We start from the raw sequence: 144,179 nt of genomic DNA, 5'->3' as shown, positions 1-144,179 counted from the left end.
AAATGCACTGAGTTGCCGCCATGTGATTGGCTGATTAGAAATTAAGTGTTAACAAGAAGTTGGACAGGTGTACCTAATAAAGTGGCCAGTGAGTGTATATATATATATATATATATATATATATATATATATATATATATATATATTTATTTATTTATTTATATAAATATATTTTATATATATATTATATATATATATATATATATATATACAATCTATATATATTTAAATAAAGATTGTAAAAATAAAGATAAATACCAACAGCATATATTTATTTGCCAAGTCCCACCAGTGCACTGATTACAAGATGAACATCGGCAGAGTCAAACATTTAGAACAATGTGATGCAAAGTAAGTACCGTATTTTTCTGACCATAAGACGCACTTTTTTTCCTCCAAATTTGGGAGGAAAGTGTGGGTGCGTCTTATGGTAGGGATGTAGCATGTGGGGAAGGGGGCAGCAGTGAGTGGGATCGCACTGTTATCCCACTTCAGGAGGCAGAAAAATGTCCCCGCTGATGGGGAAACCATGTGGTCCCGATGATTAAGTGCAGTGAATATTCATTAGCTACTCCCCGCCCACCTATCAGCTGAGCGGTGAGCCTGGAGCAGCAAATGAATACTGCACATGGTTTCCTCAGCGCTGATTCCTGCAGCAGCTGGGGAGATCCGTGTGTCCGGGGGAGGAGGAGGCAGCAGCAGCAGGGTCCGGGGGAGAGGAGATCGCTGGTACCTTCCTGGGCTGGAGCTGAGTGCTGTGCAGTGTGCACAAGGAGGAACTGTGATGATGTCAGAAGTGGGCGGGCTGGAGCATCACATGGCAGCACAGAGCCCTCCCTCTTCTTGACATCACCACAGGTCCTTCATACTCCAACACTAGAATCTGCAGGATTCCTCTTATAACCTGTGCTGTGCTGTGGAAAGACAACAAGAGGGAGGGCTCTGTGTGTGCAGCCATGGGATGCTTTTACCTCACCACAGGCTGGCTGCCACAATTAAGAGGTTAGTCTTTCCAAAACACAATAAAGCACTCTGCCACTCCTTTAGTGAACTATAACTCCCAGCATGTCATAGGATCTATAGGACATGCTGGGAGTTATAGTTCTCCCATGGGATTTTAAAGCAGCACTCTAGTGTTATTTTGCAGTGCTGGAGTGGTGCTTTCAATATAAGCCCTGTGCCCCCATTCTTATACTCACCCTCCAGCATCTTCATATAGTACTTCACAGACACCCCACTGGTCCTGCAGCTTCCAACATAATAACATACTATTATATATAATAACACCACATATAATAGTATGTTATTAAATATTTTACCACTTTTTTTGCTTCAAATATTTTTTTCCCTATTTTCCACCTCTAAAACCTGGGTGCGCCTTATAGTCCGGTGCATCTTATAGTCCGAAAAATACGGTATATGGTAAAATAATATACATAAAAAATAAAAATATATCCACTGATATATACTGCACAGACCAGGTAGGAAGACTATATAGATGGAGAGATGAGTAGAAGGGAAATAAAAGATCAGATGCAATAATCAGTAATATGTGCATAAAGAGGAAAGAGAAAAGGGATAAAAGCATAGTGCAAAAAACAAAATGTGCAAAATTAGAAAAACTACTGAAACACATGGTGGTGATACAGTATAATGTGTAATGTCACAAACATATAGAAAATGCATAAATCTACCTAAAGTGCAACTATACAGAATAGTACATGTCTGCAGTGACCTCTAGTGGAGAAGACCAGTGATCACAAGAAATAAATACATGTAGTGCTTAGGGTGTACAGATAAGAAAGGACATGAATATTGAAACAAATTATAATTATAGACATATGCAAGTGTGGGAAATAATGCAACATGACATAAAAGCAGATTGTGAAGAATGTAGATGTAGGAAGAAATTGTGTGAAAAACATCACTTAAGAGGTAAAAACGGTGCCCATATAAACAGGAATGTAAATGTGCATGAGGTGGTATATGTGTATAATGGTCCTACGTAAAGGCGAATGGCCAGAACACATGGGATAAAGACGCAATGAGAGTGTAGAAAGAGTGGGCAGAAGATATAATGTCGAAGAAACAGTAAGGCAGAAAATATAGAAAATAAAGTAGATTGTAATGTCCATGTGAAAAAAACGTGTAAGAAGGTGTGTATGAAATAAAGCAGTATACAGAAGATTAGGGGACACACAAATATAAGTACTAGTGTTGCAGGTATGCTAAAACAAAATAAAAAATAGTGAATGCTGAGATCCACTGTACATATACATGTACACTTAGGCGTATATAGAGAGGAGCAGGACAGATGGAAAAAATTATATGTAAGACAAATAATACAAATAACTAGAACAAGGAGAATTAGCAATATTGATGTCAGTCCAGTCTGATGTATGCATCCAGATCACCCAGTAATGGATATCATATACTGTATAACCGTGGACGGAACATCAGGAGCAAGTACCGTATATACAGTATTGGATGAAAGAGCCTCTAAAGAAAAACAATAAAATAAATACACAAAAAACAATATAATTAATATAAAAACAGATTAAAACAACATCTGGTGGTCAAAGGAAGAGGACAAAGCTTATATTCTCATTGAGACTCAGAGAATGTACTTTATTGAGTGTCCAGATCCATTGTTTCATGATGGGCAAGCTTTTGGCATATGTTACTGCCAGTGGCGTAAATAGAGTCTGAGGTATATGCTCTCCATCCTGGTATATATCCCCCATCCTGGTATATGTCCCCCTTTCTACTGCTGTTCTTTAATGTATAGAAAAAAATAAACCATTATACACACCAGGGGTATATATAGAAGTCATGGGGCCCCATAGAAGAAGTTTAACGCACTCCCAATAGTCCTCCAAATACTATAATGCACCTCCCGTAGTCGTCCATATAGTATAAAACATCCCATATTCCTCCACTTAATGTACTGCATAGCCCATAGTCTTCCATAAAGTATAATGCACAGCCCATAGCCATCCATAAAGTATTTTGCACAGCCCATAGTCAGTCATCCATAAAGTATAATGCACAGCCCATAGTAGTTCATAAAGTTTAATGCACAGCCCATAGCCATCCATAAAGTATAATGCACAGCTCATAGTGGTTCATAAAGTATAATGCACAGCCCATAGCCATCCATAAAGTATAATGCACAACCCATCGTTATTCATAAAGTGTAATGCACAGCCCATAGTCATCCATAAAGTATAATGCACAGCCCATAATCATTCATAAAGTATAATGCACAGCCCATAGTCATACATAAAGTATGAGGCACAGCCCATAGTGATTTGTAAAGTATAATGAGCAGCCCATAGTCATCCATAAAGTAAAAGGCACAGCCCATATTGATTCATAAATTATAATGAACATCCCATAGTCATTCATAAAGTATAAGGCACAGCCCATAGTGATTTATAAACTATAATGCACAGTTCATAGTCATCCATACAGTAAAGGCACAACCCGCAGTGATAATGTACAGCCCATGATCATGCATAAAATATAATGCAAAGCCCATAGTCATCCATAAAGTATAATTCACCTCATAGACATCAATAAAGTATAATGTACACCCCATAGTCAAACATAAAATATAATGCAAAGCCCACAGTAATCCATAAAGTATAATGCACCTCATAGTCATCCATAAAGTATAATAGACTGTAAGTCCGCAAGGACAGGGTTCTCTCCCCTCTGTACCAGTGTGTTGACTGTAAACCTGTTTACTGTAAATGATAGCTATAACCCTGTATGTAACCCCTTTCTCATGTACAGCACCATGGAATTAATGGTGCTATATAAATAAATAATAATAATAATAATAATAATAATGCACAGCTCATAGTCATCTATTAAGTATAATGCACAGCCCTTAGTCACCCATATAGTATAATGCACAGCCCATAGTCATCCATAAAGCATAATGCACAGCCCATAGTTATCCATAAAGTATAAAGCACGTCCCATAGTCATCCATGAAGTATACTGAACATTCCATAGTTATCCAGAAATTATAATGCACAGCCCATAATCCTCTCTAAAGTATAATGCACAGCCCATTGTCATCCATATAGTATAATGCACAGCCCATAGTCATCCAGAAAGTATATTGCACAGCCCATAGTCATCCATTTAGTAGTGCAGCACCCTCCTCTGAAACCGGCAGCTGACCTCACCGTGCGACAGGAGCGCATGATGTCACTGCCATGCTCCCCCTGTCACATGCATGTTGGCATCAGCTGTTGCTGGCTTCTGATTGGCCAGCAACATGTATTGCCATGCACTGACCCTATTAGTCACATACACATATTTGGTATCACCGCATTCAGAATTGCCCGATCTATCAATATAAAAAAGAATTAACCCGATCGGTAAACAGTGTAACAGGAAAAAAATTAAAACCGCCAGAATTACGTTTTTTTGGTAGCCACTACTTTGCAATAAAATGCAATAACGGCCAATCAAAAGATCGTATTTACACCAAAATGGTATTAATGAAAACATCAGCTCGGTGCGCAAAAAATAAGCCCTCAACCAGCCCCAAGCACAAAAAATGGAGACACTACAAGTTTCGGAATATGGCGCCATAATTTTTTTTTACCAAACTTTGTACTTTTTTTTTACCACTTAAACGTAGAACCTAGAAATGTTTGGTGTCTATGAACTCATAAAGACCTGGAGAATCATAATGGTGGGTCAATTTTAGCATTTAGTTAACTTGGTTAAAAAAATAAATAAATAACTGTGGAATTGCACTCTTTTGCAATTTCACCGCACTTGGAATTTTTTTCCCGTTTTCCAGTACACGATATGTTAAAACCAATGGTGTCGTTAAAAAGTACAACTTGTCCAGCAAAATACAAGCCCTCACATGGCCATTTCGACTGAAAAATAAAAAAAGTTATGGCTCAGGGAAGAAGGGAGCAAAAAACGAAAATGCAAAAACGAAAATACCTCAGGTCGTTAGGGGGTTAACAGTTCCCATCCAACACCAGATCACATAAATAGCCATCAGCTTTTATTTTTACCAAAATATTTTTTAAGCTGCCACTTCAACAAGGTAGACTCTTTTGCCAGAGCCCTACTTTACTCGAAACTAATAAAAATTTCTTGAAATTTCTTAAAATATCCAATACTTTTTTTAGGTATATTTTTATCTAATTTTATTTAAGGGAATGTGTTACATACTTTTTTAAAAATGACAATTAAAATACCCCATACCGTCACACCATGGCCGGACCACTTATTACCACCACACAGTGACCAAATAATACCACATACAAGGGACAAATAACGCCACACAATGGCTACACTACATATTACTACCACATAGTGACTGAATAGTACCATGTACAAGGGAGAAATCCCGCCACAACATGGCCGGACAACATATTACCACCACATAATTACTGACTAACACTGTTGAGGGAGGATCTAAATTGATCCTTCACGGTTAACTCAGTGATTTCCAAATTAATCTACAGGGCGTTGCCGGCAACTGAAAATGACCAGACGGAGACGTGTGCCTCTGTATGGGGGATCGAGCAGATCTCTGGCCCCCGTTTTATTGTGTATCGCTTTTCATAATCATAGAAATTATACTTCAACCAATCAGCATAAGAACACGCTCACAGTTCTTAACCTATAAGAATGCAGGAAAAACTTAACCCATGAGTATACAGAAAAACCGGAAGCTACATATATGGTCATATCTTCTTGGCATAGAAAAACATATACTCACAGGTGCCTCAAAGTCTTATCTAGCGATACACCCCCGAGTCCCTTCCCTGGCTCGAGTCCGAAGACTCAAGGTCTTTATACCAATTATGAACAATAGGCTAGTTGAATAACAGGCTTGTGAACAAAAAGATAAAGTTACTTCATGGCAGCTATAACCTTTTACCTAATTAAATAACAGAATTTATCTTTAAGCAACAAGAAAATGGAGTCGAAAAGCACAAAATGGAGAATCGTTCTTAATTTGTCCCTTCACAACACCATGTACAAGGGAGAAATACCGCTACATCATGGACGTACCTCATATTGCTACCAAATAGTGACCAAATAATACCTCATACAAGGGACACATACCAACACACCATGGCCAGACGACATATTACTACCACATAGTAACTGAATAATACCACATACTAGGAACAAATATCACCACACCATGGCCGGACCACATATTACCACCACCTAGTGACCGCGCCGGGCCTCCTTCTGCTCACCAGGCCCCATATGCCTGATGGGGGCTCTGTCTTTGGGTGAAACTTCATACTTCCTATTTATTGAATTTGAGCTTTACTCTATCTACCACTAAGTGAACAGCAATTCTTGTTATATTTTCCTTTGCAGTGCTGCAGTGACATCTACTGGCTGATTCACTAATGTTTTTATTTTTGGTCTATTTTTATTGATAAAATAGTTTTCTATATGTTTTCTTGCATTTGTGATAATAAACATTTTGTAATTAATACTTTTGGGTCAGTGTGCATGTTTTTCTTATATTATTTGGTATATTTGTGGTGCAGAACTTCTGCACATCTTATATATCACTTCTAGATGGTACATCTATTAACTAATTGTTTATTAATGGATACATTTTCAGCATGTATCAACTTATTGCTATGATAGGTCTTTAGCTCTGCAACTGAGCACATCCAGCCGACACCAACATCGGGAACAGCTAATCGGAGTGGGTGTTGGGATTTCTACCCCCACCGATCAGATATTGATGATCTAACCTATGTATGGGCCATTGACTTAAAAGTCTCAGACAACTACTTTAAGATTTTAAGATATAAAGTTTTAAAGCTCAGAATAGTGATGTCAACATATTAGCTGCATTCACTATGAACTGTAAATTGATGATAATCAGTCATATGAATCCATTTAACTCCCCACTCCCCTAACCGGTCACTCGCCCGCTCATGTCACCTACACCTCAAAAACATCTCTAGAATTCTACCTTTCCTTACCTTTGTATCTGCAAAGAATCTTACTGGTGCTCTTATTTATTCTCGTCTGGACTACTGAAACTCTTTACTGATCAATCTCCCTCTTATTAAACTCTCCTTACTCCAATCCATCCTGAATGCGGCAGCCAGGATCATATTCCTGTCCAACCGCTACACCGATGCCTCTACCCTGTACCAGTCATTGCACTGGTTGCATATCCACTACAGAGTCCAATATAAACTTATCACTCTCACCCACAAACCGTGGATTTCAGCACCACCCTATATCTTCTCACTTGTCTCAGTCTACCACCCTACCCGTGTCCTCTGTTCTGCTAATGACCTAAGACTAACATCCTCAATAATCCGAACCTTCCACTCCCGCTTCTATTACCGTTTTGACCTTCCAAAATTTTCTCCCAAATCATGACCCTCATAGCATCTGTTCACACCGCCTCCATGCATTTACTAGCACTCTGCATCTGTACTGGTACACATACTGGCTGGCGACTAGTGTTGAGCGATACCTTCTGATATTGGGAAATATCGGATCGGATTGGATCGGACCGATACCCCAAAAATATCGGATATCGCCGATTCCGATACCGGAAACCAATGTAAGTCAATGGGACACAAATATCGGAATGAAAATAAACCCTTTCTTTCCTTGCACATCCAGTTCGGGAGGGAGGAAGAGTGTGGGCGGTGCGTGGGCGGAGACTATGCATGTCTGTGTGTGCGGGCGGGGTCTGTACGGCCCTCTCGGGAGGGTGTGCAGGCCTGCCGGGGGTCTGTACAGGCCTCTCGGGGGTCTGTGCGGGCCTGCCGGGGCCTGTACGGGCCTCTCGGGGGTCTGTGCGGGCTGCCGGGGGTCTGTATGGGCCTCTCGGGGGTCTGTGCGGGCCTGCCGGGGGTCTGTGTGGGCCTCTCGGGGGTCTTTGGGTCTGTGTGCAGGCATCGTCCGATGGGACTACAAGTCCCATTGGGCTATGCCTGCTACAATGACAGTGATTGACACATTAGCCAATGATGGGACAGTAGAAGTCCCCGGTCTGAGCGGGCCTGCCGAGGTTCTGTACGGGCCTCTCGGGGGTCTGTGCGGGCCTGCTGGGGGTCTGTGCGGGCCTGCCGGGGGTCTGTACGGGCCTCTCGGGGGTCTGTGCAGGCCTCTCGGGGGTCTGTGTGGGCTGCCGGGGGTCTGTACGGGCCTCTCGGGGGTCTGTGCGGGCCTGCCGGGGGTCTGTACAGGCCTCTCGGGGGTCTGTGCGGGCCTGCTGGGGCCTGTACAGGCCTCTCGGGGGTCTGTGCGGGCCTCTCGGGGGTCTGTACGGGCCTGCCGGGGGTCTGTGCGGGCCTCTCGGGGGTCTGTGCGGGCCTCTCGGGGGTCTGAGCAGGCCTGCCGAGGCTCTGTACGGGCCTGCCGGGGGTCTGTACAGGCCTCTCGAGGGTCTGTGTGGGCTGCCGGGGGTCTGTACAGGCCTCTCGGGGGTCTGTGCGGGCCTGCGGGGGCCTGTACGGGCCTCTCGGGGGTCTGTGTGGGCTGCCGGGGGTCGGTACGGGCCTCTCGGGGGTCTGTGCGGGCCTGCCGGGGGTCTGTGCGGGCCTCTCGGGGGTCTTTGGGTCTGTGTGCAGGCATCGTCCGATCGGACTACAAGTCCCATCGGGCTATGCCTGCTACAATGACAGTGATTGACACATTAGCCAATGATGGGACAGTAGAAGTCCCATCATCCGGCTAATGTGTTGAATGTAAAAAAAACATACATACTACATACATACAACATACATACTACATACTACATACATACTACATACATACTACATGCATGCTACATACATACTACATACATACAACATACTACATACATACTACATACATACATACTACATACATACTACATACATACTTCATACTACATACATACATACTACATACATACAGCATAAATACAGCATACATACTGCATTCATACAACATACATACTATATACAGTACATACAACATACATACAACATACTACATACATACAACATTGTCATGGTTCCCAATGGCAAGGGAACGTAAGAAACATATAAGTAACGAACGAGCTCTCGGGTGATGGAAACTCGAGTTGACCGTGAGCTAAATCTACCACACAACTAACAGTAGCCAGGGAGCATACCTACGGCTTCCTATATGCCACGCACCAGCCGGAGGACTAACTACGCCTGGTAGAGGAAGAAACAGACCTGGCTTACCTCTAGGGAAATACCCCAAAAGATGATAGCAGCCCCCCACATGTAATAACGGTGAATTAAGAGGAAAAGACATACACAGTATGAAAGTAGATTTAGCAAAGAGAGGTCCACTTACTAGATAGCAGAAGGATACAAAAGAGGACTTCACGGTCAACTAAAAACCCTTTCAAAAACCATCCTGAAATTACTTTAAGACTCCTGTGTCAACTCATGACACAGGAGTAGCAATTTCAGCCCGCAAGAGCTTCCAGCTACAGAGAATTACAAAAACTGCAAACGGGACAAAAGGTACAAAACAAAAGGACAAAGTCCACTTAGCTGATCAGCAGACTAGTAGCAGGAACATGTAACCAAAGGCTCTGGTTACAATGATGACCGGCAAGGAAATGACTGGAGAGCAAGGCTAAATAGGAAACTCCCAAACACTGATGGAAGCAGGTGAACAGAAGCAGCAAAGTGCAAACAAGTCACCAGTACCACCAGCAACCACCAGGGGAGCCCAAAAAGCGGATACACAACACAACATACATACAACATACTACATACATACTATATGCATGCTACATACATACAACATACATACTACATACATACAACATACATACAACATACTACATACATACTACATACATACAACATACATACATACTACATACATACATACATACTACAGACATACTACATACATACAACATACTACATGCATACTAAATAAATACATAATTCATACTACATACATACATACTACATACATACAACATACATACTACATGCATACAACATGCATACTATACACATACAACATACTACATACATACAACATACTACATACATACAACATACATACATACTACATACATACTACATACAATACATTCATACATTACATACAATACATACATATAGACATACAGTACATATAACATAGAGTACATACTCACCATTACTTGTCACTTTGTTCCCCGAAGCCAGTGTCATCTGTAAAAAATATTAACATAACAAACAAACAATATACTCCCTGATCCGCAGAAATCCACGAGTGTCCCACGACGATCTCCCGTGTAGAACAGCAGCATCAGCTGATGCGACCACTCTCTGGGGGCTCCAGGAATAAAATGATGGGAGGGAGGTATCTTTCCGCACTGTATTCCTCCGCCACTGTAAAAAAATAGTCCCTAGTCTCACTCCGATTCCAGTATTCGATATTGTAAAAGTATCAGAACTCTGATACAGTGAATATCGGCCGATGCCCGATATTGCAGTATCGGAATGCTCAACACTACTGGCGACCAGTTCATGCAATGTTATGTGCATACCCAATTAAGTATGTTATGACTGTATTGTACAATACAAGGACTTTTTACCATTTACCTTTCATGTCTCCCCTATTTCCTCATAGATTGTAGGCTTCTGAGCAGGGCCCTCACACCTCTTGGTATCTGTTGAATTATATGTTACCCTGTTATGTCCTTGTAAGAATAGTGGACTGTACTATTACATTCCTACCCCCGAAGTCATCAGTCGCGCTATATTATAGAGTGAACAATGTGATGCGTCTTTCATGCATGTATAAGGTACAGAATGTGATACGGTTGATCCCAGACATTATGTATTGTAAGGGATTGGAATGCATAAGTAATGCATAGTATTATAGTATGTGATAGAGTAAGGTAGGTATATCTTGATAATGTATAGTGCATAAGTTATTTATTGGTAATATATTAGTGTATCATGTATATTGTGAGAAGACTGTTATATGGTAATTGACAGCATAGGGTAGATATATAGATTAGGATTTAGGACATAAGGCTTAGTACATAGTGTTATAGAGTGGTAACTGTAGCTAGCTGGGGACATAGGATAAGATACAGTTAGCATTTGGGACTAGCCCACAATGAGATGGAGCTAATGCTTTGGCTGGTCAGCTGATGTTGGATGGTGACCACTCCCACCATCCTTTAGGCTACGTTCACATTTGCGTTGTGCGCCGCAGCGTCGGCGACGCAACGCACAACGCAAACAAAACCGCAACAAAACGCACGCTAAAACGCTGCGTTTTGCGACGTATGCGTCCTTTTTTGCCGAAAGTTGGACGCAAAAAAAATGCAACTTGCTGCGTTTTCTGCGGCCAACGCTTGCGGCCAAAAAAACGCATGCGTCGCAAAACGCAGCACAACGCATGTCCATGCGCCCCCATGTTAAATATAGGGGCGCATGACGCATGCGGCGACGCTGCGGCGCCCGACGCTGCGGCGCCGAACGCTAATGTGAACGTAGACTTAAACAGTCACATGACCCATCAGCTGACTGTCGGTAATAGAGTTATCATATGAAGACCAGCCTGGACTGAGGAGCTCGCTTCTATCGGTGGTGTTTCTACTGCTGTTGGAGTTCTGAATCTTGGTGCTGTATTCTTTGCTGCTGTGGTGCCTGGAGCTGAGTATTTTGTTCCTGTTTCTTTGTCTGTCCCGTATTTGTCACTTCCCCTGTGTTTTCACATCTGCATTTGTGAGGCTAGCTTCCTTGCCGGCCAGTGCACTAGCCAGGGTATATTGAGGTGACAATCAGGGACTAGGCACGTGACTTTGGCGGGGGGAAGGACCCGCATAAGGCATTAGGGAAGCTTAGGGACAGGCACAGGTTGGAATCAGGAGGTGTCCCATCCCTCGCTCCCTACTGTTATGGCCTTCCTCTCCCTTTTCCATCCTGGCGTTGTTGTATGCTGTATCGTCCACTGGACTTACCCATGTCCGAGTATGACAGAACCATGAGAAGGGAGGGTAATGGAACCTTGGTGCACTGCAAGACTGGACCAGAAATTCCTGGAGCAGACAGGACTAGTCAATGCAGAGTTAGTTCAGTAGGAACAGATAGTAATGCTGGAAACAGATTGTGTTAAGGAAACAAGGAACGATAAGTGCCCGATACTGCGTGTTACAATCTGATGAACTTGAACTGTCCAGTATAAATTTGTCAGTTAATTCGAATTGTGTGTCCCCTGAGTTGTGTGTGGTGTCTCTTCAAGATGGAGGCCTGAAAGCAGCAGAGGCCTTTGTCTTTCACGTGAGTAGGATGCGCCCCACACTGGGCAGAACATTGGGATGGGGACATGATTTTCCTGTAAAGTGCCAGGGTGTAACCAGACAGCAGATTGGTCACTTTACATTCTTATTGTCTGTACAAGTACCCTATGAAATGTAAAGTTCTGCCGAATATGTTGGCACTATACAAATAAAAATTATTATTTAGGCTCATCCCCATTCTCCAAAAATCAGGGACATATCAAATTTGTATTTACATCTGGTTAAAAAGTGCCTTTTTTATGGCTTGTTAAGAACTTTCAGGATGGTTAACAACCGTTGCTCTGGCTCCGGCCTGGAAAAACATGCATGTTAGATATCACAACTGAATAAGTTGCTATTTCTACTCTCAGCCTTAACACATCCATTAAGTCCATCTCTAAAATATCAGATCCGGTAATCTGTACTAAGACACCAGGACCTAGACGTGGCTGTCACATATTGCATGAGGAGAACATTAGGTGATTTGTGCACTAAGTGTATCAGTTATGCCATCCGATCGTGTAATTTGGATCACACCAGTAACTATTAGGTGCCGTGACATACGGACATCTGGTGTAGAACTACAAGATACAGAATGCCCTTCTCTCCTATATTCACCTTGACTCTTATTTTTCCATTTTCTCTGCACATTTGCTTCCTTTGTCATTGAAATTCTATGCACAACAACAGCAACAAAAAAATGCATTTGTGTTTCGGAACATCTCGCCGAGCTGACAAGTCCCATAAAATCTATTAATGCATTTAATGAAATCCCCACTCTGAGCAGCACACATGAATGAGTGCCGAATGGGAATTGAAAATGAAAATGTTTTTGTAAGCAATGTGCTGAGAGACACAGATTTTACTCTTCTGCCTTCTTCTGGTGAAAGCTGCACAGCACCTGACAATGTGACGCAGCATGAAGAGAGGTCAATCACATGGAGGTGCTCAGTGGCGCCGGGTTCTGCAGCCGTACTCTGTATTCCACATTATATTGTCATTTTCAGATCATAATATATAAACTGACAAGACAATTGCTCTAACATATTCCTGCATTGTGGTCTAAATGAGGCAGGCGGCTTCTTTCTTTCATTCTGATCATGAGTCTTATCATCCAGTGACTCCATGGCGGCTGTTCTTTACGCAGTGGTCAAAGTAAATGAGAGCAATCACCATTCAAGAATAAGTCATAATCTGCTTACAAAAGTGTAAGAACATAGATCCTTTTTTACTGCTATTATTGCAGTGTAAAAACCCTGCAGAGTCCTAGCAGAGTATGCTGAAAACTCCAGTGCTCTTCCAAAATTCTAAAAGGGTTATGTGTTCTACTCTTATGTAGGTAAAAGGTAATCAGGTTTATAATGAGAAGTTCTGCAACTTTCTAATATAGTTTGGGGGAATTCATGACGCTTTTGACGTGTTTAAAATTTTTGAGCAATGGACTCTTCTTTATACTATCCCAAGTTCATAAAGAGTAGAAAAAATTAAGGGAGAAGGGTGTGGGCCAAGTGTGGCCTGACAGATCTAATATAATGTGTGCTGGAGAGTTGTGGAAATTATATCTACAGATTCTGACGCGCCACAGATCTCAATCAAATTAATTAAGGGTCATGTAGATTTTTCTCCAGGCGGCTAATTTTAAAGGAAATCTGTCACCCGGCTTTTAATACCAAAGAACATCACAATCTATGGGCATAAACTCTGATTCCAGTGATTTGTCACTTACTGGGCTGTTTAATGCAGTTTTGATAAAACCAGTTTTACCTGTTGCAAAGTTACCAGTTTTCTGAATCCTCAGATCTGATTGATTTTAAGCTTTCCGTATACACAGTGCATAGGCAGAAAGTTGCAAATCAATGGAGAAGTGGTGCTCATGAATATGGAGGTCTATCTCAAGTCACAATATCCTGCTGATAAATCCGTGATTTTATCAAAACTACAGCAAGCAGCCCAGTAAATGATACATCATTGGAATCAAGGCTCTCTGTCTCCACATTATTCTGCTTTCAGATTTGGTGGCAAAAATCTGATGACAGATTCCTTTTCAAGGCGTTTTCCAGGCTCTAGACACTTGCCCACTTGTGCAGTTAATACCAGGGAATAGTGACAGTGTACACATGGCCCACTGTCACGATCCAGCAATCTGTAGTCACAGACAGTGGCTGCAGAAATTTCTCTAGAGCTCAGAAAAACCCTGAAGAGGGGATATCTGAAGTTCATAAATGGGTAAAATTGTAAAGTTCTTGTAAAAGAAAACATGTTTGCAATTTAGAACTTTTTAAAAATCCTCTCCATTCTCGCAAATGGAGGGATTTTTTAATTTATAGTATACAGCTAGTTTCCTAGGTTGCCGGCTACCCCGGCAGTCTCGGTATTGCCGGTTACCTAGACAACAAGAGCAAGGCATGAGAAGACTCTACGCTTTATAGCATGCTTATGCTGATATAACACTGGCTGGATTGCTTTTATGCCTACCTTACTCCTGTGCTGCAGAGGAAATGCTGCCTCTGCTAGCAGCCTAATCAGCAGAAATAAAGCCAGGTGGAAGGCGCTCCCATTAATGTAAAAATGGGAAGTATTTGAACTCACCATGTATTAGAAAACCTTATTAAAGGTAAATCTAAATAACATAACGCGTTTCGACTATGTCCAGTCTTCATCGGGTGTATAAAAGTTTGTCAGTACAACAGGCTTATATACATGTATGTAACTAGGTAGGAAAAGCTACTGTTCGAAAATTGGAGAAAATAAAAGGAATTAAAATAACACAAAAACAAATATATATTATCAAAAGATGAAAAATCCCATCTGTATTATAAACACAAAAAACATGCAATAAAATATGACATGATATAAATGATTCACGCAGTCTGAGAAATTTCTGCTGATTTAATAGAAAAATGCAGAAAGGGAAATATGGGAAAATGTATTAATCATATAATTCAATTCTATAACTGGAAAATAACTTCTGTTCCATATCATCATCATGAAGTGCCCCACATATAAGGAAGCAGATTTAACGGAAGCACATGAGGCTCAAAAAAGTCAATGAAGGCATTACTGATTTAATTGCTGGAGCGCAGAGAAAAAAGGGAAGAACAAAGGTGATTATTGTGACCAGAGCGCATCTATGAAGTTATAACACTCAGATCATGAGATGTGTGGCCAGCCCATGCATTGCGATTTCACATCGGATTGAGTATCACAGACATCTGAAACAGCCCTAATAGAAACACACGCACCACTTCTGCATCTTTGACTGATGTAAAATATTGACCAAATACTGAATGTGTGAACGTAGCCTCAAAAGATCATTCTATGTAAACATGCGTCCAGCTGAAGTATGTGCTGACATCGGCAGCCCCCCTTTCCACATGGGCCCTGTTGCTCCCTCTGCGATTGCAATCGTTACGCCCCTGGATATATGTTTATAGACATAGCTGGTCCCTTTATTATAAGTGTGAAGCCCAAAAATGTGGGGAGTATTTAAATGTTAGAATTGCCCTCAGAGGGAAGAAGGCCCTACTATTCAATAGACCACCCACACAGACCATGGGAGCTAGCGATGTACATGTATCTGTGGCACCCCAGGAGTTTGGGTACCACAGTGGTGCTGCCTTCCTCTCGGGGAGGGTAATGCCATGCCTGGAGACAGGAGGGATCCCTTTGGCAGGTAAGCTGCACATGCAACACTTTCTGACTTCAGGCCAGAAGGGGGAGCTCTAAACCCAGTTTTAGGGGAGCTTCCCTCAATATACATCCTGGTCTGGAGGAGGAGTTAGTCTGTGCAGACAAGAGACAGAGAAGGAGCAGAGGAGTGATCAGGAGCTAGAGGAGGGCTGCGATTGGGCCTCCTCAAAGCTAGAGTGCAGAAACCAGGCACCGGGAGCCCAAGGTCATGGGGAACTACAGGTCCCACGGTAGACCTGGAGGGCAAGAAGCTAACAGTAACTTGCCCACATAACACCTGAGGTACAGCAGCAGTTAGAGCCCAGAGTCACAGTGTAAAGAGACCCCAGAGAAACGGCTCAAGCTGCCTATCATGCAGGTACTGTCCCAGGACAGGCGAGAAAGAGTACCTTGTCAGACAACCACAGGGAGCAAGGGACCAGAAACCAGCGCATAGTGGAAGGCTCCGAAACTGACCTGTCAAAGGGATTCTCACTTGTTTTCAGGCTGCCTGGACTCCATCGACACCGGTTGCTGGTACCCTGGACTGAGGCTGACTACAACTTCAGTAAACCAGGTAAAGACTGCAACCCTGTGTCCTCCATTTATTTGCCGGCATTCAACATCCCTGCCAAACACACCGGGAGCCCTGGGGATCCAGCTTCACCTGTGGGAAGCGTCACCATCTTTGCAGCAGTAACATCGCCCCAGAAGACCCCTTTAAGCAGTGTCAGTCCCCTCTGACTGAGAACCACAGGCGGCGTCACAAATACAAACTTTATTAAACCCTTTAAAGACTTTTTCCCTTTTACTTGAGTGTCCATCATCACAGACCGGGTCACTGCCACCATGATCACCCCTCTAATTGCAACCGGTACCGAGTACCCCAAGCCCTGGCGGGCGACTCATATCCTCTTAGGGTTTCTAGTCATATTAATGTAATGAGTAGCAAAGCTATAAGAATGTTATGATTTTATACCATGAGGACATGCTCTACGAGAAGCTCGCTACACAAAATCCCTCTTCAGCACAATGTGTTGTCTACATCTTAGTTTGTAAACCGGTGTCTAGTTGCCTTACAGGCCTTTCTGTTGTTTGCCTTGTCCCTGTGTCTCTCCACCTGGGACATGGAAGGATGTGCTCAGTGCCAGATGACTCCAACCCTAATTAACTAGTAAGTGTTGTTGCTTGCATTGTCCCCTCTTGTAAAACAGCAGCCGTGAAGCTAGTGTTGGCTTTGGAGGAGTAACATGGATGAGCGCTTTCATCAGGGTGTAGGAGAAGTCTGCAGACCTTTTTCTTAGCCTGGCTAATTAAAGGAGTTACGATTCCCTGACAGAAGTTGAGCAGATTATCTTCATGCCATATGTTCCCAGGAGTGGCAGCACTCACTATAGTACTGCTGTCTTCATCACCAAGGAGCTAGATAATCCCCCTTGTTCATCTCAATGTGTGAACAACAGCAATGAATAACTCCTCTCATTTATCTTCCCTTGGTACCAACCCCTACCAAATGTACCTAGAGGTGAGATCCAGCCCAACCAATATCACATCTGGACCTTTCGGCCGGGGATACAAGGTGACTTTGGTAGCAGGCCGTATGTCCAAAGATCACTTTGTGCAACTACTAGATAGTAGCATAATGCAGGTGAATGGGGCCACATTTCGACCCCGAATGCACAGCAACAGCAACAATTGAGTTGCTAAAAGTAGTGACCAGCTGGATTTTTTGCTACTTACATGTCACAGTATCCTAGGGGTCACAAGGTAACCCTATTCTCCTGGTAGTCAACGTGTAGCTCCAGCCTAGATCTTCTATCCAAACCCAGATCCTCTTCTTGTACCAATATTGTGAAATATTCTGAGAAAACTTCTCTCGCGGGGCAGCATTTCTGCATTTCTTATGAATACGTAAAATAGAAATCCTAGAGTCGCCATCTATTGTCGAGCTATGGACACTTCTATTTCTTAGTTTAGAGAAAAAACAAATGGCCCGATTCTTCATGACTGGCTTTGTCACACAAGTCTTGATGATGGAGGGTAGTGGAGTCAGAGGTGCACACCTCTTAATAAAGCAAGCACGTCTTACAAGTGGTGTGCTCCTCCATTACATAAGGTACGCCATACCTCGTCATGAATTTGCCAAGCATACATCATCACTTTCCATCCCATCTCAGATCTGCGTATGCTGGCCAAAACTAGTGTGAAAATGTCAAAAGTTGCAAAATTTTGCTACTTTTTGAAGTGTTTTGCGTCTAACACTTTGATGAATTAGGCCCGAAAAATTTGGTTTTAGGTGCCATCAAACACCCCAGGAACCAACTAAACACTTAGGGGCCCAGCAATGAGAACTTTCACAGGTATCAATACGAAACAACCCCCAACGTTAGGATGTTTAAGTAAAGCTCTAGAAATGTATGATTGGCTACCTGGATTTCTGTGATTTTGAAAGTCCTACTGCAGTCCCTTGCCAAGAACATTTTATTTCCTTACATAAAGAAGTTAAAATTGCTTTAATTCAAACGTGACAGATTTCAGATTACTAAATAATCTGAACTACAGGACGGCATTGAAAAACACATATGAAATCTAATTGTAAAAAAAGACAGAAAGAGCAAGTCTTGAGATAAAACAAGAACATAAGGTTATGGCTACTCCTCAACTGTAGTTCAATCTTCAGACTAGTAACACAATTAGAGATGTGTGACTTATCAGGGACTTACTTAGTGTGGCCATCATTTAAATTTTTTTATCACAAATCAATATTACACATGAAAATACGAAACTTTGTAATATATCTTGATTCTGCCCTGTCCCTCAAACCACACATCCAAGCTCTTGCCACCTCTTAACACCTGCAAAGCAAAAATATTTCCAGAATCCGTCTTTTCCTCAACCTTTGTGATATTTCTCAAGGGAAGAAACGGAGAGTGGACCCTCTGGACCGTGACGACGATCCCCTCACGGACGAGCTGACCAGGTGGACCGCCCCCTATACAGGGAGAGTTAGGGGCAGGCCCGTGAGGGCCTATCACCACGGAAGCTGGGGTAGCTAGGCTGAGAAAACAAAAGAGGAACAATACTAATGGGAGCGGGTGAGACACAGGACTGATGGGAAAATAATACCGAACCGAAGAGACTGGAGCAGCAGATACACAGAAACGCGGGAACTAGGAATGGGGAGAGAGTAGCGGTAATACGGGACTGGCAAGACAGGGAGGACAGGAGACCAACGGTGGAGCAGGAGACCTACAATGATACAGGTCAAGCAAGACAGAGACGGCAGGAACACTGGAGTACGTGGACCAGGGCAGCAGGGACACAGGAACGGAGCTGGAAGAGGAAAGGGGAAACCAGAGTCAAGGAGCATAAAGCACAAGAGAGAGGCCAAGAGCACTTGTAGTACACAAACGATCATCAGGCACAGAGGGGCGGCAGGAAGCGGTATACATACCGGTGCAAGGAACACTTCCGGGTAACAGTCCTCCAGGAAGATAGAGAGGATAAGAAGGAGCGTCCGGCAGGAGGAACACAAGTGCGCACGCGCAGTGCTGAATCTGGCGTGCGCACGCGCCCGACGAACATCAGAGGCCGGGAGTGAGCGCGGAGAGGAAGACGCCGCATGAGAGGAGGCGTGTCGGAACGCCGAAGACAGGTGAGTATGAGTGGGTGGAGCTGGCGGCAGCGGCATAACAACCTTGAATCTACTAAAATGTTAGTGCATGCTCTCATCATCTCTCACCTTGACTACTGCAATATCCTTCCTTGTGGCCTTCCTTCTAACACTCTTGCACCTTTCCAGTCCTTCCTTAACTCCGCTGCCTGACTAATCCACCACCACCATGCTTCTCCTCTACTTCACCCCCCTGCAAACCACTTCATTGGCGTCAATTCTCCAATGTATCCACTTCAAACTAGTAACACTCACCTACAAAGTGATAATCTGTCTCCTCCGTATATCTCCGAACCAATCTCCCGATATCTTCCAACACACAATCGACGGGCCTCCTAAAGCCTCCTTCTCTCCTCCACACTTAGGGTACCGTCACACAGTACCATTTACATCGCTACGACGGCACGATTCGTGACGTCGTAGCATCGTATGATTATCGCTCCAGCGTCGTAGACTGCGGTCACACGTTGCAATCACGGCGCTGGAGCGATGCCGAAGTCCCCGGGTAACCAGAGTAAACATCGGGTTACTAAGCGCAGGGCCGCGCTTAGTAACCCGATGTTTACCCTGGTTACCAGCGTAAACGTAAAAAAAAACAAACAGTACATACTTACATTCCGGTGTCTGTCCCCCGGCGTTCTGCTTCTCTCCACTGTGTAAGCGCCATAGCCGGAAAGCACAGCGGTGACGTCAGATGTCACCGCTGTGCTCGCTTTCCGGCTTGCCGGCGCTCACAGTGCAGAGAAGCTGAGACGCCGGAGGACAGACACCGGAATGTGAGTATGTACTGTTTGTTTTTTTTACGTTTACGCTGGTAACCACGGTAAACATCGGGTTACTAAGCGCGGCCCTGCGCTTAGTTACCCGATGTTTACCCTGGTTACAAGCGAACACATCGCTGGATCGCTGTCAAACACAACGATCCAGCGATGTCAGCGGGTGATCAAGCGACGAAAGAAAGTTCCATACGATCTGCTACGACGTACGATTCTCAGCAGGGTCCCTGATCGCTGCTGCGTGTCAGACACTGCGATATCGTATGGATATCGCTAGAACGTCATGAATCGTACCGTCGTAGCGATCAAAATGGCACTGTGTGACAGTACCCTTATAGGTTCCTCACCCAATCGCCTCCAAGACTTCTCTCAAGTATCTCCCATCCTCTGGAATATCCGATTATCTGCCACATTCAGAACCTTGAAAACCCATCTCTTCAAGAAAGCTTACAGTACACAATGACCCCCTGCAGGGCCGGTGCCAGATTTTCATGGGCCCGGGCAAAAGAGTCTCAGTGGGACCATTTAACACATACTACAATTCATGATACACAGATTAGAAATATAGGTATAGTACAATGCCAAAGAGTTCACTTACTTCTGACATTACATAAGTGATATCTATTGCAAATTCTACAATAGCTCAGAAACTGAACAGTATAGTCCTCCATATAGTATTATTGGCACCACATAGTGCTCCACACAGTATAATGAGCTCCATATAATGCTCCGTACAGTATTATGGGCACCACATAGTGCTCCATACAGAATAATGAGCCCCATATATTGCTCCATACAGTATAATGGGCCCCATATAATGCTCCATAAAGAATAAGAGCCCCAAATATTGCTCCATACAGTATAATGAGCCCTATATAAAGCTCCAAACAGTATAATGAGCCCCATATAATGCTCCATACAGTATAATGAGCCCCATATATTGCTCCAAACTGAATTGGCCCCATATAATGAGCCATATATAATGGGCCCCATATGATGCTCCAGTATATGATGGGCCCCATATAATGCTCCATATATGATGGGCCCCATTTGATGCTTCAGTATATGATGAGCCCCATATAATGCTCTATTATATAATGGGCCCCATATAATGCTCCAGTATATTATGAGCCCCATATAATGCCCCAGAATATGATGGGCCCCATATAATGCTTCAGTATATGATGAGCCCCATATATTGCTCCAAACAAAAAAAATACTCACTTCTCCTCGCTGTCCGTTGCTCTGCTCCGGACTCCTCAGCGTCTCCATCTTCTGGCTCTCTGCACTGTAACTGTTTAGGCCATCGTGCCATATGACCTGAAATATCATAGTCAGGAGACGCGGAAGACGCCTCAGCGGAGGAACGGTGAGAGATAACTATTGCAAGTACCAGGGCTGCAAGCAATCTCAGGGCCCTGGCAGTTTCCCAGGTGCTGACCCCGGCCCTGCTTCTTACATTACATGAGTGATATCTATTGTACATTTTACAATAGCTCAGAAACCGCGAATCCTCACCACGTTCAGTACGTACACAAGGGGGAATTAAAAGTCTGTGCAGTCACACAGAGTGACTACAAACTTTTCATTTTAGATCGGACAGTATAGTCCTCCATATAGTATAATGGGCACCACATAGTCCTCCATACAGTATTATGGGCACCACATAGTCCACCATACAGTATTATGGGCACCACATAGTCATCCATACAGTATAATGGGCCCCATATAATGACCATACAATATAATGGCCCCATACATTGCTCCATCCAGTATATAATGGCCCCATATATTGCTCTACACAGTGTAATGGACCCCACCCAGAGCTACGGTTACAGTAAACTATATTGGCATGCGCAGCTCGCGGATATAGTGGATCTCTGCAGTAGAGCAGGTAGATACGATCTCCCTGCACTACTGCTCTCTGTTCTATAGACTGCAGGTCTGTAAGCCTGCAATCTACAGAACAGTAGATATAGTGCCAGCGTAAGCACAGGACTTTAGCGTCCCAGAACAGTGATGTCATCACACCATGCCAGGACTTTGATGTCCTGTGCCTGCAAAGACAGAGCATTGATCCGCCCGTGCCTTACCTGAGGCTCAGGAACGTGGATTAGGTGAGTATAGGATGTTTTTTATTTTATTTAAAATGTATGGTGGGAGCTCATCCGGGGGCCCTTATACAGTGTGAGAACTAATGCCGGAGCCATTATACAGTGTGGCGTCTTTGTGGTAATCTTTGCAGACGAGTCGTAGCAAGAGAAGTTATCATGTCTGAATAGCAAGATAGAAAAGATGGGAAAAGTGAACAACTCCATCAGAAAGAATGTGAGTGTGGCACACCAGGAGTCAGGGTACCACAGTAGTGCTGCCTTCCTCTCGGGGAGGGCAGTGCTATGCCTGGAAACAAGAGGGATCTCTTTGGCAGGTAATTCTAACACACAACACCTTCTGAATCTAGGCCAGGAGGGGGAGCTCAAAACCCAGTTTCAGGGCAGCTTCCCTGGATAAAGATCCTGGTCTGGAGAAGGTGTCAGTTTAGTCTGGAGCAGACAGTGAAGGCAAAGGAGCACAGAGGAGAGATTGAGGGCTCAAGGAGGCTGCGAGTGGACCTCCAAGGAGCCAAAGCGCAGAGACCGGGTACCGGGAGCCCGAGGCTGTAGGGAGCTGCAAGTGCAGCGCCCCAGAGTCCTGGTTGTTGCAGTAACGTCGCTCTACCGCTAAGGGGAGTGATGTTACGTCTGATTGCACTAAAGGAGTTCACCTGATCAGGTAACACTCACATTACACTTCACACTCCGGCCACCAGGGGGAGTGGTTCTATCTAGTAGGCCACTCCTCACACTCTGGTAAAACTGGGGGTTGGACAGGAAGACAGGGAGAAGTAACTGGGAAGTGCTAGAGAGAGGACCTGTCAGGGATGGGATCCTGGCAGACTCCTAAGAGGACAACGCAACAAGTGAGCAAAGGGAATACAGCAAGGAGACAATAGGACCAGAAGGAGTCGTGCTGAAAGATCGAGGCAATATCCTTCTGAGGCGCGAACAGTCGGTGGCCGGAACGCCGAGAAAGTAAGAGACTTTAAGCAATACTTCAAACCACGGCAGGATAGCCAATTATAGGTTGGCTGTCTCACTTAAACACCTAAGCAGACAACGGAGGCAGCTGTGGGAGAGGGGCGACTCTAGAGTCCCGGAAGAACTCCAGGCCTACCCCGTCATACGGGTGCGTCCTAGCCATATCATCTGGGGGACGGAGAGAATTGAACATCAGAGACAGACAGCATCAGTTGTGAGGACTATCCCGGGGTGCTCAGCAGGGAAGGACTACAACACATAGGCGCTAGCAGGTAGACGCTGATTTTCACCTATCAAGGGGAACTCCTAATGTGCCTTTGGACCGGCCGGTCTCAGACAGCCCGGTTAACAGTGCTCTGGATTGGCTAACTCGAAGCCTTCAGTAAAGAGGTAAAGAGACTGCAACCTGGTGTCTTCGTTATTTACTGCACCGCACCTCCACCACCATCCACATCTATTATTGTACGCCCCTCAGCAGGGTCACGGACCGGGTCTAGCCACCGTGACAACCCCAGAGCAGAGACTCAGAGGCCCGGTACCGGGTACCCCTTGGCCCTGCGGCAGTGGGGGCGCTACAACTTGGCGTCACGAACAGGATCTACTTAAGCCTGAAGAATCAGGTCATGTGTGCCTTGGAACTGTGATTTATTATACTTGGACTGTGATTTATTATTGCAAAGACTGTGCATTGCCACTTGCCGCCAAAACCAGCCGCCATTACAGCGCTGAGGAGAGCGAAGGAGAAGAAGAGGGGCGTGGAAGTGGGCGGAACCGGTCAAAAAGAAGCGCGGAACGAGAAAGCGCGGTAAAGTGCCAGCCCCGGAAGAGGAACTCCGACCTCCAGCAGGTTAGTGGGAGGAAGGGACAGCCATGTCCGAGTCGGGAGGAGAGGAGGTGGCGGCCGCAGCCGTGGACGCAGGGGCAGCTCCGGTCCCCGCAGCGGGTGAAGCCGCGGCCCTAATACCACCACTGGCAGCCCCGGAGCCCGCTGCCCCCATCAGCCAGTTGGACACTGCCGCTACCACAAAGGCCATAATGCCCTTCTCTATGCCATACCTGCCCGGAGCGGCCTGGCTCCCACGATACTCCGGGGAGTCGCATACCTTCGCTGACTTTAAAGAAGGGATCTGCAGCCTGCTCGAGTTCTATCCCCTGACAGAGCCTCAAAAGGTTCATATGATAACCGGCCAACTCTTTGGAGCGGCTCTGAGAGAAATAAAGTCCTGGCCCGCCGCGGATAAGGGAACAGCACAGCAGGTTTTTGCAAAGCTTAAAGCCACCTTCGATACCCGTACAGCTACAGAAATTAAATTGACTTTCTATGGATGTAAACAGAGACCGCAGGATAGCTTACGGGACTATGCCCTTAATCTCCAGGAGGCGATGCGGGCCATTAAGCAGAGTGACCCCGACAGCATGCAGGATGAGGATAAACTCCTGAAGGAGCGGTTCATTGAGGGGCTCCTGTGCAGTCACCAACGGAGCCAATTGCACTTCCTGGCCATGCAAAATCCAGACTTGACTTTTGCGCAATTCAAGGATAAAGCTATCCAGGCATTGCAGGAGCGACAGCCTAGCCGTGCAGCACCTCCCAGGCGTCCCGCTCTCACATACCACCAGGAGGTGGCGTCGGATGTTCCATTCGCCGCCGAGGCCGATGCCCAAAGCCTAGAAGACGACTCCCCTGCAGGACTCCGCCTCCAGATGCAGGAGCTGACCAAGAGCGTTGCTGCCCTGGCCCGGACGGTGCAGTCCCTACAGGAGGCCCTCAAGGAGAAGATCCAGCTGGCCTCCCGACCGGAGGATGTTCCTTGGATGCGACAGAGGAGGACTCCGCCGACCAGAGGCCGGGCCGATGATCGCTTCCATCAGGATGGACGACCCATCTGCCGCCGCTGTCATCAGGTGGGCCACCTTGCAAGGTACTGTCCTTTAAACGAGCAACCCCTGGGGCAAAGGGCCAACCCCCAGGAGTAGGACGGTCAGGCCCACAGCATTGGAGAGCCAAATACATTGGAGGGCGACCAATTCTTCCTGTAGTGGTTGACGGCATCCCCCTGAATGCTTTGCTGGACACCGGTTCTCAGGTGACGACTATGCCTTACGTACTCTATAAACGGTATTAGGAGGACACCGATATTACTCGTGGCCCCGATGACGATTTCACCATCATAGCCAGTAATGGTCAGCCATTGCCACAAGTGGGGTATAAAGAGGCCACCATCAAAGTGGGGCGGGTGGAATTGAAAGCCCAAGGAATTGTAATTGTTGATATTGACCGCCGAGAATGTAACCCCATGATGACTATCGGTACTAATGTTATAGAAAATTGTCTTGCAGAAGTTATTGTTTTGTTGCAACAGGTAGCAGAAACCGCTGGCCACAGTGAACAACGTGCCCTGCAAAAAGAAATCAGAGCTCTGATGCAGAGACAGCAGGTACAGCTGAATGGTGGTGAGATTGGTCGTGTCACTGTGAGTGATTCAAACCCCATCGCGGTACCCCCCAGGAGCGAGATGTTAATATGGTGTCGGGCAGCCATAGGCCTCAGGGGTAAAGACTACCAGGCCTTGGTAGAACCCGTGTATTCGGATAATAGGCCTACTATCCTGACAGCTCGGGGGGTGGTTGACGTCCGCCAGGGGAGGGTGCCCGTACGTGTCCTCAATTGTGGGGAGGAAGAGGTTCACCTCACCAAGTATGCCACGCTCGCCAAACTGTTTGCTGTCAATAATAATGTGATACAGACACCTGAACCCTTGGTCCCGTCAAACGTGGCGGAGGACAACGGTTCTGCAGGGCACTCGAAAGATTGGTGTCGGGAATTGCATGTGGGCACTGACTCTACCCCATCCCATCAAAAACAAGGGGCTTACAGGGTGGTTCACGAGTACGAGCAGGTATTTAGCAAACACCCCTTAGATTTTGGGCAGGTGAAAGGGATCCAACACCACATCCCCACGGGAGATCACCGACCCATAAAAGAGAGATGCCGCCCTGTACCCCCAGCCCATTACCAGTGTGCCAAGGACATGTTGCGAGAAATGAAGGAGGCTGGGGTGGTGAGAGACAGTTGTAGCCCCTGGGCAGCTCCATTAGTCCTGGTTAAAAAGAAGGATGGTACAATGAGGATGTGTGTTGATTATAGACAGTTGAATCGCATTACACATAAAGACGCATACCCACTGCCCAGGATAGAGGAGTCTCTGGCTGCCTTAAAATCTGCTAACTACTTCTCTACCTTAGATCTCACCAGTGGGTACTGGCAGGTTCCCGTGGCGGAGGCGGACAAAGAGAAGACGGCCTTCACGACACCGATGGGTCTCTGCGAATTCAACTACGTTCCAGAGAATGATGGAGTGCTGTCTGGGGCACAAGAACTTTGAAACCGTGCTGCTGTATTTGGATGATGTCATTGTCTTCTCTAAGACCTACAAAGACCATTTGAAACACCTGGCTGAGGTGTTTGAAGCCCTGTCCAATTTTGGCTTAAAGGTGAAACCGTCCAAATGTCATCTGCTGAAACCTAAAGTGCAGTACCTGGGCCATGTGGTGAGCGCTGAAGGAGTGGCCCCAGACCCCGACAAGGTCACGGTGATCCAGGATTGGCCGAAGCCCAGCAACCTCCACGAAGTCCGGCAATTCCTCGGGCTGGTAGGCTATTACCGGAGGTTCATTAAGGACTTCACCAAGAAGGCCGCGCCCTTGCAAAACCTGTTGGTGGGGCAATCAAAGAAGACCAAGGGGAAGAACACCCCATTTGATTGGAACGAGGGGCTGGAAGGGTCCTTCACTTGCTTGAAGTTGGCACTGACGGGAGAAGAGGTACTGGCCTACCCCGAATACGACCAACCGTTTGTGCTGTACACGGATGCCAGCAATGTAGGATTGGGAGCCGTGCTGTCCCAGGTCCAGAAGGGCAAGGAGAGGGTAATCGCTTATGCCAGCAGGAAACTTCGTCCCACGGAAAGGAACCCTGACAACTACAGTTCCTTTAAGCTGGAATTCCTTGCCATCGTCTGGGCCGTGACAGAGAGGTTCAAACACTACCTGGCCTCGGCGAAATTCACTGTCTTCACGGATAACAATCCGTTAACACATCTGGACACCGCCAAGCTCGGGGCCTTGGAACAGCGGTGGATGGCCCGGCTGTCCAACTACAACTTCACCATCAAGTACCGGGCAGGACACAAGAATGCAAATGCTGATGCCTTGTCTCGAATGCCCAATTTGACGGAAGCAGAGGAAGACCCGGAGGCACTTGAAGAGGTGGAGCTACTTGCATTCCATCGCCCTAAAGCCACTCAGAACTCCCATCATGTGAGGAATAGGCACAAAAACCAACTGGGTGCCACGCTGAACCCCCTGCCCCACCACGGGTGGGTGGAAACCCAGGATGGTGACCCCGCGGTCCGTCGGGTGAAAGAGCTCTTGACGCAGGCAGGGTTGCATCCCGGCCCAGATGATCCACAGGAGACCCAACAGCTGTGGCGGGGGAGAAGCAAACTGTTTATCCATGATGGCAAGCTGTGCCGGAGGAGCATCGACCCACGTACTCATGAATTGGTGTGGCAGATAGTGGTACCGAGGCGGGATGCGCCCATGGTTCTGGGAGCCTACCACGATGGAGCCGGACACTTCGGATGGAGGAAGCTAGAGAGGCTGCTCCGAGGGAGGTTCTATTGGATTGGCATGAAGAGAGCCATTGAGAAGTGGTGTCGGGAGTGCGGTCCATGTAGCCTACGCAGGAAGGACCGTGACAGCCAACGGGCTCCCCTGCAGCCTATCATCACCAAACGGCCGCTCGAACTGGTCGCGCTGGATCATGTGAAGCTGACACCTAGCCGGTCAGGCTATATCTACGCTCTTACCATCGTAGATCACTACTCCAGATTTTTGGTGGTTGCACCTGTCAAGGATCTAACGGCCAGGACTGCCGCCAAGGCCTTCCAGCAGTACTTTTGTAGGCCCCACGGCTACCCGGAGAAGGTACTGACCGATCAGGGACCAGCCTTCGAAGCAGAAGTGTTCCAAGAGTTCTGCCAACTGTACGGGTGTAAGAAGATCAGAACCACACCGTACCATCCTCAAACCAATGGGATGTGCGAAAAGATGAACCAAGTGGTGATTGACTTATTGAAGACCTTGCCCGTAGAGGAACGGAACCTGTGGCCGACAAAGTTGCCTGACTTGGTGGATATATACAATCACATCCCAGTAAATTCTACCAACTGCACTCCAGCGTACCTGATGCGAGGAAGGTCTAGTCAGTTACCCGTTGATCTGGACATGGGGGTCCTAGTCCCCGAAGATACCTCACCGGATGCAGATTGGGATGTAGAATGGCAGCAAAGGTACCGCAAGGTACAGGAGTGCCTGGAGAGAAGTCTCGCCCAGGCTAGGCAAAAACAAGAAAGGGACTACAACCAGCACGCTCCTGCGATTCCCCTGTCACCTGGTGAGCAAGTACTCAAACGAAAGAGGAGACTACACAAGCTCGATGACCAATGGGAAGCGGAACCGTATACCATCCTGCCATCCGATTTCGATAACACGAAGGTCTGTCTCATCAGCAAGGACGGAGGGGAGACCTCAACGGCGATATCCAGGGATCACCTTAAGGTCTGTCCTGATAAGTTGAGAGAGAGGGAAACGGCTCCAGGAATCTCCCCACCTGAAGAAAATGAGAAGATGATCCACACTGTCCTTGGTGACTTTCCCCAGTCCTGGACTCAGATAAATCAGGCCATCATGGTACCTGTTCTAACGTTCCAACAGCCGGACCCACCAGAAACAATGGTGGTACCAGATCATCCGGCCCCGCAGCCTCAGCAAGCTCAGCAGATCCGATCTGAAGATGCCATGCCAACCGTTGAATCGGCAAGTCCTCCCACTGCTATCGGCGAATCTGTCGTACCCACTGTTGGTAGCAGCAGCCCTGAGAGCTCTAGCCTGCCAGTGCTACCCAGACTCACTAGAAGTGTAGCCAGAAGACAGTGCACTACACCAGCGGTAGCAAGCATAGCGGGCCCTGTTAGGTCAATAGCGACCACTGCGCTGCGAAGGTCCACACGCAGCACTCAGAATCAAACTCCACTCCGCTACAAAACTTGGAGGTATTAATGAGGGCTGCTATTTAGTTGAAAATGTTTGTGTGCATATCTTCTGTTACAGGTTTTAAAAATGGACAACAGGGTAATGGACAGTGAATTGCTCCAAAAACTTCTAAAAGGGGACCCCTTTGTTTACCCGGGGTCCCCGCTGTTTCAACCACTGAACTGAGAGTCATAAACTGTGCATGACCTAACTTTCGCAACGTTCAAGAGTCCTCACCTCCCCTAGAGGGAAGCAATGTTATGTTTAATTGTGTATAATCTTTTAAAATGTTGTGTGTTTTCCTGTTAACATGTATTGTTGTTCTTATTTTCCCAGTCCGGGAGTACTGGATTTAACCGGGGGGGAGTGCAGCGCCCCAGAGTCCTGGTCGTTGCAGTAACGTCGCTCTGCCGCTAAGGGGAGTGATGTTACGTCTGATTGCACTAAAGGAGTTCACCTGATCAGGTAACACTCACATTACACTTCACACTCCGGCCACCAGGGGGAGTGGTTCTATCTAGTAGGCCACTCCTCACACTCTGGTAAAACTGGGGGTTGGACAGGAAGACAGGGAGAAGTAACTGGGAAGTGCTAGAGAGAGGACCTGTCAGGGATGGGATCCTGGCAGACTCCTAAGAGGACAACGCAACAAGTGAGCAAAGGGAATACAGCAAGGAGACAATAGGACCAGAAGGAGTCGTGCTGAAAGATCGAGGCAATATCCTTCTGAGGCGCGAACAGTCGGTGGCCGGAACGCCGAGAAAGTAAGAGACTTTAAGCAATACTTCAAACCACGGCAGGATAGCCAATTATAGGTTGGCTGTCTCACTTAAACACCTAAGCAGACAACGGAGGCAGCTGTGGGAGAGGGGCGACTCTAGAGTCCCGGAAGAACTCCAGGCCTACCCCGTCATACGGGTGCGTCCTAGCCATATCATCTGGGGGACGGAGAGAATTGAACATCAGAGACAGACAGCATCAGTTGTGAGGACTATCCCGGGGTGCTCAGCAGGGAAGGACTACAACACATAGGCGCTAGCAGGTAGACGCTGATTCTCACCTATCAAGGGGAACTCCTAATGTGCCTTTGGACCGGCCGGTCTCAGACAGCCCAGTTAAAAGTGCTCTGGATTGGCTAACTCGAAGCCTTCAGTAAAGAGGTAGAGACTGCAACCTGGTGTCTTCGTTATTTACTGCACCGCACCTCCACCACCATCCACATCTATTATTGTACGCCCCTCAGCAGGGTCACGGACCGGGTCTAGCCACCGTGACAACCCCAGAGCAGAGACTCAGAGGCCCGGTACCGGGTACCCCTTGGCCCTGCGGCAGTGGGGGCGCTACACAAGCCTCATAGCAGAACGGGAGGGCACAGAACTACACATATATTGCCTAAATTAAGCCTGTGTAACAGCAGCATTCTGGAGCCTGGAGTCACCATGCAGAGACCCAAGAAGGAACGGCTCAAGCTGCCTACCATACAGGTACCTGTCACAGGACAGGAGAAAGAACCAGGACCTTGTTAGGACACCTCAGGCAGCAAAGGACTTATAGTGAGCGCAAAGTGGAAGGCTCCCAACCTGACTTGCCAAGGTGATTTCACTTGTTTCTGGGCTGCCTGGACTCCTAATGTACCTGTTGTTCTGTAAACCAGGTAAAGAATGCAACGCTGTGTCCTTTACTCATCGACCGGCATACACCATCATCGCCATACACATTAGGAGCCCTGGGGACCCCGCTTCACCTGTTGGAAGCGTCATCATCATTGCTGCAACAACATCCTCCAGAGGACCCCTTTAACCCCTTCCCGACATCGGACATACTATACCGTCCGATGTCGGGTCCCCTGCTTTGATGTGCGCTCCGGCGGTGAGCGCACATCAAAGTCGCGACATGTCAGCTGTTTTTTACAGCTGACATGTGCGCGCAATAGCGGCGGGTGAAATCGCGATCACCCGCCGCTATTAACTAGTTAAATGCCGCTGTCAAACGCAGACAGCGGCATTTAACTACCGCATCCGGCCGGGCGGCCGGAAATGAGCGCATCGCCGACCCCCGTCACATGATCGGGGGTCGGCGATGAGTCAGGAAGGTAACCATAGAGGTCCTTGAGACCTCTATGGTTACTGATCGCCGGTGGCTGTGAGCGCCCCCCTGTGGTCGGCGCTCACAGCACACCTGCATTTTAGCTACATAACAGCGATCTGATGAAGCATGGCAAAAGTTAAAAAAAAAGTTAAAAAAATGTGAAAAAAATAAAAAAAATATAAAAGTTTAAATCACCCCCCTTTTGCCCCAATCAAAATAAATCAATAAAAAAAATATCAAATCTACACATATTTGGTATCGCCGCGTTCAGAATCGCCCGATCTATCAATAAAAAAAAAGCATTAACCTGATCGCAAAACGGCGTAACGAGAAAAAAATCGAAACGCCAGAATTACGTTTTTTTGGTCGCCACGACATTGCATTAAAATGCAATAACGGGCGATCAAAAGAACGTATCTGAACCGAAATGCTATTATTAAAAACGCCAGCTCGGCACGCAAAAAATAAGCCCTCACCCGACCCCAGATCACGAAAAATGGAGACGCTACGGGTATTGGAAAATGGCGCAATTTTATTATTTTATTTTTTTGCAAAGTTTGGAATTTTTTTTCACCACTTAGGTAAAACATAACCTAGACATGTGAGGTGTCTATGAACTCGTACTGACCTGTAGAATCATAATGGCAGGTCAGTTTTATCATTTAGTGAACCTAGCAAAAAAAAAAAAAAAAACAAGTGTGGGATTGCACTTTTTTTGCAATTTCACCGCACTTGGAATTTTTTTCCCGTTTTCTAGTACACGCCATGGTAAAACCAATGGTGTCATTCAAAAGTACAACTCGTCCCGCAAAAAATAAGCCCTCACATGGCCAAATTGACGGAAAAATAAAAAAGTTATGGCTCTGGGAAGGAGGGGAGTGAAAAACAAAAATGGAAAAACGAAAAATCCCACGGTCATGAAGGGGTTAATGCAGTGTCGGTCCTCCTATTGACCGAACTCTACAGGTGGCGTGACGACAGACTTTATCACAATTCCCTTTAAAGACCGTTCCCCTTTTACAGTGAGTCCCAAGGCCACGGACCGGGTCACAGCCACCATGACATCCCGTTTAATAGCGACTGGACCCGGTGCCGAGTACCCCGCTGCCCTGGTGGGCGACTCATGAGCTGTAAGTCACCATCTATAACTGTACTGTGATCTTTTATATGTTCTGCCTAACTGATATCTACAACTTTATGGCGGTCATATCAGTGTTGGTCTTTTGTGTAGAGATTTATTTTCAGTAACAAGGTGGTCATCTGCTGTTGTTCCCGTATGGCCACTATTAGGATTAGTGATGAACGAATATACTCGTTGCTCGGGTTTTCCCGAGCATGCTCGGGTGATCTCCTAGTATTTGTGACTGCTCTGAGATTTAGTTTTTGTTGACTCAACTGCATGATTTACAGCTACTAGTCAGCCTGAGTACATGTGGGGGTTGCCTGGTTGCTAGGGAATCCCCACATGTAATCAAGCTGTCTAGTAGCCGCAAATCATGCAGCTGCGGCAAGAAAAACTAAATCTCCGAGCAGTCAAAAATACTCAGAGACCACCCGAGCATGCTCTGGGAGACCCGAGCAACGAGTATACTCGCTCATCACTAATTAAGATGTGCCCCCATAGTTGTAATCAGGGTTATCTGGTCAGATGTTTCGCACCATCACCCCCCACACACACCATCCAGTGCTGAATTCATAGCTATGCCTCTGCTTGCAAGCAACTGTTTTTGTCTTAATTGGTTTGCGAATTGCAACATGACTACACTGACGATAATTAGATTAGATCAGTGTGACATGGTGGTCATACAATATACATCGCCATATAGCCACCATCACATGTCAGAATGGCACACCTGCCAACAGTATGAATTTTATTTCTGTACAGATGCACAAACAAGACCACAAAGGGGTATATCGGTTTCGTGGGACATTTCTGAATGCAGTAAAATCGTGGCCTACAAATTATTTAGGGTTGAAATCTGGATTTCCTACGGCTCATTCTGCTATTTGTGGTTTATAAAATTCCAGATATTTCAGGCTGCATTGCAGTGGATTATTACAACTGCTGAACAAAGTGATATCAGACTACAAGAATATTACTATCAGGGTAGGGTCAAAAGACCATTTTCCCAACATCAGAAAATAACGGTCCAATTATTCTGGTCAGACTTTGATCAGAGTGGCATCAGTTTTTATCAGAAATGGAGAGAAATAAAAAAAGTTTCTTTGTTTTGTTAGTCCGTGAAAATCGGACCGCACTCAGATGTCTTTCGAGGGCAGTCCGGGTTTTTTTTATGGACCCACAGATTTGCATTGATTTTGATTTGACACTTGGATCAATGTCGGACATGTCTCCGATTTTTTTCATGGACCAGTTGGTCGCCGGAAAAAAAATGACAAGTGCACAGTCGCATAGAATATCACATGTGATTTTCAAGGACAGCACTCATCGGAGAAAATTGGTCGGGTACAAAAGCCCTTAAAGCGGATCTGTCATCAGATTTTATAATACAAACTGCATACAACATTGAATAGATGTCTTAGACCTGACAAAGCTGGTTTATTTACTCTGATAATTGATATCAGAATGACTGGAATGACGGTGTAATCCTTAGGAAAATGAAAACTCAATCTCCGCCCACCTAGCCTGATTTACAATTCCTCAGCATCCCTCCTCCCTGCTGCTGAAAACTCACACTGCTCAGTACAAGCTGCAGCTGTCAGTCAGGCTGAGCTGGCAGAATTCACTTGGACCCATGAGCTCTCAGTCTTCAGCTAGGTAAATAAAATGTTTATTCTAGTAGCAGGATTATTCAGCCATTCCAACACTGATTTTCAAAGTAAATACACCAGCCTCATCAGGACTAAGAGCTCTATTTACTAATATATACAGTTTGCAGAGTGAAATCTTGTGACAAATGTTTTTAAAAGTCAGTCTGTGATTTGTGAATCTTTTAGAACTTGTATCTATCACGGTTCCACCTCTCAGTGTATCTAGGATACAGTTATTGACAGCTCAACCAATCAATCTGGTACAGGGGCATGCTGAACTGTCAGTGTGTTGATTGACAGCTCGACTTTCCAATCTGAGACTGGGAGGCGCTGGCTGTCTCCAAGTGTTCATTATCCCAGGTGATTGCCAGGCTGGCTACTTAATTGAGCTGTGTCTCGCAGACCTCTGCCAGACGTACATTCAGCTAAGTATGGTTTGTTCTTCTGTGACTTGTGTTCTGTATGTTGGTCTTTCGTTGCCTGACCTGACCTTGGACCTCGTTCCGACCATCCTCTGTTTAACCCCTTCTATTCTGATCCGCTATTCTCCTGGTATTCTGACCTCGGAACGTTACCTGACTACACTTTTGTCTCCTCCTGCTGTTTAGGACTTACCCTCCTGGCTTCTGACCTTGGACTCTTTGTCTATCCTGACTCACATCTTGGCCGTGAGAAGTATCCTTCTTGATGATCGGATACATGGATTTATTCCATCTGAGTCATCTTCTTGTAGGTCACAAATCTACATTTTTTTTCCATGTCTATCTTTTCTACAGCTTTCCCCATGTTATGTGTATGAAGATTTGGATTTACAGATAGATACTGTATGTCCCATTAAGATGGGAAAAAGAGAATATAAATAGTAAAGTAATTTTCTTATGGATTTAATAATGAAAGGTGATTATGTGTGACTGTAAAACGGGAGGCCTCGTGGAATAGCTCTGTAATCAATGTAACCTGTCCACCGTTGCCTATAAAAATACCATCAATTTCTTAGGAAATCGCTCAATAAACTTCATCTATAATCTCCCACAATGGGATTGAATGGTACTAGAATGAACAGAGGCTTCATGCAGATAAAGGTCTATACATCTCATGGTGAAAACAGGGGCACAGGTGACAATTGCTTGCCGGTGTGACAATTCCTCTCCGGTCACAGTCTGCACACAATAGGTCAAGGTTTTCCAGATAGAATAACTCAGAACAGTATTGTTAAGATGGCTGGAAATTGGTTTCTAGGTTCTGAGCGTCTGTATGGTGGAACGAGGGAGCGAGACCTGATCCAGGAGACTAGATTCAATTAGGAGACAACATTATCCGAAATCTCCCAGCTCTTAGCACACTGGTCCCATACAGATCCTGTTATACCTGCACTGATGCGCTCCACTCTCTGCTTTCAGGAAGCAGGTTCTTCCTAATCTTCAATGAGTATTGTCTGCCGCTCTGCAGCTGCCTCCTCCCCTTCCTAAGAAGAACACATGACAAGTCATAAAATATGAAAAATACTTGCAAAATCCGCTAATAAGTCGATCACTGGGCTTCTTCACACTCCTCTAACCAAGGCACAAGTTGTATATGAGGCTGTGAGAGTTATTGCTAAAGGAAACCTCCAGTTTTATGTGATGGTTTAAGTGTTTTTCCAGTAACATTTACATTATTTTTTTTTAATTCAAAGCATACATTAAAGAGAACCTGTCAGGTGCCAATACTGCCACCGTGTCTTCACTGAACTCTATATCTGCTTTTTCCCATTTTGAGAATTTTTGAATCACCATAGAATACATTTTACAGCCTTGATTGAGATACGCTACTTAGTGGTTGACAAGTTGTTAGCGCTCGGATTTCTCCGGACTAATTATGTTAGCACTAGTGTTGAGCATTCCGATACTGCAAGTATCGGGTATCGGCCGATATTTGCTGTATCGGAATTTCCGATACCGAGATCCGATACTTTTGTGGTATCGGGTATCGGGTATCGCAACAACATTAATGTAATAATGTGTAAAAGAGAGAATTAAAATAAAAAATATTGCTATACTCACCTCTCCGACGCAGCCTGGACCTCAGCGAGGGAACCGGCAGCGTTGTTTGTTTAAATTTCGCGCTTTTACTTGGTTACGTGAAGTCCCGGCTTGTGAGTGGTCAGGGCGGCCATGTTGCCGGGACGCGGACCAATCACAGCAAGCCGTGACGAAATTACGTCACGGCTTGCTGTGATTGGTCCGCGTCCCGGCAACATGGCCGCCATTAACCAATCACAAGCCGGGACGTCACGGGAGGCTGGACATGCGCGTATTTTAAAAAGCGCGCGTGTCCAGCCTCCCGTGACGTCACGGCTTGTGATTGGTTAATGGCGGCCATGTTGCCGGGACGCGGACCAATCACAGCAAGCCGTGACGTAATTTCGTCACGGCTTGCTGTGATTGGTCCGCGTCCCGGCAACATGGCCGCCCTGACCAATCACAAGCCGGGACTTCACGTAACCAAGTAAAAGCGCGAATTTTAAACAAACAACGCTGCCGGTTCCCTCGCTGAGGTCCAGGCTGCGTCGGACAGGTGAGTATAGCAATATTTTTTATTTTAATTCTTTATTTTACACATTTATATGGATCCCAGGGTCTGAAGGAGAGTTTCCTCTCCTTCAGACCCTGGGAACCATCAGGAATACCGTCCGATACTTGCGTCCCATTGACTTGTATTGGTATCGGGTATCGGTATCGGATTGGATCCGATACTTTGCCGGTATCGGCCGATACTTTCCGATACCGATACTTTCAAGTATCGGACGGTATCGCTCAACACTAGTTAGCACACCTCTATTTAGTTGATCTCATGATTTTAGAGAGTGACAACACCACGTGCTGGTTGCCTTTTCTTGCGCATGCTCGTTTAGACCAGTGACTCCAGTTCTCAGCCAGCCACAGAGGAGATCAATATAGTCATCGGCAAAACAGCGTAATGCCGGTCTTACAGTGTTATGATCCCAATGGCAGAGGATCTCTGATATTCCGGCAAGATAGCAAAAATATAAATACTGCTCTAGGGAGGTGGAAACTGGGCTAACCGCATACCTGATCCTGACACAAACAACTAAAAGTAGCCGGTGAACGTGCCTACGTTGGTTCTAGACGTCTCGAGCCAGCCGGAGAACTGACTACCCCTAGAGGGAAAAAATAAGACCTCGCTTGCCTCCAGAGAAATTGAACCCCAAAGATATAGAAAGCCCCCAACAAATAATAACGGTGAGGCAAGAGGAAAACACAAACATAGAGATGAACTAGATTCAGCAAAGTGAGGCCCAATAGTCTAGATAGCAGAAAATAGATAGTGGACTATGCGGTTAGCAGAAAACCCTACAAAACATCCATGCTGAACATTCAAGAACCCCCACACCGACTGACGGTGTGGAGGGAGAATATCAGCCCCCTAGAGCTTCCAGCGAGTCAAAAATCAAATGTAAAGCAAGCTGGACAAAAACACTGAATAATGCAAATGTTCCAAATTGTACAAAACAGACCTTTTCTTGCATGAGGCAGACTGAAAGGAATCCGGAGGAGACCAAATAGGTCTGGATACAACGATGCCAGGCAAGAGACTGAGTCCAGAGGAGACTCAAATAGGAAACACCCACTGCTTAACGACACAGCTGGAGCTCAGGCCTGCAACAAGACATACCTAACACAATACCGTTAGTGACCACCAGAGGGAGCCCAGAAACACAGTTCACAACAGTACCCCCCCTTGAGGAGGGGTCACCGAACCCTCACCAAGACCCCCAGGGTGATCAGGATGAGCAGCGTGAAAGGCATGAACCAAATCAGCCGCATGAACATCAGAGGCGACAACCCAGGAATTATCCTCCTGACCATAGCCTTTCCACTTAACCAAATACTGGAGTTTCTGTCTAGAGATACGAGAATCCAGAATCTTCTCCACCACGTACTCCAACTCGCCCTCAACCAAAACCGGGGCAGGAGGCTCAACAGCAGGAACCATAGGCACCACGTACCTCCGCAACAAGGACCTATGGAACATATTATGAATAGCAAAAGACGCTGGAAGGTCCAAGCGAAAAGACACCGGGTTAAGGATTTCCAAAATCTTATAAGGACCGATAAAGCGAGGCTTGAACTTAGGAGAGGAGACTTTCAAAGGAACATGCCGAGAAGACAACCAAACCAAATCCCCAACACGAAGTCGGGGACCCACACCGCGGCGGCGATTGGCAAACCGCTGGGCCTTGTCTTGTGACAATTTCAAATTGTCCACCACATGGTTCCAAATCTGCTGCAACCTATCCACCACAGAATCAACCCCAGGACAGTCAGAAGGTTCAACCTGACCCGAGGAGAAACGAGGATGAAAACCAGAGTTGCAGAAAAAGGGTGAAACCAAGGTGGCAGAACTAGCCCGATTATTAAGGGCAAACTCGGCCAGTGGCAAAAAGGTAACCCAGTCGTCCTGATCAGCAGAAACAAAACATCTCAAATAAGTCTCTAACGTCTGATTAGTTCGCTCGGTCTGGCCATTAGTCTCAGGATGAAAAGCCGACGAAAAAGACAAATCAATACCCATCTTAGCACAAAAGGATCGCCAGAATCTGGACACAAACTGGGATCCTCTGTCAGATACAATATTCTCAGGGATGCCATGCAAACGAACCACATTCTGAAAGAACAAAGGAACCAAATCAGAGGAGGAAGGCAACTTAGGCAGGGGCACCAAATGGACCATTTTAGAAAAACGATCGCACACCACCCAGATGACAGACATCTTCCGAGACACCGGAAGATCCGAAATGAAATCCATGGAAATGTGCGTCCAAGGCCTCTTTGGGATAGGCAGGGGCAAAAGCAACCCGCAGGCACGAGAACAGCAAGGCTTAGCCCGAGCACAAATCCCACAGGACTGCACAAAAGAACGCACATCCCGCGACAAGGAAGGCCACCAAAAGGACCTGGCCACCAAATCTCTGGTACCAAAAATCCCAGGATGTCCCGCCAACACCGAAGAATGAACCTCAGAAATAACTCTGTTGGTCCATCCATCAGGGACAAACAATCTCTCTGGTGGACAACGATCAGGCCTATCAGCCTGAAATTTTTGCAGCCCTCGTCGCAAATCTGGGGAAATGGCAGACAAAATTACTCCCTCTCTGAGAATACCAGCCGGCTCAGAGACTCCCGGAGAATCAGGCACAAAACTCCTAGAAAGTGCATCAGCCTTCACGTTCTTCGAACCAGGCAGGTACGAGACCACAAAGTCAAAACGGGAGAAAAACAACGACCAACGGGCCTGTCTAGGATTCAGGCGCTTGGCAGACTCGAGGTAAATCAGATTTTTATGATCAGTCAAGACCACCACACGATGTCTAGCTCCCTCGAGCCAATGTCGCCACTCCTCAAATGCCCACTTCATGGCCAACAACTCCCGATTACCAACATCGTAGTTCCGCTCAGCAGGCGAAAATTTCCTTGAAAAGAAGGCGCATGGCTTCATCACGGAGCCATCAGAACTTTTTTGCGACAAAACAGCCCCTGCACCAATTTCAGAAGCATCAACTTCAACCTGGAAGGGAAGAGAGACATCCGGCTGGCACAAGACTGGCGCTGAAGTAAACCGACGCTTCAGCTCCCGAAAGGCCTCCACGGCCGCAGGAGACCAATTCGCAACATCAGAACCCTTCTTGGTCATATCCGTCAAAGGTTTAACCACGCTGGAGAAATTAGCGAAAAAAAGACGGTAAAAATTAGCAAAGCCCAAGAACTTCTGCAGGCTCTTAACAGACGTGGGCTGAGTCCAGTCATGAATGGCACGGACCTTAACTGGGTCCATCTCCACAGTAGAAGGGGAAAAAATAAAACCCAAAAAAGAAACCTTCTGTACCCCAAAGATACATTTTGAGCCCTTCACAAATAGAGCATTCTCCCGCAAAACCTGAAACACCATCCTGACCTGGTTCACATGGGACTCCCAATCATCAGAAAAAACCAAAATATCATCCAGATAAATAATCATAAATTTATCCAGATATTTCCGGAAGATGTCATGCATGAAGGACTGAAACACAGAAGGAGCATTAGATAATCCGAAAGGCATCACCAGGTACTCAAAATGACCCTCAGGCGTATTAAATGCCGTTTTCCATTCATCTCCCTGCTTTATGCGCACAAGGTTATACGCACCACGAAGATCTATCTTGGTGAACCAACTGGATCCCTTAATCCGAGCAAACAAATCAGACAACAATGGCAAAGGATACTGAAATTTAACAGTGATCTTATTCAGAAGACGATAATCAATACAAGGTCTCAGAGACCCGTCTTTCTTGCCCACAAAAAAGAATCCTGCACCAAGAGGGGACGAGGATGGGCGAATATGTCCCTTCTCCAAAGACTCCTTTATATAACTCCGCATCGCGGCATGCTCTGGCACAGATAAATTAAAGAGTCGTCCCTTAGGAAACTTACTACCAGGAATCAAATCAATAGCACAATCACAGTCCCTATGAGGAGGAAGGGCACTGGACCTGGCCTCATTAAATACATCCTGAAAGTCTGACAAAAACTCAGGGATCTCAGAAGGAGTAGAAGAAGCAATAGACATCAATGGAGAATCGCCATGAATCCCCTGACACCCCCAACTAGACACAGTCATAGCTTTCCAATCTAAAACTGGATTATGGGCCTGTAACCATGGCAGACCCAAAACGACAACATCATGCATTTTATGCAGTACCAAAAAACGAATCACCTCCTGATGTACAGGAGTCATGCACATGGTCACCTGCGTCCAATACTGAGGTTTATTCTCTGCCAATGGCGTAGAATCAATTCCTCTAAGAGGAATAGGATTTTCCAAAGGCTCCAGGACAAAACCGCAGCGCTTGGCAAACGACAAATCCATCAGACTTAAAGCAGCACCAGAATCCACAAAAGCCATAACTGAGTAAGAAGATAATGAACAAATTAAAGTCACAGACAAAATAAACTTAGGCTGAAAAGTACCAATGGCGACAGGATTAACTTTTTTCTTTAAACGTTTAGAGCATGCTGAGATAACATGTGTTGAATCACCACAGTAGAAACACAACCCATTTTGACGTCTATGATTTTGTCGCTCGGCTCTGGTCAGAATTCTGTCACATTGCATAGAATCAGGTGACCGTTCAGACAGCACCGCCAAAGGATTATCAGATTTGCGCTCCCGCAAACGTCGATCAATTTGAATGGCTAGAGCCATTGAATCATTTAGACCTGTAGGGATAGGAAACCCCACCATCACATCTTTAATGGCTTCAGAAAGACCATTTCTGAAATTTGCGGCCAGTGCACACTCATTCCATTGAGTAAGCACGGACCATTTCCAAAAGTTTTGGCAATATACCTCAGCTTCGTCCTGACCCTGAGAGATAACCAGCAACATTTTTTCAGCCTGATTTTCAAGATTAGGCTCCTCATAAAGCAAACCAAGTGCCAGAAAAAACGCATCAACATTCACCAATGCAGGATCTCCTGGCGCCAGAGAGAAGGCCCAATCCTGAGGGTCGCCGCGCAAGAAGGAAATAACAATCTTAACTTGCTGAGCGGAATCACCAGAGGAACGAGGTTTCAGAGACAGAAACAATTTACAATTATTCCTAAAATTCAGGAATTTAGATCTATCTCCAAAAAACGGCTCAGGAATAGGTATTTTTGGTTCAGACATAGGGCTATGGATAACAAAATCCTGAATGCTTTGCACCCTAGCAGCAAGCTGATCCACACTAGAAGTCAAAGTCTGGACATTCATATCTGCAGCAGAGTTTCAGCCACTCAGAGAAAAAGGGGATGGAAGAAGCTAGGCAAACTGCAGCAAAAAAAAAAAAAAACAACAACTCAGAACTTCTTTTTAATCCCGCTTCTGCGATGCATTAAACATTTTCTTTTGGCCTGGCATACTGTTATGATCCCAGTGGTAGAGGATCTCTGATATTCCGGCAAGATAGCAAAAATATAAATACTGCTCTAGGGAGGTGGAAACTGGGCTAACCGCATACCTGATCCTGACACAAACAACTAAAAGTAGCCGGTGAACGTGCCTACGTTGGTTCTAGACGTCTCGAGCCAGCCGGAGAACTGACTACCCCTAGAGGGAAAAAATAAGACCTCGCTTGCCTCCAGAGAAATTGAACCCCAAAGATATAGAAAGCCCCCAACAAATAATAACGGTGAGGCAAGAGGAAAACACAAACGTAGAGATGAACTAGATTCAGCAAAGTGAGGCCCAATAGTCTAGATAGCAGAAAATAGATAGTGGACTATGCGGTTAGCAGAAAACCCTACAAAACATCCATGCTGAACATTCAAGAACCCCCACACCGACTGACGGTGTGGAGGGAGAATATCAGCCCCCTAGAGCTTCCAGGGAGTCAAAAATCAAATGTAAAGCAAGCTGGACAAAAACACTGAATAATGCAAACGTTCCAAATTGTACAAAACAGACCTTTTCTTGCATGAGGCAGACTGAAAGGAATCCGGAGGAGACCAAATAGGTCTGGATACAACGATGCCAGGCAAGAGACTGAGTCCAGAGGAGACTCAAATAGGAAACACCCGCTGCTTAACGACACAGCTGGAGCTCAGGCCTGCAACAAGACATACCTAACACAATACCGTTAGTGACCACCAGAGGGAGCCCAGAAACACAGTTCACAACATACAGCCCTCATATACAACCAATGAAATACACCACCCATTGGTTGGGTTGTCTATTTCATTAATGGTGGCTGTAAAACCTTCACATCTGGCAGGGCCGGCCCGAACGTATAGGAGAACTAGGCGGCCGCCTAGGGCGCCGATCCTAAGGGGGCGCCAGAGAAAAAATTGAAAAAATTATAAAAAATCTTTTCAAAAGGCAAAAGGTGTATGGAGCGGAGCTGAATGTGTATGAGGTGTATGGAGCGGAGCCGTGTGTGTATGAGGTGTACGGAGCAGAGCCGTGTGTATGAGGTGTATGGAGCGGAGTCGTCTGTGTATGAGGTGTATGGAGCGGAGCTAAATGTGTACGAGGTGTATGGAGCGGAGCGCGTGTGTACGGAGCGCAGCCGCGTGTGTAGGAGTAGCTATGTGTGGCCATTATACGGTACGAAGTATCATGTGCGGCCAATATACAGTATGGAGCATCATGTGGGTTCATTATACAGTATGGAGCATCATGTGTGGCCATTATACAGTATGGAGCATCATGTGTGGCCATTATACAGTATGGAGCACTGTGTGGCCATATTTTTTGTTTATAATTCTTTATGAAACAGTGTGATCAGCAGTGCTAAATGGGTGTGGTTGGGACGTGGATATGGGTGTGGCTAGTTATGAATGGTGTGGTCAGAGGCGTGGCCTAAAATTTGCCGCGGCGCGCGAAGCGCAAACTTTGTCCCTCTTTCCCATCTTCAAAAGTTGGGAGGTATGTTAAAAGTAGTAGGGGCGCAAGAAAATAGTTTCGCCTAGGGCACCGTAATCTCTCGGGCCGGCCCTGACATTTGGTGGAGTTCTGTGTCACTGCTGCCTCCATGGGCATGCGCAGTGCACCAATGAAGCCAGTGAGAGTACTCCTGGCTTCTCTGTGCATTGCTGTAGGCAGAATATTGCACACATGCACGAGATTTGCAAAGAACTGGCAATGACGTCACTTTTGCACATCATGTCATTCACATCCAAAGGGATGTGATAGCATGATTAGTAGCCCGATTAGTGTGGGAAAATTAACACCATTTCAACTAGTCACCCACTGAGCGCAGTTTTAACCCCTTCATGACATGCGCTGTACATGCACTGCGCATGTTGTGCCTCTCCCTTTGATGTGAGCTCTGGTGCCGAGCCCACATCTTTCCCTGCACATATCAGATGTTTTGAACAGCTGCCATGTGCCCCTAAGGCCGGGGTCACACTAGACCGTAATACGGACGAGTGCTATGCGATAAAAAATCGCATAGCACTTGGCCCAATGTTAATCTATGGTGCAGCTCCCATCATCCGATATTTTCTCCACCGTATTTCGGATCCGAGGGAACTCGCAGCAGGCTGTGATTGTCAGCGTATCTCGGCCGAGATTCGCCAATGAAAGTCTATGGGTGCGAGAAAAAATCGGATTACACACGGACCATGCGTGTGCATTGCGAGAAATACGCAATGCGGGTCCGCAGCAAAACCCGCAGCGTGTGAACATAGCCTTAGGTTTCAATATAGACATGGTGGTTTGTGGTTTTGAGGGCAGCTGACAGGTTCCCTAGAAGTCTTGAGCTATTCTCGTTACATCTCTATACATGGAGAACTGTTGTGTGTCCTCCTCTTGCTCCTGGAGATTGCAGCATAGGGGATCCCCCTGCCCCCCTCTTCTGGCTGCATTCACTCACTTCCCTTCTGCGGGGTCTCTAGGAGGCTGTTCAAACAAGCCATTGTATGAAGTAAATAAATTAGTCTCTGTGCTCTCAGCCTGGCCCTCTGGCAGCTGCCTGCATTGTTGGTGCAGACAAGGAGGTGAGGGGTTGGCTTGGCTTACCCCCCCACCTTGTCCTTCCACACTCCTGGGTCAGTTAGGGTCAGCATTCCCTTCTTCTCACACTTTCCTTGGCTTTTCTTCCTGGATGATATATTATTTTACTACCCTTTCAGATCCCTACATATCATGCCCATGGTAAAGCTGAGGTGTCCAGCTTACACGCTTGGCCTGCTCCAGGGATCAATACTCAATTTCCCCAACAATCTGATCCCTGAAATGCGCTCAGTAACCCTTTCGGTGCTGGAGAACCTCAAGGTGATGTTGAGAAATTATTATATTGGACTATTTCCCCACTGGTTCAAAAAATATGAGTCCAAGAGTTGTCATTTTCTGTTAAATTCTACCAGTTTTATCTTTCTCTCGGAAGGCGGGATAGCGAGCAATATGGTCACTATACCTTACAACTTTGAAGGACACATAAAAAGGACACATACAGCAGCACATGATGCAGCAAGTTTTTTTTAAAGCTAAGATACACCCCTTACCCCACCCAGCTATTTTTGTGCACCCACACAGAAATAGTGGCCCTAGTGAACCTTGTAAATGGTCGGCAAGGGCAGTAGTCGTGGCTGGGTCTCTCTAGCAAGATATACCCTGGCCTCCCCTTACATAAAATTCACATTTCTCTGGTACTCTACTTGCCTCTTCATTCCTGGCACGGACAGGGCCTACCCTCCTTTTAGTCCTCTCTATTCCTGGCACCGACAGGACCTACCCTCCTTTTAGTGGGGTCACCTTTGGCTTCATTTGAATGAACAGAGACACAGTCCAAGTATAACTCAAAATGCAAAACTTTACTTTTGGATCTTTGCAGCACATCCAGATACATTCCATCAACAACAATAGTTTCCATATTACACGATACTGCATCTCTCCCTTCTCTTTTCTCCCTGTCACACGGCTCGAGATCGGGTTGTACATCACTGTACGTTTTCCCGGCGTCCTTTGTTGTGAATTTGGATTCTGGGCTCCCCCGGTGGCTACTGGTGGAATTGAACTGGTGTCTTCATCTTCTCTGTTCACCTGTTCCCATCAAGATGTGGGAGTCGCTATATAACCTTGCTGCTCTGTTAGTTGCTTGCCGGTCAACAATGTTATCAGAAGCCTCTCTGTGCTTGTTCCTGCTCCTAGACAACTACTAGATAAGTTGGACTCTTGTCCATGTTTGTTTTTGCATTTTTGTTCCAGTTCACAGCTGTAGTTTCGTTACTGTGTCTGGAAAGCTCTTGTGAACAGGAATTGCCACTCTGGTGTTATGAGTTAATGCCAGAGTTTTAAAGTAATTTCTGGATGGTGTTTTTGATAGGGTTTTCAGCTGACCATGAAAGTGTCCTTTCTGTCTTCTGCTATGTAGTAAGTGGACCTCAAATTTGCTAAACCTATTTTCATACTACGTTTGTTATTTCATCTCAACTCACCGCCAATACATGTGGGGGGCCTCTGTCTCCTTTCGGGGTATTTCTCTAGAGGTGAGCTAGGACTAATATTTTCCTCTGCTAGTTTTATTTAGTCCTCCGGCTGGTGCTGGGCATCTAGAATCAACGTAGGCATGCTACCCGGCCACTGCTAGTTGTGCGTTAGGTTTAGTTCATGGTCAGCTCAGTTCCCATCTTCCAAGAGCTAGTTCCTATATATGCTTATGCTATGTTCTCTTGCCATTGAGATCATGACAGTTTGACCGGCCTTCAAAGTGTTAATTGTTTGGGCTGAAGCAGGAGAAAAAGAAGTGTTGAAGGGAAATTTTTTTTTTTTCCCCTCAGAGTTTTGCTGCCTAGCCCTCAATTGCTGTCTAGCTGCTTCTTACCTCCTCTTAACCCTTGAATGGCTCTGTGTCCACCTGTTTGTAATGGATCTTCAGAGTGTAACTGCAGGTTTGCATAATCTCGCCACGAAGGTACAAAATTTGCAAGATTTTGTTTGTCATGCACCTGTATCTGAGCCGAGAATTCCTTTGCCGGAATTTTTCTCGGGGAATAGATCCGGGTTTCAGAATTTTCGAAATAATTGCAAATTATTTTTGTCCCTGAAATCTCGCTCTGCCGGAGACCCTGCACAGCAGGTCAGGATTGTGATTTCCTTGCTCCGGGGCGACCCTCAAGACTGGGCTTTTTCATTGACACCAGGGGATCCTGCGTTGCTCAATGTGGATGCGTTTTTTCTGGCCTTGGGGTTGCTTTATGACGAACCTCATTTGGAGCTTCAGGCAGAAAAAACTTTGATGTCCCTATCTCAGGGGCAAGATGAAGCGGAAATTTACTGCCAAAGATTCCGTAAATGGTCTGTGCTTACTCAGTGGAATGAGTGCGCCCTGGCGGCGACTTTCAGAGAGGGTCTCTCTGATGCCATTAAGGATGTTATGGTGGGGTTCCCTGTGCCTGCGGGTCTGAATGAGTCCATGACAATGGCTATTCAGATCGATAGGCGTTTGCGGGAGCGCAAACCAGTGCACCATCTGGCGGTGTCCACTGAGAAGTCGCCAGAGAGTATGCAGTGTGATAGAATTCTGTCCCGAAGCGAGCGGCAGAATTTTAGACGGAAAAATGGGTTGTGTTTCTATTGTGGTGATTCTACTCATGTTATATCAGCATGCTCTAAGCGCACTAAAAAGCTTGGTAAATCTGTTTCCATTTACACCTTACCGTCTAAATTTATTCTATCTGTGACCCTGATTTGCTCTTTGTCATCTATTACCACGGACGCCTATGTCGACTCTGGCGCCGCTTTGAGTCTTATGGATTGGTCCTTTGCCAAACGCTGTGGGTATGATTTAGAGCCTTTGGAGACTTCTATTCCTCTGAAGGGGATTGACTCCACCCCATTGGCTAATAATAAACCACAATACTGGACACAAGTAACTATGCGTATTAATCCGGATCACCAGGAGATTATTCGCTTTCTGGTGCTGTATAATCTACATGATGATTTGGTGCTAGGATTGCCTTGGCTGCAATCTCACAACCCAGTCCTCGACTGGAGAGCTATGTCTGTGTTGAGCTGGGGATGTAAGGGGGCTCATGGGGACGTACCTGTGGTTTCCATTTCATCATCTATTCCCTCTGAAATTCCTGAGTTCCTGTCTGACTATCGTGACGTCTTTGAAGAATCCAAGCTTGGTTCGTTACCTCCGCACCGAGAGTGCGATTGTGCCATAGATTTAATCCCGGGTAGTAAATACCCAAAGGGTCGTTTATTTAATCTGTCTGTGCCTGAACATGCTGCTATGCGAGAATATATAAAGGAGTCCTTGGAAAAGGGACATATTCGTCCATCGTCATCTCCCTTAGGAGCCGGTTTTTTCTTTGTGTCAAAAAAAGACGGCTCTTTGAGACCATGTATTGATTATCGGCTTTTGAATAAAATCACTGTTAAATATCAATACCCATTGCCGTTGCTGACTGATTTGTTTGCTCGCATAAAGGGGGCCAAGTGGTTCTCTAAGATTGACCTTCGTGGGGCGTATAATTTGGTGCGAATCAGGCAGGGGGATGAGTGGAAAACCGCATTTAATACGCCCGAGGGCCACTTTGAGTATTTAGTGATGCCTTTTGGTCTTTCTAATGCTCCGTCAGTTTTCCAGTCCTTTATGCATGATATTTTTCGCGATTATTTGGATAAATTTATGATTGTGTATCTGGATGATATTCTGATTTTTTCGGATGACTGGGACTCTCATGTCCAGCAAGTCAGGAGGGTTTTTCAGGTTTTGCGGTCTAATTCTTTGTGTGTGAAGGGTTCTAAGTGTGTTTTTGGGGTACAGAGGATTTCCTTTTTGGGATATATTTTTTCCCCCTCTTCCATTGAAATGGATCCTGTCAAGGTTCAAGCTATTTGTGATTGGACGCAGCCCTCTTCTCTTAAGAGTCTTCAGAAATTTTTGGGCTTTGCTAACTTTTATCGTCGATTTATTGCTGGTTTTTCGGATATTGCTAAACCATTGACCGATTTGACTAAGAAGGGTGCGGATGTTGCTGATTGGTCCCCTGATGCTGTGGAGGCCTTTCGGGAGCTTAAGCGCCGTTTTTCCTCTGCCCCTGTGTTGCGTCAGCCTGATGTTGCTCTACCTTTTCAGGTTGAGGTCGACGCTTCTGAGATCGGAGCTGGGGCAGTGTTGTCGCAGAAAAGTTCTGATTGCTCCGTGATGAGGCCTTGTGCCTTCTTTTCCCGTAAATTTTCGCCCGCTGAGCGGAATTATGATGTTGGGAATCGGGAGCTTTTGGCCATGAAGTGGGCTTTTGAGGAGTGGCGCCATTGGCTTGAGGGGGCCAGACATCAGGTGGTGGTATTGACTGACCACAAAAATTTGATTTATCTTGAGACCGCCAGGCGCCTGAATCCTAGACAGGCGCGCTGGTCATTATTTTTCTCTCGGTTTAATTTTGTGGTGTCATACCTACCGGGTTCTAAGAATGTTAAGGCGGATGCCCTTTCTAGGAGTTTTGAGCCTGACTCGCCTGGTAACTCTGAGCCCACAGGTATCCTTAAGGATGGAGTGGTATTGTCAGCCGTTTCTCCAGACCTGCGGCGGGCCTTGCAGGAGTTTCAGGCGGATAGACCTGATCGTTGCCCACCTGATAAACTGTTTGTTCCTGATGATTGGACCAGTAGAGTCATCTCTGAGGTTCATTCTTCTGCGTTGGCAGGTCATCCTGGCATTTTTGGTACCAGGGATTTGGTGGCAAGGTCCTTCTGGTGGCCTTCTCTGTCACGAGATGTGCGAGGCTTTGTGCAGTCTTGTGACGTTTGTGCTCGGGCCAAGCCTTGTTGTTCTCGGGCTAGTGGATTATTGTTGCCCTTGCCTATTCCTAAGAGGCCTTGGACGCACATCTCGATGGATTTTATTTCAGATCTGCCTGTTTCTCAGAAGATGTCTGTCATCTGGGTGGTGTGTGACCGTTTTTCTAAGATGGTCCATTTGGTTCCTCTGCCCAAGTTACCTTCTTCTTCCGAGTTGGTTCCTCTGTTTTTTCAAAATGTTGTTCGTTTGCATGGTATTCCTGAGAATATCGTTTCTGACAGAGGGACCCAATTCGTGTCTAGATTTTGGCGGGCATTCTGTGCTAGGATGGGCATAGATTTATCTTTTTCGTCCGCTTTCCATCCTCAGACGAATGGCCAGACCGAGCGGATTAATCAGACCCTGGAGACATATCTGAGGTGTTTTGTGTCTGCTGACCAGGATGATTGGGTTGCTTTTTTGCCATTGGCGGAGTTCGCTCTCAATAATCGGGCCAGCTCTGCCACTTTGGTGTCCCCGTTTTTCTGTAATTCGGGGTTTCATCCTCGATTTTCCTCTGGTCAGGTGGAATCTTCGGATTGTCCTGGAGTGGATGCTGTGGTGGAGAGATTGCATCAGATCTGGGGGCAGGTGGTGGACAATTTGAGGTTGTCCCAGGAGAAGACTCAGCTTTTTGCCAACCGCCACCGTCGTGTTGGTCCTCGGCTTTCTGTTGGGGATTTGGTGTGGTTGTCTTCTCGTTTTGTCCCTATGAGGGTCTCTTCTCCTAAGTTTAAGCCTCGGTTTATCGGCCCGTATAAGATATTGGAGATTCTTAACCCTGTTTCCTTCCGTTTGGACCTCCCTGCATCCTTTTCTATTCATAACGTTTTTCATCGGTCATTATTGCGCAGGTATGAGGTACCGGTTGTGCCTTCCGTTGAGCCTCCTGCTCCGGTGTTGGTTGAGGGTGAGTTGGAGTACGTTGTGGAGAAAATCTTAGACTCTCGTGTTTCCAGACGGAGACTCCAGTATCTGGTCAAGTGGAAGGGATACGGCCAGGAGGATAATTCTTGGGTGAATGCATCTGATGTTCATGCCTCCGATCTGGTTCGTGCCTTTCATAGGGTCCATCCTGATCGCCCTGGTGGTTCTGGTGAGGGTTCGGTGCCCCCTCCTTGAGGGGGGGGTACTGTTGTGAATTTGGATTCTGGGCTCCCCCGGTGGCTACTGGTGGAATTGAACTGGTGTCTTCATCTTCTCTGTTCACCTGTTCCCATCAAGATGTGGGAGTCGCTATATAACCTTGCTGCTCTGTTAGTTGCTTGCCGGTCAACAATGTTATCAGAAGCCTCTCTGTGCTTGTTCCTGCTCCTAGACAACTACTAGATAAGTTGGACTCTTGTCCATGTTTGTTTTTGCATTTTTGTTCCAGTTCACAGCTGTAGTTTCGTTACTGTGTCTGGAAAGCTCTTGTGAACAGGAATTGCCACTCTGGTGTTATGAGTTAATGCCAGAGTTTTAAAGTAATTTCTGGATGGTGTTTTTGATAGGGTTTTCAGCTGACCATGAAAGTGTCCTTTCTGTCTTCTGCTATGTAGTAAGTGGACCTCAAATTTGCTAAACCTATTTTCATACTACGTTTGTTATTTCATCTCAACTCACCGCCAATACATGTGGGGGGCCTCTGTCTCCTTTCGGGGTATTTCTCTAGAGGTGAGCTAGGACTAATATTTTCCTCTGCTAGTTTTATTTAGTCCTCCGGCTGGTGCTGGGCATCTAGAATCAACGTAGGCATGCTACCCGGCCACTGCTAGTTGTGCGTTAGGTTTAGTTCATGGTCAGCTCAGTTCCCATCTTCCAAGAGCTAGTTCCTATATATGCTTATGCTATGTTCTCTTGCCATTGAGATCATGACAGTCCTTGTTGTATACGCTCACTGTATGCAGGGGGTCCCTCATTCGTTTCGCGCTGGCACCGAGGAAGTCCACCCATGCTAGCAATCTCCACATCCTGAGTGACCCGCCCTTCTGTCCTGCCGCATTCTGTCCTGCAGTATTCTTCCTGGGAAACTCAATCTTTTGTTCCTTCAATCTCTGCTCTCTGCATCTGTCATTCTGCTAGGTGACCCACTGTCTCTGGATGGCTGGGCTTCTACTTCAACATTGCGGGGTGCTAGGGGGCTCAGGCATATTGCCCATCCGAGCACGCCAGGCTTCCTGCCTCTGAATGACTAAACCTCAGGAAGTTCGACTATCTTATTCCCCAGCTAACCCCTCCTATGTTAACTATCTACAGGGAGGCTAACACTCAAGAACTCTGTGCTTTATCTAGATCTAAACTGTAAACTGCACTGTCCCTATAAAATACACTGTACAGTAGAAAATATATTAGAACATTACACATGGCTTAAGGGGTTAGGGGGTACCGCATAGTCCTTGTAACCCCTTACAAATCTCATTACAGTTCTCACACAGTTTGACACATTTATGGCACCAACATAACATGATGCCAACAAAATGCCCCTCCACATAGTTTGAAGTCCCAGAGATGCCCCCAGCAGGATGCTCTCAGAGTGCCCCCCAACACAATGATGGCACCATAGTATGAGCCACATATTAGGATGTCTCCACAGTGACCCTACACTCTATGATGATACCTGTTACCTCACACAGTATCAGGGCCGGACTGGCCATCGGGCACTTCTGGCAAATGCCAGAAGGGCCGGTGCCAGTAGTGGGCCGCTCGATCCGCCTCCCCCCGCCCCCTCTGTCGCATTCAACTATACCGGCGTATAGACGCCGGTACAGTTGAACGCAATGATGGAGGAGAGAGCGTCCGCTGTCGCTCCCTCTCCCATCATTCCCCGCTCTGCCTCTGACACTGCGGGTGCGCGATGACGTCATATCATCGCGCACCTGCTGTGTCCCCCGGGCAGACTGCAGCTGCTGAGACAGGAGCAGGAACCAGGAAGCAACGCGGGGCACGAGGAGAGGTGAGGAGAGTTTCTTTTTGTTTTTTTTTACTGGACTGTGTGGGGCCATTCTCGGGGGGGGGGGGGGGGGGAAGAGAAGAGATGCAGGCTGTGCTCTGTGCTGTATACTACTGTGTGGGCTGTGCTATATATAGTACTCTGTGGGCTGTGCTATATATATTACTCTGTGGGCTGTGCTGTATATATTACTCTGTGGGCTGTGCTGTATATATTACTCTGTGGGCTGTGCTATATATAGTACTCTGTGGGCTCTGCTGTATTTAGTGCTCTGTGGGCTGTGCTGTATTTAGTGCTCTGTGGGCTGTGCTGTATATAGTGCTCTGTGGGCTGTGCTGTATATAGTGCTCTGTGGGCTGTGCTGTATATAGTGCTCTGTGGGCTGTGCTGTATATAGTGCTCTGTGGGCTGTGCTGTATATAGTGCTCTGTGGGCTGTGCTGTATATAGTGCTCTGTGGGCTGTGCTGTATACTACTGCTTGGGCTGTTATCTACTACACGCGCTGTGCTATATTATGCAGGCTGTGCTATATACTATACGGTTTGTGCTATATACTATGCGGGCTTTGCTATATACTATGGGGAGTATATTATATTCTATGGGGGAGGCCATGTTATGTACTATGTGGCTGAGTTATATACTATTGTGGGGGTATATTATATACTATGGGGGAGGCTGTGTTATATACTATGGGGGAGGCTGTGTTATATACTATGGGGGAGGCTGTGTTATATACTATGGGGGGCTGCATTATATTCTATGGGGGGCTACATTATATATTATGGGGAGGTGGGCTGTATTATATTCTATGGGGGGTTACATTATACTCTGTGGGGTGGCTGCATTATACTATATGTGGGCTGCATTATACTGTATCGAGGACTATGGGGAATACGTTATACTATATGAAGAACTATGGGGTGCATTATACTATGGGAAGTGAATTGTAGTACATGGATGACTATGGCGGTGCATTATACTATATGGAGCACTGTGAGGAGTGTATTATACTATGTGGAGGACTGAGCAGTGTATTTTAATATGGAGGACTATAGGGAGTGTATTATACTATATGGAGGACTGTGGGGCACATTATAATATATGGAGGACTATGGGGTGTATTTTACTAAACAAGTAAAATGCTGCATATTCAGATTGTTCTTGCTGGAACAAAAATCATTGTTCTCAGCAGCACATCGCCAGCGTAAACTGTAGATGTGCTGCTGATAACATGATACTGTATGGTGATCTGTTAGTGATCTATTAGTGATCGTTCAGTCCCATCATTATTAATCAGTTGGTGGAAAGAGGCCGGGAAACAAGCGTTGAACAACTTCCGTATTGTCGATCAAACTCATTTAGCGGCCTGAACTCAGCGCACGTAAATACAACAGAAATGCTTTTGTGTGATGTGCAATATGTTAGCATTTGGGGCCCCATTTTAAACTTTACCTAGGGCCCCACTTTGCCTAAAACCGGCCCTGCCTACAAGTGTACAAAGATATTATACAGTCACCATGTGACAAGTGGGCCTGTGTAACTTCAAATGCCAGGGCTGAATTTTAGTCCCAGTCCGGCCCTGCACAGTATAATGTCCCAAAGATGGCCCCAGCATAATGCTCCCACAGTGCCCCCTCCCACACAATGATGTTCCCCCTGTACCCCCCACAAATTATGCCGTCAACACAGTGTCTCATACTCACAGTATGATAGCTCCCCAGTATCCACTGCACAGTATGCGATATGATGCCTCCACAATGCCCCCCACACATAGTATGATTCCTCCAGAGTGCCCCTGTAATGGGGGCCAAGGCTGTAGTCATGGCTATCAATGGTGGCTGCTTCAGCACACCCTGGCCCTCTGTCACATGCATACAATGTCACAGCGGTAGCGTACCTTTTTGTCCGCTTTCCTCTCCATCTGGGTCATCTCTGATTCCCGAGATCCCGTGGGTGCACGGAGGAGCAGTAAACAAGGCATCAAGTGATGTCAATTGTCGGGCAGCGCGAACTGCGCATGCCCAAGGCAGAATATGACCGTGCAGGCGCCTGGACAACTGAATTACGCCAAGGAAGCGGCGCCCTTCTCGCAGAGTGATGGCTGGGAGGCATTTGGATGAGGGGGGAAAGACCTGCCTCCTGGCGATTTCACAGGTATGAGGGACCAAATTCAAAAGTGATTATTTCTGCAGTGCAACGAACAATAGCTAAAAGAGCCACCTGTCAGAATGCAGCATTAGTGCTGCACAAGATGGCTCTTTTAGTTACAAACGCCTGGGGGTTGACAGGTTCCCTTTAAGGCTACTTTCACACTAGCGTCATGCACTGCACGTCGCTATGCGTCGTTTTGTAGAAAAAACGCATCCTGCAAAAGTGCTTGCAGGATGCGTTTTTTCTCCATAGACTTGCATTAGCGACGCAGTCGTGCAACGGTTGCGTCGTGTTGCGTCAGTCCGTCGCCACCAAAAACGTTGCATGTAACGTTTTTTGGTGCGTCGAGACCGTCTTTCCCGACCGCGCATGCGCGGCCGGAACTCCGCCCCCACCTCCCCGCACATCACAATGGGGCAGCGGATGCGTTGAAAAACAGCATCCGCTGCCCCACGTTGTGTGGCGCTTTCACTGCTTGCATCGGTACGTCGCAACGACGCAATTCATTGTGCGTCGTACGACGCTAGTGTGAAAGTAGCCTTAAGCACCACAGTTCAGCGACGCGCATTCCATGCTGCTTTTTCTTCCATCAGGCTCCATGCCATGGTTCGTGTCGACGATGACTCTGCAGCAGCAGGTGTCATGTGCTGCAATGACAGAGCAGGGGCAGAAATATGCCGCACAGTCTCCAGGTCATCCTCCTGGCATAGTGTAACAGCCACCGCAAAATACCCCCCCGAGGGCTATCCTCCTTATATACGTTGAGCCAGTCTCCTTCCTTCAGGGGCCTGCAAAATTTTACAGATGCTACATTCACATACATTTTTGCATTAGTGCCCACCTCGAGGATAAAGCCATAGCCATGATCGGTGTCCGTGTAAACCAACTGTCTGCGGGTACGCCATCCTGCCATGGCGACCCCTTTGGATTGACGCAGCTCAGCCCATAACTCCTTTGTCCTGCTGCTTCTTGCTCTTGAGGACCTCTGCAATCCACGTGGCCTGCCCAGGAGAGGGAAAGGGACCCTCTGCTTTGTGGTAATAATGTGGCAGGCAGAGGGACGGGGTGTGGCATGGGCTTAGGTTCTGGGGACCGGGAACAAAGCTCACTCACCACCTTCTGCCTCGGCATCCTGGCCCCGATGGCTCCGCGACTGTCGGATCCCTCCTCCACGGCAGCTGGGCACTCAAGAACAGGCTTCTCCATTTCTGGCATTGGGCTCCTCCGGGGCAGACTCTCCTTCCGGTTCATCGGTCCTTTCCAGTTCCCGACGACAGTGTTGCATCTCCCGCAGAAGCACATTCTCCCCGGTAGGTACGGGGAATCAGTCCATCCAAAATGCATCAATACAAAATTCCTCCTGCCACTATCTCCATTCGATTCGGCCTACGCCACCGCAGCACCATGTACAAGAGTAGTCCTTTGCTGCTGGTGCCATACTTTGCAATGGCACCATGCAGCTGCCCACAGGGTCCTCTTCTGGACCCCACCCATTCCAGGGTGGGGCCGCTTCTGGCTGCTCCACCCATTCATCTGGGATCTGTTGCAAGGGGCGAGGCTTTCTTCTCCTCCATCGCACCCACCATTGGCGGGCACTGTTCACCGAGGCATGCATCTCCAGCTTAGGCCGCTGACTCTGACAGACAGAATTTCATTTCATTTTCAGGTCAGGATGCTCATGAAGGGTGGGGTTAAAGTTGTCCTCCATCTTCACACCATCTTCCACCATCTTCCGAGTCGCCATCTTTGTCACAATCAGGGTATCAGTCACATCCAGGGTATCAGTCACATTGAAGGCACGCTTCTTTATCACGTTAAAGGCCTCCCCACATTCCAAGGTTACAGGATCCTGTCGAACTACGCCAAGTGCAACGGGGGACAGCAATGTAGTCGTGGCTATCATTGGTGGCTGCTTCAGCGCACCCTGGCCCTCCATCACATGCATACAATGTCCCAGCGGTAGCGTACCTTTTTGTCCACTTTCCTGTCCATCTGGATCCTCTCTGATTCACTGGGGGTTTCTTTCTTGAGAATCCATATAAAGAGAGACAGAGTCAAGTTCCAGCTTAAAACAAACGATTTTACTTTGTTCCTTTCTCAGCTCCTCCAGTTCACAGTTAGGTACAGCACAAGATACTTCACAAGACACATCATTTTCTGTCCCTGTGCTGTCCCTCTCTTCTTTAGGAATACCACCCGATCGCACCATTGTCCCGGGTACACTTGGTCTGACCAGTCTGACTTAAGGTAACGTCACACTCAGCGACGCTGCAGCAATATAGACAACGAGCCGATCGCTGGAGCGTCGCTGTTTAGGTCGCTGTAGAGACGTCAAACACAGCAGCTCCACAACGATGCAGGAGCGATCCTGTGACGTAACGGTGACTCACTTATCGGTCTCACAGGTCGGTAGCTCCATGTAAAACATTGCTGACATCATTGCTTTTGCTGTCAAACATGACGATACACGCCGACCTGACGACCAAATAAAGTTCTGGACTTCTAGCTCCGACCAGCGATATCACAGCGGGATCCAGATCGCTGCTGCGTGTCAAACACAACGAGATCGCTAACCAGGACGCTGCAACGTCACGGATCGTTGTCGTTCTCTTTGTAAAGTCGCTGAGTGTGAAGGTACCTTCACTGTAGGAGTTCCTGGTCTGCTTCGCACCAGACACACAGGCTTCTTCCTAAGTAGCTGACAGCCATCATGACAAAGTTGCCTTGTATTCCTCTGCAACATTGGCAATCGTTACTCCTAGACCCTGGACGAGCTGGTCCCTTTGACTTGAGAAAACGTTACGTGGCTCAACTGCCCTGTACGGGCTCTGAGGCCCTTCTGACTAGTGATGTGTCGTTCACGAACGAGCCGACACAAAGAGCCAGCTCCCTGCTGTGAACGATGGGAGCCGGCACACCAGTGAGAGCCACTAAAATTCCTGAATGGCTCTCACTGGGCGTAAAATCCTGGACTTCGGCATGTGTAACTCCGCCCACTTGAGCAAAACCCCGCCCACTCTTCAATGTAATTGGCTCTAAGAAGTGGGCGGAGTTTCTGCAGTAGATGGGCGGAGTTTCGGATGCCTGCTCAGATATTCAATATGGATCCATTTAGGATCCAAAAAGAGCCGGTTCGTGAGCTGAAAGAGCCGGCTCTTTTTGGTGAGCAGAGCCATGAGAGCCGGATCACCAAAAAGAGCCGGACTGCCCATCACTACTTCTGACTAAATGCAGGAAGCTCTCTACAGCCTGCACAGTTGACCCCTCCTAATTAACTAGTTCCTATACTACTGATGTCTAATACTATGGTGCCCCCCTCTAGTGGGCCATTTTGTATACTGCACTTTCCCTAAACCATAACATAAATACAGGGCATTAGCAATCTTACAGTGCACATTACATTTAACAGTCATGTACAATATAGCAGCATTATACAGTTCACAGCATAACGTATTAAATATACCAGCTTGACAGGGACGTAAAAACACGGGCGAGGGCAAGTGGGCACAACTAGTCCTTGTACCCCTTACACCCCCTCACACAGTATGATGCCACCACACACAGTATGATGCCCCCACATGCAGAATGATGATCCACAGTTTCTCCCTCAAATTATATCAACACAGTGCCCAACCAGGGACATAACGATCACAGTCCTAGAGCGTGCGACCAGGTCCGTGCATGTGGGGTGCCCATCGACACCAGCAGAAACTTCAACTTGATGTTTGTGCTGAGGTCAGAATGCACGTGATGGCCAGCGCGTGGCAGTGATGTCATGCATTCCCGTTGGTTGCATGCCGAAGTCAGCTGCTGACTTCTGAAGAGGACGCCGCCTGGCGGGAAGTGGAGAGAATTTAAGTATAAGCTTTTATTATTTTTATTTTTCTATGCAATAAAGAACAGGGGACATATACCATGATGCACCAAGGATAAGGGACAGGACATACATATCCGGATGGGAGAGAAATATATCTGGGTATAGGCCAGGATGAGGAACTTATATACCAGGATGGGGCCCAGGATAAGAGACATATATACCAGGATAGGGGACATATATACCAGGATGGGGTCCAGAACAAGAGACATATATACCAGGATGGGGGATATATATATACAGTATATAGTAGGATGGGGCCCAGGATAAGGGACATACAGTGGGGAAAAAAAGTATTTAGTCAGCCACCAATTGTGCAAGTTCTCCCACTTAAAAAGATGAGAGAGGCCTGTAATTGACATCATAGGTAGACCACAACTATGAGAGTCAAAATGAGAAATCAGATCCAGAAAATCACCTTGTCTGATTTAGCAAGATTTATTTAGCAAATTATGGTGGAAAATAAGTATTTGGTCACCTAAAAACATGTAAGATTTCTGGCTCTCACAGACCTGTGCTCTAGTCCTTTTGGGCTTTTGCAATTAAACTGGGTCACTACAGCTTATTGGACATGGGTGGCCAGCCTGGTCTGTGTCTTTAACCCACATATGCCTATCCTGGGGCATAGTATTTATTCTATAACAATTTCTTGTAGACTTTTCAATCTTTATACAGGGAACAGAGATTGTCATTTGAACCTGTCTCTTCATGCACCTTATCTGGCAGGCAGTACAAAATGGTGGGTGTGAGTATATACAAGTTTGCTTACTTTTACACATATTGTGTTTTCTTAAGATCTGTTACACACAGTATAATACTCCCACTGTAACCCCCATACACAGTATGATGCAACTGTAACACCCCAGGCAACCGGTTGTTACAGTGATGTTGCCTTCCTTTTGGGGAAGGCGATACCATGCTTGGAGGCAAGGAGGATTTCCTTTACCAGGTAAGCACCTACATGCAACACATTCTGAATCTAGGCCAGAAGGGGAGCTCTGAACCCGGATTCAGTGGAGCTTCCCCAGCTTTATGTATTCTGGTCTGGAGGAAGAGTTAGTTAGTCTGGAGAAACAGGGAAGAGTGAGGACTGAGAGCAGACAGTGGGGTCGTGCAGCCATGTGTGAGCTGCAGCTCCAGAAAGGAAGATAACCTGAAGGGTTGGAATTGTAGTGAGCAACTGAGGAAAGAAGCAAAGGAGCAGGAAAGGGCTTAGAGGGGAACTGTGACTGGGCACCCTCTCAGCCGAAACGCAGGAACTGAACTGGGCACCGGGAGCCCGAGGCTGTGTTGTACTCCAGGTCACACAGCAGAACCGGAGGGCATAGGACTTTATGCAATTTGCCAGCACCCACACCTGAAGGTGCAGCAGTACACCAAGAGCCCGGGTCGTGATAGAGACCCTATAAAAAATCTCACACTGCCCACCATACGGGTAACTGTCCCAGGACAGGAGAGAGAGGACTTTGTACGGAAACCACAGGCAGCAAGGACCTCGGATATGAGCGCGAGTAGGAAGGCTTACAGACCTCACCTGGGAGAGGGATCCACCTTTGCCTCCAGGCCGACTGGACCATATCACCACCTGTTGCTGGTACCCTGAACTGCGGCTGCTTACAACCAGTAAACCAGGTAAAGACATTACAACTCTGTGTCCTCCATTTATTTGCCAGCATACACATCCCTGCCCTGAACACCAGGAGCCCTTCACCTGTGGGAAGCGTCATCATCTTTGCTGCGGTAACATCACCCCAGAGGACCCCTTTAAGCAGCGTCGGTCCCCTCAGACTGAGAAGCACAAGTGGCGTCACGAACACAAACTTTATTACAAATCCCCTTAAAAGACCTTTCCCTTTATTTGGGTGCCCAGGGCCCTGGCGGGCCACTCATTCTGGTGTCAGGAACAGGATGGACCAACCCATTGAAATGGGTCCTGTGCGCCATGGATTGTAATGGACTGTGTGAAATTGTTTAATGGCCGCAATTATTGCACCACAAGGCGGATAAAGAAAGGAGAGGATGTGTTGCCATGGGTGGAGTTCAAGAACTGGTGCGAAAGCTGGCTCCACCCCCTACAGAGACTTTAATGCCACGAGAACATGTCCGTCAGGAGGACGGATCCACCCCTGGAGATGGCCGGCGGGAAAGTGGAGCAGAGACCACCCACTAAGTGAAACGAAGGAGGAGGACGGGGGAAAGCGTGGCTGCAGCATGGCTGCACGCTACCCAGTGGATGCAATGGCGGACAACAGTGGCGAGCCGCCGGGACCTGCTGACACCAAAGTGGATGTCACCTGTCACCTACAAGAAAACCTGGACCTGAAGACCACCTTGGATCCGGAGCTCCTTGGCACAGAGATGGAGGAGCTGGCCCGACGACTCCTGCGGACCCAGATGACAGCGGTGACCGCATGGAAGGAGTCACTAACCACAAGGATGACGACCGCACGCAAGGGAACTTACCACCAGCGCTCCCAACCCTGGCGAAGCCAGAAAGAGCGGCACTGCTGAAAAAGATGGCACCGACGACAGACCCGGAGCCCGCACCCTTGACCTCAGCGGAGCCGGAAAGTAAGATGCTGCCGAAAAAGATGACAACATCGCAGCACCAGGCCCTGCGACCAGAGCACCTGATCCCAGCGGAGGCAGAGAAGGACACCGGCACTGGAGAGACAGGTATGCAAACTGCCCCGATAGCTGAGGAAACCCTGGTGGGGCCCCTAGAACCCCCGCCAATCCTAACGCCTGGCCAGGTAGCAACTGCAGTAACCTGGGACTGCATGACAGATCTGGGGGATGCACTTACTGACCCGCTAGTGCCTGAACCCTCGCCCCTGAAGGCGTGCAGACAAAAAGAAACTATACACTGGAGGCACCCTATAACTGACCTTATGGGATTCCCAGCAAATAGGCCCTGGTATACCATCCCAGTGGAACATTATGATCCAGAATTTTCCCGGTCAGGGAGTAGCAGTTACCAGGAGCTACCCTGGCAAAGGAAATAGACAGTTCCTAAATGTTCCAATGACTGCTGAACGGTATAATTGTTGAAGTTTGAAAGTTTAACCCCTTCATGACCTTGGGATTTTCCATTTTTCCGTGTTCGTTTTTCGCTCCCCTCCTTCCCAGAGCCATAACTTTTTTATTTTTCCGTCAATATGGCCATGTGAGGGCTTATTTTTTGCAGGACGAGTTGTACTTTTGAACGACATAATTGGTTTTACCATGTCATGTACTAGAAAACAGGTTATTTTTTATCTAAGTGGTGAAAAGAAATTCCAAACTTTGCTAAAAAAAAAAAATTGCTCCATTTTCCGATACTCGTAGCGTCTCCATTTTTCATAATCTGCGGTCGGTTGAGGGCTTATTTTTTGCGTGCCGAGCTGGCGTTTTTAATGATACCATTTCGGTGCAGATACGTTCTTTTGATCGCCCGGGCATAGGACTTTATGTAATTTGCCCGCACCCATACTCTTCACTAAGAGCCCGGGTCGTGATAGAGACCCTATAAAAAGGATCACACTGCCCACCATATGGGTAACGTCACAGGACAGGAGAGAGAGGACTTTGTACGGAAGCCACAGGCAGCAAGGACCTCGCATATGAGCGCTAGTAGGAAGGCTTATGGAGCGCCCCCAGGGTAGGGCAATGGGGTACTCGGTACAGGGTCCTTCAGTTCGGGGGATGTCGCGGTGGCTGACACGGTCCAAGGCCCTCAGGGGTGTCCAGTAAAAGAGTTTATATATGGGAAAGGTCTTTAAAGGGGAAGTGTTTGTGACGCCACCTGTGATATTCGGTCAGGGCGACAGACGCTGCTTAGGGGTCCGCTGGGGTGATGTTATGGCAGCTAGATGTATCCCCAGTGCTTCCCATAGTGTAGATGGTGAATGGTGTGAGGCGCAGTGAATAACCAGGACACAAGGTTGCAGTCTCTTTACCTTTACTGAAGGCTTCAGTGTCCACAGTCCAGAGCACCAGATCACAGGGCAGGCAGAGTCCGGCCGGTCTGAAGGCAAATCCAGAGTCCCCTTATCCAGGTGGAATTCAATAGCCTTCCTTTAGCGCCTGGGTGTTGTAGTACCTCCCTGCTGAGCTTCTCGGTAAGGTCCTCACAACTATTGGAGATGTTAAGTCTCTTTCTCTCTGTCCCCCAGATGGTATGGATAGGACAAAACCCGTATGACTGAAGGCCTGAGGCTTTTTACAGGGACCCTAGAGACACCCCAGCCCCCACAAGTTGCCACCGTGCCTCATGGGTATAAGGTCGGGCAGCTAACGTGGAATTAACAGTCCTGCCAGTCTCTGAAGTAAAGCATAGAGATCCTTACTCCCTTGGTATTCTGGCCACCGGGATTCCTGCACTTCAGAAGGAGGCAGCCTTTCACAGGGCAGAACTCCTTCTGGTTTCCTCTCCTTTTGCTATGCCTTCGTTTCTCACTCACTGCAATACACTTCTCTTCTAATGTCTCTTTCTTTGGATGCTGCCGCACGTGGGGCAGGCGCAGCTCTGTGGACCCTCGTCCTCCTCAGACCGCAGTCTGGATCTGACTGGAAATCATTCTAGCCAGCTCGACCTGGAGACCTTTCCGTCTCGGTCCCCAGCCAGGAACTCTCTAACTTTCCCTCCAACTACCAGTTTTACCTAACTGTGAGGAGTGACCTAATAAATAGAACCTTTGCTCCCCCTGGTGGCTGTGAAGTGTGTTGTGTGTGGTTAGTGGTACCTGGACAGAGGATCTCCTTTATTGCCTTCAGACGTAATATCGCTCCCCCTGGTGGAAGAACAACATTACTGCAACGACCAGGACTCTGGGGCACTGCACTTACGGACCTCACCTGGGAGAGGGATCCATCTTTGCCTCCAGGCCGGTCGGACCACATCACCACCTGTTGCTGGTACCCTGGACTGCATGCAGCTGTTTACAACCAGTAAACTAGGTAAAGACGTTACAACTCTATGTCATCCATTTATTTGCCGGCATGCACCATCCCTGCCCTGCACACCGGGAGCCCTGGGGACCCCGCTTCACCTGTGGGAAGCGTCACCATCTTTGCTGCGGTAACATCACCTTTAAGCAGCATCGGTCCCCTCTGACCGAGAAGCACAAGTGGCGTCACGAACACAAACTTTATTACAACTCCCTTAAAAGACCTAACCCCCTTTTACTTGAGCTCCCTGGGCCAAGGACCAGGTCCCGGTCACTGTGACCACCCCTTTAACTGAGACCGGACCCGGTACCGAGTATCCCCATTGCCACCACAGTGCTCAACACACACAGTATGATGCCACCAGAGTTCCTCCACAAATAGCATGGTGCTAGAACAGCATCCCACACACAATATGACGCCCTCTACTCCAAGTATGGAGCTGATGGCTCCTACCACCACTGTTTTCGTAAAGATGCAGATACTGTTAAAAATAGTGTAAACCTGAACCTTTGGGGAAAGTGCCTCAATCCGACACCACTCTACTGGACCTAGGATGGTTAGGAGGCATAATAGTCACCATTAGGCCACGTTCGCACAGTCAGTATTGGGTCAGTATTTTACATCAGTATTTGTAGCCAAAAATCAGGAGTGGAACAAACAGAGGAAAAGTATAACAGAGACACGTCACCACTTCTGTATTTATCACCCACTGCTGGTTTTGGCTTACAGATACTGTGGTAAAATACTGACCAGATACTGATAGTGTGACCGTGGCCTTACAGTTATCCTTAGGGTATGTCCACATGGGTTAGAAGTGCAGCAGATTTTACCAGCAGAAATGCAGCTGAATATTACAGTAGCAAGACTGTGGAATGTGGATGCTGGAAAAACCAACAGACTAATTTGGCCTGTGTTGTGGTTGTCGTGACTCCATAGCAGATAAGTGAAGTGATGAAGTACCAAAATAAAGCAAAACAATAGTAAAGAAGTTGCCCATAGCAAAGAATCAGATCCCAGATCTCCTATAAACTAACTTCTCAATTTTACTATTAAATTTTGTAACAGCTAGTATTAAAAAACAAGGCCATAGGTATCACAGATCTTCTGGGAAATGTTGTGCTGAGGTAAAGCTGAACCATTTTATTAGAGCACAACTAAAACTACAACTCCCAGAATGCACGGCTCTAAAAGTACCAAACTCCATTTGCAATTGTGATATATGATGAAATCAGATCCGTGTCCCTGACAGGTAAAGAAATCTGTCGTGTGTATGTTACATAGGTATATTATCGATTCTACATGAGAATTCTCCCCAGAAACCAAGAGATTCTAGAACTCACTTCATGACTACTTGTGGTGTCCTGTGTTTCGCACCTTATTTTTTCTCATCATCTGGGAAAGTCAAATTGCTTAAAGGGATATTCAAAGAGTATGGTAGATATGGTTCAAGAACGAAGAAGCTGTGAATGAAGAAGTGGCTGCTAGACGGGAATAGTCATTTAAAGGGGAACTCTAACAAGTATAAGGGGACTTGAAGGGGCTATTCATTACATGGGAATCCCCTTCTGAAATAGCATGTGCCCCAATGCAAAATAAAAAATACCCTATCCTCCCCTCCCGCCATTGCTGGTAAGTTGTGCCACGGCTCGCATCGCATTGTTATGCCACGTTAGGACTGTAGCCAATCATTGGGCACTAATGGACGTCTTAGGCTAAGTTCACACTTGCGCATGGCTGGTCTGCGTATGGCTGCGTAGTTCCTCCCTTAAGCTCCGCCTATGCTCCTCCTACTTCCGCATGTGTAATGCCCCTATGTTTAGCATTGGGTACGCAGGGACATGCATTGTATGAGGATGCGTCCGCATGCGGCATTTTGACGCGCCCGCCGACCGCACGGGAACGCAACCCATCCGCATACAATGCATGTCCCTGCGTACCCAATGTTAAAGATAGGGACACAGGACGCATGCGGAGCGTAGGCGGAGCTTAAAGGGAACCTGTCACCCACCCCTGGCGTTTTTAACTAAAAGAGCCACCTTGTGCAGCACTAATGCTGCATTCTGCCAAGGTGGCTGTTTTAGTTCGGGACCCTTCCAACGCTGAAAGAATCGTTTTTATAATTTGTCCCTCATACCTCTAGTTTGTCAGGGGGCAGGTCTTTCCCCCCTGACACAGACGCCTCACAGCCATCAGTCATTTCCTCCTTTCCTCTGGGTGCCACCTCCTCAGTGTTCAGTTATTTACCCAGTGCCTGCGCTGTGATCTTTTTTCTTGGGCATGCACAGTTAGCGTTGCCCGTCCACTGACATCACATGATGTCTTCCTTCTTGCGCCTGCGTGGATGCGCGGCCCGAGATCCCGCCCCACAGTCTCTTCTGATTTATTTACACTGCGGGGCTGGGAATCTTGGGCATGCACAGTACTTCTCTGTGGCTCTCCCTCATCTCCCTCCGCCTCTTTCCTACTGTGCAGCGTCATAGGAATCTGACGATATCTGACGATAAGCTGATGCCATATAGTCCTTCATATTCATGAGCTCTGTATAACCCTGCCCCAGCTTTCTGCCTATGCGCAGTGTACACAGAAAGCTGCCAATGAGGGGTGTGAGTGGGGTTATACACAGCTCAGCATTCAGAGAACTGCTAGATCTGCAGCAGAGAAAAGAGAGATTTTATCAAAATGACAGCAAGAAACCCAGAAAGTGATATGTCACTGGAATCAGGGTCTCTGCCCCTACATTATGTTACTCTCAGCAAAAATGAGGTGGCAGATTCTCTTCAAGGATGACTCGTGGGCTTAAATTTGTAAATTATTAACTTTTTTTGGTGGGGTGATGATATAAATCCAATATCTCCATGTCAAGTTGTCACCCATTTTCCAGACTCCTGAACGTTTCTGCCTACATACCGTACGCAGAGCACCTAATGTCGGAGGATTTACAGTACAGACCAAAAGTTTGGACACACCTTCTCATTTCAAGATTTTTCTGTAATTTCATGACTATGAAAATTGTACATTCACACTGAAGGCATCAAAACTATGAATTAACACATGCGGAATTATATACTTATGTCTTATATTCTAGGTTCTTCAAAGCAGCCACCTTTTGCTTTGATGACTGCTTTGCACACTCTTGGCATTCTCTACTGGCAGAAAAGCCAGTAATTCAATTGTCGGCTTTTGCTATCTCCTTCCCAAACCTGACAGGATATGAGACATGGTTTACATGCAGTAAAGCATTTCATATCCCTTATTTTTTTACATATTCCTCACTAATAATGTTAGAAGTGTATGTGTGCAAAATATGGGGGCTCTAGCTGTTAAAATAAAGGGTTAAATCACGGAAAAAACTGGCGTGGGCTCCCGTGCAATTTTCTCCGCCAGAGTGGTAAAGCCAGTGACTGAGGGAAGATATTAATAGCCTAGAGAGGGACCATGGTTATTGCCCCTCCCCGGCTAAAAACATCTGCCCCCAGCCACCCCAGAAAAGGCACATCTGTAAGATGCGCCTATTCTGGCACTTAGCCTCTCTCTTCCCACTCCCCTGTAGCTGTGGGATATGGGGTAATAAGGGGTTAATGTCACCTTGCTATTGTAAGTGACATTAAGCCAGGTTAATAATGGAGAGGTGTCAATAAGACACCTATCCATTATTAATCGTATGTTCATAAAGGGTTAGAAATACACACACATTAGGAAAAAAGTATTTTAATGAAATAAAGACACAGGGTGTTGTAATAGTTTATTAAATGCTCAATCCAATTGAAGACCCTTGTCACCTGAAACAAAGTTAAAATAAAAAACAACAATATCCCATACCTCTCCGGCGTTACAGTCAAGTCCCAGGATGCAAATCCATCAGAAGGTGTTAATTAATTTTACAAGCAGAAGCTCAGTGTGAGCCGAAACGTTGCACAGAGATGTGGGCTGAATAAATCTCACTTTTTTTCACTTGAAAAGACTTGGAGTGCTGCCTTCCTTTTTTCTTAATTTTATATATATATATATATATATATATATATATATATATATATATATATATATATATACAGTATATAGCCTGTATGTATGTTTTTACGAATATTTGAGCCCATGGATCCATTCTATGTCCATTTTGCAAGCCGGCGAGAAAATCTCGCCGTATGGATGCCATACAGATGCCACACGGATAATTTTTGGAGAAAAAATCGCATCCTCGCATTGAATACGGATCACTGTTCAGGAAATTTTCTGCGTATCTCAGCCATCAAAAACAGACCGTATTTTTATACGTTGTGTGTGACTCCGGCCTTAAGAGGAGACTTTGTGCAGCAGGCCTTCATGGTAAAATAGCTGCTAGGAAACCACTGCTAAGGACAGGCAACAAGCAGAAGAGACTTGTTTGGGCTAAAGAACACAAGGAATGGACATTAGACCAGTGGAAATCTGTGCTTTGGTCTGATGAGTCCAAATTTGAGATCTTTGGTTCCAACCACAGTGTCTTTGTGCGACGCAGAAAAGGTGAATGGATGGACTCTACATGCCTGGTTCCCACCGTGAAGCATGGAGGAGGAGGTGTGATGGGGTGGGGGTGCTTTGCTGGTGACACAGTAGGGGATTGATTCAAAATTGAAGGCATACTGAACCAGCATGGCTACCACAGCATCTTGCAGCGGCATGCTATTCCATCCGGTTTGCGTTTAGTTGGACCATCATTTATTTTTCAACAGGACAATGACCCCAAACACACCTCCAGGCTGTGTAAGGGCTATTTGACCAAGAAGGAGAGTGATGGGGTGCTACGCCAGATGACCTGGCCTCCACAGTCACCAGACCTGAACCCAATCGAGATGGTGTGGGGTGAGCTGGACCGCAGAGTGAAGGCAAAAGGGCCAACAAGTGCTAAGCATCTCTGGGAACTCCTTCAAGATTGTTAGAAGACCATTCCTGGTGACTACCTCTTGAAGCTCATGAAGAGAATGCCAAGAGTGTGCAAAGCAGTCATCAAAGCAAAAGCTGGCTACTTTGAAGAATCTAGAATATAAGACATAATTTCAGTTGGTTCACACTTTTTTGTTAAGTATATAATTCCACATGTGATAATTCATAGTTTTGATGCTTTCAGTGTGAATGTACAATTTTCATAGTCATGAAAATACAGAGAAATCTTTAAATGAGAAGGTGTGTCCAAACTTTTGGTCTGTACTGTATGAGTCAGGAATATAGGACAGCTGGGTATCGGAGTCATCACTTATCCTTCTCATGCTCCTCTGACCCAGTGATGCCTCCCTGCCCTCATAATGATATGTAACTACACAGAATAGCTGTTCAGAGCCCCAGAAAAGCTGGGTGACAGCCCATACAGAGCCATTGCTTTACCACTGATTATTGTGACCGCCGTCACTCCTTCCGTTACATGTGGATACAGTTTATTTCCGTCCCTATTATTCTGTTTTCTCTTCATAAAGCTATTATAAATTCACTGACATTTAGATGGCGGCCTCAGGTATCTCCACGGGCAGAGAATGTGCCGGCTCCTGCCTTCATGCCATAGACACGTATGGCCCTGACCGCGCTCCCTGCAAATGTCAGCTGTTTTCTTCTACCTGGAGAAACTATCTGTGAACAAAATAACGGCTGAGCAGAGATGAGGCCTGAACGCTATCCACAACGTTGGCTCTGTTCACACCGCCCCTGCACACTCATGCGATGTCCCGGCTCCGTACACTGTCTACACCCGGCCACCACTGGAGCTCAGTTACAAAAAGAATAGTTTATTTAAAGGGATGTTACCATCAGATTAATACAGCTCCATCTGAGATCAGCATAAAGTAGGGACCCTGATTCCAAAACTTGGTCACTTACTGGGCTTCTTGCTGTAGTTTTGGAAAAATCATTTTTATCTGCTGCAGCTCTGCTAGTCCTCTCCATAATGAGCCATGTGTAAAGCCTTTCACCTGCACTACCGATTGACAGCTTTCTGTGTACACTGTGCATAGGCAGAAAGCTGCTAATCAGTGGTGGGGGCAGGGATAGTCAGAGCTCATGAATATCGAGGACCACCTAGCAGGAGCTCATCAGTGAGAGGACTAGTGGATAAAACTGTGATTTTTAACACAAATACAGCAAGAAGCCTAATATGTGACTGCGCTGGAATCAGGATCTCTGTCCCTACGTTAAGCTGCCATCAGATGGGTCATGTATATGGGGCAATGTATATCTTGTACAGATATACATTGAAATCAAATTACTTGTTTTACCAGCCCTTCACAATATAAGGGTATCAACCTTTATAGAGTAATTTTTATATTTTATAGTTAAGGTTTTTTTCCTATAAATTAGTAGTACACATGAAAATAAGCAACCATGTAATATATCTTATAAGAGAGAGTGGCTTCTTTCTCCTCCTTGACTGATATTTCATTCTCAAGATTCACAGGTAAAAGCTAGCCCAATTTTAAGAAAAAAAATTAGTTGGGGGGAGGGTGCAATGCTAGATTAGTCATTTTCAAAATTCTCACTTCACGGGTAAAATCTGTCTTCAGTGAACACAGGTTTTCCCAGTACAGATAGGAGATGACAGTTGGTGCTCATAAAGTTCTATGAAACTTACAGCAGGATGTTTGTGTCGGCCTCTAGCTCCTCCCTCTCCATAGAATATTAAAAGCACCAACTGTCATCTCCTATCTCAGTAATGGGAAAATCTATTTTCACTAAGTATAGAAATTACTGATGAATTGAGAGTGAAAGATCAGTCCAGGAGGAAAAAGAAGCAGATTTCTCTGATAATATATATTACAAAGTTGCTTATTTCATGTGAAATAAAGATTGAAACAATGGTTTCATTTTAACCCCTTGATTCAATATTACGTGCACGTATGCGATTGTGAGGGAGATCGCATGTGGAGGGAGCTCATGAGCTGAGGTCTTTGCACGCGCCGCAGATACCAGCTATATTAAATAGCCGACATCTGTCTCTAACTGAGCTCATATATGGTAGCGGCTGTTAACCATTTCAACGCTGCTGTCAGTCTTGACAGTGACATTTAAATGTAACGCGTGCTGCTGCTCATGGGTGCCCTGTGATGTAGTTGCGGGGTGTTGACGGGTTACCATGGCAGGCCCTGTCTCCACAATGTTGATGCTGCTCTGATGTTCAGCTATGTGTTGCGCTTCCAAGAAGACAGACATTCACACTATATACTGGAAAATATTACAAGTACTGCAGTATATAGTATTAGCCATCGGATGGTCACATGCTCATTTTCCTTAAAGGGAATCTGTCACCTCGTTTTGCTGCTATAATATTCGGCCGCTGCCTTTTGGGGCTTAACAGCATTCTATAATGCTGTAGATAAGCCCCCGGTCCGACCTGAAAGAGAAGAAAAACAAGTTGTATTATACTCACCCGGGGGCGGTCCAGTCCGATGGGTGTCGCTGGTCCCGGGTCCGGCGCCTCCCATCTTCTTGCAATGTCATCCTGCTTGCTTTGTGCCGCACTCCTGAGCAGGTGTACTGATCTGGCCTGTTGAGGGCAAGGAAAAGTACTGCAGTGCGCATGCGCCGGGAAAGGTCAGAGAGGCCCAGCGCCTGTGCACTGCAGTACTATAGTAGCGGCAAAACAAGGTGACAGGTTCCCTTTAAGGGGACTAAAAGGTAATTGGCGGTTGTTAAAAGGAACCTGTCAACAGGACTGTGCACAGTAACCTACACACAGTGTCTGGTCGGCGCCGTTATACTGATTACAATGATACCTTGGTTGATGAAATCCGTCTTGTCGTTGTTCTTTAACCCTTTACCCCCAAGGGTGGTTTGCACGTTAATGACCGGGCCAATTTTTACAATTCTGACCACTGTCCCTTTATGAGGTTATAACTCTGGAATGCTTCAACAGATCCTGATGATTCTGACATTGTTTTCTCTTGGCATATTGTACTTCATGAAAGTGGTAAAATTTCTTTGATATTACCTGCATTTAATTGTGAAAAAAATGGAAATTTGGCGAAAATTTTGAAAATTTTGCATTTTTCCAAATTTTAATTTTTATGCAATTAAATCATAGAGATATGTCACACAAAATACTTAACAAGTAACATTTCCCACATGTCTACTTTACATCAGCACAATTTTGGATCCAAAATTTTTTTTTGTTAGGGAGTTATAAGGGTTAAAATTTGACCAACAATTTCTCATTTTTACAACACCATTTTTTTTTAGGGACTACATCTCATTTGAAGTCACTTTGAGGGGTCTATATGATAGAAAATAACCAAGTGTGACACCATTCTAAAAACTGCACATCTCAAGGTTCTCAAAACCACATTCAAGAAGTTTATTAACTCTTCAGGTGTTTCACAGGAATTTTTGGAATGTTTAATTAAAAATGAACATTTAACTTTTTTTCACAAAAAATTTAATTCAGCTCCAATTTGTTTTATTTTACCAAGGGTAACAGGATAAAATGGACCCCAAAAGTTGTTGTACAATTTGTCCTGAGTACGCCGATACCCCATATGTGGGGGTAAACCACTGTTTGGGCTCATGGCAGAGCTCGGAAGGGACTTTTCAATGCAAAATTGACTGGAATTGAGATGGGACGCCATGTTGCGTTTGGAGAGCCCCTGATGTGCCTAAACATTGAAACCCCCCACAAGTGACACCATTTTGGAAAGTAGACCCCCTAAGGAACTTATCTAGATGTGTGGTGAGCACTTTGACCCACCAAGTGCTTCACAGAAGTTTATAATGCAGAGCCGTAAAAATAAAAAATCATATTTTTTCACGCAAAAATTATTTTTTAGCCCTCAGTTTTGTATTTCCCCAAGGGTAACAGGAGAAATTGGACCCAAAAGTTGTTGTCCAATACCCTAACCCTAACCCTAGCCCTAACCCTAGCACTAGCCCTAACCCTAATGGGAAAATGGAAATAAATACATTTTTTTTATTTTTTTTATTTTTCCCTAACTAAGGGGGTAATGAAGGGGGGTTTGATTTACTATTTGTAGTGGGGTTTTTAGCGGATTTTTATGATTGGCAGCTGTCACACACTGAAAGACACTTTTTATTGCAAAAAATATTTTCAGCACATTTTGAGAGCTATAATTCTTCCATATTTTGGTCCACAGAGTCATGTGATGTCTTGTTTTTTGCGGGACGAGTTGATTATTGGTAACATTTTCGGGCACGTGACATTTTTTGATCGCTTTTTATTCCGATTTTTGTGAGGCTGAATGACCAAAAACCAGCTATTCATGAATTTCTTTTTTGGGGGGGGGGGCGTTTATACCGTTCCGCGTTTGGTAAAATGGATAAAGCAGTTTTATTCTTCTGGTCAGTACGATTACAGCAATACCTCATTTATATCATTTTTTTATGTTTTCGTGCTTTTATACGATAAAAACTATTTTATAGAAAAAATAATTATTTTTGCATCACTTTATTCTGAGGACTATAACTTTTTTCTTTTTTTCTTTGATGACGCTGTATGGTGGCTCGTTTTTTGTGGGACAAGATGTCGTTTTCAGCGGTACCATGGTTATTTACAGTATATCCCTCTTTTTGATTGCGTGTTATTTCACTTTTTGTTTGGCAGTATGATAATAAAGCGTTGTTTTTTGCCTCGTTTTTTTTTTTACGTTGTTCACTGAGGGGGTTAACTTGTGGGACAGTTTTATAGGTCGGGTCGTTAGGGATGCGGCGATACTAAATATGTGTACTTTTATTGTTTTTTTTATTTAGATAAAGAAATGTATTTATAGGAACAATATATATATATTTTTTTATTTATTTTTTTTTTTAGGAATTTTTTTTTATTTTTTTACACATGTGAATATTTTTTTTTTACACTATAACATTGTCCCGGGGGGAGGGCATCATGTTATAGTGTAAGATCGCTGATCTGACACTTTGCAGAGCACTGTGTCAGATCAGCGATCTGACATCAGCTCCTGGCTTACCAGCGCCTGCTCTGATCAGGCGCAGGTAAGCCACCTCCCTGCAGGACCCGGATGCAGCCCCACAGCCATTTTGGATCCGGGCCTGCAGGGAGGAGGAGGTAAGAGACCCTAGGAGCAATGCGATCACATCGCGTTGCTCCGGGCATCTCAGGGAAGCCCGCAGGGAGCCCCCTCTCTGCGCGATGCTTCCCTATACCGCCGAAACACTGCGATCATGTTCGATCGCAGTGTGCCGGGGGTTAGTGTGCCGGGGGCCGTCCGTGACCGCTCCTGGCACATAGTGCCAGATGTCAGCTGCGATAGTCAGCTGACACCCAGCCGCGATCGGCCACGCTCCCCCCGTGAGCGCAGCCAATCGCATATGACGTACTATCCTGTCGGAGGGCATACGGGCTCACCCCACCTCGACGGGATAGTACGTCTAATGTCAGAAAGGGGTTAATCTTTATTTTAATTTTGTACTTAATGATATGTTCGTGCCCTAAGGCAGGTCTGCATGTGGTGCTCTGATTAGATATTCATAATGAAGACAGCTGACATGTCACTGATCCCTAGCGAAAATCATTTAGGGGTGTGCTTTACAAAATGGGGTCACTTGTGGGGGGTTTCCACTGTTTAGGTAAATCAGGGCTCTTCTGCAGACCATTCCATCAAAATCTGCATTTCAAAATGTCAATCCTTCTTTTCCAAGCCCTGCCGTGCACCCAAACAGTAGTTTTCCCCCATATATGGAGTATCGGTGTACTCAGGAGAAATTGCAAATTTTTGGGTCCAATTTCTCCTGGTACCATTGGGAAAATAAAACATTTGTGGGATAAATGTGATTTTTTATTTTCACGGCTCTACGTTTTAAACTCCTGTGAAGCACTTGGGGGTTCAAGGTGTTCACCACACATCTAAATACATTGCTTCAGGGGTCCCGTTTCCAAAATGGTGTCATTTGTGGATGGATTCCACTGTTAAGCAAATCAGGGGCACTCCAAACGTGACATGATGTCCGCTCTTGATTCCAGCCATTTTTGCGTTCAAAATGTCATACTTTGCTCCTTCCCTTCCCCTGCCGTGTGCCCAAACATATGGGGTATTGGCATACTCAGGAGAAGTTGCACAACAAATTTTGGGGTACATTTTATTCTGTTACCCTTGTGAAAATAAAAAAAAAATTGGGGCTTAACTTACATTTTTGGGAAGAAAGGTAAAACGTTCATTTTTTTCCTTCCACATTGCTTCAGTTCCTGTGAAGCATCGAAAGGGTTAATAAACTTCTTGAATGTGGTTTTGAGGACTTTGAGGGGTGCAGTTTTTAGAATGGTGTGTGTGATGTGGTCTCTAAAAAAATGGTTTTGCAAATTTTGTTGAAAAAAATTAGAAATTGCTTGTCAACCTTTAACCCTTTTAACTTCCTAGCAAAACATATGATTTAAAATGATGTAGATGTAAAGTAGGCATGTGAGAAATGTTATTTATCAATTATGTTGTGTGACATATCTCTCTGGCTTAAGGGAATATGAATTAAAAGTTTGAAAATTGTGAATTTTTTGCCAAACTTTCAATATTTTTTACAAATAAACGCAAGTCACATCGAACAAATATGGTATCAAATAAACTGTCAGCTCGTAACGTTGCACAAAAATCAAGCCCTCACCAAGCTTAATAGACAGAAAAATTAAAATGACGACACAAGCAAACAAATTTTTTTTTATTTTTTTTTACAAATTTCTGATTTTTTTTATTCACTGAAATGAAAAACAACAGTTTGGTATGTACATAATCGTAATAAACTGGAGAAACTTGATTCCGAGTAACTTTTTCTACAGAATGTATGCCGTGAGAAAGTAAACATGAAGGAAGTGCACTTTTTTCCTAGTTTCACCACACTTGGCATTTGTTTCCTGTTTTTTAGGACATTCATAGGTAAATTCAATTTAAACTGCAACTCGCCCTTCAAAATACAAGACCGGAAAATAAAAAACGTATGGCTCTTTGAAGAAAGAGAGGGAAAAACAAAAGTGCAAAAATGAAAATTGGTTGAGGAGGGAAGAAATTATAGTATTATTCCCATTAAAATGATGGCATACCACTAGGACCCCCACCGATCCAGAGAGCTAAGTTTTCGCAGCACTGATATTGTGATTTTCCCTGCTCAGTGACTTTCCCAGACAGTGGGACAGGGCATCACCATTCCAATCAGTTGATATCCCACTAAGTCATAAGATTCCCTGGTGCCAACACTGGGAGTTGGTGGTCATGTGACCTCAGTTATGCGATTTGCCTACTACTGGCCACATTCTGACTAGACATGTTCGACTTCACACAATTCATTTGCATTGAGAGAGACCAAGCACGTCTAGTAGGTATGTGACCGCATGTATGCAAACTGCATGCTTTCTGTCATGCTCCTGCCACTCTCGGCTCCGGCACCATAGAATACACATAGAGCGGCTGCAGACAACCCATTTAAGCCCAGCCCAATCCCGCCCTGGAGAGCCCACTTTTGGGTGGGGTTTACATAAAGAACTTCCCCTTTTGAGTGAGGAAAGTTATTATTAGACATTTATCGTTCGATCCTGTAAAATATTACAATGAGATCTCTAGAACCCCCTTTTTGGGAAGACACTTCAAGGTACGATTGCCCACATGTAGATGGAGCAGTCAGACAAACAAAGCAGTTTTAAATTTAATATATATTTTTTTCATGTTATAATATTATAACTCACTAAAGTGTAATATTATTGTACCTGTGCTGAGTGTTGGTGTTCGGAGTGTGGACATCCGGCAGCTGCACAGGACACACGTGCATCACCTGAGCTTCATGTAAACACCTGTCGGCAGGTGCGGGCGGCCTCCTTCTTTGTCTCGCTGCTGTTTAATGATAAACTGATTAGAGAACGGAGGAAACGTTCCCTCCTTTGAGGGATTTGTTGGCCGATGCCTATATTTAGGACGGGAACAATAGGATTTGTTTAAGGTATTGCAGGGAGACAAAAAGCGGCTCCTAGGACAGGTTTGGGTGACAGCTGTCCCAGCAAAACTTTGCAAGATAACCTGAAGGCATGAAATCACCAGAGATTTAGCAAGCAGCTGGACACTTGTTATTGAAAGCGCATCCATCATGCAAACTTTACCTCCTCCGTGCACATAATGGAGGCCGCCACATTTATCACTTAGCACTAATGATATTAGGAAATACCTGATTTAAAGGGAATCTGTCAGTAGGATCAGCCCTAATAAGCCGTCTATATGGACATGTAGGTCATAGGAAGCTGAATACAATGATACCTTGATATCTGCGATCCGATGTCTTATTCCAGAGAAATCCATATTTTTCTTAATATGTAAATGAGTTGTTAAGATCTGTGCCGGACAAAGATCTCCCTGAGAATCTGCCTCCAGAGCTTATTTTAAATGAAAGGGGGCGTTACCAATGTGAGACATGTAATGACTGACAGTCTGCTCTCTTGCTCTACATGTCTCACACTGGTAACGGCCCCTTTCATTTAAAATAAGCTCTGGAGGAAGATTCAGGAGGAGATCTATTTCCCATCCTTAGATCTTAACAGCTCATTTACATATTAAGAAAAAGGAGGATTTCTCTGGAATAAAACATAGTATCTCAGATATCAAGGTATCATTTTATTCAGCTTTCTATGACCTGCATGTCCATATAGATGGCTTAGGAGCGTTTATCCTATTGACAGATTCCCTTTAAGGAATGAAAGCTCTTGACTAGTAGAAAAATGTCACTAGTCGGTCAGAAAATGAGCTGTATCATCAGTGAGGGGCACTATATATTTATGATTGCACATCATGATGATCATATAAGGTGGAAACACCCTGCCAATATAGGGTACAATGGGGCAGGATGTGTGCTTCGCCCGTTAGTAAGAAGAAGCTTCATACAGAACATTAAGATGCAGCATGGGCATTGCCAACCCTCGGCCCTTTGTTTATAAAACTGTAAAGACAAGCTGTCAGAGATCATTCACCACCGGCGTTCATAAATATGCAGTTCTGCGAGAATGTAAATCATCTCCATGTAATCCGTAGCACTCAGTCGCAGAGGTGAAAACTCGGCATTTTTAGGTAATTGTCCTTATACAATAAATAATAATGCCCCATAACCCTAAATCCACACTGGAATAAAAAGTACTAGTAGAAGCGAAATGTTACCACTGTTACTACTGGGTAAAGAAGTCCAGAAAGGAAGGAATTACGGGGAATCTGCAAAACTGGTGGCAGAGTTTGATAAGAGATCTGGAAAAATATTTTAAACAGGCTTTCACATCAGCTCCTTAGCCTCCGGGCTCCCTGATTGCCTGGAGGACCTGTTTGACCCCAATTGTGAACTCTACCACACTGTAAGGACTCGTTCACACATATGATTTTTATGTAAGAGTGCTAGGCATGCTTTACAAAGATAGCACATGTACCTGTGATATTCTATAGGGGCTGTGCAAATGTTTAATTTTTCCCTCGGACTGAGTATTCCATGGAAAAGATCAGAGACAAGTCCAATTTTGATTCTCGAGTCAGATCAAAATCGACAATGCAACTCTATGGGTCCGCTAAAAAATTAGACTGCACTCGGATGTCATCCGAGCGTAATCCGATTCTCATGGACTGTCAGAAAGGAGAAGGCAATTCAGACAGCTAGAAGGCAGCAAATACAAGCTTTATAGAAATTATTTAGAAATTTAATTTTTAGTGAGAATATTAAGGCTTTTTTATTTTAGCAATGATTTTCCAAAAATGTGTAAAAAAACGTCTAATTCTCAGCCCTGCGGCTACTAAAGCCTATACAAAGGTCTGTTCAAACACTTTTCCAGATCTCCTATTTGGCACGATCAGTGGTTTCGCAGTTGAGATTTCTGACAGACGCTATTTAAGGGCTCAGTAACATTCGTTTTTGGCATACTGCACGAGTGCTATCCATGTTTTTCACAGATATCACTTGTATTTTTAACAGTGACTGGGGTCATTCACATGTCCGTTATTCTTTGTGGACTGATCAGTCCGTACAAAATCATGAAATACAGGGGCTTCTCACAAAATTAGAATATCATCAAAAAGTTAATTTATTTCAGTTCTTAAATACAAAATGTGGAACTCATACATTATATAGAGTCATTACAAACAGAGTGATCTATTTCAAGTGTTTATTTCTGTTAATGTTGATGATTACGGCTTAGAGATAATGAAAACACATTATCTCAGTAAATTAGAATAATTAACAAAAAACACCTTCAAAGGCTTCCTAAGTGTTTAAAAAGGTCCCTTAGGGTACTGTCACACAGTACCATTTTAATCGCTACGACGGCACGATCCGTGACGTCGCAGCGTCGTATGAGTATCGCTCCAGCGTCGTAGACTGCGGTCACACTTTGCAATCACGGCGCTGGAGCGATGCCGAAGTCCCCGGTAACCAGGGTAAACATCGGGTAACTAAGCGCAGGGCCGCGCTTAGTAACCCGATGTTTACCGTGGTTACCAGCGTAAACGTAAAAAAACCAAACAGTACATACTTACATTCCGGTGTCTGTCCCCGGCGTTCTGCTTCTCTCCACTGTGTAAGCGCCATAGCCGGAAAGCACAGCGGTGACGTCAGACGTCACCGCTGTGCTCGCTTTCTGGCTGGCCGGCGCTCACACTGCAGAGAAGCTGAGGCGCCGGAGGACAGACACCGGAATGTAAGTATGTACTGTTTGTTTTTTTTACGTTTACGCTGGTAACCAGGGTAAACATCGGGTTACTAAGCGCGGCCCTGCGCTTAGTTACCCGATGTTTACCCTGGTTACAAGCGAACACATCGCTGGATCGCTGTCACACACAACGATCCAGCGATGTCAGCGGGTGATCAAGCGACGAAAGAAAGTTCCATACGATCTGCTACGACGTACGATTCTCAGCAGGGTCCCTGATCGCTGCTGCGTGTCAGACACTGCGATATCGTAACGATATCGCTAGAACGTCACGAATCGTACCGTCGTAGCGATCAAAATGGTACTGTGTGACGGTACCCTTAGTCTGTTTCAGTAGGCTCCACAATCATGGGGAAGACTGCTGACTTGACAGATGTCCAGAAGGCAGCCATTGACACACTCCACAAGGAGGGTAAGCCACAAAAGGTCATTGCTAAAGAAGCTGGCTGTTCACAGAGTGCTGTATCCAAGCATATTAATGGAAGTTTGAGTGGAAGGAAAAAGTGTGGTAGAAAAAGGTGCACAAGCAACCGGGATAATCGCAGCCTTGAAAAGATTGTTAAGAAAAGGTAATTCAAAAATTTGGGGGAGATTCACAAGGAGTGGACTGCTGCTGGAGTCATTGCTTCAAGAGCCACCACACACAGACGTATCCAGGACATGGGCTACAAGTGTCGCATTCCTTGTGTCAAGCCACTCATGACCAATAGACAACGCCAGAAGTGTCTTACCTGGGCCAATGAGAAAAAGAGCTGGACTGTTGCTCAGTGGTCCAAGGTGTTGTTTTCAGATGAAAGTAAATTTTGCATTTCATTTGGAAATCAAGGTCCCAGATTCTGGAGGAAGAGTGGAGAGGCCACAATCCAAGATGCTTGAGGTCTAGTGTGATGTTTCCACAATCAGTGATGGTTTGGGGAGCCATGTCATCTGCTGGTGTAGGTCCACTGTGTTTTATCAAGACCAAAGTCAGCGCAGCCATCTACCTGGAAATTTTAGAGCACTTCATGCTTCCCTCTGCCACAAGCTTTTTGGAGATGGAAATTTAATTCTCCAGCAGAACTTGGCACCTGTCGACATTGCCAAAAGTACCAATACCTGGTTTACAAATAACAGTATCATTGTGCTTGATTGGCCACCAAACTCGCCTGACCTTAACCCCATAGAGAATCTATCCGGTATTGTCAAGAGGAAGATGAGAGACACCAGATCCAACAATGCAGACGAGCTGAAGGCTGCTATCAAAGCAACCTGGGCTTCCATAACACCTCAGCAGTACCACAGGCTGATCGCCTCCATGCCACGCCGCATTGATGCAGTAATTAATGCAAAAGGAGCCCCGACCAAGTATTGAGAGCATTTACTGAACATACATTTCAGTAGGCCAACATTTCGGACTTTAAAATCATTTTTCAAGTTGGTGTTATAAAGTATTCTAATTTACTGAGATAATGACTTTTTGGGTTTTCATTGGCTGTAAGCCATAATCATCAACATTAACAGAAATAAACACTTGAAATAGATCACTCTGTAATGACTCTATATAATATATGAGTTTCACTCTTTGTATTGAAGAACTGAAATAAATGAACTATTTGATGATATTCTAATTTTGTGAAAAGCACCTGTGTATCCGATATTGATCTGATTGTAGGGTTAAAATTGGCAGTGCAAGTCTATGGCTCCGTGACAAAAAAAATGATGAAACTCTGAACAAACTCTATTGGGAAAAAAACTGATACACTTGCAGCGCCCCAGAGTCCTGGTCGTTGCAGTGATGTCATTCTTCCACCAGGGAGAGTGATATTACGTCTGATGGCAATAAAGGAGATCTTCCTACCAGGTATCACAAACCATACACCACACTTCACACTCCAGACCACCAGGGGGAGCCTTGCTCCTATCTACTACGGCACTCCTCACAGAAGGGTAAAACTGGTGGGCTGGATAGAAAGTTAGAAGCTGACTGGGCTTTGCCCAGGCAACACCTGTCAGGCAGACAGGGTAAAAGGAGGAACATCGGAGCTGCAGACAGAGGGTCCCTGTCAGGGGTGGGATCCTGTCGGAGGTCTAGCGGGACAGAAAGACACGGAGTTGCGCCTGCCCCACGTGCGGCAGCATCCTAAGAAAGGACACGAAGAGAATTGTATTGTAGAGGGTGAGAAACGAAGTCATAGCACAAGGAGATAACACCAGAAGGAGTTCTGCCCTGAAATAGGCTGCCTCCTTCTGAGGCACGTAGCCGGAGGCCGGAACACCGAGGGAGTAACCGTCTCCAAGCCTTGCTCCAGAGACCGGCAGGACAGTCAATTCCAAGTTGGCTGCCCGACCTTAATACCTAGGAGACACGGTGGCAACTTGTGGGGGCCGGGGCGTCTCTAGGGTCCCTGTAAAAAGCCTCAGGCCATCAGTCATACGGGTTTGTCCTATCCATACCATCTGGGGGACAGAGAGAGAAGTAACATCTAGAACATCTACAACAGTTGTGAGGACCTTACCGAGAAGCTCAGCAGGGAGGTACTACAACACACAGGCGCTAGTAGGAAGGCTACTGATTTCCACCTGGTTAGGGGACTCTGGATTTGCCTTCGGACCGGCCGGACTCTGCCTGCCCTGTGATCAGTACCCTGGACTGTGGATGCTGAAGTCTTCAGTAAAAGGTAAAGAGACTGCAACCTTTGTGTCCTCGTTATTCGCTGCGTCCTACATCATCCACCATCACCACCTACACCTCTGGGAAGCCCTGGGAATACACTTCACCTGTGGGAAGGTATACCATCTAGCTGCCATAACATCACCCCAGCGGACCCCTGAGCAGCGTCAGTCACCCTGACCGAATACCACAGGTGGCGTCATGAACTACTCCTTTAAAGACCTTTCCCAAAACCATAAAAACTCCTTCTTTGGACGTCCCTCAAAGGGCCACGGACCGGGTCAGGCCACCGTGACATCCCCCGAACCGAAGGACCCGGTGCCAAGTACCCCATTGCCCTTACGTGGGGGCGCTCCACACTGACCAAACTTTGATGAGACACTGATTTAAAAAAAATAAAATACTATTGAAATTTTCCAGGGCGAGAAAATCCTTGATGTCTGAATGAGCCTGTTGACTGTATTCACACATTTGTGTGAGTGCTACCATCTAATATATACAAATCAATCTATTTCTCGGGTGTTATCCTAGTTTCATCTGTTTTTTTTTTCCATTTGCTTTTTTTTCACTAAAATACATAGACAGTATGAACTTTTTATCTTTTGTCAGTTGAGGATAGAAATGGATCAGTCAAAGAGGACCTTTTAATGAATTTTTCATGTTAAATTTGGCATATGATGGAATAGTGGATGCAGAGTGAAATAAAACTTTTTTTTTTAAATATCACCACTTTGTTGTGGAAATATTAGTTATTTTCTTTAAAGGGGTTTTCCCATCCCCAAGATCCTTTCCCAATATGTAGTAGGTGTAATAATAATATTAGCAAATACCTTCAATTACAAATGTAGTATAGTTTTTATGATTCGCTATGTCTCTTTCCTTATGTGCAGTCATTGCAGGACCTTAGGTATCCATGGTTGCGACCACTAGCAACTAGCTGTCACTATATCAATATTCATAGAGACATGGATACCTAAGATCCTGCAATGCCTGCGCAACAGGAAAGACATAATGAATCATACAAACTATACTACATTTCTAATTGAAGTTAGTTGCTGCTAATATTATTATTATTATTATTCTACTACTTGGAGATGGGAATACTCCTTTAAATCCAAGTGGGTGTTATCAGAAAGTTTTCACTGGGGACATGTTCTTCTTTTCCCTGTATGACACTAACAAATCATAAGCAGGTAGCAATACAGCAGAAAAAGAACATGCCCCACAGTAGCTCAGAACAGGTTTCTCAGTGTGAGACGCAATGACAGACAGCTCTGATCTCCTGGTCTAACTTCCTGCAAAATTAGAAAGTGCTGGAGGTAAAGCACAGATTACTAAAATATTTCAGATGTGATTGGATGGGCAGCACAGCTGAGTTTAGCTATGTCACATTAAAAACCTTTCTGTCAGCTCTCCTCTCATAGCACAGTCACCTCAGCTGTACTGTCCCCCTCTTCTCCTCTGGTTTGGAGGTGAGAGCATAAAGGTGTCACAGTCTCACCTACTGTATGTCTTTTGTGCACAGCAAATTGTAATGGCTCTGCAGTGAGGCTGTCATTATACAGATGTGGACAAAATTGTGTGTACCCTTCTGTTAAAGTAAGAAAAACCCACAATAGTCAGTGAAATAACTTAAAAATTACAACATTTTCCATTTAAATTTACTGAATGTCACCTAATGAATATCAGACATTGTTTCTGAACTGTGGTTCGACTGAGAGTCAAAAAGCAAAATTAACGAAAATAGCCTGGAGAAAAACTGATGGTAACCCTAGAAAAGACTGAAAATAATTTGACCGTAGGGAAATGTGAAACTAAGATTTGTCCTGTAATTGGCATCACATATGTGTGCTAACTTGTAATCAGTCAGCCTTTTGAAGGGTGAAAAGTAGTCACTGTGCTGTTTAGTATCACAGTGTGTACCACACTGAACAAGGACCAATGAAAGCTAAGGAGAGAGTTGTCTCAGGAGCATCCAACACTGTCTGGGCCAAAGTGGACTTCATGTAAGATGACCGAGGAGGACACCACTGTTGAAAGCAAATTAATTGAAAATCTGTGGAACGAGCTGAAACCTGCAGACTGGAGAAGGTGCCTTCACACCTGAGACACATGGAGCAGTTTACTCGCACGGAGTGGGCCAAACTACCTGTGGACAGGTGCATAAGTCTCATTGAGAGCTAAGGAGATCTTATATTTGCATTGATTGCCTCAAAACAGTGCGCAACAAATTATTAAGTAAAGAAGACTCTTGTTTTTGTCCAGGCCTGTTTTGTTTTGCTTTTTTTTTTTTTTATATATATATATTTTCCTATTAAATCAAAGTAAAAATTCTGATTTTCATTAGTTGATATTCAGTAAAGTTATTTCTGTGAACTTAGTGAGTTTTTGTTACTTTAACCCCTTAAGGACCAAGGGTATTTCCGTTTTTGCATTTCCATTTTTTGCTCCCCTTCCCTTTCAGTCGATATAGCCATGTGAGGGCTTGTTTTTTGCAGGACGATTTGTACTTTTGAATGGCACCATTGATTTTACCATGTCATTTACTGGAAAATAAGAAAAAAATTCCAAATGCAGTGAAATTGCAAAAAAAGTGCAATTCCACAATTGTTTTTTTTATTTTTTTTTTTTACCATGTTCACTAAGTGCTAAAACTGACCTACCATTATGATTTTCCAGGTCATTACGAGTTCATAGACACTAAACATGTCTAGGTTCTTTTTTATTTCAGTGGTGAAAAAAAGTTTGTAAAAAAAAAAAGTGTTGCCATATTCTGAGACCCATAGCGTCTTCATTTTTCAGGATCTCGGGCCGGGTGAGGGCTTATTTTTTGAGTGCCGATCTGGCGTTCTTATTGATACCATTTTGGTGTGTATACGATCTTTTGATCACCCGTTATTGCATTTTATTGCAATGTTGCAGCAACCAAAAAAACTTAATTCTGACGTTTCATTTTTTTTTCTCGCTACGCCGTTTACCAACTGGATTCATTCTTTTTATATATTGATAGATTGGTTGATTCTGAATGCGGCGATACCAAATATGTGTATATTTGATTTTGTTTTTATTGTTTTATTTTGAATGGGGCGAAAGGGGGGTGATTTGAACTTTTATGTATTTTTTATTTTTTAAATATTTTTAAAAACATTTTTTTTAAACTTTTTACTTGCTTCAATAGCCTCAGTGAGAGACTAGAAGCTGCGATCATCCGATTGCTTGTACTACATAGAGCAGGGCTGCAGCTCTATGTAGCAGAAATGCTCACTTGTTATCTGGCTGTGACAACCATACGGGTCTCCTGCTGACCCCGGGTTGTCATCCCAGCCCATTGGCGACCCGCGGTCATGTGACACGGGTGCTGATGGGAGGAGGTAACGACGCGCTTCCTGCGCGTGCATGTTAAATGCCGCTGTCAGAGTTTGACAGCGGCATTTAACATGTTAATAGCCGCGGGTAGATCGCGATTCCACCCGCGACTGTTAGGGTCACACGACAGCTGATCAGATCAGCTGTAATGTGCCGGAAAAGGTGCGGTCTCATCACCGCAGCCCGCACCAAACAGGGGGAGGCGTCCAATGTCGGAAATAATCATCATTGGACGTTAAGGGGTTAACAGAAGGGCACAAAATGTTTAGCTCACGTCTGTATAGTGAAAAACATCCTGATCTCATTGCAGAGCCATTGCAAGTTGCTATGAGCAAAATAGACATACAGTAAAGCCGAGGTCCCACTAGCGTATCACATATCACTAGCGATATGCTAACGACACTCGGCTCCTGCTCTGCTGTGTGCGTGAGCCGAGTGTCAGTGCTCTGTGTTACAATCCCCTCTCGCATCAGAGGATCGCAGAACAGCTGCGGAGGAGACAGAGAAATTCATTTCATTCAATTCAATTCATTCATTCAACGTCAGCGGGAATCGCACTGCACTCGGGTGATATCCGAGTGCAGTTAGATGTTTCACACCCACCCATAGACTTATATGGGTGCATGCAATCTGAATTTGGCAAGCAATCGCAGCATGCTACAATTTTTTTCCTGTCCAATCGAAACAGGAAAAAAAACACCACTGAGAATACAAGCGTAGTTTAATTTGGTACGAATGCAATCCAATTTTTATTCAGATTGTATTCGACCGATTTAATCACAAGTGGGAGCGAGCCCTAAGAGTGACTATGACACCTTTTAGCTCTCACTTCCAAACAGGCGTTTGTTTGAGAATATGGGGAATGTGCGGGGGCAAGCTGAGGTGACAGGGCTATGAGAGGAGGAGAGCTGATAGAAGAGTTTGTAATGTGACACAGCTAAACTCAGCTACGCTGCCCCCTCCACACACAAACTGCTGTGACCTTATTGTAAAGGTGCTAGTGTTAGCCATGTGTGCTATACTCAACACTTTCTAATCATACAGGAAGTTAGACCATGAGATCAGACTGGCTGTCATACATCCCACATACTGAGAAACCTGCTCTAAACTATGGTGGGGGGTGGTCTTCCTTCTCCTGACAGTTGTTTCCTGCTTATGATTGGGCAACATCATTTAAGGGAAGAAGTACAGGTCTCCAGTGAAAATTGATAACACACACTTGGACTTAACGAAAATTAACTCATTAGTTGTCAAATACTTTGATTGCTAATATCTCTGCAACAGAGAGCTGAAATTTAAAAATAAAAATACTCCCGGTCTGCAGGCAGTCTTGCATCGTTTGTCAAGTTCAGCATGAATAAGTTGATGAAAGGTCCCCTTAAATGAGTGGAACTCCAAAGTACTAAGTACAGTATATGTCTTCATTGTGTCATCCATTATATGGATCCCTATAAATTTCAATAGCCAAGTCTGACCTGGAAAATAAGATCTACATAGGACATGCTCTGAATCTTCTGATCTCAATCTGGCATCCATGATTTTAACTGATGTGTGAATTCATCCATTCTACTCTATAAGTTTGAGTGCTTACCGATAAAATAATTTCACAGCACTAGGACGTATCATGTGTGAGTGAAGCCTACTGCACCACACATTAGACCAGGGGTCCCCAACCTGTAGCTCGGGAGCCACATGTGGCTCGCAGTCCCATGAATTGTGGCTCGCGGCTGTCTGTCAGTTTGGTGCATTAGGTCCAGTTCTATCAAACAGGTATGAAGAGCACATCTGAAAATGGTGAATTTTGTGAGCAGCCCTGCACAGAAGAGCAGATCTGGACGCACATATACTGGTCTTAGGGGTTTTGAGATGATTTAAATACGGTACGCTGGAGATAAGATGATACCACCTGTCAGAGGAGGTGTTTGAAGCTGGATGTGGCAGTGTCTTGGGAGTTCTTTATAGGAGAATACTGAATGGGGGGTACTGTAGGAACCCCTGGATCTTTGTATACTGCTTTGGGGTCATTGATTTTTGTGGAAAAGCTTTGGTTACCATTATGCCTGTAATGGGGGCTTTGGTTGCCACTATTGTGAGGGGGGCGGGAGCTGAATGTGGCTCGCAACCCTCTCTCAAGGCTGGATGTGTCTCGCGACCTTCTCTCAGAGTTGAATGTGGCTCTCAAGGTCAGAAACGTTGGGGATCTCTGCATTAGACTAATGTTGGATGCATTTGCTGATACCGACTCTAATGTGTATGGGGGCCGGCCATCTGATTATAGGGTAAATGTCAATTGGGCATATACTATTATGAAACGTCAAGCTTTTAATTCATCCAGAGATGTCTTTTGGTGGCTTTTTCATAGAGAACATAGGAACACTCGGCTGAACGAGCACTCATATGTATGGGAGAGCCGGCCGAGATAGCCATCCAATGTGTATGGAGACCTTATCTTCTTTTCTGAACAGATGAGCTTGGTGATATCACCGGTAACAGTATAAAATCTTTAGTCAGTTTTTAGAGCCAAAGCTAAACTAAGTGGACCCATCAGCACAGAAGAGTACAACTCCTTCCTTTATATTTTTCATCAGCTGGCAAACTTCAGAGTGTGAAGCCACGCTAAAGGAGGTCTCCTGCTTAAGAGATTAACCTAATGTTTGGGCATGTTCAAAAGACACCCTCTGGACTAAACAGACCAGTTGTGTTACCCATTGTGGGATCTGTGGAGGCGGAGCATAACCTCGGATTCACTCATTGGTCTTCTTTCAATCTCAATCTTCAGGGTATCAGTTTAGTCTGAAGTGTTCCTTTAATATGAGCTTTTAAAGTGTTTGAAAATTGGAAATGGTCCATTCCCCCTTACTTGCAACCTCAGCCTTGGTACAAGTTGTCAGGCCACATCACCCCTCTAAGTAATCAGTTTAATAGTCTCTTTAAAGTCCTACAGAGGTGTGAAATGTTGATGGAATCTTTATTTTTAGGCAGGAAGAGATTGGTATAATGCAAGAACATGCAGGAGATGGTCGTCGACCAAAACTCACAGTTCTAGTAAATAAAAAAAGTTTTGTGATGTCAGTTGTAATGGATCATGAGTGTAAAAGAAGTAGACACAACTTCTGTAAAGGAATAGGCTGTGCGACTATTGGTTTTGGCCACTGTGCTGTGCCCAGATTTCCCTAAAGGGTTAAAGTCGTATCGCCATTGTGTAAGTCATCATTCTTTTCTTTCTCCCCATAATCCTATATATTCTCCTAAAACTATCTAGTTAATTCCTAAAGTTAAAAACTCCCCTGGCGCTTCCATAACCTGGTGATCACCATCGCGTAGGATACCATTATGACTAGATCGGCTAAGGGCTTTCTTATATTTCTTCTTTATTATATATTTCTTATGAGGACACGCCAAAAGTTGTAGAGCGACGGGATACAATAAAAGTGCACGTCATGCAGAATCCTACTGTTCTGGATATAATTTAGTAAAGAAGATTGCGCACCGTGGTTTCCCTTTAATTCTTCTTACTCGGTATCAGTATAAGGCCGCTTTGAACTAGTCAGGGAGCTGACGCTGAATTCGGACCACCACATGCACAAGGCTTCTTAGTTTTGTAGCTGTGCGGCCAGCATTTAACCTCTGAGCCGTCTCTTCTTGTAAAAGGGATGTGACTCCCAGCCGAGTAGGCTCTCAACACAACAATACAATTTTTCCTGCGGTTTTATATCTGTGCCCTGTGCTGAGGCAGCTCACATTAAACCCGGCGTAATTTACCGATGACATGCTCCTTGTTCAGAATCTGACTTGTTAGGAACAAAGAACACAATGTAGCAGGTTTCCCTGTCAATGCACGGAAAAATGTATGGCAATGGCATGACAGAGAGGGCACACTAACGGGATGGGGTGCCATACCCATGTATTTGCTAGATTTTCAGGAAACATCCAGTTTGTATGCTGTAGTTATAGGCATAACAAATTAAATGCACTAAGAATAGAAAGTAATAATCCCAATAACCTACATAAGTTACAGTGGGGCAAAAAAGTATTTAGTCAGTCAGCAATAGTGCAAGTTCCACCACTTAAAAAGATGAGAGGCGTCTGTAATTTACATCATAGGTAGACCTCAACTATGGGAGACAAACTGAGAAAAAAAAATCCAGAAAATCACATTGTCTGTTTTTTTTTATCATTTTATTTGCATATTATGGTGGAAAATAAGTATTTGGTCAGAAACAAAATTTCATCTCAATACTTTGTAATATATCCTTTGTTGGCAATGACAGAGGCCAAACGTTTTCTGTAAGTCTTCACAAGGTTGCCACACACTGTTGTTGGTATGTTGGCCCATTCCTCCATGCAGATCTCCTCTAGAGCAGTGATGTTTTTGGCTTTTCGCTTGGCAACACGGACTTTCAACTCCCTCCAAAGGTTTTCTATAGGGTTGAGATCTGGAGACTGGCTAGGCTACTCCAGGACCTTGAAATGCTTCTTATGAAGCCACTCCTTCGTTGCCCTGGCGGTGTGCTTTGGATCATTGTCATGTTGAAAGACCCAGCCACGTTTCATCTTCAATGCCCTTGCTGATGGAAGGAGGTTTGCACTCAAAATCTCACGATACATGGCCCCATTCATTCTTTCATGTACCCGGATCAGTCGTCCTGGCCCCTTTGCAGAGAAACAGCCCCAAAGCATGATGTTTCCACCACCATGCTTTACAGTAGGTATGGTGTTTGATGGATGCAACTCAGTATTCTTTTTCCTCCAAACACGACAAGTTGTGTTTCTACCAAACAGTTCCAGTTTGGTTTCATCAGACCATAGGACATTCTCCCAAAACTCCTCTGGATCATCCAAATGCTCTCTAGCAAACTTCAGACGGGCCCAGACATGTACTGGCTTAAGCAGTGGGACACGTCTGGCACTGCAGGATCTGAGTCCATGGTGGCGTAGTGTGTTACTTATGGTAGGCCTTGTTACATTGGTCCCAGCTCTCTGCAGTTCATTCACTAGGTCCCCCCGCGTGGTTCTGGGATTTTTGCTCACCGTTCTTGTGATCATTCTGACCCCACGGGGTGGGATTTTGCGTGGAGCCCCAGATCGAGGGAGATTATCAGTGGTCTTGAATGTCTTCCATTTTCTAATTATTGCTCCCACTGTTGATTTCTTCACTCCAAGCTGGTTGGCTATTGCAGATTCAGTCTTCCCAGCCTGGTGCAGGGCTACAATTTTGTTTCTGGTGTCCTTTGACAGCTCTTTGGTCTTCACCATAGTGGAGTTTGGAGTCAGACTGTTTGAGGGTGTGCACAGGTGTCTTTTTATACTGATAACAAGTTTAAACAAGTGCCATTACTACAGGTAATGAGTGGAGGAAAGAGGAGACTCTTAAAGAAGAAGTTACAGGTCTGTGAGAGCCAGAAATCTTGATTGTTTGTTTCTGACCAAATACTTATTTTCCACCATAATATGCAAATAAAATGATAAAAAAACAGACAATGTGATTTTCTGGATTTTTATTTCTCAGTTTGTCTCCCATAGTTGAGGTCTACCTATGATGTAAATTACAGACGCCTCTCATCTTTTTAAGTGGTGGAACTTGCACTATTGCTGAATGACTAAATACTTTTTTGCCCCACTGTATATTTCATTCTATTAAAGTTACATTCAGTTTTAAACTGAATATATTTTACTTTAATCTAAAAATTTACTCATTTCCGCAAAAATATCATTATGGTATGTATAATTTGCACATAGGAGCAGTATCATAGTGGTTATATTCTTGTACATAGGGGTAGTATTATAGTAGTTATATTCTTGTACAAAAGAGCAGTATTATAGTAGTTATATTCTTGTACATAGGGGGCAGTATTATAGTGGTTATATTCTTGTACATAGGGGTAGTATTATAGTAGTTATATTCTTGTACATAGGAGCAGTATTATAGTAGTTATATTCTTGTACATAGGGGCAGTATTATAGTAGTTATATTCTTGTACATAGGAGCAGTATTATAGTAGTTATATTCTTGTACATAGGAGCAGTATTATAGTAGTTATATTCTTGTACACAGAGGCAGTATTATACAGGTCCTTCTCAAAAAATTAGCATATAGTGTTAAATTTCATTATTTACCATAATGTAATGATTACAATTAAACTTTCGTATATTATAGATTCATTATCCACCAACTGAAATTTGTCAGGTCTTTTATTGTTTTAATACTGATGATTTTGGCCTACAACTCCTGATAACCCAAAAAACCTGTCTCAATAAATTAGCATATCAAGAAAAGGTTCTCTAAACGACCTATTACCCTAATCTTCTGAATCAACTAATTAACTCTAAACACATGCAAAAGATACCTGAGGCTTTTAAAAACTCCCTGCCTGGTTCATTACTCAAAACCCCCATCATGGGTAAGACTAGCGACCTGACAGATGTCAAGAAGGCCATCATTGACACCCTCAAGCAAGAGGGTAAGACCCAGAAAGAAATTTCTCAACAAATAGGCTGTTCCCAGAGTGCTGTATCAAGGCACCTCAATGGTAAGTCTGTTGGAAGGAAACAATGTGGCAGAAAACGCTGTACAACGAGAAGAGGTGACCGGACCCTGAGGAAGATTGTGGAGAAGGACCGATTCCAGACCTTGGGGAACCTGAGGAAGCAGTGGACTGAGTCTGGTGTGGAAACATCCAGAGCCACCGTGCACAGGCGTGTGCAGGAAATGGGCTACAGGTGCCGCATTCCCCAGGTAAAGCCACTTTTGAACCATAAACAGCGGCAGAAGCGCCTGACCTGGGCTACAGAGAAGCAGCACTGGACTGTTGCTAAGTGGTCCCAAGTACTTTTTTCTGATGAAAGCAAATTTTGCATGTCATTCGGAAATCAAGGTGCCAGAGCCTGGAGGAAGACTGGGGAGAAGGAAATGCCAAAATGCCTGAAGTCCAGTGTCAAGTACCCACAGTCAGTGATGGTGTGGGGTGCCATGTCAGCTGCTGGTGTTGGTCCACTGTGTTTCATCAAGGGCAGGGTCAATGCAGCTAGCTATCAGGAGATTTTGGAGCACTTCATGCTTCCATCGGCTGAAATGCTTTATGGAGATGAAGATTTCATTTTTCAGCATGACCTGGCACCTGCTCACAGTGCCAAAACCACTGGTAAATGGTTTACTGACCATGGTATTACTGTGCTCAATTGGCCTGCCAACTCTCCTGACCTGAACCCCATAGAGAATCTGTGGGATATTGTGAAGAGAAAGTTGAGAGACGCAAGACCCAACACTCTGGATGAGCTTAAGGCCGCTATTGAAGCATCCTGGGCCTCCATAACATCTCAGCAGTGTCACAGGCTGATTGCCTCCATGCCACGCCGCATTGAAGCAGTCATTTCTGCAAAAGGATTCCCGACCAAGTATTGAGTGCATAACTGAACATTATTATTTGATGGTTTTTTTGTTTATTAAAAAACACTTTTATTTGATTGGCCGGGTGAAATATGCTAATTTATTGAGACAGGTTTTTTGGGTTATCAGGAGTTGTAGGCCAAAATCATCAGTATTAAAACAATAAAAGACCTGACAAATTTCAGTTGGTGGATAATGAATCTATAATATACGAAAGTTTAATTGTAATCATTACATTATGGTAAATAATGAAATTTAACACTATATGCTAATTTTTTGAGAAGGACCTGTAGTAATTGTATTTTTGTACATAGGGGGCAGTATTATAGTGGTTATATTCTTGTACATAGGGTCAGTATTATAGTAGTTATATTCTTGTACATAGGGGCAGTATTATAGTAGTTATATTCTTGTACAAAGGGACAGTATTATAATAATTATATTCTTGTACATAAGAGGAAGTATTGTAGAAGCTATATTCTTGTACATGGGGGCAGTATTATTGTAGCCATATTCTGGTACATAGGGGCAGTATTATAGTAGTTGTATTCTTGTACATAGAGGTCAGTATTATAGTATATTCTGGTACATAGAGGCAGTATTATGGTATGTGCACACGTTGCAGATTTTTGTGTAGATTTCTTCCTTTTTTTACCCCTGCAAATTTCTATAGAATGGGTGCAGAAACGCAGCAGATCTGCACAAAGAAGTGACATGGTCCTTTTTTGAATCTGCTGCGTTTTCCATCCGGATTTTTCTGCACCATCAGCACAGCATTTTTTTTTTTGGCCATTGATTTACATTGTACTGTAAATCACTTGCAGGTCTGCAGCGTTTCTGCGCGGAAAAAAAAGCTGCAGATCTGCAGGAAATCTGCAACGTGTGCACATTCCCTTATAGTAGTTATATTCTGGTACATAGGGGCATTATAGTAAACAGGCATTCCCTGCATGTGTAGTGGCTGTCGAACAGCCGCAAGACATACAGCCAGGATGACTCACACATAGTATTTGAGCACTCCGAAGATTCTCCATTAGCACGCTCGCTCATCACTAGATATAATTCATTCATGTGCAGCTTGAATAAACAACCCGTAGGTATGGGGCTTTTTTCTTTAAAAATAAATAAAAAATTAGGTTTATTTAACTTTTCTCACTGTTACTTTTTTGTCAGAATGCAAAGAAGGAAGGTGTTTCTTTCTTAAAGAAAGATCATTCCTGAATACAATACAGATGCTGTTCTTCTAATTCAAAAGTTTGTGCTACTGGAAACTATCGGGAGGAAGAAGGATTCTATGTGAGTTTGTTTTATGGAACTTTAATTTAGTCTTACACCACAATCTCTGTCTTCTCCGTCAATGAGAGCTCTACACGGGCCTCTGAGGGAGGGGGAAGCAGGTGCGAGGATCTCACTCCGAGGCATTGCTTATGAATGAAGCTGTGTGGCAGACCCCCTCAATGGCCTTTCCCAAAACAGCAATACAGTGGTTTCACATGGCCCGGGGATACTTTTCCTTTTCTTAAAAAGCAAATATGATAGTACTGTACTAATCAAACCAAAATGACCCCCTTATTTTACGGAGAGGATGGCGGTAATGGGGGACGGGGCTGTGATGTGACCATCTAGAGAATGAGTGGGTCCTCCCCCACCACCAGAACTGACTCATTACCATCCCTAATTGTTTCAAGAAAGTGTCCACTCTTATGCAAACCATGATCCCTGATGCTCCTAATGGCTGAGCTGTGCATGATTGCTGTAATTTGGTCTTCTATTCTCTGTTTTGTACCCACAACGTGCTTTTTTGTGCAAAAAATAGAAGAAGAAAAAAAGATAAAGGAGCCGCTATTGGAAAAAAATAATAACTTTGGCCCTGAAAGTCCATTAAGGAGATGTTACAAAGGACAGCATTTTGTTCCCAACTCCCCCCTCTCCTCCCACTGCCCGCTATGGAGTTTATATGATTACAGTCATCTAAAGCCCTCGGACAGAAAATGAATGCTGAGAATTTAGCTAGAGATCATGGGAACCCCAATAACTGAGGGTCTAGGAAGCAAATAAAAAGGTTTAGTCCTAAGAAACTAAAGATGCATGGCGGATTGTTAAAGTGCACCTGTCGCACCCACATGGCGGCAGTAGGGGCTGAACCAATGCGATGCAGCTGATCGGTTAGTAGTACCCAGTGCCAAGTCGGAGAAGCCAATTTGTGCCTTTGAGTACTATGCATAAGGATGTATCCGGCACCACAACCAATACTGAGAGGGTTTTTTTTTATAGTAGAGGTCTCTATTTTGTAAACTGAATCAATGGGGCACACAGCGAGGGCAGTAGTAAGGAATATTGGAATAAGGAATAAGACTGTTATTAGAATTGTAGGCAGGGTATCATGGGGAAGTATCAGGTGCTTGATATGAAAAAGTTATCCGTAAAGAGATGGTCCGAAATGCAAATACATTTTCATCCTATGTCCCTATCTATTTAATGACATAATGTAAGCTATTTTCCAATATATTTAATCAAAAAGTCCCTATCCTTCCCTAACTGCACTAACTGCTTTTCTTTTTTTCTACTCCCTTTTTTATGATGCTTCATTTGAGTATCTCAGCACATGCTGAGATACTCAAACAAAGTGACATCATCTGGGGGCAGAGGCTGCCCCATTCTAAAAGGAAGTGTCATCAGGGGCTGGGCTAGTTCCCGTGTAATGTGCATTGTGTGATGTGCACAATAACAGTGCACTCTCACAAGCTCAGATCAACAGTACCGAGCTGGCAACGGAGCATACTGTCAATGTGAGAAGATGAATACCCGGCGTGCAAAGACAAGTGCCACCTTAGCAGGTAATGTCACTTGCGGGGAGGCAGTGATCTCTGCATGCCAGGTATTCTGACAACAAGCAATGACAGTGCGCGTTACTGCTGATCTGAGCCAGTGAAAGAGCACTGTCATTGTGCACAGTGCACATCACGTAGTGACAGCCCAGCCCCTGAAACAAGCCTCACAAATGATGCTTCATTTCAGTGACCACAGCCTCTGCTCTCAAATATTGCTTCGTTTTAGTATCCCAGCATGCATTGGGATTCTCAAATGAAACATCATCAAAAGGGAAGTAATAAAAAAAAGGAAAAAATAGTTAGGGAAGGATATTCAAGTTCAAGGAATTCAAGTATATTAGAAAATACTTTAGTTTATGGCATTAATATAATAGGGATTTAGGATGAAAATTAATTTGCATTTCGGACCACCCCTTTAAAGAGCAACTTTTTTTTTTTTTAAATCAATAAGACATGTCAAAATAAGAAATTTTGTAATTTATCTTGTGTTTTTTCCTCATGAACTGAGCATTTATTCTCAGAATTTTCAATTCCGTTCTGTCCTGTCTATATCCTCTCTTTTGCTTCCTCCCATGCCCAGGAAATTTGGTATGATCAGACCATGTTCCTGCACGTTTAGACACAACCATTACACATTACACAGCAGGGGAACATTTATAAGATTATCTCAGCACAGGAACATTTTTTAAACACATTCGATTGACTAAAATATTGATGAAAATTTACTTTTTTTGTGGGAAAACCCCTTTAACGTTTGATTGCAGATAAGCTCTTATCGTTTCCTACATTGTGTAAACAGCTGTATGCAAGTGACTCTCAATGAGAACTAATATAAGGGGTGATGTATCAGGTTGTATAAGTGCAGCGCCCCAGAGTCCTGGTCGTTGCAGTACTGTGGCTCCGCCACTATGGGGAGCTATGGTGCGTCTGATGGCACTGAAGGAGTTCATCGGATCAGGTATCACAGACACCAATACATTTCACAGTCGGGCCTCCGGGGGGAGTTAAGGGTTCTATTCACTAGGCCACTCCCCACCATAGTGGGTAAACTGGGGGTCAGGCAGGAAGTTAGAAGAGAAAGCTGACTGGGTTGGAACCAGGCAACACCTTGTGGCAGAGGGTGTTGTGGGGGAAGATACAGTAGGGTCTCTGTCAGGGGTGGGATCCTGACAGAGGCTTGGCAACTTGAACGAACGTAACGGGACCGTGCCTGCTCAGGATAGCGGCGGTGCCCAAGGAAGGATTAGAAGCGAGATAGATTGTGCTGAGTGAGAAACGAGATCAAGCAAAAGGAGAAATACCAGTAGGAGTCGTGCTGTAAGACCGAGGCAACATCCTACTGAGGCGCACTACCGGTGGCCGGAACGCCGAGGGAGTATAATAACATTCAGCTTCAAGCAATACTCCAAACAGCGGCAGGACAGTCAGTCTAAGGCGGGCTGTCTAACTTAAATCACCTATGCAGTCTTGGGGGGCAACTTGTGGAGAGGGGCGACTCTAGGGTCCCGGAAGAGCTCCGAGCCTACCCATCAAACGGGTGCCGTCCCAACCAGAACACCAGGGAGGGACGGAGGATTAGCAGAACATCATCTAATCGAGTTGTGAGGGAACTTAAGAAACAGACACAACAGTTGTGGGGACTTTCTGTAAGCACAGCAGGGAAGGACCGCAACACATAGCGCTAGAAGGAAGGCACAGATTTCCACCTGCTAAGAGAACTCTGGAGGTGCCATTGGACCGGCCGGACTTGCGCAGCCTGGTTTTCCAGATTCTGGACTGAGGACCCAGAGATCTTCAGTAAAGAGGTAAAGAGACTGCAACCTGGTGTCCTCGTTATTTACTGCACCGCACCACTACAGCCTCACCACAGCTCCACCATCATCCGTCATACTTATCTATCCACTTCATTTACTGTGCGCCCCTCGGCAGGGTCACGGACCGGGGCCTAGCCACCGTGAAAACCCCAGAGCAGAGACTCAGAGGCCCGGTACCGGGTACCCCTCGGCCCTGCGGCAGTGGGGGCGCTACAAACTTGGCGTCACGAACAGGATCTACTTAAGCCTGAAGAATCAGGTCATGTGTGCCTTGGAACTGTGATTTATTATACTTGGACTGTACTTTATTGCAAAAGCTGTGTGTTGCCATTTACCGCCAAAAGTCGCCGCCATTGCAGCATCACAAGGAGCGCAGAGGAAGAAGAAGGGCGTGCCATGGGAGGAGACTACCAAAGCGGCGCCAGAAGTAGCGACCGCCCCCTCCAACTCCTGCTGCGAGAGGACGACCTACCCAGCAGCAGAGGAGAACCGCCCCCTGACTTGCAACGGCGGGAACAAGGTGAAGGAGGAGCCCGACCTCGGAGAAATGGCGGAGCCAGGTGCATGCGTTGCCGCCGAATGCCAAACAGCGACGATGAGCAGCAAGTGCCCGAGCAACGGCGAGGTGATCCCGGCTTGCCCTCACCCATCAGAGGCGGACCCGCGTCCACCGCCGGTGAGGGGCCTGAACCCCTTGGAGCCGCCAGTGGAGGAGCCGAGCCTGCCTATCCCAGCCAGGGAACCATGGAAGGTGGAGTTACATCAAGAGGTGACTCCGGAGGAGCCGCGGTCCGGGCTGCAGCCGATTCCAGTGTCCTTGTCAACGGAACAGATCGACATCGGTGGAATCACATCAAGCGCAGGTATGGACGGCATCCCTACTCCCCTGGCCGATTCTTCTCTCCCGACCGATCCGGCTCCCCTGACCGATCCCGCTCCTGCGACCGCTCCTCACCCCAGCAATGATCGTTCCTTCTTGGTGGAGCGGGTGATCCTCACCTCTAACGCGATGGGAAAGCTAGTGCCTCCGCTACCAACCAAGTTGGGAGAACCCATAGATGTGGGCCTAGACGGGGTGATCCTCCGGTGGGACACCCCCTGGACCGGGCCGGATGGAACCCGGGAGGATGGCCTCACCCTTGCGGTACTTACCTGGGAACAGTATAAGCAATGTCTAATACAACACTGGAAAGATCGAGACGAGACTGAACAACATGATACACAACGTAAGAAGTCTGCACCCGGCAGGAAAGACGTGGTAAAGCGGGGAACGGTCCTGGCCTACCACCCGAAGAGGGGATGGGGCTCCATACAAGAACCGGGGCTACCAACTGATGTCTTTGTTACTAGCTACAACGTGAAAACCCCCTGCTGCAGTCGAGATGGTGACCCATTACAAAGTGGGGATCAGGTGACCTACACCCGTCATCGGAATGCACAAGGATGGTGTGCCCGGAACGTTCGACGGTGCGAACCTGAGAGAGCGCCCCCTGTTGCCCCGATCATGACTGATCCCGATTTGCCAGATCTTGTTCCTATCACCACCGTACGCCTAGTGGCGGCTGCTGAACTTGCAAGCAGGATTAGCCTTCAAATCCAAACACCGGCTGATCTGATGGCGCCTGAGAGACCAACTACCAGCATGGGTGCTGCCTCCACCAGGGGTGGGGAACCACCTTCTCTACCGAAAAATGAGTAAGCATGAATGCTTTATAAATGTAAATAGTTACTGTTCTATTATTTTGCTGCTAAACCCGTCCAGGGTTAACTCTTAAAGGGATCCCTTTGTTGACCCGGGATCCCTATTGCTTTTTGGTTGTTTTTCCACTTTTGGTTTCCTGTTGAAAAGAACTGCCGCAATCATGAACAGTGCATGATACAAACTTTTTGTAAATAGTTTGCACCTTATTAAAGGTGCTCCCTACTGGTTTTACTTAAAGAAGGACTCTTTGTGAAGATACCACACTGGAACCTTTGCTGAGTATGGACTGGTAGCTTGAGAAGATATGCTACCTCATAGAGACTTGGTCCCCTCTTAAAGGGGATGTTCATTTGTGCACTTAAATGGTGATATTGCTTTAAGATAGGTAGCAATAATGTTTTGACGAAAGAAAGTGATGATAATGTTTACATGAGAAAGTTATGTGTATCCAACTAGTTAATTGTGAAGAAATGCTGATGATGTTCCCTGAAGGAAGGTGAAAGCTAGAAGAAAGTTTAATGTTCTATAGAAAATGCTTGATAATGTTGATAGATAACGAGGATAGAAGGTGAACCCTGAGTCCTCCTTGGAGTCATGTAGAGATGGCTCGGTGCTCTTAAACTGAAAGTAATGTTATGCTCTATACTGTGTATAGTAGTTGAAAAGGCAGTAGGCCCGGGCTGAACGGGGCGGTCCTGTAACAGAAAGGAGAGGCAGAAGGTCTGGTGCCGTTAGGACAGGCGGTCCTGCAGATTTAAAGTAGGAGAATGGAAAAAGTTAAATTGCCTTATAATGTGATTATAAGAAGGTCTTTAGTGGATTCAGAGTGTATGTCCGTAAAGGCAATGTTAAATTATTGTTCAACAATTTTGCACTTAGTAGAATACCCGGTTGGGTAAAAGAAAGTTATTTATAGCATGTTGCTATGATATCTAACCATGTTTGTAACGTTCAAGTGTCCTCACCTCCCATAAAGGGAAGCTCTGTTTAAGTATACTTATTGTTATTGCACTCAACAAAACTGTATGTCTTTTTGCTAACTTGTATTGTTGTTTTCTTCTCAGTCCCGGAGTACTGTGTTTAACCAGGGGGGAGTGCAGCGCCCCAGAGTCCTGGTCGTTGCAGTACTGTGGCTCCGCCACTATGGGGAGCTATGGTGCGTCTGATGGCACTGAAGGAGTTCATCGGATCAGGTATCACAGACACCAATACATTTCACAGTCGGGCCTCCGGGGGGAGCTAAGGGTTCTATTCACTAGGCCACTCCCCACCATAGTGGGTAAACTGGGGGTCAGGCAGGAAGTTAGAAGAGAAAGCTGACTGGGTTGGAACCAGGCAACACCTTGTGGCAGAGGGTGTTGTGGGGGAAGATACAGTAGGGTCTCTGTCAGGGGTGGGATCCTGACAGAGGCTTGGCAACTTGAACGAACGTAACGGGACCGTGCCTGCTCAGGATAGCGGCGGTGCCCAAGGAAGGTTTAGAAGCGAGATAGATTGTGCTGAGTGAGAAACGAGATCAAGCAAAAGGAGAAATACCAGTAGGAGTCATGCTGTAAGACCGAGGCAACATCCTACTGAGGCGCACTACCGGTGGCCGGAACGCCGAGGGAGTATAATAACATTCAGCTTCAAGCAATACTCCAAACAGCGGCAGGACAGTCAGTCTAAGGCGGGCTGTCTAACTTAAATCACCTATGCAGTCTTGTGGGGCAACTTGTGGAGAGGGGCGACTCTAGGGTCCCGGAAGAGCTCCGAGCCTACCCGTCAAACGGGTGCCGTCCCAACCAGAACACCAGGGAGGGACAGAGGATTAGCAGAACATCATCTAATCGAGTTGTGAGGGAACTTAAGAAACAGACACAACAGTTGTGGGGACTTTCTGTAAGCACAGCAGGGAAGGACCGCAACACATAGCGCTAGAAGGAAGGCACAGATTTCCACCTGCTAAGAGAACTCTGGAGGTGCCATTGGACCGGCCGGACTTGCGCAGCCTGGTTTTCCAGATTCTGGACTGAGGACCCAGAGATCTTCAGTAAAGCGGTAAAGAGACTGCAACCTGGTGTCCTCGTTATTTACTGCACCACACCACTACAGCCTCACCACAGCTCCACCACCATCCGTCATACTTATCTATCCACTTCATTTACTGTGCGCCCCTCGGCAGGGTCACGGACCGGGGCCTAGCCACCGTGACAACCCCAGAGCAGAGACTCAGAGGCCCGGTACCGGGTACCCCTCGGCCCTGCGGCAGTGGGGGCGCTACAAACACATCATAGAGGAGGGGGACATCCAAATCAATCCTTTAATGCAAGGACCCTACATACAGTAGCACCGATCTCTTCTTCCTCTATATACTGAATGTGAAGTGGGATAGTAAGTGTTAAGATTAACCGTTGTTTTATTTATTTATCTCTTTATTTTTATTTTTCTATAAATCAATGCTACACATGAAAATAAGATACTTTGCAATATATCTTATCAGATAAATCCATCTGGACTGATCATTCGTTCAAACAATGATGAAACTTGGATTGAAATGAAATACTGGGTTTTTTTTGCGTACATGAAAAATCAGTGATGTCTGAATGAGGCCTAATGTGTAGAGGAACAATCAGAGGAAAAGTATAATAGAAACACGTCACCACTTCTACATTTATCACCCACTTCTGGTTTTGGCTACAAATACTGAGGTAAAATATTGGCCAAATACTGCTAGTGTGAGTGTGACCTCACCATAAGGATCTGACTGAATAAGAGAGATGCACCTAAATATCACGAGATAACCCAAAAGAAAAGCAAATAGGATGTTACAAAATATTGCACAAATGTATCAAATTTATTAAATATAAAATACTATAACTGATTTTGTAAAAAAAAAACAGCGTAGCTTAATGGATGGCTAACCACAAACCTTGGCTATAAATAGTATATAGTTTGACTCACCCCCTGACAAAACTAGGTGAAACACGTGTTTGAGTGCAGGGTTACACCCCTAACTGGGCTCCACATCATCACTATGTAAGCATGCATCCTATATATGTATACAAAGTGGTATCTAGGGGGGCAGTAGGGGCATGTGTCCCGGGCGCAGCCAACAAGAGGGCGCAGCCGGCTGCCTTATGCAGTGGCCCGCAGTGTCTTCCCCAGCGGCTGCATTCTGCGTCCCCTCGACAGAGCTGAAGATACCGAAGATTAAGTGCATGGGGACTTAGTGTGGGGAGGAAGATTTGGAGTGTGGATGGAGAGATTTAATGTGTGGGGGGGGATTTGGCATGATGATTGGGGTGTTTAATGTGTACGGGGAGATTTGGAGTGTGGATGGGGAGATTTAATGTGCACGGGGAGATTTGGAGTTGGGATGGAGGGATTTAATGTGTGGGGGGAGATTTGGCGTGGAGATAGGGGTGTTTAATGTGTACGGGGAGATTTGGAGTGGGGATGGAGGGATTTAATGTGTGGGTGGAGATTTGGCATGGAGATAGGGGTGTTTAATGTGTGGGGGGAGATTTGGAGTGGGGATGGGGAGATTTAATGTGTGGTGGGAGATTTGGAGTGGGGATGGGGATTTAATATTTAATGTGTAATGTGGGGGAGATTTGGAGTGGAGACAGGGGGATTTAGTGTGTGTGGGAGATTTTGTGTGGGGATGGAGGTGTTTAATGTGTGTGGGAGATTTGGAGTGGTGATGGAGAGATTTAATGTATTGGGGGAGATTTTGGAGTGGGGATGGGGAGATTTAATGTGTGGGGGGAGATTAGGAGTGAGTTGGGAGTGTTTAATGTATGGAGGAGATTTGGAGTGGAGATGGGGAGAATTAATATGTGAGTGGAGATTTGAAGTGGAGATGGGGAGATTTAATGTGTGGGAGGAGATTTGGAGTGAGGATGGGGGTGTTTAATATGTGTGGAAGATTTGGCGTGGGGATGGGGAGATTTAATGTGTTGGGGGAGATTTAATGTGTGGGGGAGATTTGGAGTGGGGATGGGGAGAGTTAATGTGTATGGAGAGATTTGGAGTGGGGATGGGGGGATTTAATGAGTGGGTGAGATTTGGCATGGGGGTGGGGGTGTTTAATGTGTGTAGAGATTTGGAGTGGAGATGGAGGATTTAATATGTGGGGGGGAGACTTGAGCACACCAAATGAGGAGCAAAGGGGGATATGCGGGGCATATATGAGTAAACAGTATCGGGAATGTACAAGGAAACAGTATGGGGGAATGGGGGCATGTATGATGAAACAGTATGAGGGATGGGGGTAGATACAGTATGGTGTGTGGGGGGATGGGTGCAGACACAGTATGGTGAGTGGGGAGATGGGTGCAGACAGTATGGGGAGCGAAAGGGGAATGTATGCGGGCACAGTAGGACTAGCGATGGAAAAATGTATGTGGGCACAGTATGGAGAGTGAGGGTGATGGGATGTGTGCAGTCACAATATGTGGAGTCGGGGGTATTTGTGAGCAGGCAGTATAGAGAGTGAGGGATAAATATATGAGTAGACAGTATGGTTAAGAGGAGGGATGTGAGAAGAGACAGTATGAAGAGGCAGGGAAATAGTGTGAGGAGACAGTATTGGGGGAGAAAAGTGAGTGGGCACAGAATGGAGACTTAGTAGTGGGGGCATAGCATGGGGGGACAGTGTAAGGGCACAGACAGGAGGGGACAGTATACCCTGGAGGGGGAGTGTAATGAGAGGGTACAGTCTAAAGACTGGGCCCTATAGGGGGGACACAGTGTGAGAGGACAGTGTGATGAGGGGGCAAGTATGGAAAGGAGAGGTCAGTGTGGAGAGCATGTACCATAAGAGGGACAGAGTGGGGGTCATATTTCATGCAGACAATATAGTGAGGGGCAATTATTTATTCAGGAGTATTATAATGACACTGCTATCTTTAAGGGCATCATGTGGAGATTTGCTGCAGAAGACCAGAGAAGATGGAAGTCTGCAGAGACGAGCTGTGGATGAGAAAAGTCATCATGAGGTCTGGACAAGATGAAGAAAAGAAGGAGAACGACTCCAGAGATGATGATATCTATAAGGTACCTGGATCGGATGTTAAAGTTATTTGTGATACTGACTAATTCTCATGTTTTTATTTATGTTAGGAGCACGAAAGGGGATGTCCAGGTTTGTAATGAGTCTGCAGTCATTCTATGTCACTGCAGACTTCTGAATTCTCACAGTGCGCACTGCACGCTGTCAGGATTCTCTCATGCTGACGGTCACGTGCTGACTAGAAATGCGTAACCTAACTCAATGAAAATTAACAGAGCGACACCAGACACATCTAGTCAGAATGTGACCAGAAGTATACAAATTGCATGCTTGTGCTGACATGACCGTCCACTCTTGCCACCGGCAAGGGAGAATTCTAAAAGTGTGCAGTGCATTAGCTGTGAGAATTCAGAAGCCTGTGATGTCAGGATTCAGCTCTACAGGTTCCAGTAGTCGTCACGTGGACACTTCACACATATGCGATTTTCATACTTCTGGTCCTGTGACAACGAGCTTCTCTTCCTTTTTCATCCATAAAATTATTACATTTCTTTAGTATCCATAATTATATAATGTGCAAAGTGCCTCCAATCCAAAAACACACGCCCCCGGAAGAAGAAAATATCGAAACGCGCGTAGGGGTTCCTGGTTATATGTGCTTGTAAGGTAAATATGTTTAGATAATTTATATCATATTTAGGTTTCTCTTCTCTTCCCTTTCAATAGTGTACGGGTTAAATCGGGTATAGACTTTACCTTTGAGTGGAAAAAATGCCAAATAGCATACTATAGTCTTACTCCATTTACCGATATATTGACATTGATAGGCACAAAGGCATTATCTCAGCTAGGCTGTTAAGGCTTTTGCACATTGTTATTCATTTATGCATATCGGCATCTTTTGGAATTGAAGTATATTTACCTGAAGATATAACAAAGCATTGATCTGACACATAAGAAATGTATGCAATATATGCAATAGGTGGTCAGATTGCTATAATCATGTTTTGAGCTTATATGGCCAGTTTTTTTTGGATTGGAGGCACTTTGCACATTATATAATTATGGATACTAAAGAAATGTAATAATTTTATGGATGAAAAATAAACTTTATATTTTTGAACTAAACATTCTGTGGCCTATATAATATCTTGAGGGGTCTTTAGGTATATTGAATCTTTGGATGTGTTCTTCTTGAATTTGTATGGACTAATATGTATAAAGAGCTTCTCTTCCTGCTTCTCTCAGTTGTTCACTGAATATTGAGCGCATTGGGGAAAGCAGCTCGTCGGTACATGACTAAGTGTGCAAATAAGGCCATGTGCACACGTTGAGTATTTGGTAAGTTTTTTACCTCAGTATTTCTAGACCAAAACCAGGAAAGAAACAATAGGAGGAAAAGTATAATAGAAACACGTCACCAGTTCTGTATTTTCCAACCACTCCTGGATTTGGCTTACAATACTAAAGTAAAAAACTCACCAAATACCCAACATATGCACATGGTGTTAGGGTTGGCGGAACGCACCGAATGTATTTATTAGATGGGATTGGTGCGTTCGCAACCCGGGATCCACCGTGCAGGAAAGAACCTGCTGCTAAGTAATTGGCGGCACTATATGGCGGTATGAACCAGCTCTGTTAGCTTCACAGAGCGGCTGAGAAAACAAAGCTCTGTGCCCTGTTAGACTTTCACAGAGGCACAGGCTAACTACCCAAATGAGAGCAGTCAGTGGTCATGCATGCACACAAAACTCCTCGCCGGAGGTGCCAGCATTCTAGGGGCTTATTTCAGCCAGGTCCCTGAATACACACAAACACAATCTCCTCGCCGGAGGTGCCAGCATTCTAGAGGCTTATTTCAGCCAGGTCCCTGAATACACACAAACACAATCTCCTCGCCGGAGGTGCCAGCATTCTAGGGGCTTATTTCAGCCGGGTCCCTGAACACATACAAACACATGACCACACTGGCGCAAAGCACATAACTTAGGAAGATACTAGCGCATGGCCGTGCGGCCATGCGAGCCTTAAATAGCTGCAGCACGTACAGGACCTTCCTAGAAGGACCAATGAGAGGCTGCTACAGAGCCTGTGCACCTACAGGACCTTCCTAGAAGGACCAATAGATTTGGCTGGAGCACCTGAGCATGTGACCCTTGATCTCCACTGAGAGATCTTACCCTGGGCATGCTCAGTGTGTGCAAAGCAGGACTTAGTCCCAGAAAAGCCTGCTCGCCGCAGATCAGTGCAGGGTACAATAGCAGAGCCTGGAGAGGCAGCAGTAACCCTTTGCACAGTATCGGTCTCAGTGAGACGCTGGGACCGACGTCTCCGCTGAGCAGGCTCCACTGCGGCCGATGCAGAATGGGAGACCGCAGCAGACACGGATCGAGACTCCCCCTTTGCAGCAGAGGAAACTCGACTCCTAACACATGGCTTAATAGATGTGGCCAGTACAAACATCTAAGGCCCGGTTCACATCAAATACTGAACATTTGTACATGACCTGTAGAAACATCTAAGGCCACTTTCACACCAAATAGTCAACGTGTGAATGTGGCCTAAGTGACTTATCGTCTGCCCTCAGCACAAGGACCGATCTGGTCAGTTGTTTGCAGACTGATCATTTCAGTCCTATTCACCAGCTACATTCCACTTTCATCTGAGCTGGATTTACATACAGATGCTTCGGCACAGAGCAAGTCAGGAATGTAGTGATTGGATGAGAGGAGGAGCATTTCTGATTTGGGATGATGAGAGGGTAACGTGACCACCCAAATTTTCCTTGCAATGCTTAATGTCAAAGCTGGAATACCCCAGGTGGTCAGACAATGCCTGTTCAAACAAGCCATTATTCCCCAAAAATCTTTTTGCCACTCCACCCCCTACGCACTCTCACAGCACTTACGGGGGAACACTTTAGTCGTCGCTCTTATTCACAGACTAGATGTAGGTCCCTAAACGTGTTTGCCCTCATTTTTGTTCTTTTACCTTTTGCTGTGACATTTAATATAACATTTTTTACTCTAATTTTTTTCCATCTCCTTTTCCCTGAACATAAATGACATTTCTCTTCAAAAAAAAAAATTGGTTGCAAAGTCATCACCCTAAGCCAAGGAGGCGTCAGGCACCGTTCATAGTTACTGAGTAAATGAGGGTCATTAATTCCCGTAATGTGATGATGTACGCTAGCAAATGTGATCTGACTTTTCTGTGATGTATTATATTAAAAAAAAAAGAGGGGGCAGGTGTTGCCATGGAAACACACGACTGGGAAAAAAAAATATATGATAATTTTAAAATACCCTCTGTTTGAATAATAAAACATTCAGAAAGCAATATTCGCCTAATCTCGTCACAATAAGCAAACACCAGATTAGAACTACGGCTCAAATCTTATTTTCCATCTGGTGCAGGAAAGTTGCAGGCATTTGCCAAGGGATTGTGACGAGGAAGGATAAAACATTGGAATATAAGTTTATATCTTGTAGATGGACACGTTGAAAGATACATTATTCTCAGATTTATTTTTTTTTTGCTTGATTTATACTCTGTTCCCCCCACCCTGTAGGCCTGGATGATTATCTATTGTGTCCCTTTAATTACGCTCTACTTTTTGCAGGCAGGCTATTCCCAATTTTTTTTTACTTTTGTGACAGCTGGGACAAGCAGCCTTGCAGACCCGGCACAAAGCTTATTACTAGTACTCTTTTTCACTTAATGAGGCCTGCATCCCAGGGAGGAGGCCCCTCCTAGAAGTGTGGCATGCCTTTGTTACTATAGGGGTAGACCTTGCGCCTGATGACAGATCGGTATCCGTCTGTACTTTGTATTGTACTTTGTACTGACAAAGAATCAAGAAGTCTGAGAAATCTCACTGGATTAAACTACGGCTAAGGAATATATTGTAAAAGGTTCTTACAGAAATTCTCTGTATAAATAACTTAAAAATTAGACATGGGGGTTATTTTTGTTTATTAACCTTTTCTTTATTATTTGATAAATTTAACTGCAGCAAATTTCAAGATATTTTACTTTTTTCCCATTTTTCATACCAGATTATGTTACAAAAGTAATCTCACCATATTTTGGGGGAATAAAAGTTTAGTTTTACTGAACTTGCAAATTAACAAAAAAGACTCAAGATAAATTATACAAAACAAGAAGCAAAATAACAAACAAAAACAAAATATAATATTTTTTTTTTTATTTGGATCTGTACAACATTTATAACAACATTACAAAAGAGAGGAGAAATAAAAGTTATATTTAATTCAATTATAAATGTAAAAAGAAAAAGTTTAAATACTTTTCTGAATTTTGCAACTTTTTAAGTCTAGGTTCACGTAAATACAGTACTTTAAAGTTGAGCATTATGTTGGGGTTTCTATTAGATTCCCTGAAAAAAAATGTATTCTAGCAGGACCCTGACATAGCGCCCAAAACTATCCCCCAAAAACGCATTCACTTGCAAAGTTTGGACACTGCCGCATGGAGGCCAGAAAATGTTTTATTCAAGTAAATTCCTTGTGTACTATGTTAGGATTCCTTTGGAATATACTTTTTCAGGGGTTCCAACAGAAACCCTCAGGTAGTGCTTAAACTAGCCCACTTTATTAATGTGAACATAACCTAAAATGGTCTTCCATCCCCCAAAATTTCTGATGTTAACAGTATTATGACCTAGCGCAAATAACTTACAGTAATAGTTTCTGTGAAGTTTTTGACATTTTTTTTTGTAAAATAGGATCCTATATTCCTATATTATTTTCTGCACTAAAGCAGAATTTAAGTCAGTAAAGTAGCTCTACAATTTCAGTACATGAAGGCAACCTGATCCTTCCTTCCCCATGACGGGCCGAGACTGGAATTAAGACAAGGTTTTCAAAGGAGAAAATATTAGATAACAAAACTTCATACTTACTAGCGATTTAATTATTCATTGAGACGGTATTGGGAAAGTTCTCGAATTTCTATCCATCAACATTTTGTTACCATCAGAGGAAAACAAAAGAATGCATATTTTTATATCCATATATATACAATATATAGATCTGAATAGTTAAAATAAGCCCAGAATAGGTTAGAAATTATACTTTTTATGATAACTAAACAAATCTTAATTGCATGAAATTTGGAACTTTTCATACATTAAAAAAATTGTTCCTCTCAAATGATTATATATGTATATATTTGTATATATGTATTTTGTTTTTATAAGAATACTATATTATTTTACTTTTCTTTTACATTTTAACTCTCTTTGCAATTTCAATATCGTTAACCAAAAATCTCCAAAATGCTTCGTAAAAAAATTTCTGAAAAATATAGCAATAGAAATCTAATGCTCTGGATAATTTTCTGATGTGATTAAAAAGTTTGGATAAACTTTACTCGATATAAGAGACCATGTGAGCTTGCTGTGTCATGCGACAATCAGAGGTCTTTCTGCCTCTTTCTCTTTTGTGTGGGTACTCTTGGGTGCCAACACTTTCTGTATTATCTGCAATGACTGTCAGACTTTGTGAGAAAACTGAGGAAGACCACCTGCAACAGAGAGGCTCTGAGTTCAAGGGAATTAAGACAGAGAAAACTCTGAGGATGGAAGCAATAAGACATCTGAAAAGAAGTCAGAAGTCTTAAATGGGATCCTCTCCCACCCCTTCACTGAGCAGATGTGTGTTAACACAAACCTACTTTTGTTGTTGGAGAATCACTGAAGATGTAACATAATTAACGAGTAAATAAACTCTTCCCGTTTTAGGACACATTACATAAGTCTTCCACATCCCTCTCTCTTTTCCAACAATCTATCGCTTTTAGCATCCACCATAGATAATTTGGCCAATATAGAGGTTATTCAATATTTGTGATGTGCCATGATAAGGGCAAACAAATTGGTGTTCTAATCCTACATCCACATGTCCATACGACCAGACTAGGCTCTGTACATCTTGTTCCGGATGTACAGTAATGTCACGGAGATGATACATTGGACAATATTGTGGCTGCAGCCTATCCCTACCAGAAGAGGAAGAGATTGTCAGAGAACCAGAGCAGTGTTTGTAGAAGAGTGGTGGATGATCGGATGGTGAGGTATCACTGTTTCTCTAGTTTTTTTTGTCTTTTAATACAGGTGCAATACTTGCTTACAGATGCTAGTGCCATGAGTGAAGCCACTTGCCAAGTTCAGCTACTGCTCTGTAACCAATGACAATATATGGTAAAAAGCTTCACAGATTTTCAAAAATTGGTTTGTATAAGGGGGGGAAAAAATATTTTTGTACTTGCAGGAATTCGCTGTTACACAGATAGTTTTCACCGTGCTGAAAGAACTTTGTACATTTTTTTTTCTTTCAGTTCTTCCAGCAAGGCGAAGCAGGTGTGCATCAATAATAAGTGTAAATCCCTGCAGCATTGGTCTCCAGCTCAATATTACTTTACAAACACCATTCATCAATACCTTCTTCCACATGCCTGACATATTTTATCGTGGTTGTTCGGCAGAACATCCTGGGGTAAAGATTTTGAAGATGGCTTTAAATGAAGCCTAATTCTGAAAATGTGCGGTGGTCGCAGCTCATTGACTCATTGACAAAAGTTGCCTTCTGTCGCTCCTCTATTACATCTCAAAATTGAAAAAGTACAAAAAAAACTTTTCGAGGGCTACAATCGGCACATAGGCAATTCTGGGTTTTTTGGCAGTTAGCATTTTGCATTCACTGCGGAGATAATTCCGTCCATATGAACATCACAGCATCAATTTAAGAGGAAAATGTTTGTGCGTGTGTTGTTTGATACAAAGTCTCCGTTGAGTATTTTGGGCTAAAACAAAAGCGTTTTGCAGATGGTGTAGCTCCCATATGACAATCTGTGGTTATACCTGCCTAGCCAAGATAACGCTATCTATGCAGCAGGGAGGGGCGACTTTTTGTGTTTTTTTTCTCTTGTTTTGATTTTTTTTTGAACAGCATTCATTCTCAAAGCACAGAAGAGTCAACAAATTTAATAAGCAGAATCCATTTCAGCCCTGCGGCCTTCCATGGCAACAGGACATGATGAGTGAAAAAGAGGAGGGGGAGGGATCCTGTCTCCATTGCTCAACCATCATTATCTGCAAAGCCATCTGCTGGGGAAAGGGACAATTCCACGCTCATTTCAATGAAGACAAGCCTTGATTTTTTTTTTATTTTTTTGCTGCTTTCATACCTCAGGCGTTTACATACAGAAAGTCCATTAGGCACCTTTTCACTATTCCACGACACATCTTCTTAGTTAACTTGATGCTCTAATATCCTCCACGGAAAATTAACTAAAGTTAGGAGCTACACAAAATAATTAGAAGGTCCTCCAGACAAGTGAGGGGTATAAAAGGCTTTCCTACTAGCCCAAAAATGTTCTTAAGTCCTCTTTCTAATTCTATGTTCCTGTCACCTAAATATATTGAACAATTTTGAGCAATATTTAAGTAAACTTCATAAGTCCCTCATCCCTAGAATAATGCGATACACAGGTGGTCTGTAAGTCATCTGGTCGTCTTCGAACCTCTATTGTGAGACCTCGTAAGAAAAATTTGGGTCAATGCAGAGAGATTTTCCCATATGTCAGACTGTGTTATTGACTTTGCCAGTTGTTGGAGTCACTTATTATCACTCCGCTACATGGCCTTATTCTCATCTAATCATCAGATCAGACAAAGATCAGGCGGCGTAGAGCTGCTAAATGCAGAATTCCTTGTTCAACAACATTTCCCAGTTTTAATCTTGTCCCAAAATGTTTAGTTATTTTTACAACTACTGTAGTTTTGATTTTCTATTTTTATATCAATTTTAGAAAAGAGACATTTTTTTAGATATGTGAGCTAACAAGAGCACATACTATAAATCGATTAACGTGATGTAAAATATAAAAAACACACTATAAATAAAACAAAATATATACTTAATGAAACCAATAAAGTAAAGTAACAAATCTCAAACAGTGAAGGACGATACTATGTTATCTATAAACCAAAAGAGGGTAAGCTGAGAAAACTTTGGAAGGCCATGGGGAGAGAAGGCTTATGCTATGCATATCACCATTTTGATCAGCTTTGTCAGGAAATTAATAGCATAATGGTTTAAGCTGCCTTATATATGAGTATGAGAAGTGGGCCACATATTATTAGGAAGAATTAGGAAGAATAAGATATGGAAGAATATATATAAGGGTCAGCTGAACTATAGGTGACTGACTCTATAATGTTTTTTCACTGTCGTCAATCCATTATTAACTAATAAATTGGATTTAAAATTAAAAATAGAGTTAAAACTTTTGATATATTGTACTAACAGAATCCATGCCATATTTTACAGACTGCAAGAAAAACTAACATCCACTGGAATAAGATCTGAACCGTATAGTGCAGGCGAATATCTGAGTCAGAGAGTGACGCATGATGGAGAAATTTACACCCGCGTAATACAATGAGGACATGAAGGTACTTGTCCAAGAGTAAAACTAGCTACACGTGCGCAAACTCTATATACAAGTGCTTCTCACAAAATTAGAATATCATCAAAAAGTTAATTTACATATTTCAGTTCTTCAATACAAAAAGTGAAACTGATATTATATAGAGTCATTACAAGCAGAGTGATCTATTTCAAGTGTTTATTTCTGCTAATGTTGATGATTATGGCTTACAGCCAATGAAAACCCAAAAGTCATTATCCTAGTAATTTAGAATACTTTATAACACCAGTTTGAAGAATGACTTTAAATTCCAAAATGTTGGCTTATAGAAATGTATGTTCAGTAGATGTACTCAATTCTTGGTCGGGGCTCCTTTTGCATCAATTACGGCATCAATGCAGTGTGGCATGGAGGCGATCAGCCTGTGGCACTGCTGAGGCGTTATGGAAGCCCAGGTTGCTTTGATAGATAGATACAGTGTCTTCCGAAAGTATTCACCCCTTTGATATTTTTTTGTGTTTCGTTACCTCACAATTTAATGTTTTATTGTTTTTTACATTTTGCATAAGTTCAGGTAAAGAACATGCCTACAACTGTGAACATTTGGTTTTCTTTTTATTCTCAAGCAGGCTTTGACTAGGCCACTCCAAAACATTTACACGTTTCCCCTTAAACCAGTTGAGTGTTGCTTTAACAGTATGTTTTGGGTCATTGTCTTGTTGGAAGGTGAATCTCTGTCCCAGTCTCAAATCACTGATGGACTGAAACAGTTTTTGCTCAATAATATCCCCGGTATTTCGCACCATCCCTCTTCCCCTCTACTCTGACCATTTTCCTTATCCCTGCTGCCAAAAAACTTCCCCACAGCATTGCCAAAAAGTTAAATTTTAGTCTCATCTAACCACAGCACTTTCCTCCATACATTTGGTGAGTCTCTCACATGTCTTTTGGTAAACTCAAAACAAGCCTAACAGTATTTGTAGATAAGTAAAGGCTTTTTTCTGCCCACTCTTCCATAAAGACCGCCTCTATGGAGTGTACGGCTTATTGTGGTTGTATGGACAGATACTCCAGTCTCTATTTTTTAACAAATTCAAAGAAACTATCATGAAGTGACTGTGCTGGTGTGACCCGACCCGACGAGGGGACGGTCACAAAATGGCGAAACACACAAGGGTACATCGGGGACACTTTAACAATGGTGGGCCCTGTCAGTAGGGAACGGGGAATGGACACCTCCTGCTCTCACCTGAGGATGTGCCCTGCTCTTACTTGCATCCTTATACAGGTTCTTTCAACCCGTCGCCGAGCAGGATAAGTAGTCCCTCACTTGCCCTGCTCTCATCCCTAAGTAGGGAACTGGCAGGTGAGAGCACTGGTCCCACCGCTGCACTAATACAATACAAGGTAAGGTAAGTCAAACACCACGGGAAAAAGGAAACACCAAACAACACTAAGCTTTCTCTGCTGCAATGCACCACACAGCAGAGTAAGGCACCAGATATGAGAATTCAGCTCAAGAACTACAGCACTCAGCAATCTCTTTCTCCAGCCAGGCTGGTCTCCAAAAGGACCTGTATAACCAACAGTCAGCTGATGCATCAGGTGACCTTTTAAAGGAAGGTGGGAGTGGTCACCACCAGCATCAGTAGACTAGGCAGCAATACAATTACACCAGCGGCCACCGGGGGGGGGGGGGAACTGCATTAACCCCCCGATGACTTGAAACGAGAAAGGTTTTAATCTGAGGGAAACCAGATGTGCCACAGATCCAAACATGGATCATGACAGAAACTTTATTGGCAGGACCAGATAAACATTAGTTTTGCTAAAGTACGTCTACATTAGGGAATAGGGATAGGAACTGTGGGGATGATGGATAGGGACTGTAGGAACAATGGATGGGGCACATCTAGGGTGGGAGCTAAGGAAGTCCATTGCATATCATAGTTGTCTTTCTCCCAGCTTATGTCATGCGCTCACATACTGCGCTGCTAACTCCACAACGCTCTCTTCTTCCCAAGGCTGGATGAATGTTTTATCTTCCTCCTTCATGGAGTAGAAATCCGTGAAGCAATCGGATAGTCTCCTGAAGTGAGTGTCACTCACTGCTGAGTATTTGGTGCAGTGTAGCAGGAAGTGGGTCTCATCCTCCAGGGCCTCCAGGTCACAGTGTGGACACAGGCTGTCTTCCCTGGGCTTGTAGCTCTGTCTGCCTGACTCGATGTCCAGATTGTGGGCACTGAGTCTATAGTCAGTAGTCTCTCTGTAGACTCCAGTGCATGGTCAGTTTCTGTGAGATGCTGATATCATTCTTCCAGTCACTGACATCAGGTACGGACTGGGGATGAAATTCAGCCCTGGCATTTGAAATCACACCTGCCCATGTTGTCCACATCCCCAATAACCAGATGGGATATATTACTAATATTACCCTTGATGGAGGAAAGGAAGATTTACTACAAGACCAATATTTCTAATTATATCCACGGCATGCTGAAGTAAGTGACGGAGTGACCGGCTTTGTGCTCCATCACAACTGTTAACAGTATGGGTGTCTTGAGAACATTGATTCTGTTAACAACGTAGCACACAAGGCAGCCCACAATCAGACCGGCCCTTCTGGCATTTGCCAGAAATGCCAAATGGCCAGTCCAGCCCTGACTTACATACCTTTCCAGGCTCTTGTCTACCATCTTCCTGATTCCGGCTTTTGTCAGGCTTCTGTGGTGGATGTTTCGGTCAGGTTGGGTTTGGGTGAGCTGCTCTGGGGGTCTTGGTTTGTTTGGCCCCTTTACATGTAGCAGGACTTTATAATGATGGGAGCTCAGACTGCTCGTATGTAGGTGAGTCTGGAAGGACAGCACCCTCTTCAGAACTGCTAGGTGTAGTGGGAATCTGAACAGCTGAGCTTGACTGGCACTGTTGGTGGTGTTCCCATGGACCTGGAGAAGATGCTTACAGAATTCCAGGTGGAATATTTCTGTTGGGCTGGAATTCCACCTTGACCAGTCTGGGTATGTGTGACAGCCCCAGATTTTGCTGCCGTGCAGGAGGATTGGGGCAATGATGGCACTGAATATTTTTAGCCAGACCCTCACTGGCAGCTTCAAATGGTAGTTTCCTACAGATGGCATTGAAGGTTTTGCAGGATTTGACCTTCATGATCTCTATGGCTTGTTTGAAGCTCCCTAGATAGACAGATAGAGAGGTAGCTAAAGATAGATAGATAGATAGATAGATAGATAGATAGATAGATAGATAGATAGATAGATAAAGCATAAATATGAGATAGCCAAAAAAATAGGGAAGGGGCAATAAATGCTACGAAACTGTGAAAGTGAACGGAAGTACCTCAATTCCAAAAAAGTTAGGATACTGTGTGAAATGTAAAGAAAACAGGAATGTAATAATTTACAAATCTGTTATAGCTTTGTTTTATTCACAATATTTTTTTACGTGGACTGTTGCTTTGCAGTGCTGGGGTCCTGGGTTGAAATCTCACTAAGGACAACATCTACATGGAGTTTGTATGTTCTCCCCATGTTTTCTTCCCTACATTTAACATACTTGTACTCTGCCTCCAATGCGGGCTCAGCGTGTGAGCCCGCATCTTTCCCCGCACTTGATGGCCATCAACTGCCTCTAACATCCAAGGCAGAGCCCATATAAGCCATGCTACTTATTGACCATAGAGAAAACAAAAGAAACATGTATTAAATGTTGTGTAAGGGTTTATTTTGCAATATTAAATAACTGCCGATTGGTCATTTAATATCACATAACAGGCAGACTGCACTTCAGATGCACACTGAATGGTCAGTAATAGATCACAAATAGGTTGCCATTGTTCTTGCCAGCACAGTGTCCTGTTTACACAGGATGATGTGCTGTCGGGAACGGGTGAGTTTTTGAGCAAATCAAGAGACCATTTCACCCAATGAATGAGGTTTTCGTTCATTAGGTAATTGGCAGCTCGTTTTCAATGCACAATTATCATGAGCGTTCCTAAGAGTGCTCGCTCACGATAATCGTACAGTAATCGTTACAGTATAAATGTATCGTTAGGCATGTGCACCAACTTTTTGTTTTTATCTCATTTACCATAAAGGGAATCTGTCAGTAGGATCACCCCTCCTAAGCAATCTATATGGACATGTAGGTCATAGAAAGTTGAATAATATGATACCTTGGTATCTTTAATCCAATGTCTTATTCCAGAGAAATCCACATTTTCCATACATGTAATTGAGCTGTTCCAGGCAATGGGCCGGACATAGATCTCCCTGAGAATCTGCCTTTAGAGAATGTTTTAAATAATTGGGGTTGTTACCAGTGTGCTGGCCGCTCTCTGCTCTCCTGATCTCACTGCAGAGCTGTGTGTGATTATACCTGACCCATCAGCAGGTTCCTCTCTGTGCTTCAGCATCCATCTCACAGGCAGACAGGATTGCAACATAGCAGAGCTGTGAGAGCTGCAGCTGCCAACGTGTTTGTAAGGAGACAAAGACATTTTATTCAACGTCCTGTGACCTACATGCCCACATAGAGGACTTAGGAGGGTTGATCCTACAGACAGAGTCCATTTAATAACTCTTTCCCATTGTTTCTTATTTCTTATGCCAATAAGCTTAGTACTTGTATCATTTCATGTTATAACTTTTAAGGGAAATCTTAGCCGAAACTTAAGAAACAGTAAAGGTATAAAAGAACAAAGAACTGGGTGAACGGCAGAACCCAGAAGTATTATTGTGCTATATTTTGAAAGGTGGGTTGGGTCCACTGCGACTTCTGTGGTAAAATACCCTTGTGTGACCTTAAAGGGGTGGTCTGAAACAAAATGTATTTTAAAGGGAACACTATTAGCCTGCAAATATGGGGTTAATCTGCAGGTTCATAGCTTTACTAACCTGCCTGGTTACTATCCTGCCCAGTGCACTTAGCCAAACGCTGCAGGGAGAAAATAAATGTTATTCCTCTTGGCAGCATACTGGTTTCAGTTGCAGTGGTGGAGCCAGCACTGGTTCAGTCACCGCTTGAGTACACAGATCAGCGGCTGTAACCGCATCCCCACCCTGACTGGCCCCAATGCAGAGTCAGTGTCAGTCAGGGCCTGGGGCGCAGTTACAGCTGTCGCTCTGTATACTCTTAGCGGTGACTGAACCAGCGCCGCCCCCGTGACTGAAACCCCCGCTGGGGGGAATAAAGTTCATTTTCTTCCCACAGTTTTTGGCTAAGTACGGACACCGGGAAGGTTAGTAACGCCATTAACCTGCAGATTAACCTCATAACTGCAGGTTAATAGAGATTCTTCTGGTGACAGGTTCTTTTTAATCCTAAATATATATCTTTTTAATGTCATAAAAAGAATCTTTTTTCTAATATACTTTAATTATAAAGTACCTATCGTTCCCTCACTACGCTAACTGCTTTATTTTTTTTCTTTACTGCTTCCTCTTTGATGAAACTACATTTCAGCATCCCAATGTGTGCTGGGATAATCAAAAGAGTAGTCATCAAGGGGCAGAAAAAGCATCATCAATGACGTCTGTTTCAGGGGCTGGTCTAGTCACAATGACAATGCGCTCGATCGCCAATTCTGACAAGTGTTGAGCTGGCAACAGAGCGCACTGTCAGTGCACTTTGTAAGGAGTGAACAAGCAAGCAGAGACCAGCGCCAACCATGAAAGTGATGTCTCTAGATTATGATATTAAATTATATTAAACAGATAGACATTTAGGATTAAAATAAATTTTAGTTTTGGACCCTCCTTATATCTAGATGAAAAAAACACCAGCTAAGTTTCTAGCAGTGGCTATCAGGAAGGATTCAGCAGAGTGTGATAACAAAGTTGAAATGTTAATGTATAATTTAAAGGGATTGTACAGGAGTATACCATCGCTGCTTTCTTTACAGTGCGACACCTGTACAGCATTTGTGTCTGGTATTGCAGATCAGCTCCCCTACAGGGAACAAGGCTGAGCTGCAGTACCACACATATCCTATGGATAGTTGTGGCGCTTGTTGTTTTTTTAAAGCAGCCATGTTTTTTTTTAACTTTACACAACCCATCTAAGTATTATGCTAAGTATTATGCACTCAGCCCAGGCCAGGGGCCATAGGCTACTGTACATTTGCAATTTTTCCATATGTTGTTACATGCTCTGAGTCTTTAATTGCATGGAGTGTATTTTTAATCTTTCACATTGTGTTCTGTGGAAACACTGTTTTCTGTGCTGTACACAGAGTGAATGGCTCAGGTGAGTCACAGGACCATTTACATGCCAGTGAGTGTTTGGCGTTGATGATATTTGCATGGTGAATTCCAGTCCCTAATGTGTTGAGGCTGCCATGGAAGAAAAGCAGGTGTCGAGCTACTAAGGGTCAGGCCTCATTTCCATGTCGCTTTGCATGGGCTGCTCGATTTTGCAGGGGTGCTTGTACATCTCCTCCTGAGCCAGCAGATTCAAGTATCAATCATCTTTCACAGGGGCTCTATCGGGTAACGAATGACAGGCTGTCCAAAGCTGTCATGAAAGGGGGACACACATGTCAAGACTGCAGGACAGGACCTCACAGCAGGTAAGACCTTGGTGTCTGCCTGGCCTTTTCATGCTCACATTAAATCCCTCAGCTCCAGTTGACTTCTGACCTTTTCCTTTCATGGCTTAACCGTATGTCCATCCCAACTGTTTCTGAAGCCCCTTATTACATTATTCTTTGCTGATTGTACAACCTCTTTCTTCGCAGTCCGTAGTGAGAGGTTGTAACTTACACCAATTGTTTCCAAATGTCCCTTACATGTAGGGACGGTCAGATCCTTTCTTGGGTTATAATCTGGGTGTGCTCCTAACAATAATAATCTCAGAGTAATAATGTGCAGTAATGTCATGGCACCCAAAAAAAATGTTGGGACCCTCAAAATGCTTTGTCACAAATTATAGAAAAATTGGGGCCTACAAGTGTTTGGGATTTTTTTCTTCTACTCTCCATGTCGTGGGGTAAAGAAGGAAGGGGGTGTTATCCTCGGAATTATTGTCCTCTCGCATATTTGATGAACTGTAGAAAGAGGACATGGACCGCACATCCAAAAATCATACATTTATCTAATGCCGCCAGGTAAAAATTTCTAAACTGAACATGACATTCTTAGTTTAACATTTGGATCGGACTCTATGAAGCCCACTGCCACGTCATGGCGAACCTCTCAGTCCCTAACTTTTCATAGCATTTTTGATTCTCCCCTTGTTTATTTGGTAACATTGTGGTATCTGAGGGAAGGGACAAATCCTCCATAATGGATTTTGGAAATTGTATTGAAGACCCTTTTTACAAGCACACATAGAAACCACAAAAGCTACCGCCTGAGTTAATAGCCATGGCAAGGTTTCACAATGAAAAGTCGAATCCATAAATTCTGAATTTCTATGGACTTCTTTTTTTTTTTTATAAATATTTTAGTGGAAAATATAAAAAAAAATTTAAAATGACCTTTGTAATTTTGTATTGAATCTTAAATCCACATAGTCACTATTAAAATGACCATTTATGTAATGATTATCCTACAGATTATCATTAGGGCTTTATAGGATAATTGTTATGCTCCATCTAGAAATGATCGGCGAATCCTGATCCGTTGGTTACAACTATCATTCTTGTCTGAACTATTGCTTGCGGTAAAAGCTACAACTGTACCATTCGGCAGGGGCAGGCATATTATTGGTGCAGTTGCATTTGGGGCCAAAAGGTAAGAGGGCCGCTGGCACCTCCAAAACAGCAAGTAACTTTTCCGCTTTTCTCTTAGACAAAACCATTGGGCCAATATACTGTTCTTGCACAGGGGCCCTTTTCTATGTGTGTCCGCCACTGCCATGTAGTAAACTTTCCTTCGAGACAAAGAGGAGGAGCATTGTAAATGTGCGTTATTTCACACAATGGGAGTCATCTTTTCATGCATATCTCCACCCCAATGAGCATACCACCAAAAAATATAAAATTGTAATGCTCGTGGCCAAATCTCTAGGTTTATGGCCAGCTTTACATATGAATGAGGCTTGCCTCCTCAGGTTCTGTTTATCTCTCTTTGTTTTGTAAGCGATTTGGCCGTGATGATCTTGTCATGGTCTCTCCATTCATATATATGGAGCAGCTGTTGATTCCATCTTGTAAACAGTTGTCAGGAGTGTTGACTGCGAGGCTCTATCTTACAGCCTGTGGGCCAGAGATAAGGGGGATGTATCCTATAGATGCGTTATTGGTCACACCAGCAGGAGGTTAGTGGCCATCTTCTATGCCGCTAGTTGCTGGTTCACATGGGGTTTGGTATCATGGAAGATATCTCTATTATTATCTATTTGCCCACTCAGATAAAGGTCTCTGTAGACCACAATCAGCCTCATCTCTCTCTTATACCCACTCCTTCATGTAGCTTCTCTAGGGTTTTCCGCTGTGTGAACAAACTACATGAGATAAGGGGTTAGTGGTGTTTAGAAAGGCATTACTGTGTGGCACCGCCAAGCTGCACCTGCTGCCTTGTACAAACAACGCTGGGGCCTCCACACAGGACATAAGCATCTCCCCTCGGCTGCGAGGAAGGAAATTTTGGCCTCCGGACAGTTCTGAAAACATTTTGCATAATTTAGCCTTGGCTAGACCCCCCTCCCTTTCTTCCACCCAGACTCCTCTATGCCTCAGTCAATGCCTCTTTTCATTCAGTCGTTTTTTATCTGAGGTGTCTGTGGCAAGTCGGAAAAAAACGATCTCTATACTTGGGCTACTTGTCAGTGTTGTGAGAAGAACAGGGGGCACATAACTTTACAGAGGCAACTTCCTCAGCTTCTGTGTGGGCTTTTTAACCTGCTCAAAGAAGTCATTCTTGCAGCTTGTCTTCTGAAGCCTGCTAATGGTTTTCTTCTCTCGTTTTTAGACTGTAGTTTGTTTGTTGGTCAAAGCTCCCGATGGACTGAGAAAGAGTCACACTACTTCTCATTCAATAATAAAGATGACTTAGTCTCAACTGTTTTCTAAATCTGTGACCACAAATATCCATTATTATTTTTTTCTACATTTTTGTAAAAAATTTAAAAGTTGATGTGAAATAACTTACAACTTTAAATAACTAAACTTTTTCCCAGGTCTAGTCGGATTCCAGGACAGTGGAGATGTTCAGATCGATTGAGTTTTTTGTTGTTGAAATTCTTACTACTAAAAGAATATTGGTCGTTGAAGGCAAGCAGTTCCCCGGAAAAGTTGGTTTGATGTTAGCAACGTTCAATTGTTGGCAATGCAGTTAACAAATGAATGAGGGAGTAAAATCAACCTGAGTGGAAAAACCAAGGTCAAGAAAGTCGGTGATCACAATGCACCAGTGCCCTTAAAAATGTCTTGAAAAAGCATAAAAATCAACTAAAGAGAAAACAGACAAAAGCTGACTCGAAAGATGCTATGGAAAAGTTGAGGGGTAAAGTGCAATTTTATTCTCCATAGAGTTCAGACCCGACTCTTACTATCCCTCAATTAACCGTTTCAGAATCAAGCCATTTACTGCTGTCCCGGACCAAGCACATTTTTGGATTTTGAAGTTTAAATCGTCTTAAAAAAATTTTGTTTAAATACTCAAAGTATTTTTCCTTTTTTTTTCTTATACATGGGGGCTTAATTTTTATGTTATTTTCATACTCTCTTTTTTTGCCAGTATCAGGCAATATTGATGGGAAAGTAAAGGAAATAAGTGCCTGCTTCTCACACTTTTTTTGCTACATTTTTTTTATTATCTTAAAGGGTCAATAAAATAAATTTTAAAATGTTTTCCACTTTCATTGACAATTACTTATATATCAGCCATGATTTGTTTTTGTTTTTTTTCCAATGGGGTGGGGCTAGTAACAACGACTTGGATTGGAAGTGGCTTTTTTATTTATTTAACCTACTTTTTAAATATAAAGTTTTTATATTTCACTTATTTCACATAACTCAATATTTAAGTACATTTTTTAAAAAATCTGATTTAGTAGTAGATTGCCCAAGCTACAGTGGAAATGCAGTCACCTGGCTGCATAGCAGAGGTAACTGGGTCTCCTAGGACTCAGCAGCTCTTGCTTTCTCCAAACACTCAGCCATCACATGACTGCTTGGTCTGTACGTGGAAGTGTGAGTTAGTGCCACCTATATACTGTACACACAGCATTTGTTGAGCACTAAATATACAGCAATAGAGAAGGCAGAGATGGAAATAAACCCTCTCTGCCTTCTCTATGGGATGTTCGGCTGTGTCTGACAGCCGGTTCCCCCCTCCCGCAGCTGTACAATCTCGTGAAGCTGCTCTACTATGTAGTGAAATTTTAAAACGTCACTGCAGAGTACAAAATGGACCGCCCACACGTTTAAAGTCTATGGCTGTTCCATAAGTAATTGAATAAACAATTGTTTCACTTCACCGGTAATCCAGATGAAATACAACAGGGAAAAAATGTTCCTTCTGGTCCAGGAGCTGAGTTGACAATGCACACCAGCCAATTCCAGTATTAAGCACTACACCTCTGTTACAAATTTACCACACCATCATTTTCTAGTTAAGAGAAAGACAAGTGAGAACACATAGCGCAATCAACTCCCAACTTGATAAACGTCTGAAAACTTGTTTATTCATATTCTCAAATCAAATTGATGCATGTAGTAACCTTTCTGAACATCATACTTCTTCAGGAGAAAAACCTTTGTTAAAGAAGCACTCCCATCAAAAGTTTGCAATCATCATATAGCACTGTGTACTTACAATTGCTCATTTTCCCTTCTACACAGTTAATTATTCTCTTTTCCATTAGGTCTATGACATTACATGATTAAAAACAGACTAGCTGAATCCTTCGAACCTCTATGCACAGGAAATCTCTTTTATCTGCATGAGTCATCATTAGAACTATAATTATACCTCACTGAAAAGCCCCTGGCAGCCCAGCTACACTCCATCTTCAATTCCTGACCCAGCTGCTCTGCTCCTCCCCCTGCCAGAGACAAGAAGTGATGTAGAATTGTAGTTCTAATATTGACTCATGCAGGGAAAAGACACTTCCTGATTCTACATAGAGCTTACGAGAATTCAGCTGGTTTTTAATCAAGTGATGTGATAAACCTAATGGAAAAGAGAACGAGAACACGGTCTAACAGTGGGACCACAACAAAATATGGATTTTGCATTTCTCTGTAGATTACAGTCAGGAAAAAAGTATTTAGTCAGCCATCAATTGTGCAAGTCCCACTTAAAAAGATGAGAGAGGCCTGTAATTGGCATCATAGGTAGACCACAACTATGAAAGTCAAAATGAGAAAACAAATTCAGAAAATCACCTTGTCTGATTTGGCAAGATTAATTTAGCAAATTATGGTGGAAAATAAGTATTTGGTCATCATTAACAAAAGGTAATATCAATATTTTGTTATATATCCTTTGTTGGCATTGACAGAGGTCAAACATTTTCTCTTCACAAGGTTGACACACACTGTTGGTGGTATGTTGGCCCATTCCTCCATGCATATCTCCTCTAGAGCAGTGATGTTTTGGGCCTGTCTTTGGGCAACACAGACTTTCAACTCCCTCCAAAGGTTTTCTACGGGGTTGAGATCTGGAGACTGGCTAGGCCACTCCAGGACCTTCATGTGCTTCTTATGAAGCCACTCCTTCATTGCCCTGGCAGTGTGCTTGGGAGCATTATCATGCTGAAAGACCCATCCATGTTTCATCTTCAATGCCCTTGCTGATGGAAGGAGGTTTGCACTCAAAAGTAATGATGGCCACTCATTTTTCTTTATTTAGCTGCTTTTTTCTTGCCATAATGCAAATTCTAACAGTCTATTCAGTAGGACTATCACCTGTGTATCCACCAGACTTCTGCACAACACAACTGATGGTCCCAACCCCATTTATAAGGCAAGAAATCCAAACCTGACAGGGCACACCTGTGAAAACCATTCCCAGTGACTACCTCTTGAAGCTCATCAAGAGAATGCCAAGAGTGTGCAAAGCAGTCATCAAAGCAAAAGGTGGCTACTTTGAAGAACCTAGATTATAATCATATTTTCAGTTGTTTCCCACTTTTGTGTTAAGTATATAATTCCACATGTGTTAATTCATAGTTTTGATGCCTTCAGTGTGAATTTACAACTTTCATAGTCATGAAAATACAGAAAAATCTTTAAATGAGAAGGTGTGTCCAAACTTTTGGTCTGTACTGTACAAGAATATAACTGCTATAATACTGCCCCTATGTACAGGAATATAACTACTTTAATACTGCCCCTATATACAAGAATATAACTACTATAATACTGCCTCCTATGTATAAGTGTACAAGAATATAACTAATATAATACCACCCCTATATACAAGAATATAACTACTTAATACTGCCTCCTATGTACAAGAATATAACTACTATCATACTGCCTCCTATGTACAAGAATATAATTACTATAATCCTGCCCCATGTACAAGAATATACCTACTATAATACTGCTCCTATATACAAGAATATAACTACTATAATACTGCCCCATATGTACAAGAAAATAACTACTATAATACTGCCCCTATGTACAAGAATATAACTACTATAATACTGCCCCATATTTATAAGACTATACAGTTGTGGCCAAAAGTATTGACACCCCTGCAATTCTGTCAGACAATACTCAGTTTCTTCCTGAAAATGATTGCAAACACAAATTATTTGTTATTATTATCTTTATTTAATTTGTCTTAAATGAAAAAACACAAAAAGAATTGTCCTAAAGCCAAATTGGATATAATTCCACACTAAACATAAAAAAGGGGGTGGACAAAAGTATTGGCACTGTTCGAAAAATCATGTGATGCTTCTCTAATTTGTGTAATTAACAACACCTGTGACTTACCTGTGGCACCTAACAGGTGTTGGCAATAACTAAATCACACTTGCAGCCAGTTGACATGGATTCAAGTTGACTCAACCTCTGTCCTGTGTCCTTGTGTGTACCACATTGAGCATGGAGAAAAGAAAGAAGACCAAAGAACTGTCTGAGGACTTGAGAAACCAAATTGTGAGGAAGCATGAGCAATCTCAAGGCTACAAGTCCATCTCCAAAGACCTGAATGTTCCTGTGTCTACCAAGTAGTTTAAAACCCATGGCACTGTGGCTAACCTCCCTAGATGTGGACGGAAAAGAAAAATTGACAAGAGATTTCAACGCAAGATTGTGCGGATGTTGGATAAAGAACCTCAACTAACATCCAAACAAGTTCAAGCTGCCCTGCAGTCCGAGGGTACAACAGTGTCAACCTGTACTATCCGTCGGCGTCTGTCAGGACTCTGAACATTTTTTATTACCTTTTTGTGCATTACTGCCCTTTTCCAAGATGGCGTCTTTGGTCTCATGTGCACTGTGTCTTCCTGCTATAGAACTCCACCCCAGCCTTCAGTCTGTGGTAGAGTATTCTGCCTTGCATCGAGCTCCTGACCTCTGGTGACTCCCTGGCTATATACCTGCTCCTGTGATCCTGTGTGGTGATCTGGTGATTTTAGGCATTCCTTGGTTGTGTTCTCAGAACCCAATTATCAACTGGGAGACCAAGGAGATTATCTTTCCAACAAGGAGCAACTCAACGTTAACAGAAGCTGTTCCTGAGTCCATGGCTACGGAACCACATGTACAGGTATTTTCTTTACCTCCAGCATATAAAGAGTTCTCTGACATCTGTGACAAGAAGAATGCAGATCAGCTTCCTCCATACAGGCATTATGACTGTCCCATTGAGTTGCTTCCTGGGGCAGCTATTCCTTTTGGTAACGTATACCCTTTGGCGGCACCTGAGCTTCAAGCCTTAAAGGAGTATAATGATGAAAATCGGGCCAAAGGCTTCATACATCCTTCTTCCTCACCAGCAGGGGCACCTATCTTTTTTGTAAAGAAGAAGGATGGGACCCTGAGACCCTGTGTTGACTATCGGGAGCTCAATAAGGTAACCGTACAAAACCGTTACCCTTTGCCTCTGATTCCCGAATTACTGGAAAGAGTTGCTAAGGTGTTCTCTAAACTGGATCTTCGTGGGGCTTATAATTTGGTGCGTATTCGTCCAGGGGATGAGTGGAAGACAGCATTCAGATGCCGGTATGGACACTTTGAATCTCTTGTGATGCCCTTCGGGCTTTGTAACGCCCCTGCAACGTTTCACCACCTTGCTAATGACATTTTCAGAGATCTGTTGGACCAGTTTGTAGTGATCTATTTGGACGTTATACTAATCTTTTCTCACTTTCTACAGGAACATGAAGAACATGACAAAACTGTTTTAAGACGTCTGAAAGAAAACCATCTGTATATTAAGCCGGAGAAATGCGAGTTCCATTGTTCTGAGATACAGTTCTTAGGTTATATCATCTCTCCCCAGGGGCTGAACATGGAATCTGGTAAGATTCAGGCTATCCTTGACTGGCCGGTACCCAAGAACGTTAAGGAGGTCCAACGTTTTATTGGTTTTGCAAATTTCTACAGATGCTTCATTCGAAATTTTTCTGATATTGTCCGTCCCATTACTTCCTTGACAAAGAAGGAAAAGCCCTTTAAGTGGTCATCACAGGCTCAAGAAGCTTTTGATCAGCTTAAGATCTGTTTCACATCAGCACCGCTGTTGATACACCCAGATCCAACACTTTCTTTCATTGTGGAGGTGGACGCTTCTGATAATGCTTTAGGGGCTATTCTCTCCCAAAGAACTGGAGAGGGGTCTGCTACATCCTTGTGCTTTCTTTTCCCATAGACTAACCTCAGCAGAGAAGAATTACGATGTGGGAGACAAGGAATTGCTGGTTATTATTGCGGCTTTCAAAGAATGGAGGCATCATCTGCAAGGAGCTGCACAACAGATCATAGTGCTAACTGACCATCGCAATTTAGAGTTCCTTAGATCCGCTAGATGTCTTTCTCCTCGTAAGGCTCGTTGGAACTTATTTTTAAATCAATTTAACTTTGTTATCTCGTACCGTCCAGGTTCTCGTAATGGGAAGGCTGATGCTTTATCCCGAATCCATGCTGCGGATTCCATACCTGGAGCCCCGTCCAAAACCATTCTATCTGATGCCAATTTCATCGGAGTTATCCACGATCAGGACTTGTGGAAGGAGTGCAGGGAGGCCTATGACGGTGATGTATTTCTGGCCAACCCACCTGTGGATATTAATCTTGTCTTTAATGGTGGCATGTGGTTCAGAGATTGACGTATCTACATCCCTGAGGTCGTCCGTCTGCAGATCCTCAAGTTGGTACATGACTCCAAGTTGGCTGGTCACAGGGGGGTACAGAAGACACAAAAGTTCCTGAGCCGATTCTTCTGGTGGCCAACTTGCCTGAAGGATACCAAGGACTATGTTCTCTCTTGCGAGGTATGTGCTCGTCACAAGACTCCTCATGTGGCACCTACGGGTCTTCTGCAACCATTACCTGTTCCGTCCCGCCCTTGGGGGTCTATATCAATGGACTTTATTGTGGAGCTGCCTACATCGGGGGGCATGAATACAATCATGGTGGTAGTTGATCGCCTGACTAAAGCTGCTCATTTTGTTCCGTGCACCGGCCTCCCCTCAGCTAAAGATACAGTGAACTTGGTAATACAGAATGTCTTTCGGTTGCATGGGGTTCCGGATGAGATCATCTCTGACCGTGGAGTGCAGTTCAGGCTGGTTTCACACTTGCATTTTTATCTGCATGCGTTTTTTTTTAAAACGCATGTGGTTAAAAAAACGCATGTAAACGCGGTAAAACGCATGCGTTTTTTAGACACATGCGTTTTTATAGAAAAACACAAGAAAACAAGAAAAAAACAAAAAACCCTAACCCTAACCCTAACCCTACCCCTAACCCTACCCCTAACCCTACCCCTACCCCTAACCCTAACCCTACCCCTAACCCTAATCAGTGGCCACTTATATAAGTGCCATGTATTTAAGTGCCACGTATATAAGTGCCACGTATTTCACGTATATGCCACGATATTTCAGTGCCACGTATTTCAGTGCCACGCATTTAAGTGCCACGTATTTACATGCCACGATATTTCAGTGCCACGTATAACCACGTAGTTATAGTATTTATAGTACGTGGCACTTAAATATGTGGCACTGAAAGACGTGGCACTGAAAGACGTGGCACTGAAAGACGTGGCACTGAAAGACGTGGCACTTAAATACGTGGCACTGAAAGACGTGGCACTGAAATACGTGGCACTATGACTGTCAGAAAATGTTCATTAAACGGTTAGGGGTGAGGTTAGGGGTAGGGTTAGGGTTAGGGTTTGGATACCTTTATCACCTTGATGGTGGTGGGTGACTTTTCAGTGTGTTTTCTGTTTTTTTTCTATAAAAACGCATGCGTTTTTAACGCAAACAAACGCATGTGCTTAAAAACGCATGCGTTTACATAGACAGCAATGCATTTTTTTGCCGCGAAAAAACGCATGCGTTTTTTCGCGGCAAACAAAAAACACGCAAAAAAATACTACAGGTTGCATTTTTGAAAATGAACGCATGCAGAAAAAAACCACATGCGTTTGAAAATGCGACCAAACGCGTACAAAAAAAACGCATGCGTTTTCAATGTTAAATATAGGGAAAAAAACCGCATGCGTTTTTTGTGCAAAAACGCTGCAGACAAAAACGCAAGTGTGAAACCAGCCTCACTTCAAGATTCTGGAAGGGGTTTTGCTCTGCACTCAATATTAATGTCTGTCTCTCTTCCGCTTACCATTCCCAGACAAATTGTCAGACTGAGCGTACCAACCAGACGCTGGAACAATATCTAAGATGCTATGTCAGCCATCTCCAGGATGATTGGTTGGAGTTGCTGCCGTTAGCTGAATTTTCATATCACAATTCTCAGAGCCAATCTGGGTTATCATCCGTGTATCTTACCTAGGTCTCCAATTAATTCTCCGGTTCCGGCAGTGGAGGAAAGGTTGACTGCGTTGAGGCAAAATCTGGAGGTTCTGAAGGAATCCCTGACCACAGCTCAAGAACGTTATAAGAGATCGGCTGATAGATTCCGTAAACCTGCACCCATGTTCAAGGTAGGAGATTCCGTGTGGTTAGCAACTAAGAATCTGAAGTTAAACGTTCCTTCACAAAAACTTGGACAGAAATTCATTGGCCCTTTCAAGATCAACGGTATTGTGAGCTCTGTGGCCTGCCGGCTGAAGCTGCCTAGGACTATGAAGGTACACCCAGTTTTTCATGTATCTTTACTAAAGCCTGTATCTCCTAATACCTTCCAGGGACGTGTTGTGCCACCTCCACAGCCTGTGGTGATTGATGGGCAAGAACAATTTGTGGTGGAGGAAATTGTTGATTCCAGGATTCACAGGAATCGGCTCCAATATCTGATAAGATGGCAGGGATATCCCCCTGAGGAAGACTCTTGGGAACCTGTGGAAAACATCAATGCCCAACAGAAGATTTCTCGTTTTCATCAGAGATTCCCTGAGAAACCAGGTCCGGGATCGTCCTGAGGCCGCTTCTAAGGAGGGAGTAATGTCAGGACTCTGAACATTTTTTATTACCTTTTTGTGCATTACTACCCTTTTCCAAGATGGCGTCTTTGGTCTCATGTGCACTGTGTCTTCCTGCTATAAAACTCCACCCCAGCCTTCAGTCTGTGCTAGAGTATTCTGCCTTGCATCCAGCTCCTGATCTCTGGTGACTCCCTGGCTATATACCTGCTCTTGTGAACCTGTGTGGTGATCTGGCTACTCTGCTCTGAGTTCCTGCTGCATACACCAGTTCCAGTAATCCTCCTTCATCTGCTGCTCGTGTTTACTTCCACCTGCATTTGCTGGACATGTAAGCTGTTTCTGCTTTGCAAGAACCTGAGACTATTACCCTGACCTCCCTGGTTGAGCTAAGATATTATTTGAACTGCCTTACAAGCATATCTATCTGTGTTTTGGACTAAGCAAGGACTTATTCGTGTCAAGTATCCTCAAGAATAATTGTGCTTCATAGACTCTCTGCATGATTGCATTTTCCTCTGAAGTTTCCTAAAGACTGCTGAGCTGCATTTGATATTTGCACCAAGTGTTGTGGACTTGAGTTTCTCCCTGCACCTGTTTGAATCACCATGTGATAATATAGACTTTACCACTTATAAAACTGTGTCCTGTAGTTGTTTTGTTCCACGCAAAGAGTCTCCTGAGTTATCCCCTATAATTATTACAGCGTCTGAATGAAAAGCGACTGTATGATAGGAGACCCAGGAAGACCCCACTTCTTACCCGGAGACATAAAAAAGCCAGGCTGGAGTTTGCCAAAACTTTCCTGAAAAAGCCTAAAACGTTTTGGAAGAATGATCTCTGGTCAGATGAGACAAAAGTAGTGCTTTTTGGGCAAAGGCATCAACATAGAGTTTACAGGAGAAAATAGAGGCATTCAAAGAAAAGAACACGATCCCTACAGTCAAACATGGTGGAGGTTCCCTGTGTTTTGGGGTTGCTTTGCTGCCTCTGGCACTGGACTGCTTGACCGTGTGCATGGCATTATGAAGTCTGAAGACTACCAACAAATTTTGCAGCATAATGTAGGGCCCAGTGTGAGAAAGCTGGGTCTCCCTCAGAGGTCATGGGTCTTCTAGCAGGACAATGACCCAAAACACACTTCAAAAAGCACTAGAAAATAGTTTGAGAGAAAGCACTGGAGACTTCTAAGGTGGCCAGCAATGAGTCCAGACCTGAATCCCATAGAACTCCTGTGGAGAGATCTAAAAATGGCAGTTTGGAGAAGGCACCCTTCAAATATCAGGGACCTGGAGCAGTTTGCCAAAGAAGAATGGTCTAAAATTCCAGCAGAGCATTGTAAGAAACTCATTGATGGTTACCGGAAGCGGTTGGTCACAGTTATTTTGGCTAAAAGTTGTGCAACCAAGTATTAGGCTGAGGGTGCCAATACTTTTTTCTGGCCCATTTTTGGAGTTTTGTGTGAAATGATCAATGTTTTGCTTTTTGCTTTATTCTCTTTTGTGTTTTTTTTCATTTAAGACAAATTAAATGAAGATAATAATACCAAAGAATTTGTGATTGCAGTCATTTTCAGGAAGAAACTGAGTATTATCTGACAGAATTGCAGGGGTGTCAATACTTTTGGCCACAACTGTAACTACAATAATAATTCTTCCAGTGTACTGGTATATGAGTATGATAATACTGCTCCTGCTCTCGTGGTTTGTCATTTTCAGGTTTTTCTTAGATTGTCTGAAAAATTGGGGTGTTAGGAATTTTGAGGTTGACAACATTGTTACCATATTTATCTTTTAATTTAGACCATTAAACTATTTTCCAGAACATTTCTGTTTTACACCTCTTCACTCAGTACAATGTACATCTTTGCTTTGACCCACTTACTTTAGATACAACCTGCTAAGGCCATATGTAAGCCCTCTGGTGATGAAGCATCTGATGACTGTTCCATAATTATTACTAACATATATGAAGAATATTCACTCTTTGCCATGTATGTTAGAACAATAGTTAAGGAGCAAGAGGAGGATAATGCACATAGCAACCAATCAGGTTTTGGTGACGATTATATTAATGTAGCGTTTAGAAAATAGAATCCACTTGTGAATAATTGTAGTGGAAAACACCATATGTTGTGGACCGTTTTCTGTTATGTTAAGAACATATGTCACCAAAATCTACAAAAGGGAGGAATGGATTTAGAAGGCAACTCTGCTGAGACTTGCTGACAAATTGTTGACTGCCACCACTGGCACTGAAGGTGTTTGTCACTTTTTTAACCTTCACGTGACAAGTAAAACTTTGTGAATTTGTCAGTAGGCTCAGAATGTACTAGCAATCCAGCCGAGTGTATAGTTTAGGGCTGGGGTTACCTTGTGAGTTCAACCTTCGAATGGTTTCGAAACAAACCTATATTCTACCTCAATATTAAAGAGAATCTGTCTGCAGTTTTTTGCTATTTAATTTGACACCAGCATAATATAGAGCAAGAAACCCTGATTACAGGGATGTGTCACTTACTGGGCTGCTTGTTGTTGTCTCAATACAATCAGTGTTTTATCAGCAGGAGGTTATCACTGCCTGACTAGTTGTCACGTGCATGGCAGTCCAGCTAATGTTACCCCACCCCCACCACTGATTGGTGTGGGTGGGGTTATACATAGTTCAGCATTTGAGCTAGATCTGCAGCAGAGAAAACAGGGATTGTATCCAAACTACACTCATCAGTCCAGTAAATGACACATCACAGGAATCAGGGTCTCTGTCCCTACATCATGCTGCTTTCAAATTACATAGCAAAAGCCCTGGTACATTTCCATGGATGCGGTGATTTGCCGCACACTACTGCTCATCTTAAGTCGATGTGTAGCCTAGACTAGTAAACTCACATGAAGACATCTCGTTTTCTGGCGTGGAAGTTTCTCTTCATCTTGGACGCACTGATACTTCCACATTGCACTTATTATTTTCCGTAGCTCACAGTGTAATTAGCCCTCTCTGAAGCTCCGTGTACACCACATCAGACACTCCAGGGGTACTTTTTCGGAGAAAGTGCTGAAATCCAACTAAGGACTTTTAATGACTAGCAGCTTCTAACGGCCGCTCTTCACGTCTTGTATCTGTCATTATGGCAAAGGGAATTCCTCCTGAACAAGGAGAACAGATCCTTGCACTGGGAAGAGGGAAGAAGTCACAGAGGACATGCTTACTCTCGCTGCAAAGTAGAAAGCTAAAGAGAAGAACACTCGACAGCTGAGATGGAGGCATGCGGTGGAAGGTCATTGCGTTTCACTGTACTGATACTTATGTCCATCCTGTACAACATTCAGTCTTACCATCGTCTATACTTGTACTAACTCCTAGAAATTCTACCCTAAAAGGACAACTCAGCCTCCGGCCCACCTTGGATCATGGCTTGTGATACACAGGGCTTTAACCCTATCATATCTGGATAGTTTACAGAAGCCTCACACCTAGGGGTTTACCTACCTCTGGACTATTAGTATGCATTTTTTTTGTGTTGATGATTTCCATTAGTTATTATATTTCCAAGTAAGGAAAAGTTGTGTATGTCAAGTGCTTGTCAGTCTCTGGTTATATCTAGGATCGCTGTCAATGGATTTATGTTGTTGCATTCACATTCACTGTGAAGTTGGGGCATTTTAAACATTTTGTTCCACAAAATAAAGTTGTGGTGCCCATAGCAATCTACTAATAATTAGTATTTTTCTTTTGAGAAATCAAAAGAAATCCAGAAAACATCAGCTCACCAGGTAGGAAAAAATCTAAAAGTAGGGTGTGGGGCACAGCAGCCTCAGCCTTCATGCTGAGTGTATGAAGCATGAAAAAGGAGAAAAAATGCCAGCAACAGCAAAAATAAGTAAGTTAGAACATCCCATTTAATTACAGAATGTAAAAATCCAAAGGGGAGATTAAAATATATACAAATGATGAGACACTACGCGTTTCGAGATGACTATCTCTTAGTCTTGCCAAGAGATAGTCATCTTGAAACGCATAGTGTCTCAACTTTTGTATATATTTTAATCTCCCCTTTGGATTTTTTAATTCTATAATTAAATGTGATGTTATAATTTACTTTACTTACTTTATTCTTGAGATCTCTGGCCCGAATATAGATCTCCCTGAGAATCTGCCTCCAGAGATTATTTTAGTCCTTTCACCCCCCGGGCGATTTTCCGTTTTGGGTTTTTCCTTCCCTTCTACCGAGAGCCATAACTTTTTTATTTTTAAATATGGCCGAATGAGGGCTTGTTTTTTGGGGGACGAGTTGTACTTTTGAATAACGGCATTGATATTACTGGAAAATGCAAAAAAAATCCAAATGCAGTTAAATTATAAAAATAGTGCAATTCCACAATTGTTCTTTGGGCTTTTATTTACCATGTTCACTGATAGGTTTTGTCCTGATGAAGAGGTCCTGTGTATGACTTCGAGAAGCGTTGACCTAAAACCTGTCTAATAAAGCTTTTGAAAATGTTATCGACTATCTAAATATATTCATCAGCAGCACATCCACTGACACTTCACCCGGAACAATGCGCTCTCTTGCACATTTCTTCTTAACAGCGCTAGCGAGCAAGTGCATTGTCACTGTGCATTAAAAAGAATATAGCAAAGTAACAAGCTCCTACAGAGCATAAGTCAGAATTGATAACCAATACATGCTCAGTAAAGGCACTAGCCCAGCCTCTGAAATGGACCAACCCATGTTCAGTAAAGGGACTAGCCCAGCCACTAAAATGGACCAACGCATGCTCAGTAAAGGGACTAGCCCAGCCACTGAAATGGACCAACACATGCTCAGTAAAGGGACTAGCCCAGCCACTGAAATGGACCAACACATGCTCAGTAAAGGGACTAGCCCAGCCACTGAAATGGATCAACGCATGCTCAGTAAAGGGACTAGCCCAGCCACTGAAATGGACCAACGCATGCTCATAAAGAGACTAGCCCCGCCACTAAAATGGACCAACCCATGCTCAGTAAAGGTACTAGCCCAGCCACTGAAATGGATGACACTTCATTTGAGAGTGAGAACAGAGTCTGCGGCATTTATCGCATTCTCTCCCCCTGATGACCTCTCGTTTGAGTATCCCAGCATTCACTGGGGGTTCTCAAATGAAGCATTGGCAATTAGGATGTAGTTAAAAAAAATATAAGTTAGATAGAGTAGATAGGGAATGGTAGGGACTTTTTAATTAAATTATATTAGAAAATAGATTAAGTTATTACATTTAATAGACAGACATTTAGGATGAAATAATAGGTCAGTTTACAGAACAAACAAAGTTGTTTTTTTTTCATAAATCAATAGTACTTGTGAAAATGAGACACTTAGTATTATATCTTATCAGAGAAATCCACTTCTTTCTCCTCCTGGACTGATCATTCGTTCTCAAAATTCTCAATTTTTGGGTAAAATCTGTCTTCAGTGAACACAGATTTTCCTATTACTGAGATAGGAGATGACATTTGGTGCTCATAAAGTTCTATGGAACTTGCAGTAAAATGTCTGTTTCTGCCTCTAGATCCTCCCTCTCTTTATAAGTTTAAAAGCACCAACTGTCATCTCCTATCTAAGTAATGGGAACATCTCCCTTCCCTGAATACATATTTTACCCATGAATTAAGAGTGAATGATCAGTCCAGGAAGGGAAAGATGTAGATTTCTTTGACAGAATATATTACAAAGATGCTTAGGTTTATTTGTACTATTGATTTATGAAATAAAAATTAAAAAGGAAGGTTACTGTAACAAAGTTTCCGTAACTTAACCATTTATCCAGCATCTCTAACTTCTGAATTAGGAGTTGAGTGTCGCTACTGATGAGCACCCGCTGCCAGTTTACCACCTATTGTGCACCTGTCCTATTAATTTAGACCATAACATTATATCTGATGGGTTCACAAGATCAGCCAACACCAGACAAGCGGCTGACAGTTGCCACGTCAGTAGTTGTTCTGACCTCCCAACGCAGAATTGAAAGTCGCTGGAAAACTCCTTTAATTTCCCTTTAAAATGATGGGAATCCCTGAATTCAGACAAAGGGAAGTTATGTTCTCTTTTTTAAAATGGTCAGGAACAAATAATTCTGCACGACCAGAAGTATGGGAAAAACGTACTGTATAGAAAGGAAAAAGTAGTGGAAACATGATGGGCAATGTAGTTCTCTCTAGCAGTATCATGCAGGATTGGAAAGTGTTACCGGACAGCAGAACACCCACAACGTAAGAAGCTGCGATGATGACTTGGCTGTGTTCTCAGCGTGCTCCGCCTTGTCAAGCCCATTTTTCATGGTGTGAGCTTTAAAACTCGCTTGCAGCAGATTGCATTAAAAGCTTTAAAGTGGCTGAGATTCCTGTGATAGGCAAGGGAGTGACTTGATTCACAGACCACTACTCCACACACCATCTGCTGCAGTTATCACTTGCCCCATCCTCCATTCTTAATGCCTGCATTTCCCCAGGGCCCAGATCAGTCATAGATTGTCCCTCTAATTTATATTGTTAGCAAGAGGCTCAGACCGGATCGCTTCATGTAAGCTCTGGTCTACAAGCTGTGGTGACCTCCGGACAGTGAAAAAAAACTTATGTAGGAATGAGGTCCAGGATATTACAAATCTTAACGCAGAGTTATCCATCCTTCAGACGTCTTAGACTAATGACTGAGAACAGTTTTGTGCCTTAAAATATAAATAAGAATTTATTGGAAAACTTCTTTATATGTCTCTGCTGCTTGATTGACTGTATCAATAAAGTTCTGTCAAAGCTGAACACTAGAAAGTATAAAAAAAGCAACTTTGTTTAAAACATGACATATCCAGAAACTGTAAAGTCAAAAATTCTTGTAAAAATGCACACTCAAAAACACAATGAAAATAAGCACAAGTAACCTCATTTACTTAATAGATGCAGAAATTGTCCAGAAAATCTGCAGTATCAAAACTCCCCAAAGTTCAACGTGGGAACATAGCCTCCCACAGGTTGTCCGGGCTTGAGGTACAAGTCTGCAGTTACTGTATGTGACTGTAGACTTGTGGATCCTCGCATTGCATACACTGTGAGAATTCTACAGCACTTTGAGCGGGTAGTTAATTTTCATACTTTCGGTCACATTCCGACTAGACGTGTCCGGCCTCACACAATTTACTTGCATTGAGCAAGGCCGCACGTCTAGTCGGTATGTGACCACGTGTATGCAAATCACATATTTGTAGTCACGCGCGCACCGCTCCTGGTGCCGGCACCGAAGAATCCTCACAACATTCAGTACGTACGATATGAGGATTCACAAGTCTGTAGTCACATAAAGTGACTGCAGACTTGTATCTAAACCACCTTAAAGATTGCTCACTTGCCGTAAGCCCTCAATAAGCCCAATTATTGACGCAAAATTTAAGCCATCTGTGTGCAGTCAAAGCCAGAAATTAATTCAGTGACGTTTTTATATGAAAGTTATTCCTATCCGCACCCTCACATTGGCTGGATAGCACATGGAACAGAAATCAATCCTCTTACCGCTGTATACAGTTCCATACACCACGGTAGGTTGTGGATATCTTCCATTTGTCTACATAAGGACTAGAACGTAAGAAAGGGCACTAATTTCTGTGTCACATCTTATTAATGGCCACATCACCCAGAACGTCAAACCATTGATACCAAGAACAAGAGGAATTAAGGGAGAGAGGGCTTATCAGACCTCCACAAACTTAGTATCCCACCCCAGACATGCCCACTGCCCTATTATCTCCCGATCGTCTTTTCAACTCCAGGCCTGCTGAGCCAAATGACTGTGTTCTCCATTCTTGCATTAATAGCTCAGCTTTGTTCCAATCAGCCATTACTTCAGCCACCTGTCTCCCCCTACAAAAACTTTCTTTTCTGCCTTTTTTTCCCCCCTATTTTACAAGAACAGGCGAGCAATCTGCAGAAATTGTTAGTTGCTCTCTTTACCGTGAACTGTAAGAGTGAACATTTACAAGAAAGCAATGAATGGCGTACAAGTATTTAAAAAAAAAAAAAAAAAAAAGAAACACTTTTCTCCTAATTATATCACAGTCTGTGTTCTTGGTTTCACAAAATTCAGCAATTTCATGTAATGTTCTGTAATCCCTTAATTTTTTGTGATAAACCGATCACTAAAAGAGTCACAAATAAATGGATAAAAGCAAAAATAATAATAATAAATATATACAGACATTACATACGAGTAAACACTTTCAGCTTCATAGATAAAAGTTTCCTTTGGATAAAACAATCTCACATTCATTTGCATGAAGCTTTTTCCACACTGTTACTGTTTAGTTACATATTTCTTTTTAATCCGAATGAGTAAAAAGTAGTAAAATAACAATAAAATAAATAATGCATCAAACATTTTCCTTTTTTGGGGGGCTGTAACGCAGTAAAGAAAACAGAAGCAATTGGTTATTAAGGCGCCGATTTAACAACATCTGTTCAAGGAAGATATTGGCCTCTTAAATTAGTAATAAGCTCGATAAATGGGACAAGTTTTCTCCCTTTCAATTGTACCAAGTTGAAGTCTTTGTTCCATACATTCCTCTGTAACCCAGCCCCCCATCTTACTCCATATGGGAGGCTGGTGAAAGTGGTTCTCACAGAATTTTAGCCAGTTCACCCCAGCTGTGATCGAGATTTGGCAATGCATCCATCTGCCCTCTCAATTCAAAGGCCAAGCCCGACTGCTGCTTTTGATTCTCACCCATAGATATATTTTCATTTTGCTTTTTTTGCTTTTTACCCCTTACTGCCATCCATTACTGCAGCGTGGGACTGCACTCACCGTTCTGATCTTTGACATGTTTCTGTCAATAGTTCTACAGGTTACTGTGAATGTACAGGGCTTCTTTGAAATTTTTTTGCCTACTACAATATTTTTTTTAACTTGATAAGCTCAGATAAGATATCTTATATTTTGTAAAATTCTTACCAATAGTCCCAAAATAGTGTTTTTATTTTTTTATAAATATGTATATTTTTACCAAATCCTCATTATATAAATATTCACTTTTGGACACTTCATCGCTGGATTAACCTGGGAGACACAATAGTAATTGGCTGAAATCCTCCTATGCATCCAATTATTGCTACTGCCATGATGCCGTTTGGTGCTTCCTATGTACATATGTGCAGTGTCGAACTGGGTTGTTAAAGGGCCACCTGTAACATTGTTTCTTATAGCCCATTGTTCAATAACTTGACCTTAGAACACAAATTTACTTTTGCTTCAAAGTAATATTAAATTTGGCAAGCTTGTTTAATGAATGATTAGATTATACGTTTTCCTGCAAATTGTGAATCAAGTGTAATAGCACTACTCATCAGCTCTACTTCACAGCGGCCTACCGGAGGATTCTCCTGCTCCCCTGTGGGCCAGTCCGAGCCTGCGTATATGGTCTCCTAGTTATAAAGGCTTAGGTTTGCATCGGTAAAAATAACGCGTATACAAGGAGTGCACAGGAAGGAGTGTAAAAATGTATATTTGGGAAAAAAGTCCAAGGAGATACACCTACAAAAATCCTGGCAAATCCAAAAATGAAACATTTACTTTACAATCAAAGACAATTAAACAACAAGGAAAAACTCATTAAAAACATAAGCAATTCTCCATTTTAGTATATGATAAAGCTAAAAACTGGAAATGAATCTCCAATTTTATGTCCAAAACCATGGACTTAAGCAAGTGACTCCCCACACTAATCTAAAACATCCAATAAATATGACATTAGATAAACACAGAATATACATAAATACCTATGCTTTGGGTGGAGTACAGGTAAAGATCATATTAAGGTGGAGAAACAAAGGTCCTAATGGTCTCCTAGTTATGGTGTGTTTGGCCAGGTTGATTGTCTAAAGGTAATGGGATTTCCTTTTGTAAACCTATTAATAATAACACCTGGATATTTGGTGCTGCCAGTCAGCTCATGTCTTTCATAGGTAGGTTCAGATTTCTGAATTTTGGTGGTGCCGTGATGAGGTAGTAGGTGTCCCACCATTATTTGAGCTTCATATGTATTTTGAATGCATATGCACTTTACCGTGAGGGTAAAAAAAGGGAAAATATTAATATAGGTATATACATTCATTTTTGGGCTTATTTCACCCCTAGTATATTGTGCATTGGGTGTATAATCAAAGACTTTATCTCTTTGCATGTACAACACAGCAAAGCTCCATCAAAGACATATTCATCCAAAATCAAGATCACCCAACAACTATGAGAAATCTCAAAGGTCGGGTTTCGTGGGAATTTTCTTATGGTGTGGAATTTTCCTTCTTTAAACGTGAATATAAAAATATAAAACTGCAAGAAATATTAGATCAGAGGAATCAATTGGAAATTCTTGGAGGAGATGCTGAAAGGTGTTTGGACTGTGAGAAGATCAGCTAGCCTACGTCTCCAATTTATGAGACAGAGAATCAGTCCCTAAGATGTTGCTCTTCAGGTTGATGACTATCAAGGTACTGAATGATGATGAAGGTCCTTAAGGTCCTACACACATTAGTTCTATTTCTCTCATCCTAGTAAAATATTGGCCTCAGCATCAAAGTCAAAAGAATATACAGAAACAGGCGCAATCAGCTATTCCTGTATTTTCCTTAGACTTTAATGGAGTCTTGCCAGAAGTATGGTAACTTCAACTGGGTATGTCTACTCTTGTGAGACTGGTCAAGCTTGATCACATGATTGGTGAAGAAGATCACTCTACCATAAAATCATAGGGTATAAAAATGGAGCGGCATTAAGCTCAAATGCTCAGTTGTTTAGATATCTTTTTTTTTTACTTTAATGGAAAATGTAAATATTTGCTGATAATTTGGACCAGGCAGCAACCACATATTTATAATCGTTAGGACCCAAACTAACATGACTTTTTACCTGGTTATATTTTCATAAAAGTCTGTCATGTTTTTGAGGAAAAGCGGTTGTCAGACATCTCTGATACTGATTTTCTGATAGAGAAACACTGGGTTAAATCTGCACAGATGACCTGTTAACTTTTTCTACAGTCCAATGTGATTACAGCAATACCAAATTATTATAGTTTTTATTTCACTGCTTTTAATAAATGTTAATCTTAGAAAAAAAATAAAACTATTTTGTAAGGTACATAACTTTTCTTATTTTTCAATTAAATGAGCTTCGGAGTTTTATTGCATTGTGCCATTTTGCAGGTACTTACGACTTTTCGATCATTTTTTATTCCTTATCTTCTAAATCAAAATAATAAAAAAGGTAATTATGGAATTCACTGTATGGAATAAATAATGATATTTGGAGAGATATGCCCTGTAATCAAACTTCCTTCAGCCTATTCCAGACTGTGGATAATCCAGCCGTTCATACACATGTCCTAACATTTCCTAATTGGAACATGTGCCTTCCGTAATCCAGGAAAGCAAACATTGATTAAATTCTCATGACAGTCTACAAAAAAAAATTGAAACAATGTATCTAATGTGAGATTCAGCTGATACAGGACAGAGGCCCTCTGAGACTATTACCGTGCATCTGCCGAGTGTCTCCAGTAATGACATCTCTGGCCTGTGTCACGTCCCCGCACCCCTACAGCTGCCATTCAACTTTTCCCATTCATCTGTCAGAAGTTTCTGCTCACAAAACAGATTGTGTGATACGAGCAGCAAGACGGGGCCGTGCGGCTCTGTGTACAGAGGCGACGACTGGATATTTATATCTAATAATGGACCCTGGAGGACAGCATCTCCCATCTGCTGGTGGGGAGAATCTGCAAGACCTTCTCTAGAAACTGCCACCTCATGGAGCAGGTGTGGAGTCTCCTAATATACAACAACCTGTTACCGCTCAGCATTTCCGGGCCCAGGCGTGTTACTACCAATGTGCCCTCTCCAGATGGAAAATGTTCACTGTTGCAGCAATAAAGCCAACTATAAACGCAAAGACTTAACCCCAATCAGATCGTCATTCCCAAATTTATCCAATGGCTTGTTCATTATCCTTCAAAAATACTCCATCTGACCAGAATCAAAGTAATTGGCAGATTTCCACCAGTCAGATAGCAGCTTCCACTGCAGATACATTACAAAGAGCATCAGGTTTTCAGTCAGATTAAGGCCACGGTCACACATAGAGTATTTTGTGACTTTTTTACCTCAGTATTTGTAAGACAAGACCAGGAGTGGAACAATCAGGGCAAAAGTCTAATAGAAACACGTCACCACTTCAGTATTTATCACCGTACAAATACTGAGGTAAAATACTGACCAAAAATTAAATATGAGCATGTGGCCTTACCTTAGTATCTTGTGAAAGCATAAGGCAGACTTCTACCTAGAATAATTCAGGTTTCATCCTTCACCGCTCTCTCACACCACTGTATTTACCGGATGAGTGCTATCTGATTTATTATCGGATAGCGCTTGGACCAATGTTATTCAATGGGGCAGTATTACCGATTTTTTTTTCACTGACTGAATCTGTCTCTGAAAATAATCACTGAGTGCTGCCATTTCACTCCAAAATTGGAAGCCACTCAGCCATTAAAGTCTATAGGTGCATGGAAGCCATCAGACTGCATTCAGATAACATCCATGTGCACTTTGATTTCCGCTAACTCTCACAATGGGGAAGATGACGAAATATTGTTCTCCTTATTCTCCTCACCTGTGCTACAACTCTCTCATCTGACAGAATCGGATCTCACTATGCTGACACTCTGATCAAACTATGTTCAGAGTTTAATCTGAGTGCCATTACCATAATCTACCCCATTCTCTTGGAGAGAATATGTGCTGTTATGACCCTAGTCCGAGTCTTTCACTTCCCTTAACATCATCCTCACAAAAGCCCATGAGGTTTACATCCATACTGCTGTATGCAGTGAACTAACAAAGTTGTATGGGCTGTGCGGTGGCTCAGTGGTTGGCACTGTTGCTTTGTAGCACTCAGTTCATGAGTTCAAATCACCTGGATCAGTTTCCGCCTAGAGTTTGTATGTTATCCTGGTGTTTCCTCTCACCCTCCATGGTCATACTGATGGTGGAGCCCTGTTAGGGACAGTGATGACAATATCTGTGGTGTTCCATAGAGGCAACATAATAAATAAGATGTCACAGTGATGGCAAGTAACATAGAGGAGAACGAAATTAGTTACTGGCTCTAGCTGGACTCATAAAATGTCCCTTTTAATTTAAAGAGAAACGGTCATGTAAAAAAACACTATTAACCTGCAAGATATGGGATTAATCTGCAATACACTAGCCTTCTGAGGCCGTGCAGCTGCCATACTAAAAGCATGGCTGCTGGGAGGAAATATATTTTATTCCTCCAGCTTTCAGTCATAGAGGCCGCTTCAGTCACAGCTCACTACATAGTGAGCAACAGCTGTAACTGTGCCCCTGGAACTGACTGACAGCCAGTACATCAGTACAATGTCGGCTGTCAGTCAGTGCCGGGCCGTGGTTACAGCTGCTATTCACTATGTACTAAGCGTTGACTAAAGCCTATGTCTGAAAGCCGGAGGAATAAAGTTAATTTTTTTCCCAGTAGCTGGGCTTTTAGTATGGCAGCCGCATGGCTTCAGAATGCTGTTAGCCTGCAAATTACCCCCATATCTGCAGTTTAACAATGTTTTTTTTTTACATGACAGGTTGCCTTTATCAATCATTCTGACATGGATTTTCAAAGCCAGTACGCCAGACTCATCACATGTAAGAGCTCTATGTAAGGATGTATGCAGTTTTACTGTGAAATCTGGTGACAGATCTGCTTTAAGTTGTCAAAAACAGATTTTTGTTGGTTTGAGTAAATTCCTCGCTGATTACTTCTTGTAATTAAAGTGATATTAAAGGAAAACTTCAGTTTAAGAACCTTCAGAGCAGCACTACAGATTTCAACTTCTCCCATTAGTAAAGTGATATTCCGTTTCATTGATTTTTCAGTCTTGAATGGCAGGGTGTGACTTGTCACCGATAACTTGATTTATTGAGGCATAGTCACTAGTAAAACAGAGATCCAACCACCATATTTTTTACTTTTTGTAAACGTAAAACGTTGTAATTAGTCTGATTTTCAGATATAGATTTCTTCTAGTTGCTGAAAGTTGTTTAGTGATTTGATACTTTTGGACCAGCTATTTCTTCTGACT

This window comes from Ranitomeya variabilis, chromosome 4 (assembly GCF_051348905.1).
Source record: "Ranitomeya variabilis isolate aRanVar5 chromosome 4, aRanVar5.hap1, whole genome shotgun sequence".
Taxonomy (NCBI): Eukaryota; Metazoa; Chordata; class Amphibia; order Anura; family Dendrobatidae; genus Ranitomeya; species Ranitomeya variabilis.
This window is presented reverse-complemented; position numbering follows the sequence as displayed.